At 35.9% G+C, this 144,179-nt stretch overlaps 10 protein-coding genes across 13 annotated transcripts; 7 read left to right on the forward strand and 3 right to left on the reverse strand.

The window, feature by feature from the left end:
• Positions 1-236: 236 nt before the first annotated feature.
• On the forward strand, positions 237-3,051 carry LOC116105725 (RGS1-HXK1-interacting protein 1-like). The gene is made up of 8 exons (XM_031392140.1): positions 237-687; positions 774-840; positions 1,064-1,141; positions 1,623-1,675; positions 1,996-2,132; positions 2,216-2,280; positions 2,675-2,733; positions 2,837-3,051. The coding sequence occupies exons 1-8, from the start codon at positions 529-531 to the stop codon at positions 2,924-2,926; spliced, it is 708 nt and encodes a 235-aa protein (XP_031248000.1). The 5' UTR covers positions 237-528; the 3' UTR covers positions 2,927-3,051.
• A 74-nt stretch (positions 3,052-3,125) lies between these two features.
• On the reverse strand, positions 3,126-16,849 carry LOC116105735 (nuclear pore complex protein NUP214). Its single transcript, XM_031392151.1, has 17 exons — positions 16,604-16,849; positions 16,293-16,510; positions 15,582-15,750; positions 15,154-15,300; positions 14,523-14,647; positions 13,905-14,017; positions 12,516-12,655; positions 11,796-11,961; positions 10,615-11,629; positions 9,851-10,003; positions 8,857-8,914; positions 8,534-8,667; positions 8,330-8,454; positions 7,484-7,826; positions 5,551-5,746; positions 3,479-5,446; positions 3,126-3,382 (listed from the first exon to the last, which is right to left on the reverse strand). The coding sequence occupies exons 1-17, from the start codon at positions 16,803-16,805 to the stop codon at positions 3,276-3,278; spliced, it is 5,379 nt and encodes a 1,792-aa protein (XP_031248011.1). The 5' UTR covers positions 16,806-16,849; the 3' UTR covers positions 3,126-3,275.
• Positions 16,850-33,355: 16,506 nt separating this feature from the next.
• Positions 33,356-34,200, forward strand: LOC116105758. Its single transcript, XM_031392178.1, has one exon. It carries the CDS (start codon positions 33,422-33,424, stop codon positions 34,196-34,198), a length of 777 nt encoding a protein of 258 aa, XP_031248038.1. The 5' UTR covers positions 33,356-33,421; the 3' UTR covers positions 34,199-34,200.
• Positions 34,201-37,026: 2,826 nt separating this feature from the next.
• LOC116106030 (expansin-A10-like) lies at positions 37,027-38,542 on the forward strand. Its single transcript, XM_031392391.1, has 3 exons — positions 37,027-37,325; positions 37,411-37,720; positions 37,833-38,542. The coding sequence occupies exons 1-3, from the start codon at positions 37,199-37,201 to the stop codon at positions 38,134-38,136; spliced, it is 741 nt and encodes a 246-aa protein (XP_031248251.1). The 5' UTR covers positions 37,027-37,198; the 3' UTR covers positions 38,137-38,542.
• Positions 38,543-40,141: 1,599 nt separating this feature from the next.
• On the forward strand, positions 40,142-43,724 carry LOC116106435. The gene is made up of 10 exons (XM_031392803.1): positions 40,142-40,153; positions 40,356-40,480; positions 40,595-40,717; positions 40,840-40,933; positions 41,027-41,086; positions 41,279-41,341; positions 41,435-41,635; positions 41,754-41,865; positions 41,945-42,162; positions 43,274-43,724. Exons 1-10 carry the CDS (start codon positions 40,142-40,144, stop codon positions 43,364-43,366), a joined length of 1,101 nt encoding a protein of 366 aa, XP_031248663.1. The 3' UTR covers positions 43,367-43,724.
• Positions 43,725-52,929: 9,205 nt separating this feature from the next.
• LOC116107585 (kinesin-like protein KIN-14T) lies at positions 52,930-59,565 on the forward strand. Of its 3 annotated transcripts, XM_031393878.1 has the most exons (11): positions 52,930-53,159; positions 53,299-53,382; positions 53,638-53,805; positions 53,946-54,052; positions 54,385-54,563; positions 55,039-55,200; positions 55,397-55,612; positions 56,166-56,203; positions 56,601-56,728; positions 57,354-58,812; positions 59,001-59,565. In XM_031393878.1, the coding sequence occupies exons 1-11, from the start codon at positions 52,940-52,942 to the stop codon at positions 59,114-59,116; spliced, it is 2,877 nt and encodes a 958-aa protein (XP_031249738.1). In that variant the 5' UTR covers positions 52,930-52,939; the 3' UTR covers positions 59,117-59,565. The 3 variants fall into 3 exon arrangements, with proteins under 3 accessions (XP_031249738.1, XP_031249716.1, XP_031249727.1); XM_031393856.1 differs by lacking the exon at positions 52,930-53,159 and having other exon boundaries at positions 53,177-53,382; positions 56,172-56,203; XM_031393867.1 differs by lacking the exons at positions 52,930-53,159; positions 53,299-53,382 and having other exon boundaries at positions 53,712-53,805; positions 54,398-54,563.
• Positions 53,116-61,905, reverse strand: LOC116107589 (pentatricopeptide repeat-containing protein At5g56310). Its single transcript, XM_031393888.1, has 5 exons — positions 59,757-61,905; positions 58,225-58,398; positions 57,479-57,735; positions 53,489-53,863; positions 53,116-53,316 (listed from the first exon to the last, which is right to left on the reverse strand). Exon 1 carries the CDS (start codon positions 61,720-61,722, stop codon positions 60,055-60,057), a length of 1,668 nt encoding a protein of 555 aa, XP_031249748.1. The 5' UTR covers positions 61,723-61,905; the 3' UTR covers positions 53,116-53,316; positions 53,489-53,863; positions 57,479-57,735; positions 58,225-58,398; positions 59,757-60,054.
• A 399-nt stretch (positions 61,906-62,304) lies between these two features.
• LOC116107653 (transcription factor Pur-alpha 1-like) lies at positions 62,305-63,054 on the forward strand. The gene is made up of 2 exons (XM_031393944.1): positions 62,305-62,915; positions 63,001-63,054. The coding sequence occupies exons 1-2, from the start codon at positions 62,595-62,597 to the stop codon at positions 63,052-63,054; spliced, it is 375 nt and encodes a 124-aa protein (XP_031249804.1). The 5' UTR covers positions 62,305-62,594.
• Positions 63,055-74,145: 11,091 nt separating this feature from the next.
• On the forward strand, positions 74,146-77,294 carry LOC116107618. Of its 2 annotated transcripts, none has more exons than XM_031393912.1 (7): positions 74,146-74,894; positions 75,298-75,368; positions 75,497-75,548; positions 75,648-75,709; positions 75,795-75,907; positions 76,696-76,798; positions 76,985-77,294. In XM_031393912.1, exons 1-7 carry the CDS (start codon positions 74,638-74,640, stop codon positions 77,077-77,079), a joined length of 753 nt encoding a protein of 250 aa, XP_031249772.1. In that variant the 5' UTR covers positions 74,146-74,637; the 3' UTR covers positions 77,080-77,294. The 2 variants fall into 2 exon arrangements, with proteins under 2 accessions (XP_031249772.1, XP_031249779.1); XM_031393919.1 differs by having other exon boundaries at positions 75,657-75,709.
• A 7,041-nt stretch (positions 77,295-84,335) lies between these two features.
• LOC116106446 lies at positions 84,336-85,802 on the reverse strand. The gene is made up of 2 exons (XM_031392813.1): positions 84,937-85,802; positions 84,336-84,438 (listed from the first exon to the last, which is right to left on the reverse strand). Exons 1-2 carry the CDS (start codon positions 85,800-85,802, stop codon positions 84,336-84,338), a joined length of 969 nt encoding a protein of 322 aa, XP_031248673.1.
• Positions 85,803-144,179: the final 58,377 nt, after the last annotated feature.

A 144,179-nucleotide genomic window follows, 5' to 3' on the forward strand; every position in this document is an offset into this window, starting at 1 on the left:
ACTTATATTTTATATACTAGCTACGCCCCTGATCTTCGACCAACTTTGTACCAATTTCGGTTCACTTCAATATGAACAATAATTCTAAGTTATTCGATTGATTATAATATAACAAGTATGAAACAAAGACATTGGTAATAAACAAATAAATAATTCTATTTTATACATGAACAATATTCAAATAGAATGGAAGAGGAATGGATGTGATAACACAGACAAAAGTTGAATTTGGGTTACGGTTGCTAATTATAAAGATTATTTACTGAGGAGCCGCGCAACTAAAAGAATTATGGAAATGAGTTCAAATGGAAGAAAATCATTAGCATGATCGATATACAGTGGCTTAATAGGGTCCAAGTCCAACCTCTACTATCCAATAGGCTTACTAGAGACGATTGATATACAGTGGTACTTAAAATAACCTATAAAAATAGATGAAGAAACATTACGAAGTGGTACTGTTTTTGTATTGGGCAAAATAAGAAGAGCGAAGTGAAATCGAAGAAGAAGAAGAAAGGGAGCGAGGACATGGGTTCAGAGGGGGAATCAGCAACGCCACCAAAAGCAAAAGATGCGAAAGAATGGGTGGAGGATCTGCAACGTACTGTCATTCAATCTAAAGACTCTGCTTTTCGTTCTGCTCGTTCTCTTCAACAAAACTCTTCCACCCATCTTCGTTCCTTGCAGGTTTTCGATTTATCGTTCTTCCCTTTTTATTTTCCAATTGAAATTTAACGACTTTTCCTTAATTATTCTTTGCTTTGTTTTTGTAGGATTCTTTTCCCCATGCCATCACCAAGTATACAGCTTACGAACAAGCTTTTCTCAACAAAATTAAAGGTCACTTCTTTACTTAACTTTCGTCTGTTTATTTTGTGATTTTATTTATACTCGGTTGAAATCTATGTGGGTTTAGTTTTTAACTGCTGGTTTTAGCTTGCCAGCTATAGGGTTTATCAAGAACATTGCTAAATTGGGAATGTTTTTCTTGGTTGGTTAATAATATGTTTGATTAAAATTGATGATATTTTGACCAGCTGACTCTTTGGTATTGTTTTTACAGAGGAGTTGAAGGGTGCACGGGAACACCCTGGTCCAGCTGTTGGCATTGCTCTTTCTGCTGGTGGCCTTCTCTTGCGAGGTATCGACGTGCTAATTTTAACTCTGGCTTGTTTTCAAGAAAGCAATTGGCAATTCTTGGTTCATTTACATACTTACTGATTGATTTCGCCAATTTGGTTTTAGTGTTCATGATGAACACCTATTCCGTTCCTTGTATCCATGTAAAAGTATGAGCTCCAGGCATTACTGCCTACTGCAGTTTTATTATACTTGATTTCATTTTCATTTGGTGACTTGACTCCAGTACACATATGTTTATGCTTTATAATGTTGAAGACTACAGATGATTACGTTTACTTTTCCTTTCATTAATGTTAATGGAGGGATGTGTTAGTTCTTAGGCTCCAACCTTTCAATTGCCTCCCTGTTTATGCATGTATGTGGTATCTTTGTATGCTTTTTCTTGCATTTCACACCCCTTGACTGCCTTTGGTATATCTTCGTGTATATTTTACATTCTCAATCTTATTTGAATTGATTCCTTAAGGTTTTCTCTGCAGGTCCGAGAAGATTTTTGTTTCGTCATACATTGGGTCGACTTCAAAGCGAGGAGGTATCTATCTTCTTTATTCTATAGGAGCTCTTTTCTCCCCATTGATATTATGAGTGGAAAGTTGATTATTTATCTGTCTGCACAATCTGTTAATAATTTAGAATGGGTACTAGCTAGTTCAGTTGGTTGGATTTCTTGGGATTGAATTCTGGTCACACCAAGGTGGGTTTGGGGTTTGGTTGAATTAGTAGGTTTGAAAATAGTTAAAATAAAAAAGTAAGAAAAACGTGTTTAGTACATTTAAGCTTAAGCCTCAGGCCCTAGGCTTCGTGTAATTCCAGTACTTCATCCTTTATTCACCTCCACAATTGGTTATGCAGGCAAAGTTTGTCAGGGCTGAGAAGAATGTCAAAGAGTTGAACCTCTCTGTTGATTTAATGAAGAAGGAGAGCAAAAAACTGCTGGAAAGGGCAAGTCTTGCTGAAAAGGATATGAAGCGTGGAGAAACGGAGCTCTTGTAAAGTGATCTTCACTACATTTTCTGTTGCAAAACTTTCTTTACAGATCTGTCCCTCATTGCTCCAAGTTATATTTTTGTAGGAATGCTGGAAGTCAAGTTCAGCGTCTCACTAAACAAGCTTACAAAGTTGAAACCCAAGCTGCAGGTACACATTCTTGATTGCACTTTCTTTTCCTTTATTATGATGTTTTGGTGGGAGGACTGTTGGAGTCTTGATTTGATATTTTTGGACTCCCGTAAAATTGTCTTGATGATAGAATTCTCTTTTCGAAAGGACATGAACTATGGCTATTCACACAAAACTTCTGTTGCCTTTTTTTCTCATCCCCTTGAACATTACCTGAAGTTGAAATCCAAACGTGTAGCGCTAGTTGATTTAATTATTTTTTTTTTCCCTCAATATTGAACTGAGCTTAATAAACCAAATATTTGGATTGGTTTGGCTCATTAGACACCTATTTTTTACCAAAAAGGTGTTGAGATGAATGTTCTAATAACAATGTAAGAATGTTGCCACTTCTATTGTATGTTTGGCGTAGATTTGATGGAAGGCCTGAGAGAAATCCCCGGTAGGGAGGCATTGAAACTTAGAGCTGAGGTAACTTCAACATCCTCTTCATTCTTACATAGATACATCCATAAATTACTGAAAACAAGGCTTTGGCTCTTGATTCTTCTTATCTCTCTTATGTTTTAATTAGGTTGCTTCTATGGCTTCACTCCTGCAGCGGCAGAGGGTTGCGCTCGATAAACGGATAATGAAGATCTCTGAGTTAGGAGTTCCTGTTTGATTCCGTATAGAAATTTTACTAAGTACTTGAATTTTTTTATTATCAATCGCATTAGAAATTGTTTGGTTATTCTGGTTTTGTACAAGCATTTGAAGATTGAAATAAGAGGAAATGCTGATGCTGGATTTTGTTGGGATATTAAATTTACCCAGGATAAAATGCAGCACCTCTTGAATAGTAAAAAGTTGAAGCTAAAACATGAATGAAACTGCTCATATTAATAATACTTTACATTCACATTCTGGAACTGACATCTGTTTCTTCTACGAACCTTATCAATGGAACTTAACTCTATGGTTATGCCAATACATTAAAAAGAGGATCTGCTGCTCAAAAAACACAGCCAAATCTATTTTCTCATCTGTGAGAAGAGTTCGGGAGGCTTTCCAGTTCCTCCAGCACCCCCACCAAAAGCTGATCCTTGTTGGCTTCCGAAAGCTCCAAATCCACCACCACCTGCAAATGTTTAAATATGACCATGATCAGCAAAACCAGTCACCTTCATAAGGACTTAAACCCAAAACAAGGGAAGATCAATATAAAAACTGCTACCTGCTGCAGCAAATCCACCACCACCTGAGGCAGCAGCTGCAAAGCCTCCACCAGCTGGGGCAGCAGCTGCAAAGCCTCCTCCAGAAGCGACACCAGAAAATCCGCCACCACCTGGTGCCACACCAACAAATCCCCCACCACCTGAGGCCAAATTAGCAAATCCACCACTACCAGAAGCAACAGCAGCAAATCCACCTCCACTTGCAGAAGCAAAACCTGCTCCTGGTAGACCAGCACCAATTTGTCTCGACTGTCCAAACGAACCAAGAACTGACCCCAATGCTTGCTGGCCAGACCCAATCTGGGCTGGTTGGCCAAATCCAGTTTGGGCGGAAGCTTGAGGAGTTGCTGTAGTACCAAATCCTCCGGAAAAAGAACTGAAAGCCGTTGGCTGAGATGGTTGGGAAGACTGTGGAGATTCAAAGCTAAAAGATGCAGGCCGGAACAGCTGTCCACTAGGAACTGACACGGTGAAAGGTGAACTTACTGGACTTGTTGCAGCATTGCCAAAAAGACCACCAAACGGATTTGGTTTAGGTGCAGATGGATTGGGAGTTGAGCCAATTCCGAAACCACCAAGGCTTCCCAAGCTAAGCTCAGTTGTCTGGCTGGTCTCAGGAGCTTCCTCCTCCATCTCATCCTCCTGTGAAACTGCAATGTCCAAACTTTCATTCTTGCCACCAGTGGTAGTTGCAGAAGTTGGGATCGGTGATGAAAACAGAGTGTTTGCAGTAGATAACTCTTCTCGTTGAGCATTTGATAACACACTAAATACATTACCTGCCGTATTTGTAAAACTAGGCTTGCTTCCAGGTGCCAATGAAGTTGGAGTATGAACAGCAGAGGCAGATGACACTGAAGTTGGAGTTTCAACTGCAGAGGTAGATGACACTGAAGTTGGAGCTTCAACTGCAGAGGAAGATGACACAGAAGTTTCAAGCTTTGAACCAAATCCAGCCACTGGAGAACCTGGCTGCACTGGCTTTGTTTGTATAGTAGCATTGCCTTCTGTTTTTGAAATAAGTTTATCCGTAGAGAGTTGAGGTTCTGTTTTAGGAGACTCTGACGTCAAGCTCACAGCAGGGGTATTAGATAAGGACACTGGTGTTTTGAGAGCCTGAACAGAGAAGAAACTAGAAGAGGAAAAAGTTGTAAAGGAAGAAGCTGATACTGAGGATGGGGAAGCAATTGGTAAGGTAGAAGGTAAGGACATGGATATTGAAGAAACTATTGGCTTAACATCTATGGAAGCTTTAGAAGTAGTCAAAGACTCACCAAATGACATTGCAGATGATGAGGAAGTTGAAGACAATGTGGATAATGTGGATGGGGAAGCATTTGAAAAATTAAACATTGGAGATAATAAAGCAGGTGGCATTGAGAATGCAGGAGAGGTTGATACTTTTTCACCAGGTTTGCTTTTGGTTGCAACATCAAACTGTGCAACTTTTCCAGGAAGGGCAGAAGCCGTTGGGATAGCTGCTGATATTGATAATTGAGCATCACGATTTTTACCCGATTCAATAGTCACAATTTTTGTAGTTGTCAGCAGAGGTTTCTCACTTTCAATTGTTGAATTTGCTGACAAACTCCCTTTACCATTTGAATTTGGTGTTTCACTGGTTTTCTTTGATAACGATGGAGCAAATGAGGGCAACACTGTATGGGTAGATGGCTTTTGATTTACGCTAGTCTCAGATTGCAAAATTGGCCTGGTCTCACCAATCAAAACCGAATTAGACTTATCAACATGGCTTGATTTATCTGCAGTGATATCATATCTAGCATGATTTTGCCCTCCCATAAGTGGCAATTGCAGAGCTGAATGTGATGATATTGCAGCAGTGTTACTTTGGTACACAGGAAACTTCGGCCCGGTAGATTGAGATGGTCCTACTGGATCATTGGCCCATCTGAACAAGGTTGACTGGTTTTCAGAAGCCTGTTTTAGTGAAGTTTCCTGAATGCCTGCCAAAGATAAATATACACAGAGAAAACACCCAATTACTATTTCTGGTAACATAACAGGTATGCACATACAAATATGGTCAGAAACTGAGAATGACTCTTACCTTCGTTTCCAGATAGGTACAAGGATGATGAAGGCGTTGCTCGATCCTTTGGACGAACAATTGCCGCTCCATTTGACATGTGAGGGCTAACATATTTCTTATCACTCAAGGATAATTTATTTGGACTCGCCTTCTGATGTTCTTGCAAAAGCATTCTTTTCACAGTTGTTTTAGGTGGCTCAAAGCTAGCCCAACTCTGCAACAAGATCATGCAAACAAATGTACATTAAATGAAGATTTGTTAAACAGGCCAAAGATGGGTGGTATGCAATTCCTTGTCTCAGTGAAGACACTCTCCTTCACTCACAGCTAGAGATGGCAATGGGCCCGGTATTTCCAGGTACTTGGCCCGACCCGGCCTGGCCCGGCCAGAAAAGGCCAGGCTTTACCTGTTGTTAGCGGGCTTGGGCTTGAGCCTGGGACTGATTTTAAGGCCCACCTTGGGGTACGATCCGGGCATGAGTATGTCTTCAGTTCTAGCCCGGCCCGACAATTTTACTAAATTACCCTTATAGTATATATCTAATTACAGAATTACCCTACATATATATAAAAAAATTGAAATTTATTAATATTTGGTGAGTATTCAAAATATAAAAAAAATTGAAATTTATTAATATTTAAAATTCACATTATAAAAATGGGCGGGCTTGGGCCGGGACTGAGATTACAAAAAGTCCATCGGGCCAGGCTTGGGCTTTACCTGTCATACCCGGGCCAGGACTAGACCTTTGTCATGGGATTGGGCTTGGGCCCAGGCCAAGGGGTACTCGGCCCGGCCCAGCCCATTGCCATCTCTAGTCACAGCCAAACACATTTAACAGAAGATGTTGGATGGGTGGGGAGGATTACGGTGTTATTGGTATTTGAAGAATAGGAAATTGGATGCAATAAGCGGTATAACCACACTATCTAGTAGGAAAAGCCCTGGCAGGATGAACTTAAAAGATATATTGGCTGCGTTTGTTTCAGTTTTGGGAATACTACTTTTAGTATTCCCAAAAAAGTTAAATAGTAAAATACTCAAAAAACTCAGATTTTTGAGAATACTACTTCCAATATTATTCAACTTTTTTTAAACCTCTTAAATTTGATAATTTAATTAAATACCCCTAATTTTTTTTTTTAAATTACAAAAACACCCCAATAATCCACATTTACCAGATTCCGGCCACCACCACCGGAAAATAGCTGGAATCTGGTAGGATGGCGCACTACCGGCTGAATCTAGCCGGAAAATTGCCGGTCATGCGCTGATATGGCCTTTTCCGGCCAGATCCACGGTGGATCTGGCCGGAAAAGGCCAGATCTAAGGCCAAAGATCTGGCCGTTGACGGCCAGATCTTTGGCCGTAACAGTCGGTCACGACGGCCAACAAACGGTCATCGTTGACCATCAACGACGACCGTTTGTTGGCTGTTGTTGAGAGCAAATACGGCCAGATCTAGCGGTTGACGGCCAGATCTGGCCGTAGATCTGGCCTTTGCCGGCCAGATCCACCGTGGATCTGGCCGGAAAAGGCCATATCAGCGCATGACCGGCAAGATCCAGCCGGTCATGCGCCCATAAGGTGACTTCGGCCACCTCCAGTGGTGGTGGCAGACTGGGGGTGTTTGAGGGTGGGTTAGGGGTATTTTTGTTAACTTTTAATGTTTTATTATAGGGGGTATTTTGTAAAAAAATAAATATATAGGGTATTTTATTAATTTATAAATCCTACATCGTAATACCCGCCCAATTCAAATTTTTTTTAACTTTTTTCAAAAAACTTTTCCCAAAACCCCCAAATTTTGAACCAAACGGAGCCATTACCACTTGTACTTATGAGCTGTACTGGTGGACAGAGCGATAGACAGCTATGAAATTAGATATACCGAAAAGGTTTTCAATGTACAAGGTAAACAAAAAAAAAAATGTAGTCCAAGAAAATTACCCTGTCCAGTGAGTCTCTCCTCCTCCTTGCAGTTTCTGGATCATAACTTTTCATAGCACTTGATTGGCGCCTCCTGGAATGATCTTTGGTAGCAGCAGAACCAGAAGAAAGTAGAAGTTTCTTCATGGAAGAGGGATCAGTAACTTTTGCATCAGGAGAGCTGAAAGAGGCATCATAAGGAATTCCAATTGTTTCAAATAACTCCTTTTTTACATTTTGTTGTTTCATAGGAGACTCTATAGTCAGAACACCCATTTGTTTGGAAAGGCGTTCAGAGAGTAGCTCTGCAGCTGCTAATTGTGAACTCATTGTGGTATGCAAGCTATGCAGAGATTGAATGCATCTGCAGAGATTCACAAAAATAAAAACATCATGATTGGCAGATTTTAAAAAGCTCATATGAATCACCTCTTCCATCTACTTCATACAAGTTCACAAGAATCATAATATTATATCAAACAATGTCAGAAAAACTAAGCACTTTCTTTTTGGGTTGGCTGATGTAAAAAAACTACTAGAATCAAAAGCTTAAGCTATCAAGTAAGAGCCCAAAATTAATATTTAATTCTAATAAGCTGCCTCACATGTGACTTGGACCATATAAATAGACAGATGATGGATCACACCAACCATAAATACAGATTAATAGAAATACAAATGTAAATACATTTACACATGGCGAACTCAAACTCAAACTCAAACTCAAACCTTGTGCTTTGATACTATGTTACCATTTGACTCAAAAGCTTAAACTATTGAGTTAGAGCCTGACATTAATATTTCAGTATAACCAGTTGGAAGCATTTATACCAAAGTGGCACATAGATTTATCAATTATAGTCATACCTTGAAAGCCCAACTTTACTCTGAGGAGCTCTCCGACCTACATGAAGGCCATCATTTTCACCAAATTTATTGAGTTCAAGGGTATTGAAATGCTGCTCCAACTCAATTAATTGATTGGTCAAATCCTGTAAGGGGGAAAAGGTTAACACAATTCAATCCTGTGTTGGACACATCTGCCACTTGTGAAATAACATAATGATATACCTGATTTAATTGTAATATCTGCCGCCGCTTCAGCTCAAGTTCAGGACTCAACTTCTGGCGATTCCAGAGGTCCCAATATCGGCAATCAGAAGCTTGCTTAACAACGCCTTCCATGTATATTTTCCTTGCCAAAACTGAAAGCCAGTTTTACAACCATTTGGTAAAACATTTGATATGTTAACTTCAATTTCTGTTTCTTTTTGACATCTTTCTTAACATAATTTACAGCTCCTTTAGATATTCATAAAATCCATTTAATTACGTATCTATTCCTCTGCAAAAAGTTGCTGCATGTCAATGTTTAAGCACAGATTACAGAGTACCTTGAACAGTTTTATCAAGAAGATTCTGGATCTCTTCAAGCTGTTCATCCATTATGCTCTACAAATTTGACAAGCAATCAAGATAAGAGCTGGGCAAAACACTGTAAAAAATACCTTGATGAAAAGCATGAACTCCAAACCAAATGGCTAGCACTTGAAGATGTTTAGGATACATTTAAATTAGTAACTCATCATAAATACAAGGAATAGTGCACAATGATATAAATGAACTAGGGGCCACTCCCCTTATCTATGTTGGTCTAGTTTGTCTTTGTGTTTCTCATGTTTAGCAATCTCGTAACATGTAATTAAATGGGAATGGCAATGCCCCTTTTCACCTTACATGCATAAAAAGAAAAGAAAAACAACTTTGAGAAAAACAACTTTGCATTTGAGACCCAATAAATGCATGTTAAAGTAACTGGTTTGACAGTAATTAGTTATAAAATTTTAAAAGACAAGAAAATAATTGTGGGTGGAGATATGTCGATTTGCCCAAGGATCTTTTTCGGTGGACATGTGAGATGGTTATATGATTTAATAAGGAATAGATTGGCACTTGTGCTATTGTGTATTAAGGGTGAAGTGAGGAATGAAGAGAGATAAGAAATACTTTGGATTTAATTTATTTTATCTCTCCTTATCTCTGCTTCAAGATAAAACAATTACAGTCTATTTAGAGGCAAACTTAGGATGAACCTAATTAATTACATGAATCATAATTAATAATTCAGCACAAGTAGATTGTTACTTTTCTAGTTTATTTGTATTCAAAACCTCCTAAGTAATCAAGTTGGAGAAGAACTTTTTGGAAAAAGCTACCTCCAAGTTGAACTTATGATTGAGTTCAGTGATGCTTATGTTTTACTAGAACTGAGACAAAAATTTAGCAAGTTATCGTCTTTACTCCCCCAAATTCTGGCATATATGAAGATATATCTAAGTCTGTAAAAATAATATGAAATAAGATATGAGCCATTGGTGAGAAAGTCACCCTCCACATTCGGCATTTTTCAGAAAGAGTCCCGATGCCCTGCTCCAATTCTTGAACTTTACTCATCTGAGAAATAGTGCAGGCATCCCTAAAGCCACCTCTCTCTTCTATTGACTGCAGAAGTGCATCCAACTCCTTGGTCATCTCTTTAAGCTGTTCAATGGAAGGAAAGAAAAAGGATGGAAAAGAGCAAAAATCAGTTGTCAAAATTAAAAGTCCCTCAACCAAATGAACAACAAAGAGAAAGATAATTACACAAACACAAACAAACAAATGCAGAGACAAACACAAATGACACTGAACAAGATGCATCAACAGAATGCATGGGCATGTAATGTAAATGGACAAAGGAAGATGAGAATAGTAGCCTTTGATCCTCAAATAGGCAAGCAAAAATAATCACAAGGAACAAATAGAGTTAAAGCCTGGTTCCCCTTTTTCAAGCTTTAGAAATATAATTAGCAAGTATGTGCTAGTATATGATGCTTGTGAAAATTTAAGCATGGTATAGATTATTTTAAATCTCAGTCACTGTTGCACAGATATCGACCTAAGAAATTTCTGGAGATGTCAACCTATACCAGCTTTGAACTTTCACAAAGTTGTCAAGGTACAAGTAAAAACTTTCCATATTCATATTAATAGAATAGAATATCGTATGATAACTATGTACACAAGGAGAAAGATCAAATATGAAGTTGCTCATCACCCAGATACAGGGAAATGTGCAAAAAGATGAAGAGAGACCATAAAATTTTCATTACATTGCCAGACTGTTTCGATAAGTTTGGTTCTGAATTTGGCATTCCTGAAACAGTAGCTTTGTAGTCATCTCTGGAAGGATAAAGCTTATTGTTGTGAGACTTTCCAGATGCAAAATTTGTTTGTGTTGAAGATTGCAAACTACGTATGGATGGTAACAACTCAATTTTCCCCATCTCGGTTGAAGTTCTCAGACCATCACCCTGGACTGGTCTAGTAGAAAAATTGACTGAAGATGATGTCCCCCTGGCATCCTTCCAAGGGAAAGGTTTTCCAGCAAAGCCACCAGAAACATTTGCAGCACCTACACTAGTGCCAAAATTTTCAGAAATTTTACCTTGAATGTGACTTGAAGGTATAACTGGTGATTTGACATCAGATTCATTTACAAATATGTTTTTCCCACTTGACCATGATTGAGATGTTGCACTCTGTAAGCCAGCTGATCCAGTCTTTCCAAGCAACTCCTTACCAAGCTCAAAGCTTTTTGGTACATCCTTCTGATTTGATATACTAGGGACATCAGTTGGAACTTTTCCTGCAAAAGCAGAAAATTCTGACCCAAACCCTGCAATGTTTTGAGTTTCTGTCTTGTTGGAATTCTGAACTGCATAACGAGGTTCCTCTTGATGAGAAACCTCAGAAGATGATTGCCCCAAATTTGTGCTTTGCTGCACAGAGAGCTGTACTTGTTGACCAACAGTACCTTCCAAATCCCGGTTTCCAGATGTGGTATCTTTATGGGATATTTGATTGGCAGGTGAAGATATATAACTTTCATAATTGCCAAATTGCCCAAGGCTGTTTTTCGCAGAAATTTCTCTGCCACCAGCCATGTTAAGCTCCTTTAAGTAACAGTCCTGCAACTGTGAACTAATAGCCACTGCTTTATTTTGTTCCCCTGATCCAGAAGAAAGTTTAGGCAATTCGCATTCTCCAGTTACCACATCAGATGTACCCTCTTCCTCATCAGAAAGGGTGGAAACAGCACCAGGTGATGCTGTTGTTCCTGAAAGACTACAGCTAAACTCAAGTCAATCTCAAATAAAAAGAAATATAGCATAGGCAAGCTAACAATAAAGCAAGGCTGCTTAGCCCCTTAAAAAACAAATGAGCTGTGTGCTAGGGCAGTAGAAGACATATTATCCTTCAAAATTAAAGATCAGAACAACAGTGTAAATACCTAGCAACATGGAACATATTAAGCTTTCCCTCTAGAGTTAGACACATTAGAACACAATATGGTAAAAGTTCTTTCTCTTCTTCAACTCCAAGTTGGACTTTGACTTTTCCATAGAGAGAAGCTTTATCAATGCAAAGTCCCATGATCAAATTATCATCATCATTATCTGTAGCAAAGGCCATTTAACCAAGAGCGCACCACATTAGAACAAGAACATCCACACTTAAGCATAAACTAACTCAAATCCAGGAAAAAAAAAAATATTAACAAATAAATTTAAACAGGAGGAATCAAAGAGCAAAAAAGTGAGCATAAATGCTTTACATGCTATCCATATTCTGAATTAGGTTAGAAATAAACTTAGCTGGTCAACTAATATATGAATAGATGTCTGCCAAAAGCCATTAAAGTGGTACACATGAGGAAGTAAATATCATGAAGATCAATATTAGTAAATATCATTTATATTAGTACCATGTAATGACTATGTTTCATACTTGGATCATTTTAACCTTTGGGTAAACATACTAAGAAATTTTCAAGCTCATAGAGATATGTTAAAAGATACGCCATCTTAGATTCGTCTTCAACTAGACATATTCACAGAATAAACTTTTGCAGAGTAATTATTCATAGTCCTTTATGCACAAAGAATGTTATAATCTAACAAAACAAATCATTTTGGCATTTGTATCAACTCCACAATACAAATTTAAGCACCTTGAAGCTCAATCCTTGGGAGCCACTTATCTCGGTTAATATCAACAACTGCAACATCAGTCTCTTCATCACCCAGTGACCAACCAAGCAACACAATATGCTGATCTGTATTCTTTTTATTAGCAGTAATTGCAAGCTCACTGGAATTACAAACAGAAACAAAATTTAACTTCGATGATACCAATGAATTCAAATCCAAATTGGCACATTCAGAAACCCTAAACCCAAGACTTATCACTGCCAGTAATTCAAGATGAATCAAATTAATCAAAAATCAAAAATCAAATATAAAACATAAAAGACATAGAATTCTCAGCAAATAATAAATTCTGACCTTTCTGAGTTACTTAAGAAAAACTACCAATTTTAAAACATTACTGTCAAGGTCAAGAAATACAAATAAAGGTAAATTTCATTTACTTTTTTTACAGATATGGCCCAATTACTGACAGCACTAGCCTATTTATATTTTATTCAAGGCTTTCCATGTAGGGGAGGTTATCAACAAAAAATTGACAATATTTGTGAGGCGTTGGGAGAGTTGACAAATTTTAATGCTCAACCATCTGTATACCAGAAAATAAGTAACAAGAGTCCTTCAAATGAAACATTGTCTGAAAAAGTATGATTTATGACTTTCATGGCAAAAAAAAAAAAAAAAACTACAAGTTAAAACACTCTCTACTTTCAACAAGCTCTATCAAAAACCAACCCAAAAACAAGTGAATAAAAGGAACAAAATGTTTAATTAAAATGAAATAAGTGCAGTGCATCCATCTGACTTTTGGTGAGTTAGGCTAAAACCAACTTTTCCTTGTATACTTTAACCTTGGAGGACATGTCCTCTACTAAATTTCATCCAAATAAAATAAATTTTAATGAAAAAGAAAGAGTTTCTTTACAGTAAGAAGTATTCTCATTAAAAAGGTATCTTTCCCAATGTTTGAATGCAACAGACTCAATTTTTTTCACTAAGTTTTGGTAAGAAGTTTCATTTCACTATCTTTTGATAAGATGTTTTATTTCACTATCTGAAACTGCATTCTTGACCCCTATTGAATAATTGTGTTCCCGATGTAAAGTTGGGTTAATCATCAGGTCCAAATTCTCTTAAATTATTTCCCCTCAAGGAAATAACTGAGTTTTCTTCACAAAAACAATACAGGTTAGACTTTACACCTAAATAATATGAATTAGTAAATATAGTCCACAAATTTTTAACTGCTAAAAATGCTGGCATGCTTCAATGATCAAACTAAATATTAAAAAGAAGAACTACAGAAGATATGGAACACAAAAGAATTAAGCAAAATCACAAATGACAGACATTAAAAGAACTTAAAAATAAGCAAAGAAAAATTCAAGGATGTGAAATTAACATCAATGTACCATTGTTGTAAGTAGCTCAAGAATAAATAAGGTCCATTTCCAAAGGGCACGATGTCATCAACGAGACCAGCAAATAAATCGCAGAAGGACAGGACAACCGGCTTGGAAGCAGCCTGCAAGAAATATTTCTTCAAAAATCAACATGTGATACGACAATTTATCGATAAGAAAATTATTATCATAGTTATTGATGTTGCAGATATTGTGGCTGTTTCCATTACTGACAAACACTGCAGCCTATGGAGCGATCAATTCAACTAACAAAGAGATGTAGACTGCCCCTACCCCAATAATTGGTATTTGCACATGCATTGCTCAATAAGTTTTCCCATCTGTTGAATGTAGTACAAGTAATTATAAAAGGTTAATTATGCGGCCAGACTAAATCCTCTTAAGTATTGTGTCCTAACAATTACTCCAACTCAATATTTGTTAAAACTCTTAAGCTGTAAATTAAAAGCATAATAAGTGCAGTTCCACATTCAAAATTTATAAACTTGGCTACCAAAATGGGACCTTTGCCCTCTCATTGCTAGGCTACAACAAGCAATTAGCAGCTCAAATGCAATTCTCAACAACAGGTTTCCAACCATCGGTGTATAGGGATTAGTTACTAACATCAGTAATCTTGCCATCTTTGCTTCTGATAACTTGGACAAGGTAATTTTCTTCCTTCCCATCTTCAGTTAACTGAAAACAGCCTAGGATGATACAATCATGACGAACCCACCTGATAAAATCCACTGATGCAACCATCCAATAAATATTTTAGTTTCAGAAGTTGATAATGCAGAAAAAATTAGATAGAAAAAGAACTAACAGCCTTATTCCAACAAGACAGACATCTATTCAAGCAACAACAAGATGCAGTTGGCCTTTCCTTTTGCATTTGAAAAGACGGAGTAAGCTGACAATTCAATTTCATATGATCTATCAACATATTTCCCCACACATTTCATATTGCTTTGCTACCTAGAAAAACACCAATAAACAGACCTTACATATGATGAAAAATTAAAAATAAGACTCAATTGTGTGCTTTGATGGGTTTAATGAAATAAAAAATCAGAACCAATAAATCAGCAACAAAAAAAAATATGTATCCACAAACACAAGGATAATCAACCCATATAGTTTATATGAAAACATCTTTGTGCCATAGAAGGATTGAAAAGAACGAATATGGGAGTCATTTTTCTGAAAACCAGACACATAATACAAATTAGAACACATCGAAAATTAGTTTTACCTTTCACACTGCACTGAACATCAGCCTCATCAACCCACGACTTGAATGATAGCGATATGCACAATCTTTCCTTGAACTTAGATGAGAGAATGCTAAGAATACTCTCCTTTGCCACAGCAACAAATTTCCCTTTTACACTCCATTCAACTATGGCAAGGAAAAAGCCAAAACAAACAAGAGTTAAACACAAAATTGGTATAAGATGCCAGAGCATCTAATTACATGATAAGGGATTTCCTATGGGCACCCGTTACAAATTCAGTAAGAGTCAATAACAACTAGTACTACCTCCCTAGGAAAAAAGTCACAAATAGTAGATGTCTATAAAACACATAAGGAGATGAGCATCATATCAACCAGAGTTCAACAAACAAACAAATGATAGCTATATTTCCAAATATAGAAGAAGACAAGCATTTAAGACATACCAGCATCAACATTGTCCATCACATGCTGAAGACGACCATCAAAAACTCCACTATATAGCTTCCCAAGATTTGAAAGAACAAGAAAAGAATTTTCTGCTTTCTTAGCCCAATGTATGTCCTTTACATAGTTTGATCCATCAAGAGAACAGAAGAAAGATGGTTTCACTTCCTAAAGAATGAGAGCACAGCCGCAAAATAAATAAATCAAATAGTGAGATGGTTTAAGGATATTTCAAAAAAACATATATAATTCCATGCTTCAAGGCAGTTGGAAAAGATTTTGGCAACATTAGCTTCTTCTCCAAAAACCAGAATTCTGAATATCAAACAAAAGGGAAATTTTTTATGCGGGGATAAGTTACTGAAATAGCAATACTACTCTTATGATTTTCAAAAATTTAAAGTTAAGTAACATTATACATTTCATTTACCATGATATTCAAATCTCCATGCAGTAGTCCAACATCACCTCAAATACAAAACTTGGGACACAAAACTTGTAAGAGTAGTATCATTCTTACGCGACAGCTGAGAATTTTAATTCTTTTGCACCTAGAATCCAGTTATTCATACTCCCAAAGCTTCCCAACACTTACTTTCAATTAGGGTGCAACAACTGGTAATTAATTCAAACTGGGCACAATTCTAGCTATAAATTTTACATAGTTCCAGTACAATATAGTCCCATAAAAGTAGAAAACGATAGCATACCTTATCAAGAAGCGACTGGACAGAAAAGAAATGAATATCCGGGGAATGCGAAAGAGAAACAGAAAGCGTGGACTCATTGGTAGACAAAGCAAGAATGTGAACCTTCTCAAACGAAACATCCACAACACTCAACTCCTGTATACAAACACCTTTCTTCCCACTCTCCTTAATCTCCTTGGCCGCATCAATCACGTCTTTCGTCTTCGCCACACAAAACCCTAACCAAAATTAAAAAAGAAAAATAGACAACACAGTCAATAAACTGATGAATTGATAAAATAAACGTTGGAGGCAAAGGAAGAAGTAGTGACCGGAGGAATGGGCGACGAAGATGAGATGAGAACGCTCGGAGACGGCCAGAGGCAGAGAGGGAGGGTTTTGAAGATCGAATTTGGGATTTACATGCTCTGGGGGTTTGATTGGAATTGAATCTCCGATTTTGTCGAAGAAGAAATCGGTGGTTTCGATGTGGTCTCCTTCAATCTCTTCTTCTATTTCGATTGGAGTTCCCATTTTCACAAATTATCTGGGCGGGGAGAAGGAGAGGGATGAGTCCCAGTTTAAAGGGTTTATGTAATTAGTACATAGAAATGGCTTTAAGCCTTAAACCCTTTTATTTATTTGTTAATTATACAAATGTTTTTATTTAATATTACGATACCTTTTTTTTTTTCTAAATTTATAATTTATTTTATTTTGAAAAAGTTTCTTTGATGTCAAAAATTGAATATTATTTTCATATATAGATAAAGTAAAAAATAAAAAGATAAATCATGAATCATTTTATAAATATTGAACATATTATTTATTCATTGAATTCATTTTTTAATATTTTTACAACCACTAGATTAGAGTTTTGTATGAATTTATCTTGTCTATGACTTTATTTCACAATGCAAAGTTGCTAAATTATTCATCATGTAATAGGAAAAATAATCACTAAGTTGGTCAAATACCTTTAAATAAAAATAAAAAATGAGCTTATATTAAAAATATAATCAAGTAAATGAATTATAAAAAGAGTAATGTTATTAGCCCAGATTTTATCTCTTTAGACCCTAATTATCATTAAACTTTCAAATACATATCCTCTTTTAATTATTCACTTTAATTCTGTTTTCAAATAACCAAAACAGAATTTATATAATTGAAAGAATTTGATCAACATCAAGTAAGTACAATAAAAATGGATTTTATGTATTGCAATTATAAGTTGCTTTATTATTTCTTTTTTATCCTTTTTCTTCTACATTTCTCCAAAACTTAAAAGTTAGTTTGCTGCGTTTAAATTTTTTAAGGCTGAACGACATGCACCCCCCATAGTTTTCCGTAAAGACCACTTGGTACCTAAAAAGTTTGGAAATGACAAACAACCTCTTTCTGTCAGAATTTGTTAGTGAATTTCGTTTGAAGAAGGATAATATGGTAATTTTGCATTCAACCGAAAAAGAAGGCCACATTCCTCTCCTCTTCTTTCTTGTTCTTTTCTTCGAATTTTTCTCACAGTTGTGTCACCTCCTAATACACCAAGGAGTTCACCTCCACCACCACCAGTATTTACTCCACCAACGAATTCCTCTCCTCCACCACCACCGATGGCCAATCCACCAAGAAGTCTTCCTCCACTATCACCACCATCTGATAACTTATTATAAGTTAGTTAGACTACAATATCAGAACCCTCTCTCCACCGTCTGTGAATCACAAAATCAAAACTTTCTTCAAAACTTTGTTCACTTAACTCTTTGTATTTCTTACTACACTTAAATGCCTATACATGTCTACACCATCATTTCAATCATGTATTCAAAACTACAGACTGCATCTTTTTATATCTCTCTTCACTACACGATTTGCTTAATGGTTTCTTGCTCATGTTTGGGAGTGAAGAGCTTTTTGGATTTGTTGTGAATAATGCATACAAAGCTTTTGCAACCTTTTGAATTCTCTAGAAAGAGTTTTAATCTTGAGATGTATTCTGACAATCTGATGTGAAAGAGAGATTAATTTAAAAATTAAGAGTAAATACCTAGGCAACTCAGTTGTAGTTTTTCATATTCAAAGGCGAAAAGAAATGGCTGAATGACTGGCCAGATCCACAAAAGAAGAAAAAGGAGAAGTGGCTGGCCAGATCTTCAAAAGAGAAGAAAAAATTGAAGAGGAAGAGAAGAAGAAAGAAAAAAGAAGAGATAAAAGACGGAGGAAAATTTTGCTGCTTTCTTTGGAGGTGCCATAGCAGTAAAGAGAAAAATGTGAAGAAAAGAAAAAGGAAGAAGAAAAAAGAGGAAAGTGGCCCAAAATTACCACTCTCTCCTTCTTCAAACGGAATTCACTAACAGATTCTAACGGAGAGTGGTTGTTTGTCATTTCCATACTTTTTGGGTATCACATTGTCTTTATAACAAAGTATGGGTGGGTGCATGTCTTTCGGCCCAATTTTTTAATTATTATTCTTACAATAGTAAAAGAAAAAACATGTGTTCAAATTCATTCACATGTGTTTTTACTTCAAAGATTGTAAGAATAATTATTAAGAAATTTGAATGCATCAAACTACTTATCAATTTTAAAGAAGTACAAAAGAAAAAAGAAAAAAAGTAAAGAAAATTTAATTTACAATTGCAAAGTGTATGTTCTATCTCTGTACTTACATGCAATGATTAGGACCCCGACCTGTGTGACAACCTGGCTAAGGGACTGGGTCACAATTTGATCCATCTAACTGACGGTTTAACCGTCCATCCCATAGGTTTAAAATTTAGCAAACACAACCCTGATAAATGCACAACAGTCCTTTTAGGTGTGAAATCTAGCAAAAACACCCATACTAACAGGTGATGATTGGCGGTCAATTGGACTTTGGGATGATAAGGGCTTTGGTGGGGGAGATGATGATGAGGCAAATGGAGAGGTGGGGTGATTTTCAATGCAAGGAACGATTGAAAAAGCTAAAATCGCAAAACCCTAAGGGTGGTCGAATGCGATCGACAAGCAATCAAGGTCCAAGTGTTGGGGTTTTTAGTGGGGAGATGTTGGTGAGGCAAATGGAGGGGTTGTGGGTGACTTTTTACATTGGGAATGATTGGAAAAATTAAAATCGCGAAAACCTAAAGGTGCCCGACAGCAATCGACGAGTAATCAAGGTCTAGGGTGTTGGGGTTTTTGGTGGGGAGATGCCAGTGAGGCAAACTGAGGGGTCAGAGGTGATTTTCGCTGTCGAGAACGACTAAAAAAAATTAAAATCACAAAACCCTAAGGGTGGTCAATGGCGATCAGCAAGCAATCAAGGCCCGAGGTGTTAGGGTTTTTGGAAAGGAGATGTTGGTGAGGCCAATAGAGGGTTTGGGGGTGATTTTAGGCATTGGAATCCGCCGGAATGAGGGAGAAAGTGCCAGAATGTGAGAGGGGGTGAGTGGAAGGAGTAGGGGGTGTTTGTAATTTCGAAGGGCCAGTTTTCTGCCTTTGCTGGTTAAACTGGTGAAGGCCCCAAGTCCCAGTCTAACTAGTTAAATTGGTCGAGGCGGGCCAGGTTCCTAATCAATGCTTACATGATCTTGATTCAACTTTTTCAATTGCATAAATTTTGTCTTCATTGTTTAAATTGGTAGCCTAATGGTGTGAGACGCATCATAGATTTTCAGGCTCTGCTAGATGTCTTGGGTTCGGGTCCCCATTTGTGCACCTGCATCAATGTATTAGGAGGTGTTCAAAACTGGATATCCTATCCAGTTTGCTTATTTTTTGATCCAATCTGAATTTTTGGATCGGGATAAAAAATCAATTCGAANGGGGAGATGATGATGAGGCAAATGGAGAGGTGGGGTGATTTTCAATGCAAGGAACGATTGAAAAAGCTAAAATCGCAAAACCCTAAGGGTGGTCGACTGCGATCGACAAGCAATCAAGGTCCAAGTGTTGGGGATTTTAGTGGGGAGATGTTGGTGAGGCAAATAGAGGGGTTGGGGGTGATTTTTTACATTGGGAATGATTGGAAAAATTAAAATCGCGAAAACCTAAAGGTGCTTGACAGCAATCGACAAGTAATCAAGGTCTAGGGTGTTGGGGTTTTTGGTGGGAAGATGCTAGTGAGGCAAACTGAGGGGTCAAATGTGATTTTCGGTGTCGAGAACGACTGAAAAAATTAAAATCACAAAACCCTAAGGGTGGTCAACAGTGATCGGCGAGCAATCAAGGCCCGAGGTGTTGGGGTTTTTGGTGGGGAGATGTTGGTGAGGCCAATAGAGGGTTCAGGGGTGATTTTAGGCACTAGAATCCACTGGAATGAGGGAGAAAGTGTCGGAATGTGAGAGGAGGTGATCAGTGGAAGGAGTAGGGGGTGTTTGTAATTTCGAGGGGCCAATTTTCTGCCTTTGCTGGTTAAACTGGTGAAGGCCCAAGGTCCCGGTCTAACTAGTTAAATCGGTCGGGTCGGGCTAGGTTCCTAATCAATGCTTACATGATCTTGATTAAACTTTTTCAATTACATAAATTTTGTCTTCATTGTTTAAATGGGTAGCCTAATGGTGTGAGACGCATCATAGATTTTCAAGCTTTGCTAGAAGTCTTGGGTTCGAGCCCCCATTTGCGCACCTGCATCAACGTATTAGGAGGTGTTCAAAACTGGATATCCAATCCAGTTTGCTTATTTTTTGATCCAATCTGAATTTTTGGATCGGGATAAAAAATCAATTCAAATCTGATCTGGTTTTGATCCAATCCAAATTTTCGAATCAGATCAAACGGATATCCAGTTTTGATCTGAATTCATTAACCATTTAACCTAGAAATGAACACACATTGTAAAACCCTAATTCTTCCCAAAAAAAATTCAATCAAAGGCTGTTATTAACAATCAAAAGTAAGATTTCCATATATAATCAAAATAAATTGCAAATTAAACTACAATATTAAAAAATGTGATGGATTTCCATACATTATCACATATCGAAACAAGATTGAGAGGCAGAGATTGTGTGGAAGAGAAACTGTGAAAATTGTCGGAGGCCAAACTCACTGTTGCTGGCTAACTGTAAATGAAGGAGTGAGAGAGCTGAAGAGGTAAGTGAAAATGGTGTCAAGACTTGAGAATGAGATTGTAGTGTTAAACAAATGGGTAAATTAGAGGACTAGATAAGTCATAAGTGAAAACGGTGTAAGGTAAGTAAAATTTTAGTATTTTTTCATATAAAAATGGTGTCAAGACACGTATAAGACATCATGGGTAAAATAAAATTTTCGGATTGAATTTAGATATCCAGTTTTTAGCCTAGCCGATCTGTATGCATTTTAAAAATCCAGATTTTCAAATATTGCAATCCGAATCCCGACCTAGATTTTTGGATATCTGATTTTTTGAATATCTAATTTTCAAATTGGATCGGATATCTGAATTTTTTGCACACCCCTATCTAATATCTGCAAATACATAGCTTCATAACTGAGGTGAGGTTAGCAATAGTTTCAAATATCACAAGATCACTTTCTTTTAACACCAAGACTTGGATTTGTGGAAGGAATGAAATCTCAAGCAATCCCAGTTACATACCTCAAGACTTTTCAAGGAGCCAAGAGCTGTGAGCATCGTAGAAATTTTGGATAGTTCTCAATATATAGAAATTAGGGGCAAAGGAAATCTTCAGCACTAAAAGCTAACCATGTTTCCCAATTAGGCATATTCTTGAACCTCAGAGTTTCGAGGGGTTGAAAAGGTTTATTAATACACCAGTCAGTGCCCCCAAAACCTATATTGAATACAATATTCATCCCTTCAATAGTGAGTTCTCTGAGTGAGGGTAATTGGCAAACCAATGGTAAAGATGTGCAGTTTATGCAATTAATTACTCGGAGGACCACTATATTAAAGCACAAAGTCCTTATCCACCACAAAAAATTTGCATCACTGTAATGATTAATTGAAAGCTTTTAAGGTTCTTATGAGGTTTCAGCACATCAATCATATCTTCTTCCTACCTAAGTTCATAAGAAATTCTATTGCTGCTCCATTCCAAAACCGACTTATTGAGAAAATTTTCTTCCTCCAATTTCGCATTCACCTTAGCTATCTCTTGCTACACGTTTTCAAGTTTTAGAATGGATAAATCCCCTCTTAGATTCGATAGATTCCCTAACTCATTGATTTCGTATCCTTGCTCTTTGCCAGCAAGAAAATATGGTAGTATTTGTAGATGTTTTAATCTACCAATATGCGGTGGAAGCTGTTGTAAACTACCAGCTTCTCTTATATCTAGATGTTGCGAATTGCCAAGGTCTCGCAATTTTGTCGGCAACTCAATAAGAAATTTACAACCATATAAAATCAATATTAACAAGTTATATAAGTGGCAGACTGAGTCAGGCAACCTTGTGATATGAGTATAAGAAATATCTAGATAATGTAGATGTTCAAATTGCCAATTAACTTTGGTAGCTCAGTGATTCCATAGTGACTCAATAATAACACTCGTAAATGACATGTTATCAATAAACTACGAACATCGTTGGTTATTTGACAATTTTAAACTCATCAACAAGCGGCGAGAAAGTTTGCACACGCTTGTTTGGATCAAAGGCCTCAAATTTAAAAAAGGCATCAAATTTTCTTAGAATGTATGACAAATGTTGTACCTTTTCATGAATCTTTATTCGTCACCTTCTAACAACTTGAGACATCTTTCTCAACTTGCAAATTGAACCAAATCATTGATAAGATCTTACATTTTATATTGAGACACACTCTCACAGCTGCAACAATGGAGGAGTGATTGTGAAACTTCGTGAAAATTTGGCTACCAACGTCTTAACCTTGTGACCATTGCATAAAACCTTGCACTATCCATAACCAGACTAAGTTCTTCTCATCAAACTCATATCCCTTGGGGAAAATCGGACAATAGGCAAAATAAACTATCAAATGCGGAGGGAGATGATGATAGCTCAAAATTAGCCCTGGAAGGATGCCACAATTCTGACTAGGAAATTCCCACAGTTCACTATTTAGAATGAGCAACCACTCACCCATATCTAAACTAGAGCACAATTGGCCTCCTAATGCCTTTGTTGCTGAAGGTAAACCTTTACATTTCTAAGTTATTTTCTTACTAATGATGTCTAAGTTTGGATGAGTTGCAAAATTCAAGCTGGAGAAGGCATGATGCACAAACAATGTACAATAATCATCTTCAAATAATTCTCACAAACGAATAACAGGACCAATGCCAACAGTATGTGCAACATGTTCACTACACGTTGTTATAATTATCTTGCTCCCAGGTGCACCAGCTCTGAACGGAAGCAACATCCCATTCACCATAATTTTCATTCCATAAATCATCTAAAACCAGTAAAAAAATTCTTGACTCCAACTTCTATCTCAAAATCTTTTGAAGTGGTTCTAAGTTTATAACATGAAAACATGGTTTACCCAACGACTCCAGGATCGCCTTTGTAACCTTTACCAAATCAACAGTCTCTTGAAACGTAAGCCCACCCTTTGAGGTCAAAATGTTTATCCACTCTTTTGTCATTATACATAATCTGACTCAAGATTGTCTTGCCAACACTGCCTTGACCTACTAAGGAAACAATACTGACTCTCGCTTTAGTATCCCCTGTCAAGAAGTCAATTAACTTGTTATCCTATTTCCTTCCAAAGACAAGATCAACTACCAAATAAGTCGAGGGTAAACTTTGCCACAACCTGGTAGCCTTCTCTATAACATTTTCTCTCAAACCAATCTCTACCATCTCTTTTGCAATTTTATCTAATCTCTCTGTTATCTTCTTTATGTTGTCTGCTAACTACTGGTTAAGCATAACAGCAACAACCAGTTTTAAGTAACTGTATGTACTCGTTAGCATACTTTGGTTTAGTCTCAAGATTTCAGTGCCAAATTTATCCATTACATCATCAACATCATCTACCAAATCTTGTAATTCATCAAACCATAATTTAACGACAATGTCTTTCATCTGTTACAATAGAGCCAACAATGCAGTTCTTTTAAACAATTAACAAAACATTAAACTAATAATTAACAAAAAATAATAATAATAATAAGAAACTAATAAAAAAATTCATCAACAAATTACAAGATATGAAAAAACTTTAACATTATACTATGTTATCCGAAATAGAGGAAAAGTATGAGTAATGACAAAAACAAAACAAACACTAATTATATTGATTTTTCTATTTTACATAAACCACTAATAAATGAAAAGTAAAAGGCATAATAATAATTTTAGAATTCCAAGACTATATCTTCTTTATCTGCTTTTCCTTGGTGTCTTTAATCACAACATCTATTTTTTACAGTAATAATCTCAAGTTCGTCAGTTTAGAATCAATTTCCTATTGATTAGCAACCTATAACAGCTCATGAGAAGCCAACCTATCAAGTAAGATTGAAATAAAAGATGCAACAAAAATTTCACCAAGAGCCATTGTTAAGCTCTACATAGTTACCCTAGTTGAAGAGACGATTTAGAATAAAAACCCTAGAAGCCATTCTATTCTAATATTTACTGCTTTTCACTCTTCTGTCCACTTAGTGTTAGGGAATACAAGGGTTGAAACAATATCACACAACATAACAAAAATTGAGATGCGAACAATTTACCTGGAAAACTCTCAAACTGATTGAGAGAAAAACCATAGGTAAGTGTGGGAGGATTTCACTATTACAAAATATGGATTACAACACCTTCTCTCTAAATACAAGGAGAAAACAAATGACAATCCTCTCTTAAAATAGGAGAATACAAACTCTTTCAATTTTGGGATGCTTAAAACCATAACTAATTGCCCCTATTTATATCCTTCAGGAGTGAACCCACTTGACCACTTGGTTCAAGAGCTTGGACCAACTCATTTCTTGGGCCATGCTTGGGTTTTTGATCATGGGCCTAATCCAACAATTCTCTGACTTGGAGATATGATTGAGGATCAATCAAGTCTCCACACCATCCTTTCTACCTTGCCATTACCATATTGCTTACGTCTCTGCAAAGCCATACAAGGATCTACTCTATGCAAACTTGTCAGTCCTCAAACACTTGATCTTCTTTTTAGATTCAATTTCTATTTGCATTTTGAATACTTTGAAGACTGGAAACACATCTTCCTTCCTCTTGATAAGATACACCCAACATCTTTTGGAGTAATTATCAATAAAAAATACAAAGTATTTTGCTCCTCCTAGGGACATTACCGGTGCTTGCCAAACATAAGAGTGAATCAATCTTAGAATGACTTTACTTCTAGAATTAGATGTGCTCAACTTTATTCTATGTTGCTTACTTGTGACACAATGCTCACCAAAGGGTTAAGATACATTTGTGAGACCAGGAAGCAACTTCCATGCAGAGAGAATCTTTAAGCCTCGCTCTGATATGTGGTTGAGCTTCTGATGCCATATCATCATTGATTCTTCTCCGAAGTTTGTTAACACAATTAATGCTTCTTCTTCCACCAATGTCTCTCCTTTAAGCATATATAGATTGACTGGGATCTTTTCTTCCTTCATAACCACTAGCGCGCCTTTAACAAGTTTCATGATCCCTCTTTCTATATGGGTTTTGCATCCAAGATCATCTAGATGTCCCAGAGACAACAATTTTTTTTCTTAAGCTTACAACATGTTGTACCTCTTAAATAGTGAAAATTGTACCATCATATATCTTTATCTTGATAGCATCAATAACAACGATTTCCAAGGCATGATCATCACCTATGTGTATAGATCCTCCTAAGATAGGTTTGTATTTGTGAAACCACTCTCTTCGAGAGGTCATGTTGCCACATTATATAGAACTTCACCATCATCTGAGGTGTTTGCTACACATCCTTGAGCATTTGATAACTTGGAATTTCCACTATTCTTTTTACTCCAATAATCCTTTTTGATATGCCCTTTCTTGCCCTGGTTGTAACACTTGACATTTTTCGTGCTTCTTCACTTTGATCTATCATTGTTGTGACTCCCGCTATGGCCACGTTCCATTAATCTCCTTGTTGTCATCGATAAAGCTTCTGCTTGCTATTAACTTATCTGTCTGTCTTCCTTATGCTTTCGCCCACTTTCTTCTTCCAAAATGGCAGCTGCAATATTGTTGAAGACTAGATAGTTTGAAAGGATGTTGTTTTTCAAGTTGATGATGAGTTGATTATACAAGTCAAGTAGACTTTGAAGTAGAAGTTCCACTCATTCAATTGTTTCTATTTTATGACCCAACGTTATAAGTTGAGAAAATAGTGTATTTAGGGTGTTAACATGGTCGGTCACCAATGTGGATTCCACCATTTGAAAAGTGTAGAGTCTCCTCTTCAAGACGATCTTGTTGTGCAGTGACTTGGATTTGTATAGTCTTGTCAAAGTATCTCATATCTCCTTCACTGTCTTCTTTTCCTCCATACTACATAACAGTTCATCGGCTAGTGCTAAATGCAGATCGAAAATTATGTTGTCGTCCATCTCATTCCATTTTCCATCATTAGTAATCTCTGTGGGCTTGTCTCCAATTACTGTTAAACAATTGTCTTTCCTCAAAATTGCTTTCATCCTCATTTTCCACAATGTGAAATTACTTCCATTGAACTTTTCATGTCAAACTTTGCTGCCATGTTCTTGATGACGATCTGCTTCTTAATTGAATCGACTTTCACTTTTTCATCATTGTAATAACTGTTTGATACTACTATACTCATCCAAAAATATGTATAATAAAATACGAGTACATTAATAAAATAGTTGGGCCCAAAATTTTCTTTTATTTAATATACATATTCTTTTACAAAAGTCAGTATCTTTTACAAAAGTTCTCAAAAGTATAGTGGACAGTGTAACTACTCCTTCTCGCCCGCCGACAGCCATCTGACCGCGTCCTCATCTAGAACCTGCAAAAACATAGAAAAACAATGGGGTGAGCAAAATAATGCTCAGTAAGTAAATCCTCTACTCGTCTATCCCTGTAACTCTTTGCTCAGTAAGTAAATCCTCTACTCGTCTATCCCCATAACTCTTTCTCTTAATTCTTTCCTTACTCTCTTCTCTTCTCTTCTCATTTCTGTTCTCTTTCTGTTTCTATTTCTCATACTCTTTTCTATATACTCTCTAGTGTATGTCACGGCCTCATCTTACCGGAGGCACGGCTGGGGACTCAACCCACTCTTCGTGACTCTACGCATTTTCTCTTTCTGTTCTTTCTATTCTTCTATTTCCCATTCTACTCATGGGAATGTCACGACCTCATCTTACCGGAGGTACGACCAGGAACTCTCCTACTCTACGTGACTTTTACTCATTTCTGTATCGATCGGATTCAGTTATGCATGGATTCAGAACCCTTGGCCATGTGAGTGTACATGTTTTCTCTCTATCTCTCAAATGTCACGACCCCTTCTTACCGAAGGCACGGCTGGAGCCTCATGTTCCACTCTTTGTAACGGTCACGGCCTCATCTAACCGGAGGCACGGCTGGGGATCACAAAGCACTCACTCTCGTGACTTTACTCATCACTCACGGGTTCCCCATCACACAACCTTCTCTATTCTCTTCTTTAGCTCAAAAGTCTCTACTCTTTCTCAAGCTAATACTCATAGTGTAGAAATTCTCTACTCTTTCTCAAGCTACTTCTCAATGCACAATTAATGCATATGGATGGTTCATGCTCATTAATGCACTTAGGAAATGTCAATATGCAATGTTGCAAGAAATAAGGTTCATAACTCATTCTCAAACTTCTCTTAGGCATTTCATCAAACAACTCATGTGCATACAAAAACTCTTCTCTAACTACAATTCTCTTTCTCTTTGTAACCATCCCAAATGGGAAGAAATTCTCTTCTATGGAAAACAAATGACAATCCTCTCTTAAAATAGGAGAATACAAACTCTTTCAATTTTGGGATGCTTAAAACCATAACTAATTGCCCCTATTTATATCCTTCAGGAGTGAACCCACTTGACCACTTGGTTCAAGAGCTTGGACCAACTCATTTCTTGGGCCATGCTTGGGTTTTTGATCATGGGCCTAATCCAACAATTCTCTGACTTGGAGATATGATTGAGGATCAATCAAGTCTCCACACCATCCTTTCTACCTTGCCATTACCATATTGCTTACGTCTCTGCAAAGCCATACAAGGATCTACTCTATGCAAACTTGTCAGTCCTCAAACACTTGATCTTCTTTTTAGATTCAATTTCTATTTGCATTTTGAATACTTTGAAGACTGGAAACACATCTTCCTTCCTCTTGATAAGATACACCCAACATCTTTTGGAGTAATTATCAATAAAAAATACAAAGTATTTTGCTCCTCCTAGGGACATTACCGGTGCTTGCCAAACATAAGAGTGAATCAATCTTAGAATGACTTTACTTCTAGAATTAGATGTGCTCAACTTTATTCTATGTTGCTTACTTGTGACACAATGCTCACCAAAGGGTTAAGATACATTTGTGAGACCAGGAAGCAACTTCCATGCAGAGAGAATCTTTAAGCCTCGCTCTGATATGTGGTTGAGCTTCTGATGCCATATCATCATTGATTCTTCTCCGAAGTTTGTTAACACAATTAATGCTTCTTCTTCCACCAATGTCTCTCCTTTAAGCATATATAGATTGACTGGGATCTTTTCTTCCTTCATAACCACTAGCGCGCCTTTAACAAGTTTCATGATCCCTCTTTCTATATGGGTTTTGCATCCAAGATCATCTAGATGTCCCAGAGACAACAATTTTTTTTCTTAAGCTTACAACATGTTGTACCTCTTAAATAGTGAAAATTGTACCATCATATATCTTTATCTTGATAGCATCAATAACAACGATTTCCAAGGCATGATCATCACCTATGTGTATAGATCCTCCTAAGATAGGTTTGTATTTGTGAAACCACTCTCTTCGAGAGGTCATGTTGCCACATTATATAGAACTTCACCATCATCTGAGGTGTTTGCTACACATCCTTGAGCATTTGATAACTTGGAATTTCCACTATTCTTTTTACTCCAATAATCCTTTTTGATATGCCCTTTCTTGCCCTGGTTGTAACACTTGACATTTTTCGTGCTTCTTCACTTTGATCTATCATTGTTGTGACTCCCGCTATGGCCACGTTCCATTAATCTCCTTGTTGTCATCGATAAAGCTTCTGCTTGCTATTAACTTATCTGTCTGTCTTCCTTATGCTTTCGCCCACTTTCTTCTTCCAAAATGGCAGCTGCAATATTGTTGAAGACTAGATAGTTTGAAAGGATGTTGTTTTTCAAGTTGATGATGAGTTGATTATACAAGTCAAGTAGACTTTGAAGTAGAAGTTCCACTCATTCAATTGTTTATATTTTATGACCCAACGTTATCAGTTGAGAAAATAGTGTATTTAGGGTGTTAACATGGTCGGTCACCAATGTAGATTCCACCATTTGAAGAGTGTAGAGTCTCCTCTTCAAGAAGATCTTGTTGTGTAGTGACTTGGCCTTATATAGTCTTGTCAAAGTATCTCATATCTCCCTCGCTGTCTTCTTTTCCTCCATACTCCATAACACTTCATCGGCTAGTGCTAAATACATATCGACAATTATGTTGTCGTCCATCTCATTCCATTTGTCATCATTAGTAATCTCTGTGGGCTTCTCTCCAATTGCTGTTAAGCAATTGTCTTTCCTCAAAATTGCTTTCATCCTCATTTTCCACAATGTGAAATTACTTCCATTGAACTTTTCATGTCAAACTTTGCTGCCATGTTGTTGATGACGATCTGCTTCTCAATTGAACCGACTTTCACTTTTTCATCATGAACAATAACCCACAACTAATTGCTCACCCAAAAATTACCAATAGCCCAAGATAGTAGTAAGTGCTAATATGATTCAATATGCACTAGGAAAATTCTCAGCGAACACTAGAGGGGATACAAACGGTCTCATTGATTTTATCTTCAAATGTCAAGCAAAGATCCATTTATTCAAGTTTTTCCAATCCTCTTGCTTGAAATACCAACCACTTGGCAATAATTTCTCCACTTCTTTTTCACCAAAAAGATTGTAAGTTTTCTATTGGATGCACATTCAAGAACCTATTGCAAGTTTATGGATGTTAACTCATCACTGAAAAAATAATCTCAAACTAAACTGAGTTCTTTCAGATAACACTTGGATGAGTCATTGAGCTTAGGGTATCTTTCAATAAAACTTGACCTTAGGTTGGTGGGAAGACCCCCTTTTGGAATACACCCAAGTTTACAATTCCTGATGGTGTAGTCCCTCGGCAACTCTTAGAGATCTACACAATCAAATATTGAGAATGACTTCACATCTAGTGGCAATCCCCCATCCGGGAAGTATTTAAGTTTTGAGCAATGGTGTATCAACAATTTTCAAGATAGATGAAACTATGGAGGGCATTAGGTGCAAATACAAGTTCTAGATAGTCTTTAAGTCCTGAACTTGGAAAAGCATTTGGGAATTTAGTAATTAAACACCCACTAATATGCAAACTTTCTAGACTAGTATTTAAGTGAAATAAACCTACTCATAGCAATTCCAATTTTGGACAGTCTGTGATATTGAGATTCAAAAGATTAAGAGGTAGCTCACCATCTAGAAAGGTCTTGAAAGAAGAGCAATCATCAATCATCAATCATCAATCTGTAGGATTTGAAGAGAAAGGTCCATAATTGTGCATCAAACTAATAGGTACAGACTACAAAGCTTCATATGTCTTGATCTGAAGATGTCTAAGAAGCGATAGGGAATCCATATCTAGAAGGGTAAAAAGACTCCAACAGTGAATGATTCTCAATGTGTAGAGATGTTTGAGGCTAAGCAGTTCGTTGGAAAGCTCCTTTATGTTGTAATAGTAAGATATATATCCAACTCTTGGAGTGAAGTTAATCTATGGAAAACCCCATTTGGGAAATAGTCAAGCTCTAATATTAGGGGTGTTCAAAATTGGATTGGACCAGATATCCAATCCGATTTTCTTGTTTTTTGATCGAATTCGAATTTTCGGATCAAGATAAAAACCGATTTGAATTCGATCCGGTTTGTGACTAATCCAGTTTTGATTTGATCCGAATTTTTGAATCAGATTAAGCAGATATCCGGTTTTTTTTATCTAAATTCATTAACTAATTAACCTAGAATGAACACGCATTATTGTAAAACACTAATTCTTCCAAAAAAAATTCAATCAAAGACTGTTATTAACAATCAAAAGTAAGATTTCCACATATAATAAAAATAAACTGCAAATTAAACTATGATATTAAAAAATGTGATGGATTTCCATACATTAAAGCTAAGTAAAATTTGAGCACACCGAAACAAGATTGAGAGGCGGAGATTGTGTGGAAGAGAAAGTGTGAAAGTCATCGGAGGCTGAACTCGCTGCCGCTGGCTGAGTGTAAATGAAGGAGTAAGAAAGCTGAGAGGGTAGGTGAAAATGGTGTTGAGACTCGAGAGTGAAAACGGTGTTAGGTAAGTAAAATCTTAGTTTTTTTCCTATAAAAATGTTGTCGAGACACCTGCAAGACATTACAGGTAAATTATATTTTTCAGATCCGATTCAAATATCCGACTTTTTAACATTACCGATCTTGTATCCGATTTGAAAATCTGGATTTTTAAATATTGCAATCCGAATCCAATCCGAATTATCAGATATCCGATTTTATGGACTCTCGAATATTCAGTATTTTTTGGATTGGATCAGATCTAGACCGGATATTAGAATTTTTTTGCACACCTCTACCGCGTATTACCTAGGGATTGTGGTGGTAGGTTCCTGTAGTACTCCTCGAGGCTTGAGGATTCGGCAAGGATACCTCAGGAGGGGGCTAATAGCATCACTCTATTATAAAATTAAACAAAATTCAAATCGGATGCCACATAATGTGCAAAACTAATTATCAAGATATTGAAAGTGTGAAAATATATTATTAATATGTTAAAAGTAATTTTATTTTTTTTCCAATCCCAAAGACAAAGTGTTTTAGAAAGAACTCAAAATTCATATATGTAGAAAATATTTGAAGAAAAAGAGAAACCTTTGTTAGTTCCTTTTTAAAAAAAAATTCACACAATCACACTTTTTAGGTTAACCAAAGAAAAAAAAAATCACAAGTTTATCTCAAGAAAGAAACAAAAAATATAATCATGAGATGATTTCCAATTGGCCTAATTTTGATTTATGACAACATCTCATTAGTTGTATAATATTATGGTACAAAGGATAATATTATTCCTTATACTAAGAGTCTGTTTGATTTTGATTTATCTATAGGTCAAAAAAACTAATTTAGAACTATAAATATGTTTGAAAAATTATTTTAGGTTGTATCTCAAAAGTAATTTACATAATTTAAAATAAGTTATTTTATGTCTACATCGTCATTTAATTAAAATCTTTAATTGTAGTTCAACACTAAAAAGTTTCTTTCACGTTTATCTAAACACTTTGATTAGCCTTATTTGAAGAAACGAACCCTAATCATAAGATCACTGGTCTTATAATATGTAATGCTTCAATTAGTGTGTCAGAAATTGAAGGGGCATGTGAAAATATTTCATCTTTCCTTAATTAATTTGATAGTATAGATGCATCAACAAACATTCACATGTTTTCAAGTGAAACCATTGACTCATTGCATTATAGGAATGGAAATTAACCACCTCTACTACCTATTTGAATCTTAATGCCAACCACCTCCTTAAATTTTCTGTTTCATCAATAAACATAGAGTGAATCTAGCACGTGAAACTTAGATAAATAAAAGATATTATCAATTAAGGTACAAACCTTTCAAAAATTTGTTATTGTCCCTCAATTGAAGGACCTATATATAACTTCTCTATGTAACCCAATCGATAAATAAATGTAATCATGTGGGTGGTTTGCATTAATCTTGATACAGCCCTTTCACTATTGCATGTGAGCATGCTCACTCTTGTCCTGTGAATGCTATTAAGGCCATCAATTCATAATCTGATGATATACACATAATTCTACCGAAACAATAAAAGATCAACCACCGCTCCCATTCACTTCACTCACGGTTCATGATAATGTTCGGTTACATTTACATTTACACCTCTATCTTCCATGCATATGCACTCATCAACCCATGAAAGACCTCTCATTCTTCCTCTTCAAGAACTCTCTTGCTGCCAAGATGAAGAAAGGCTTCAGAAACTCTTGCAATGGCGACGCCTCGACCTCTACTCTCAACCAACACCTCCCCGAGTCCTCTTGCGTCCTCACACCGTCTCTTGAGCTGAATGCTACTTCTCCCCTTCCATCTCAACGATCGCCTACCTTGGAGGAGATGATTCTCCAGCTACAGTTGGAAGAGGAACTAGCGAAAGAATCCAAGCTTCGCGGTAGAATGTCATGTGTTAACAATTCTGATATTCTACGATCTGCCAGGAATGCATTGAATCAGTATCCGCGATTTTCTTTAGATGGAAAGGATGCAATGTACAGGTCTTCATTTCGAAACTTTAATGGCCTCGAAAAGGGAAGGAAATCAGTATGCTGTGACCAGGGACTGAGAGAAAGGTTATTTTATGGCTCAAATGGTGTTAAATCAGAGAAAAGTAAACTGTTTTTGCCTGCAACTGTGGCAGGAGAAAGTGTAATTTGGTGCAAACCTGGAGTGGTGGCAAAGCTGATGGGGCTCGACGCGATGCCCGTGCCAACAAATAGCAAAGAGGGTAAAGAAGTAAGCTGTATTATAAGGAGGCAAAATCTGAGAAGGAGGGCTGAAAGACATGAAATGGAGAGAAGAATTGCCATGAATCATCATGGGAGGATGGCTTCATGTTCAAAGGCTGCAGCTGGGTACAGAGTTGTGAAGCCGGAAAATCCTGGAGGCGGTTGGCCACCGAGGCGTTTTCTTTAGATTTTCGCATCATATATATATATATATATATATCTGCCTTAAATTTACAATTACTTGATGCTGCAATTGCATATATGTTAGTTTTACTTAATTTGCATTACTCTTGAAATAGAAGTCACATTACAACACATATTTTGGTGACTCTAACAAAGGTCACGAGCATTTGTATTTTATAACTTATTTAACTATCAAAGATAACAAAGGAATGAATGAGCACAAAAAATTCCCATATGATTGGTTGGACTTTGAAACAAAGTTAATAATATCTTAATACAGAACAATGGTAGATATTTTACTATATTTAATGGTGGTGAAGGAGTGCAAAAGAAGATAGCTGCATTTGTATGCAAATATTTAACTAACTTTGAAAGAGTCATATATGCAGCCAGCTAATGCAATGAACTTTTAGCTTGCTAATTAAGTTGGCTATGTCTAAAGCATTAATTGAACAATGGCAGTTGAATCCTGATAACACTTGATCACTACAATTTAAGAGGATTAATGTAATTCAATTATTTACTCTTGATGACAATAAACAAGGATGCATAAATAATTTTTACATATCCCCATATGAGAAATACTATCATATTCAAATATGTATCTGATATTTGTTATCCCAAAGCGACAATTTTGATTTCAGCGCGATTCAATCCCAACATCGAGAGATTTTTTTCGTAATTAACTTTATTATGGAGAAAGTCTCTTAATTTGCTTGAATCAGTAGCATTCTTTTTAACTTATTCTAAGCCTTTTAAGGCGGCATGAGTTAAAATTAGCTTGAAACCTTTATTCTTCATGTTTGTTCCATAATAGGTTTGTTTATGAGGCTATTATCTTTAAGTCTTTTCATTCATTATATGCAGTCAACAAAGCTATTGTGTAATTTTGGACTTGTCAGGTATATTTATGAATGGCCAGTTGGCTTATGCAGGCTCAACTTCATATTTATTCTCTCTCTGATGCATCACATTGCCCTTCCAATGCCTTGAAAAATCAGAATAAAGAAGTGCATTTCCTCGTTAAATTGTTAAAATATGTTCATATATCATGTGAAAACCATAATGAATGACAAGTTGCATCATAAGCATTATTTCCTCAGTTTTTAAAACTAATCCGAAATGGCCGGAGGGATTTGTGGCAATGGCGAAGTGGGGTTGTCTTCAATCTTTAATTACTTGCTACTTAACATTAAAAAACCTCACCAATTGACTTCGTAAGATCAGTCCACATGAGTATAGCAGGCGAAGCGCGACCGGTTGCTTGCAGATTATGTGATTAGTTTTATTGAACAATGAGGTTTAACTCGACAGTACAAAAGTGTAGTACTGTGATAGATAGCTTAGCCTTCACTCTTGCTGCAGACCAAATTAGCATTAAAATATGGTGAAGAAAAAGCTGAAACTACAGGCTGCAGCCTTACATTGCGTAGAAGATATGGCAGTTGAAGAAAGAAAGAAATATCAAATATTCCAAGTGGGGTTCTTTTTAAAAGATTTTGCAGCCCTGTAATCATATAATCATACTTGTTTGTTAAAGGGTTCATTTCAGAAAAAGTTATGCATGCCCATCAAGTTATTTACCAAGATAACTCATTCTTTAGGATAAGGTTTTATTAATATTATATGCATAATGCCATCTTCTTCCTTCATGCTGATGCATATCTGTAAAGTTATACAATTTTTTACACATTTGTTTGAGAATTTACAGATGGTTACAGCTAAGAGTGTTTAATAAAGAGAAGGAAAAGTTAAATATTTTCTAAGAAGAAGAAGAAGAAAGCAAAAGGGATAAAAAAGGAAAGATGATTATTATAAGGTGGACGGTTTGCCACATGCACACCACTTTGATTTAATCCATAAGATCCTGAATTTGAGGTAGTCAAATTCACTACTAATTAATCTTCTTAACTTTGATAAAACTATATAATATAATATAATATATAAAATGATATGAGATTCTTCTCGGTATTGGTGTCAAAAGTAAGAGGTGGATTCCCAACAGGAATGGCCAAAGCATATTTTTTACAGCTTCCTAGAATATTAAGCTGCACGATGATGAGTCAAAATGAAGTACCCTCCACACCCATGTGCCTTTTTTTTTTTTTTTTTTTTTATATTATCAAATAATTAATATAAGGCAGCTAATTAAAGATAAAACTATTGACTACGGAGATTCTTTTATTAGTATGGCTACAAAAAGCAGAGGACATCAGTTTAGTTTGCTAGCTAATTGCTAAAGTATGATGCAAGAAATGCTCAGAATTTCAATCTTTTCCTCTTGGATGGAATATTATAACTGTAAGAATAAAGATTTGTCCATCTACCAATGCCAATTAGTGGTGTCCACTTCCTCTTGTCTTTGGACTGCTGATATAAAAGTTCATTATGTTCTGTTAATCTTTTCAACGATTAACTACCGCGAGAAGCGAATCTTATAGCATGAGACGACAAGAATAAATTAATGAGGAATATAATGTGATAAGGAAAGCTATGCAAATTTAACTGATTTTGTTTTGCAGTGGCTTAGAATAATGAACAATCTGCATAACTTTCTTGAATTACAGCCAGTACCATTTTCAGTGTCACTAAGAGAACATCACACATTTCCTCATAAAAGTTTCAGCTCCACTTGACCACCATTTATGCGCATTCCCAAGGTATCTTGGTATTGAAAATGGAGGTCAAAAGTCCACTTGACTGCACTACTAGGCAAATGGATATTTTTTTAAGAAGTGGAAGTGGGGAGTTTCTTAACTCTGTGGTTGGTTATTTTTAACGGTTTCAGTTTTAGTTAGTTGCAGATACCGCTTTAAAAGTTTCTGTTTTCTATTATTTTAGCCATACAATATTTTATTTATATAACCTCTCACTTCCCTTGCTTCCTCATCTATATATACACTTGAATCCCCTGACTTCCTTCTCATATTCTCCCTCTTCTCTCTTTACTTGTTTTAGCTGGGCACATTCTCTTCTAATTTCTCAATTTCTCTTTGGTTAAGAAATGGAAGTTGTTGGATATGTCATAGTAGCTTTGCTCACAACACTAAAAGCAGTTGAGGGCTCTGGAAGTGGGTGGATAAATGCTCATGCTACCTTCTATGGAGGCGGCGATGCCTCCGGCACAATGGGTTTGTTTGCTACATTTTTTTTACTTTTTCTTCTTTCATTGTTTAGGCATGTTTGTTGCATGCTCTAAATTGTTTGGTTATGCAGGTGGAGCTTGTGGGTATGGAAATCTTTACAGCCAGGGCTATGGGACAAACACAGCTGCACTAAGTACTGCTTTATTCAACAGTGGGTTGAGGTGCGGATCTTGCTATGAGATTAAATGTGTAAACACTAAATGGTGCTTATCAGGATCCATTATTGTCACTGCAACCAACTTCTGCCCCCCAAACCTTGCTCTCCCTAATAACAACGGAGGCTGGTGCAATCCTCCCCTTCAACACTTTGATCTTTCGCAGCCCGTCTTCCAACACATCGCTCAGTACAAAGCCGGAATAGTCCCAGTTCAGTACAGGAGGTAAGCACATACACCATTTTATCAAACAATTTTTTACTTTACTTGCCTAACGTCTCAATTTATGGAGGAAAATCATTAAATCTGTTTTTCTTTTGGTGATGTTGTGTTGCAGGGTTGCTTGCAAGAAGGCTGGAGGAATCAGATTCACAATCAATGGACACTCCTACTTCAATCTTGTGCTCATAACCAATGTAGGCGGCGCAGGCGACGTGGTTGCTGTGGAGATAAAAGGTTCAAAAACTGGGTGGCAATCCATGTCCAGGAACTGGGGTCAGAACTGGCAAAGCAACTCCTACCTCAATGGTCAAGCCCTCTCTTTCAAGGTCACAACCAGCGATGGACGCACTGTCATCTCCAACAGCGCGGCTCCATCCAACTGGAACTTTGGCCAAACCTACAGTGGAGGCCAGTTCTAACTTTCCCAACACAAAATCTGACCATAATCACACTTCCAAATTGAGTTGGCAACCTCTAACTTCAGCAACATTTTCTTCTTCTCTAATTACATATCTACGTATATAAGAGTGTGTCATGGTGGGGTGTTATAGAAATAGCCCCCCATGTGGGATTTTTGCCTGACTGCAAGCTTTTAGTTAGGCTTCTTTTCTGTAAACTGAGGGAATCTACAAACAGTAGAAGGCTTCAAAGTAAGTAACCAATAGGTTTGTTTTTTCTGATGTATTTGTGGTGTGTGATACACATTTTGGCTGAGGTGAAAAAGGCATTTCACCCGCTTAAGCTCAGTTGGTTTTGTTATCTGATGCTTTGTGTCCTTGTAATATCTATAGGAAATAAATAATACTTGGAGTGTGGTTAATGGAACAAGTTTCAGTTTCAATTTTACTCTTTTCCCCAGAAACAAGCACTTTTCCTCAATTGGGTTGCATTGAAGCTTTTGACTGATGCCAACCCATTTGGCATTATCATATTGGTGTAAAATAAGGTGATTACCAATTGCAGAAAACGGGAGCTATAACTTAGCATAGTGGTGAGGTAATTTTAAGGGTGGAGATATGATACCAAATACCAATGTCACTCTTGGTAAATGTAAGTTTGAACAAAAGAAGCTTCAAGCACTGGAGTCTTGATGACCACGAAAATGGTGATTAATTGCACAAAATCTTCAGCTGACTTGGATGACGCGCCTTGGTCCAATGGTCCAACCTTTGGTTGACTGTCTGGAGAGTATTGTCAAACCTCTCCAGGTAGCTTCTTATAGCTGAGTCAAGCTGTGAGCTTGACGGGATATCTCCCACAGCATTCTGCGGGGCTGAAGGTTTTTTGGAAGAGGTATCCCCCTGAACTTAGGGGGATCCCTGAGTGCCCTGGTTAGTTTACTCATGTTCTGGTTGGCAGGTCATTCGTTGCTGTAGGATCGGTGGGTTGGAGACTCTCCTGATGAAGGATGAACAGTAAATCAGGCTCTCCTTCTAGCGCCAAACTGTTGATGCAAGATTTTGCACCAATGAAATGCACGTGCGAAATGTTGTAAGGACCCCGAAATCACACATGAAAGTAATGGATAAGAAATAGTAAATGCAATGGAGACAACTTTTAAAGTGGTTCGGATGCTAAGGTAACAAGTCCTACGTCTACTGATGTTTATATTGATGATGGTGGTCAAGTCGCTATTAGCGGACTGACTTTATAGTGATATTACAAGGTATCAGTTGCTAAGAAAAGAGAGAGCAATTAATCAAGCGAAAAATGTGCTAATCCCCTTAATGAGAGATGAATTCCTAATTTATAGTGAGATACCTTGAGGCAATGATCACTAAATCTGCAAGTTGGTGGGATTATCTGTGCAAATCCCTCTTTATGTCACATTGCCCATCTTCCAGAGTGATTTGCGCGATTTAGAGCAGGGATTAGACACGTGAGAGCACCACAGCCTCCTGACTCGCCTGGCGCGTGCCCATTAACTTGACAAACCCAGACGGTGGCTATTCCAATGATCTGACTTTTGCGGGCTAAAAGGTCCTGACATCAGCCCTTATATTTTTAAGCATAACACTTTTAAATAATAAGATAAAAACAAAATCAAATTTACTATTTCTCTTCCTTTCTCACTCCTTAAAACTTTTTTTTTTTTCTCTAAAATATGATTTACTCATTTAATTAATATCATAGTTTGCTTCAGCTCTTTAATTAGATCAAATTAAACTCCACTTTCATATTGTCTTTTTAAAAAAATAATATATATATTTAAATAAATGTTTTTAATTGATAGTTTATTTAAAAAAAAAGTTATTATTTTCAGACAAATATACCGAACATATTATTATTTTTCAATCAATTTCAATATTTTTAAAATACATAAAACGAATTCAAAAAATTCACAAATAAACACACCCTTTTATACTTAGAGGATAGATCCAAGTATCCAACCAAATATTTAACATTAAGTACGGATGGACCAAAATGGAGTCACAGGTATTAGGTTAACCCATGGATCTATCCGATATGATAAGCCCATTCTAGCATAAACTTTAGAGACTTGGGCCCAAAATGACTAATAATCGGGCTTCTTTTAACTCGATTTGGGCCACAATTTTCAAACAAGTTACTCTTACACAGCCCGTTTAGCCCGCGGGCTGAGGTTGGTTTAACTGTGTTGGAGCCCCCATTCCAACAGAAAAGACAAATAAAAATTGGACTGAACTGCAACTGCAATTTCGCGTGGCTCCTTGAAGGGATTTTTGGAACAGGGAATAATTCATTCCATCAATCAAGATCTGTTCTTAGCTCTTCTGTTTTCTGGTTAGTTTCTCTCTGCTTTAGATCTTCTTTTCATTCGATAATCGTATTGCCGCTTTCTCAATTTGATTTTTAATTTTAAGAAACATAATAATCAATTAATTGCATGAATTGAAGGATGAAGATGAAGGCGAGTTGCGTTCTGTTAGCGTTTTTGTTGTTATTTGAATCTCTAGACGTATATGCTTTGGCTTCCCCTTCCACTGTGCCCGCCTTTCTTTGGTCTCCTCATCTCAATCAGTAAGCTTCTGTTATTTTTTTTTTTTTTTAATTTTTTTTAAATGTTCATTATTATTATTGTTATGATTTGAATTGTGGTATTTCAAATTAATGGATGGATGAATGAATGGGTTCTTTTACAGGTTGCAATCTGATAATGTTTTAGATTATCAAACAATATCTCCGAAGGATCTGGCAAAGTCTGTTCTTTCTCAAGGGGGCTGGTCTGATTTATTGGTATTCCTTTTGTTATTATCATCTTTTGATAATTTCTTTCTGATATTTTTTTAAAATTTTTAGTACAAAGTTTCACATTTATTACTTTTTCAGTGCTCAAGGAAGCAATCTTCCCAATCTGTTGATGTGGCACTTGTTTTTGTTGGTAGAGAGGTAAGCTTTTGGGTCTCATTATTAACAATTTATGCTTTAAGTTTTGTCACGATAGCCATAAACAATTTATGGTTTTAAAAGTTTGAACTCAGTCTTTTAAGTTTTTGAATCATTGCCATTTAATGCATTGTCACCCTTTTGCTACTTTCATATGTTTAGGTTACTGATGATATTAGTTTTTGTTATCTGTAGTTGGAATCTTCTCATGTTGCTGGGAACAAACATGCTGACTCAGCTTTGGTAGACTTGCTCAAGGTAACTAGAGTTCTGCCCCATTGTCTTAGATGAGTTTCATGGATTTAAATACATCATTTGGGATTTTTAATCCAATCAAAGTTTTGGCAATAGGTCTCTTTTACGAGGTCAAATTTTTCCGTGGCGTTCCCATATGTTGCTGTATCAGGGGAGGAAACAATGGAGAATTTGTTGGTTTCAGAGTTTACAGAAGCTTGTGGGGATGATCTGAGAATCAACAATGTCGCATTTTCAGAGTCCTGTGCTGTAGAGGGTGGCAATTTTCAGAAGCTTGCAGACTTGCACTCAGTTCAGGTAAGTTAGCACAATGTTATGTATCTTGTTATGAAAGTTTTTGCTCAATGGAGAATTTCTAATGCATTTTTAATCCTTGTTATTTGTATTTAACAAAATATTCTTGAATAATGATCAGGATCATCTGCTTTCAAGAATGGAGAAGAAAACAGAGGGGCAAGCTAATTTGGTTGTCTTCTGCTATGATGGCACTAAATCTGAGAATCAACTTGACCAACCACATCCCGAAAGTATGTAAAGTTCATTTAAATAATTTCAGGAGGACGTATCATTTATGTCATCTGATTCAATTTATTAAACCATATGCAGGTGAGGTTATCTCGGGGCTTATTCATTCTGTGGAGCAGTCAGGGGCAAAGTACACAGTTCTTTATGTTTCTGATCCTGTTAGGTCTATTCAGTATCCTACTTATCGGGAGCTAGAAAGGTTTCTTGCTGAAGGTGCTGTAGGAAATGGGTCAGCGAATTCCACTGGCTGTGATGAAGTTTGCAAGTTTAAGTCATCGCTTCTTGAGGGAATTCTAGTTGTAAGTTGTTGCCTCTTTTGTTCTTATGTCTGCAACTTAAATAGCTATGGTTTGGCTTTTCTGCATAGAAACTGAGAGATTATTTCTTTCTCTACTTTGATATTTAGCTAATATAAGAAGATATGCGCCTTAAATAGTCTGTTTGTTTTCTTTATTTTAAAAAAGTTCTCCAGAGCAGCCTATTTAGTCTATTGGTGCCAACTTTTCTTTTTGGTGTCTCTAAATAGGGCTGGAAGGCTTGGACCAAGACACCATTCTCATCTCTTCATCTTATTTTGACCTTTGAAAAGCTCATAAAAGTGACCATGAGCTAATTTGATGTTCCTTCTATGACTAATGATATGCCCATTTGACTAGGGAGATATGTAGCTACTTGTAGGATAGGATGATAAGAGTTTGGGCTCATGAAGATTCAGTTATCTTAGCTAAAAATGGTGACCAAAATTTTGAGTCTTGTAGTGTCAATATTACCTATGCTGTTATATTCTCCTTGGCTGTTGCTCTTAGCTTGAGCCATCCTTTTTTATTTTTTATTTTTTTATTTTTATCCTCTTTCTCCCCTCCCTCTCATTCTTTTCCTTTATGCAAAACCATCTTCCACATTTTCTTTGAGGTTCTTTCTCTTCATAGTAAGAGAAGAGTTAGAAACAACCTTGTTCATATGGTCTGTAGCTCTGCGTTCATCCCTTATACTGATTAAGATTGAACAATAGTGGTTATGATATTAATCATTTAGTTAAACTGTGACTAGTTTGTTTCTGTCTTGGGTGCCTCTAGTGAAACCTTTTAGTATGAACCTTTTGCCTATTTGTAATTATTTGCAATTAGTTGAGGCTGCATTATATTATTGTTAGTATGTCCACTCTTCAAACTTTCTATGAAACTAGTGAGAGTAGGTATATCTTCTCATGTTTCTATATTCTCATAATGTACGGCCGATGTTTGATGTAGGGTTCTTTTATCGTGTGGGGGTTGAATATTTTTGGATTGATGGGTTTGAACATACTGTTTATGATGTATTAGTGTTGCTGTGCACTGATCATCTTGCTACTCGCTATTGTACATTTTTACATTTCTAGGGTCCTGATATTACTCTTTGCTTGTATTTCAGGCGATTGTTCTGCTTCTAATTTTAATATCAGGCCTTTGCTGTATGATGGGCATTGACACGCCGACAAGATTTGAGGCACCCCATGAATCTTAATTAATTGTTTGTGCAAGATAATAGCTTAATGTTATGGGTTGCCAGGGTCTTCTTTTGCAGGGACTGGCAAAAGGTATTGGTCATTTGTTATATATAGTTGCAGTCAGTAGTGATGCAGATGCTATCTTGTAATATTTGTTTACCTATTTCAATTCACATTTGGTTATGTTACTAATGGAGAGACCCTTCATATCAACACGGCATATTTGTTCTCTTTCTCCTTGTGTTTCTGAAATAGGGATTCATATCTTGCACTGGGTAGGGTTTGTAGCAGTGATATTAAATAGCCTCATTGGTATTGTAATTGATTTCACTGTAGGTCATATTTTTTGCTATTTTGTGAAAATAAATTATTCAATGCTGAGCTGGCAGTGATGCAGAAATGCTATATTATTTCCTTCAAAAGCTTTCTGCATTTTTCTAAATTTTCGAATAAGTTCTTTGCGATCTGCAGAGGTTAAAAGTTTTCTTTACTGTGCACTTATGGATGATGTCTCCGTTTTTTACCTTCCCACTTTTGGTTCTAGTGTTTGTTTTGCTAAAGATGTGTAGATTTCGAATTGAGGACTCATCATGTCTGAACTGCAATGAAACAATTCTTAGATTCTGGTGCTTTCTTTGCTGTATAAGTTCATTATTTCATTCGCGTCCCTGCCTAGGTTCATAATGTCTTTAATCATGTTATCAACTTTGTCACTCTTGAAGTTGCGATTATAGACGAGTACTTTGAACTTGCAAGCAAAAGGAGTGCATAATTTTAGGTTTTTCAAGACTATAATGTTGGTTTAAATTGCTAACGTTGGCATTGTCCTTTCGGTTTGTTGAGATGAAGTGAAACAGCTTATGAGAATGTTCAAAATGACAGTTCCAAGAGATCTGTATTATTTATTCATTAATGTTCAAATTCCCTTGACCTAATGCATATTATGCAGTTCTTTTTTAATTTCTTTTTCATGGTAAGTATTTTCCATATTGCATCGAAATAAGAAAGGTTCTTTCTGTCTGCTTGATAGTGGGATGTTGAAGTATATCTAAACACAACTATTCTTCTCCATTCACTTTCTTTTCAATTTTTGATTTATATAACATTTGATTTCACTGACCAGAGAATTGAGGAATTAAAAGTGCAATGAATATGCCTAACCTTATCTTCCTGCACTTGATAAATTAACACTTCAAACCTTTAAGAGCTTAGCTGAATGGTTAGGTATGTAGTTTGCTTTCACAAGATCTGGGGTTTTGAGCTCCGTCTTGAGCATCTGCATGTCAAAGGTCATTGTTTCTAAGATTCTGAGGTTTTCTATTTTCTAAAGATGGTTGGGTTTTGTGGGATTCTAATTTTAAATTTGGGCTTACAAAGTAATAATGGGGATTTTTGGAATATTAAAAAAAATAAAAGCTAAAATTCCCTCCACTGTGCACTCTGCAGTTGTCATCTCTTCTCTCTCTAGTATCTTTGGTATATGACCTGTAATGTGATGTTGCTGTCTTTAGCTTTTCACTTTAGCTGTTTCTACAGCCATCTCTGCTTGATATCACAGAGCCCTTGTGACCCACTTTTGAGATGGAGGAAGCAACTCGTTTATGTCAATCTTACCATAATTCCATCCCGTGTAAAGCCAAAGAAGCCTATATTTCAACTGCCCATTTATATAAAATGCGTGTGCCACAGAGAGAGAGAATACTGGAAACAAAAATGATGGGGAATAAACAAAATCAGAAGAGAAGAGAAACAAAAGGAATCCTATATCCATTTTTGAAGTGAGTGCTTTAAAACATTAGCAAAGAAGCAATACACAAACATAGCAGGCATTGATGTTTGAGTCCTCTCACTTCCCTAGATTTAAACATCCACTATATGTTTCTTAGCTACTCTGCACTGCTCTCAATTCTGATATAATTTTTTTTTTTTTTTAACATTTCGGTGGAAATTATATGAATAAATAGAATAAGAAAGTGACCCTTTTTCTTATTTATATATATGAAAGTGTCAGTGTATATAAGATTCCCTTATTCATCACAATCTTTATTTCTTTATGTTTGATGTCGTTTTGCTATAGCTTTTGTTCATGCGGACATGCCCTTTCGGGTTGCTGTAGAGATACTAGCTATCTATGAGGTACTGCACGTGAATTTTATTTGTACAACAATATCACCATTGAAAGTTGAATCCACTATGTCTTTTCTTTCTTTCTTTCACAGTCTAGGGAATGCTGTAAGCTGTAACGAAACTAACATGTTTGTCACTAATTGAAAATTTTTATCCCAACCCCCATTATTGAAACTTCCCAAATCTTTTTGCCGCATTCTTTTAATTACATTTTGTTCGTGCGAAAAAAATGGCTTGGACAGATGCTGCTGCGTGAGAGGTAGGTTAAAATTTATCCCTCAACGCATATATTTCTTCATCATCTCATGATTTGGCTTCCTGTACATCGTATTTGTTTTCTTTAATTTGCAAGTTTTAATTATCTGAGGAGGAGAGAAAAGGGAAATGGGATGGTGAAGAACTTTACCCTTATCCCCTCTCTTCATTTGTATAATACTCTTTTGGTCCATATCCTTCTTGGAGTTTTCCATATATACTCAACCAATCTCTCTTTTAATTCATCCATTGCATTCTATAAATTTATATATATAACACTCGTGGAGCTCTCCCTCTTTGGGCAAACAATGCTATCACCACCGGAATAATACCCTTCTCTGATGGGCGAAGAAATGGATTTCCCTGTCCCTCCCCATTTTAGCCTATGTATGTTTGTGGAGGACATGGCTTCTACTGGTGCTCTTAGAGTTCTATTCTTTTTATCTAAGGCCTTGCCTGCAGGCATAGAAAGTATTGTGCAGCCAAGGATGACTTGCCGGCCGACTCTTTTCCTGTGGTTATCTCTTTGAATGATTCACAGAGATGAAGTTGGCAAGTTGTTCTTGGCTACATGTTTCTTTCTACCCCGTATGCGAGGCCTCTGATGACTTCTTATATTCGTTAAAGGAGCTTCTGCAACAAATTAAAAAGGTAATGCTTCAGCTTTAAATAATGGTTTTTGGTTTATTATATGCTTAATTAATACACATTTCTTCTGCATCATATATACCAAGTAACACTTGAGGATCAGTTGTAAAAAGCGTTTTCTGGCATTGTTGCAGATTTTTCAACATTGCATGCTACATGGATTTCATTTTTCATGAGCTTTAAGCTGGTCTTTACTAGCCATATATAGTACAACTTGTCAGTCTGATTATGAGTTTATTAATTTGATGCTTTCATTCATGAGTCAATCGTATAAATTATTGCATATGAAAGATAGTCAATCAAGTTTTTGTATTTTAAACAATAAATAGTCATCAAACTGTCAAAAGTCAGCATCAGAAAGTCTTAAATGTCTAGAATAATTAGTGCAACATCAAACCTAATTCACTGCACAGATTCACATTTCTCACTTCTTTTAATTACAATTAGGTTGAGGGTCGTCAAATTAAAACAACAATACTATGCATCCCAAAAGTTATCATCCCAAATAAAGTATAATCCTATATGGTGTTGAGATATAAATGAAATGTTGATTTGGTAAATGACTTGACATGTTATATAAGATAACACATCATTTGAGATGTGAACCTAACCCAAGACTTGTCTTGAGTTAGGAATAATGTGATGTATAATTGTTCTTAGTCTTGTTTAGTTTTTAGTTTTTTTTTTTTTTGAATCCTATCCCAACACATCTTGTGGTAGAATGTCTTTGTCTTTCTGTTACTTTGCTTGCTTCTCTCCTTTGTCTACGATTCTTCGCGTGTTTAAGATAGACAAATAAGAGGAGATTAAATTTTTAGTCTATTAGCTTGTGATTTTGTTTCTATCCCAGGGTCTATCTTAAGGTAGGATGGTTGATTTTTTTATGACATCTTTGTACAATCTTTCTTTCTTTTAATGATACTACTTACTAATCCAAAAAAAAAAAAAAAAAAAAAAAAATTGAGATATAATTTGGATGTGTAGTATTACTCAAATTAAAAAGGGTAAAAAGAAAAACCGTTAATCATATGTTGTTTCAAGAAATAAGAGTTATATAGTTTACCATAATTTCAAGATTCTAGGTTAACATAGTTTCTCTACTTATTGCTAGGTTTTGATGTGAAAATTTTATTTTTCTGTGGTTTTAATAAACATGAGATATTGCTGTTTTATGTTTAGAGATGGATAATTATAGTATTGATATAGTGTTTTTGCAGTGAGATCAGTAGGAATTTAAGAGCTCAAATATGTCTGGGTGCTTAAAACTCTGAACTTTCTCCAATAGCAATACAAGAATAAGCTTAAATATTATCTCGTTTAGTACATAATAAACTGCTTATTATCTCCTTTGAAAACGAGGTTTAGTGTGTTAATTACTAAATCTAATGCTAGGACGGGAGCTGCTCTATATTCAGAGTCTGTTTGGTATGACTTATTCGAGTGAAACTTATAAAAACAGAGCTTATTAGAGTAAAGCTTATGAAAATATATGTTTTATGAAAGCCCTTGTGGTTAGATGACGAACCCTTTAACCATTGGAGTTAACTATATATAAAGATCTTATGTTTCAGTGGTGGAAGAGACAATTAATTGTTGGGTTTACTAAAAAAAATTACAAAATAAAATAATGGATGGTTTTGAAATTTTAACACTGCAAATAAGTTGAAAAGAGTTTATGGGAAAAGCTCAACCCGTAAAATATCAAGCAAACAACCTAAAAAAAAAAAAAAAAAAAAAAATTAAAAATACTTATAACTCTAAATAAACTGTTTAGTAAGAAAATAAGCTCAAAAAAACATGCTTTTAAAAACTAACTTAACCTAAAACAGGAGCTCTAGAAGGTGTGAATATTAGTATATTAGAATGAGAGAAGTGAAGTCTATATATAGAATTTGCATGTCGGTTGGGCTGTGACTTGGAATAATGTAGAAGTTGGTTGGTAGGTTTAGAGAACTTTGATTGGGTGGTGAAGCCTTTCGAGGCTGAGTTTTGCATGGCTCATTCATATTCATCCTATTTTATACCTGTTATCCTGGCTTAAAATCTTTACATCATAGCATGTCGGATATGTATTGAGCTTCTAATTTAGGTGGTTGCCGCTTGAGTTGGCCTTTCTTCTTGAGGTGGTAGTCAAAATGTGTTGACATTTTATATATAAATGTATATTTCACTTAATTTTATGATTTTGGTTGTGAATCATTCATAGTTTATCAATCTAATAGTGTTCATATATATTGAACAAGCAGTAAAAGGAATTACGTACCTATAACTTTTCTCTTAACACAGTTGACTTAACAAATATAATTGGTTTAAAAGTAGTATGAAATATTAAGTCAATCTATTAGGGTTGATATATCAATATATATTTCTCGACACACATTTCACTTAAACGGTGAAATGTAGAATGTGGTGAAACCAATGCTTTCTTTCTTTAACTGTTGAAAGGAAGCATTAAGAATTCTATTAAAGATGGTACAAATTTTTTTTAGGTAGAATAGATGTATCATGTCATTTAATGCATATATTCAATATAAATATATTAATTTATATATTTTTCTAAAAACTATTTAGTTTATAAATATATAAATGATGTAATATATTTGTTCTATAAAAAAGTAGTTTCTCGAAAGAGCTGATATTCAGTTGTGCCCTAGAAGTTGTTTAATTGGAGGAAGAATTACTAATCTTTATCAAGTAGAAAGGGATGTGCAGGGTTTGGAAGCAAATGGAATAAGTGGATAGTTAATGACATATGCATGCATGTGGTAATGGGGACTACATCAGAATCATTCATGCATAATGTTCTTCAGCAGAAAATCAAAGAATTCCCCAGAAATTCTGATGCTTCTCTCGGTTAATTTTACTGCTGTCTGTTGTCATCAGTGAAGGTTTCTTCTCCATCTCCATCTCCATGAGTTAAATATTAAATAGTTAATTTGGTTCATATGAGTTAGATGCGAGTGCTTCTTTCGTTTGACAAGCAAATCTAAGATTATGATTCAAAGAATTAATGTGTTTATGTTCAAGAGTTGATGCTGGTAAATTGATGAACACCATGTTTGCCTCTGAAGTTGCTAGGAGAAAACCCTTTTTCTTAATCTTCTGCGATTTATTTCATTTCCCCCCCTGTGATCGAGACAGTCCCTATATAATATCAACAGTTCAACACCCTCTTACAAAATCATGTAAAAACCTCATATGAAGGTGCTTTTTATACTTTTTAAATGAAGCAACTGACATTATAATTGTTAGTGTTGTTGACCACTTCAGCATTAATGGACTATGCTGAAGCATTCAGGGTCCCCGTTCGACGTAAGCGGTTTTGGGTTTTTTTCATGTATAATTGTTGAAGGATTTCTTTAAATTATTAATTTCTTATTGGGTTTGGGTTTAGGAATAAGAATTATTGTAAAATCAGGTTTAGTCTCTTAAACCTAATATTTAAACATATTTTTCTCTTGTAATGAGTAATATAACACTCATAAGGCAAATTACTTCATTGTAAACGAGAGAGGTGAGACAGTATTGAAATATTATTGACTCTGCTGGACGTAGTCTGTTAATTAAGTGAATCAAAGTAAATCGCGCATATCTTATCTTTTGTTTTATTGTTTTGATTTGTTATTTTGTTTTCGTATTACTCTCTATTTCGTTCAATAATAAGCGATCTCAAAGAGAAAAAAAATATACATAACCTTCTTCAAATATAATATAATAGCCATAGAATTTTCAATGTTTGCATTTCAATTCCTTTGCTTCCTCAAAATAATATATTTACAAATAAAAAAAGTACTTGGCACTGGAAGAAATTTGTTGTTTTGTACGACCACATGCTCCGAATAACACTTAAATTAAATATCATCATCTTCTGATGAAATTTGTGTGGTTGAAAAGGTCTATTACAATGCAAAATTGGACGAGAATACAAAATTATAATTACAGCCAAGATTTGGTCAGAAAATGTTGGATTTATAGGAGCTGAGCTTGTGAATGAATCTTCTTCCCCTATTGCGATCTTTTTCAGATTTTATTAGGTTTGATGTAGTGAAATTAAAGAATAAACAATTGAATGACATATAGTTCAGTAATCATGGAGAATCCACCTAACCCCTTATTATTAATACAAAGACACCTTCAATGATGTCAACTCAATTAATTAACAACTTTTCATTAATTTAATTAGGGTTTTTCTACCCATCAAAGGATGGATCCATGTATGTATTAATTATCTGTTGATTGTCACATTCTTTATTTGTTTCCATCCTCTAAATATACCTTGATGATTGATTAATACACTAATTAATGTTAAGAAATAATATATAGAAATTAGTTACAACTTACAACAAGTTGGCTAGCTACCCTTTTCAAGAAATAGAGTTTTGATGAGTAATATTATTTGGGATTTTTTTTTTTTGAAGAAGTATGGTTTAATTTACAAATTACAACCACTTTATTAGTTACACTTTAGATCATACATTTGATGAATATTTTAGAGGATTCATTTTATTTTTCCGCCGTGAGATTGATTGAAATGATACTCATCCCTTTTGTTAAGAAAGTACCAAAAAAAAAAAAAAAAAAATCTATGATTTTGAGATTTCACAGAAGCAGAAATGGACAGGAGAATTTTCAGGTACTGTAATTAAAATTCGGTTAGGGAGATTTGCAAAATGGGTGATACAGAATGGTGCCCCTAAAAATCGTTTTTCCCTCGTTTAATTGGCTTCAAAATGTGGGGAATTACTGTTGTAAACATAACATAAATCTATAAATGAGAAAGTATAATTAGTATTGAATGAGCTTGTCAAGTGAATTAGCANTATATATATATATATATATATAGTAATCGGGGTGTCCGAGCCAACTCGCGTATATCAACTAAATCCCTGGGGTGCATTGAACACCTTACAAGTCTAAAAAATTAGGTAAGTCACAATATTATTGTGGTAGAGCCTCAAGGTTTGAATCCAATAACTTAAGGAAGTGAGTAAATCTCTTTGACCGTCAAATCAACTCCATGGGGTTAAATGCATGCATTTGCATAAACACACTTCAAAAAAGCTGGTCCTAAATCTAATTCACATTTTTAAATAGAGGATTAAAAGAATAATGTATAATAAATGACCATTTCTTTGGAAATCTAAAACTTACACTATATTATTACGCCATCGAATCAATGGCATAACCGGTAGGGTAATTTGGCCACAAAGAGATGAAATGTCACCCCCCAAATATTCATGGTACAAGATCAAAAGCAATAGTTAATTAATTAATTATAGATTAAGGTTAATTAATTTATATTATTATTCTTGTTGTTTGTGTCATTATCGTAAGTTGAAACATAATTTTCTTTGATAGGTCTATGTTAACATAAAATATAGGCACCCAAATCAAAGATTTAACCAGCTATTTTGAGTATGTGAACAGGGAATGTTTGGTGAGCTAGCTTCAAATTAATCAGTCATTAATTTTGATTAAACTAAACTAATTCCATAATGAGAAATTCATAACAGTGATATATGAACAGCCAGCCTTTTACTCTAACCTTTGTGGAGAAATGAGTGAAAAATAATGCAATGCTTTTTGCCACTGGAGGGGGCCCCTTAACAATGCAAATATGATATTTTCATCATCACGCAAAACTAAGGAAAGAAAGGTTGGTATTTTGTCAAGAAGCTCACTACATTCCAATAATAATTATCTGTATAATACATGATGGTTTCACATGGAGTTTTCAGAGAGTTCTTATTAAAGAAATAGAGTTTTCAGATGGTTGCAGGCTTTGTGTTTTAATGGTTTTAACACTCACTGATTAGAGCACATCAATTCTTTCTTCAGCATAGAACCATTTCTGAAAGTTCAACTACCATATCTTTCTCTCTCTCCCTCTCTCCTTGGACCAGATTATTAATATTGTCTCTCTTTGAATGTTATGATTATATTAATATTATGTCTACACCAAATTCTACTTCCTGGGGGATTCTCACTAAGTTTTTGATTGACTCAAACATATATGGAGCTATCTGACAATGTCTAGCTTCTTCTGTGATTATACTTTCAGTTTTCCAGGAGTTTTTTGAAGCACTAAATCAAGGTAACTTTGTATTTTTGTCTCTGCATCTTTTCACTTTTTATTTCCATGTAGATTTGGCATGTTGGTTTTTTTTTGTCTCCATAGTTTAATTAGTTTTTAGCTGCCTATTTCACTTAAAACATTAATTAAAGAAAATTGGGGAAACAGAAAAGAACCTGGTGTCTTAGATGGATGCTGTGAGCTGGAGACAAAATGGAGTCATCAGGTTTTTGCTGTCTGCAAATCTACTCAAGAGCATAAATTTACAAGTTAGAAACTTATCAATGGAATTTTGTTTCCTCCGAATCTTAAAGAACAATGGACATTCAATTGTTAAGAGCATTACAGCAGTGCATATATAGTTCTGCCTATACTCATTCTCAACAATTTATTCAAAATGCACAGTGCAGGTTGAAGACATGGAATAAGACATAAAAATTAAGAGGGAGGGCGGTCCTTTATACATCATAGAGAGAAGACAAAGACCATGGACTCGAGGCAACCTGTTCAGAACCTTGGCGAAACGATTCATTCCCTGCTAGGACTGAAGGCACATTTAACTTCTAATTGGGTTAAATCTGTTCGTGATATAATAAAAAACCTACCATCTGAAAAATCATCTGCTGATATAAAAGCAAAAACCTTAGAGACAGGGGATTCTTTAGATAACGAAGATGTAGAAGGAAATGCCGTTTCAAAACTAAAAGGTAGATAAGTATCTGTGAACTTGTATGTTGGCATGTTTGTCTGTCTGTATATCTTTGCCACGTTTCCATGAATCATTACCTCCTACTCATTCCATTCGTTTCATTATTGTCTCTCCTTTGTTTGTTTGCCTGTCAACAGATGAACTTGGTGTTTTAACTGCCAAGATAAATCAATTAAACATTCAGAGAAGGCAAGTCCTGAGTGAATTTCTGGACTTGAAAGGTAAGTAATCTTGAACAATCAATCATCAATATAAATCCACAGTATGAATACATATTTGAATAGAACCTTTTTCTTCCAATAAAAATCAAGATCTTGGTGACATCACCTTTTAACTCAACCGAGTTAGGTTGATCAAGAAGATTTTGGGTCCGAAACAGAATGATTATTAATGTCTTTGGACAATTGGTTGCACTCAACTTGAAAAACCATTGTAAACTGATTCTGGTCATTTGCTCTTCACATCTGCCATTGCAGGGAATATCCGTGTATTTTGTCGTGTAAGACCAATCAGAGTGGAGGAGAATTACGGATGCTTAAGACCTGTTGTAGCTTTAGATTCAAACAATGTTCTTCTGAGGCTTCATGATAATAAGAGTAAAAGTTACAGCTTTGACAAGGTTTTCCATCCAGGTTCATCACAAGGTGATTGAAATGCAACAACTTCTATGTGATTTCATTTCTTTCTTCATTATATAGACCCCTGAAAAAGGAAGACAATTATTTTATGATCAAAATAGCTTCTAGTACATAGAATCACAATTTTTATTATTGAAAATTTTCAGATGAAGTATTTTCGGAAATTGAGCCGGTAGTTAAGTCTGTTCTGGATGGCTACAATGCATGCATTTTTGCATATGGGCAGACAGGAACAGGAAAAACTTTCACCATGGTAAGGATCTTCTAAAATCAGTTGCCTTATAGCATAGGTATCTCTACAACTAAAATGCCATGTTTTAGGCCTCATGACACAAAATACTGAACAGTCAGGAGCCTGAACTCTGCATTCTCTGTTCAGGCTGATCAATCCTCAATCAAGAAGTAATATGAATGAGTCATCACATTTATCATGTATGACATATAAATGTACTAATTGGTTTCCAATGGAATGACTTATATCTGACAGTATTAGTAAATATAATTCAAAATTATCTAGATTAATTCTTTCCTATCTAAGTTTGTATAACTTTTCTTAGTGTACTTGTTATTCACCTAAATTTAAAGGAAGGTAATCCAGATTCCCCTGGCGTAGTGCCCCGCACAATTGAAGCACTGTTTAAGCAAGTAGTGGAGAGCAATCATCCATTTCTCATCAGCTTTAGTATGCTTGAAATTTACTTGGGAAATCTCCAAGACTTGCTCACTACTCAACCAACAAAAGCAACAGATCCTATGCCACCACGGTGAGTTTGCATTCCATTTTGGATATAGCTAATTGTTTTTTTCATCAAATGGAGCTCTATACCCTAGATGGCTTTGCTCCTAATTGTGACTCTCATACATTAATTATTGCTTCATTACATTTTCTATCTGAGAATTCGGTCAGAAAGTTAACAAGTTCTCATCAACTTCATTACAAATTTTATTTTCCTCATGGTAGTGTAAAGGTCAATTTAACTCGAGCAAACATTTATCCACCACTTTATGGATTCAGAATTTAATATTTTACCACAAGTTTCCATCAAGCAAGTCCATTAGCTTCATCTAAAAACAAGGAGGAAATAATTTCAAATGCCTAATGTACTAAATAAAGCCTAAATTTTTGGCTAGATGACAAGAAATTAATCTCCAACTAATACTCTTTTAACCTTTGAAATTGTTTGGCTATATGGCAATAGAAATGATTTTTTAAAAGAATTCTGTGACCTCTATTTGCAGCCTTTCTATTAAAACGGATCCAAAGAGTGGGATTGAAATAAACAACCTAGCTGCCATCCAAGTGAATGACTTCAACCAAGCTTTGAGACTGTACAGATTAGGGTGCCGGTTCAGAACAACTGCCTCTACAAATTCAAACACAACTTCTAGCAGATCCCACAGGTAACTACTTTTCCTTTTTAGAATTTGTATGAAACATTGATGTAATCAAGAAGATGAACTTAGACCAACAGGGCCAGAGAGCAAAGCTTGAGAACCTTATTAGGTGTTTTAAGAGTGGGATAACAAATTAAGTAACTGCTTAGTAAATGACAACATATTGTGTGTTCTAAGTTAGTTTTATTGTTCCTTCTAATAGCATGATCCGCATATCAATAACTTGCTTTGATGCTCCTGAGAGGCGACGGGAAACAAACAAAATTTGGTTAGTTGACCTTGGGGGAAGTGAGCGTGTGCTAAAGACAAAGGCATGGGGGAGAAGACTTGATGAAGGAAAAGCCATTAATTTGTCACTTTCTGCTCTTGGAGATGTCATTAATGCCCTTCAAAGGAAAAAGCGCCATGTACCTTACAGGTGAACAAGAAACTTAACTTGCAAATGCCCATCTAACATGAAGTTAACTACATAGATCCTTTATAGTCTGTCAGTTGTATTTAGGGTTAGATTCTACATTCAAGTAATTGAGAAACAAAACTAACCCTTTATTATTGTAATGCTAGTCATCAAAGTTAATTTATTGTATAATACAAAAAAATAAAATAAAAAAATGGACAACTCAGCGTAAGTCACTGCATGAGGTTGCAGCTATGAAATTAGCATGAGACTAGCATAATTTTTTTTTTTTTTTTTAGACAGTATATAATCCATCAACTTGAAATTCTGTGGTATAGTTCCTTGCTATCAGAGGCAGCCTAACTTCTTAAAAGAGTTTGTTCTGATTATTTTAACATTGCATTACTCTGTTTTGAGTACAAAAAAGGTGGTAGACTTTGAGATTTTGTTGACATGATTATAGTATAGCAATTCTAAGAATTGTTTTCATTAGATACAGGAAGGTTGGATTCTTACTAGGTTTCTACAGGCTTTATAGACTGAACCCTAACTAACTAGTTTTTATTTTTGACAGGAATAGCAAGTTGACGCGGGTTCTTAAAGATTCCCTTGGTAATTTTATTCTTTCGCCTTGGATTCTATATTATCTGTTGTATGTCAAATTATTAGTAAATTATAGTCATGAAGAGCAAATGACAGTCATTAACCTTACCATCTATTTAAAAAAAAAAAAAAAAATGAAGAAGAAGAAAGAATAAGAACTAGCTACTTCCAATTTAGTTGGCAAAAAGGCACTGGTCCATTCTTAGCTGTCAAGTGTCCCTCTTAGTGATTCTCTTTAGAAACAATTTACCGAAGCCATTCTTCTTCATGGTTTATATAAATTTTGGAAGTTAATCCAATTGAACATTGTATCAATGAATTTGCAGAGCTTGATGTTTAAATTAATAATTCTTATTTCTGTTAATGATTTGTGGCAACTGTAATACTTGTTTTTTATAATCTTCAGGTGAGGATTCAAAGACTCTGATGCTCGTCCATGTCAGCCCTAAAGAAGAAGATTTGTGTGAGACAATATGTTCTCTAAATTTTGCATCAAGGGCCAAAAGCATTCACCTAGGGCATGATGACTTAATTGTAAGTAGATCCAACATTGTGTTTCTTATATCATCTTTAAATTCTATAGATAACTTGGAAACTTTTATAAGTCTGAGGAAGTACAGATCAACCTGTTAATGATAGATGGTAGAGATATAGGGTAAGGTACATACATGCTTTGTGGAAAATTTGGGCCAGATTATTGTAGATTTGCAGGGTAAAGTTTGCATAGTTTATAAAGAACTTCAAAAACATGACGGCTTGCTATACTTTTGTATCATTCAGAACGTCCTAGTGACAAAAATAAAAATGCTTATTGATGCATTTATTCACATGCCTAATATGGTATTAAAGCAGATCATTTAGAGAAGATATATCCTGATACACAAACCTAGAAAGTAATAGAATGGACAACTGAATTGTAGACAAGCATTTTCACACACACACAAAAAAAAAAAAAACATTCAAACATAAATATTAATAGTAACTTTTCTAATCAATAGAGTTGTTAGTGATATCCTAAGAAAAGCCAATAATTTGAATTAGTTGCTAGAACTACCATCTCGATAGTCACATTAACTGAGGTTAGAAGTTCATCCATTTCATTTCAAATTAATCTTCTGCATTTCACATATGATCAGTGAGTTTAAACCACTAAAACCAGGAAATAAGAGACCAGAAAGAAGCTTCCATGAAGAATTTGCAGCAGAAGATGGAAAGGATTGAAGAAGAGCGCCTAAAAGTTAGAGGAGATATTGAGAAATTAAGTGAGGAATTAGAAAATCTTACAAGGCCAGCCCCTTCTTTCGAAGTGAAACCACAAGTTCCCCATTTATCTTCTGAGGAGCCACTATCTAACCTCAAAGTTAAGAAGGACCGGATTGGAGATGTCACAGCTCCTTTGTCACAATTGCCAGGATTTATGAGGTCAACGTTTTGCAGCAGAAGGAAATCTGGAAGAGATCTTCATACTGTAGAAGAAAAAGGTCAAGTCCTTGGGAGAAGGAGAAGGCGATCATCTCATCGGGCTGAGTCAGTAACTTTCCCTGTAAAAAATATTTCAGAGTACAACTCAGAGCATAGTATTTCCAAATCTAGCTGTTTGGCAGGTTTGAACATGAAAAGTAGTGCAGATTATGAAACGGATTACAGCATAGAAACAGTGCAAGGTGACATTAACATGGTTACATTCGGGAAACAAGAAAAATCACAAAGGACTTCAATTCGTCAAAGGGCTCCCCTCAGTTACCCAGAGCAATGTGGAAATCAAAAGAAAGAAAAAGATAACTCCACTAAATTTCCGACGATTGGTGATTGTCTTTTACATAAGAGTGAACCCTTAACTATTAGTTGTACTCAAAGAAGTAAACCAGTCCAAGCTGTTCCAATCGCAGAGGAGAAATGTGATGGAAGCGGACCAAACAGAACATGGATATCACATAATAGTAAGGTGCCTATATGTGAATTTAAAGTGGAAGCTTTTATCAGCCATAATACAACAAAGAAACAATTTGATGTCGAGGGAGTCGAAGTACCTGTAGCAGAAGTAATAACTGAAAAACCACAGACAATGTTGAAGGATTTATTTGCTGAGGAGTCAAGATCAAATTCCCCTTCTGCATCTCATACAACACAGACAACGATACTAACACAAGATTTTGTAGATGGCTTATTGCTAGAGGATAATGCATCTGGCACTCTTTCTTCACCTGATATGTGCAGTGGTAGACTTGATCAATATGAAGATGATGATGAAACTTACTTAATTCCTACAATGCAGGCGGTGAAATTTGACATGCCATGTCCAGATAGCATAATAAATTATAAAGAGTGCTCATTTTCTCCAACTGGCAAGGAAAATCATATCTTTGATTCAAAAAGAGATACTGGTATTTCTATCTCAATATCAGAACTGGAATCACACTGCCAAGAAGTGTCTACTGAAATAGGCATAAAAGATAAAGAAATGGAAGACTTTGATGACTCCTCTCCACTCTCATCAATAGGGACAACACCAAGATCGTTCAAATGGACATCTCAAAGAACTTTATTTATGGACCAAGGACATCAGAAGTGTCAAAACATGCCATATGCTACATTACAAGGAACTGCACAAAGCAATGGTGAGAATCTTAAGCTCTGAACCAAATAAGTATATACTTTTTTGACCAAGTTTTTTGTTTCTCAAGTAATAATTAACTTAAGTTTAATGGAGAATAAATGAAACTCTAAGAAACAGCTAACATTTTATAATCCCTCCAAGTTAAACTAGTTCATTCTTAACAATTTGCTTTTATTACACTTTTGGCAGGAACATTTCATGTCCTTAAACAGAGAATTCAGATAGTATTTGCCAGTGTTCTTTTAGGATTCGGATTCCTTGATCTAGGACTTGACCATGACTTCTTCCATGGTTTAATGCTTTGAAGCAGCTTTAGTGCAAAGCAGACTGAAGTTTAGAAATTTTGACTTGGTTGTATGTGGTGGCTGAGGTTGGCTTTGGGATGAAATTGAATGCTTACTTAGTCTTGGTTCTCTGCCTTCCCTCCACAATGTTAGGGAATAGGTTTAACACAGTAAAGCTGTTCCATGACTATGAACATTTGTGTAATTATATAGGAACAACAATATGATTTCCTTGCTTCATAAAAACACCTAATAAAGCTCTGTGCCAATCTATAAGTTAGATCTCTCAAATTCAAAAGAGACAAAAAATTGAGAATTATGAGGTTCTTGAGGTGTATCAAGTTGAAAGAACGGTTAGTTTGTCTATGTGTATATATACATGTATATATATTTGTGTATTTTGGCTACTGCTGTATATAGTAGTCTCAGCTATATTTTCCTGTATTGTAATTATCAATCCTCCGCTATATGAATGCATAATCATCAAATAAATTATTTCCAATTAACAGGATGTCTACTTTTGAACATAAAAAATTACATAATTACATGCTTCAAAGAAAATATTTTGAATGGACATGGATGGTCTTTTATTGCTTTCTCTTTAGACCTGCCAATCTATGTATGCTATAGATATTTTGTTATACATTTTGCATGTACATACCTGATGGTTGCTGGGTTGGCACAAGTATTCTTATGCACCAAAGTTCGGTGCACAAACAAAAAAATCTAGTAACTTCAGTACTAGATCTTATGATGGGAAAAACTCAATTCTCCCAAGAGGCTTTTATCAGGTCTTTAAATGCATCTGAATCTTAACGAAAGATACAGCAATATAATATGAATTACTATAGCTTTTACAAACATGGTACTGTGTTGTAGCTTGTCAGATGGTCGCACTGTAGTAATCATCAAAGCACTCAAAGCTGGTTCTCATTTGTATGTCTGTAAGTGTAATTACCCTATCCTTCATCAATTACAAGCAGGCGACAAGATTCATTTTGAAGATGCTGAGTAGTCTTCAACTGCCAATGCAACTTGCATAAAACTTGGTAAATCCTATCAAAATCAGGATGCGATGTGTCTCCTGCTATAAATTCATGAACTCTGCTATTCACTTCAATGTAACTCCATCCAGGCATCTTTTTAACACCTATGTTTCTCATTATGTTCCTTACCATTCTAGATTCACTCCACTTACCAAGAGAAGCATATATATTTGATAAGAGTGTATAATTTCCACTATTATGGGGCTCCAGCTTTATTAGATGCAGCAAAGCGCACTCTCCAAGTTCAGCATCACCATATATATTGGAAGCAGCAAGAAGAGAGCCCCATATAGCTGCGTTTGCGTCAAATGGCATCGTTTCAAGTAGCTCCCGTGCTTCTTGGAGGTAACCAGCACGGCTGAGTAGATCAATCATGCAACCATAGTGCTCAACCTTTGGTTCAATCCCATACCTTAATTTCATGTTTTCGAAAAATGAGCGACCCAATTCAACAAAGCCAACATGGCTACAAGCAGAAAGGATGGCAATGAAAGTAATCTCATTTGGTTTAGTTCCAGACATCTCCATTTGAGAGAACATGTCAAGGGCTTCTCTTCCAAGACCATGTAGAGCCAGTCCAGCAATCATCGTAGTCCATGTTATAACACTTTTATTCTTCATGTTCTTACATACATGTAAAGCCTTCTCCATGTTTCCAGACTTAGCATACATGTCTATGAGTGCGTTGTTAAGAGGAATCGTCTTGTACAATCCAAGTTCATCAATATAGTTATGAATGCACTCTCCCAACCCAATTGCACCCAAATGAGCACAAGCAGAAAGTGCAGCCAACAAAGCAATTTCATCAGGCTCAACATCTTCAAGCACCATCCTCTGAAAAATACTAATTGCTTCATTATTAAGGTCAATCTGAGCATACCCTGCAATCAAAATTGTCCAAGAAATTACATTTCTTTCAGTCATGCGCTCAAATAATCCTCTAGCATTCTTCAAATCACCAACCTTTACATAACCGGCAACCATTGCATTCCAAAGGGCAACGTGTCCGGCTCTCAGGCTCAATCCATCAAACAGTTTTCGAGCATCAGAGATGCATTTACAGGCACCATACGTTTGAACAAGGGCAGTGACAACATGAACATCAAAGTCCAACCCAGGTCCAATGGATTGACAATGAATCTGTCTTCCTATTTCAAGGGCTGATAACTTAACAACAGCCTTTAACACAAAAGGGAATGAGTAAGTGTCAGGTCTCAAGCCAGCTGCTTGAATTTTGTTAAAAAGAAAGATGGCACCGAAGGGAGAGGGAGAGTTAGAAAGAGCCTTGATGATTGTGTTATAAAGATAAACATTTGGTTGGGATTTGTGGGTGAAAACTAAATACGCATAATGGAAGAAACCCAGTGAAGAACATGAATCAATGAAGTGACTAAGGTGAAAATTATCCTGGTCAAAACCTCTAAAGATCATCAACCCATGAGTTTGTTGGATATGTTTGAGGTTTGAGCATTGCTTTAACAAGGTAACCAGGTACACACCACTTATACTGAAGTGACACTTGTGTTTGATTAAAGATAAAACTGATATTGATTTGCTTAAAGAGGATTGATGCCAAATCATCCTAAACTCACTTTAACTAGAGGGGACAATGTACTTATATTTCGAGTATTGAAAACATCAACGAAAGAGATGAATTAAAAAAGTTTGTTTTTTTCTCAATCCTGGGGTAATTAAAAAGCCTAAAATTTAGAGGGTATTGGTAAAATTTGGATACTAGTGGATGGTAGCTAGTATTATTAAAGCCAAGCTTATGAATAAGAAATTTTTTGTATGAAAAAGATTGAAAAAAGTAGACTTTAGCATGGTTTTAGCAATGATTTGTGAGTAAAAGTGGGCACAAAGCCCAAAGATGATACCTTGAAGAGATGGGTTACAGGGTTTGAGATAAAAGCAGGTAATTGCAATGAGTAAGAAGAAGATAAAAAAGTTAAAAAGGGAGAAAATTAGATGAGATTGTGACTTGGAAGAATGGACATTTTTATAGAAATCAAAGTCAATCATACAAGTTGAATAGGATTTTTACTGTAAAGTCTCCTCCTCTTAGCCAAACCACAGCCAAAGCCAAAGCCAAGACCTAGAAATAAAATAAAATAAAAATTATTTTTTGTTAATTAAAATATTGAAAAAATAATAATAATAATAAAAAGAGCATGAATATGGGAAGAGAAATACTAGAGTAGTAATAGTAATACTTGTACTGAGTCAATCCCCATTATCCTACTGCTTCCAGAATCCCTAATTCACACAACCACTTTCTTTCTTGACAACTATGCTGCTACAATAACACTAACCCACTTCAATTCAATTATTTCCCAGATCTACTTCATTCTCATTTCATTGTTTAGTGGGTAATTTTGGTTCTGGAGTGAGGGCAGCGAGTGAGTCAATTGTAAATTTGTTTGTATTTAATTGTTGTTAATAGGGAGAATTGAATGGAAGGGAATTCTGGCGGTGGTGGTGGAGGAGGAGGAAGTGGCGGTGGTGGTAGTGGTAGTGGCGGTGGTGGTGGTGGTGGTGGAGGAAATGACGTGGAGCTTGTGTGCAAAACATTGCAGGTTGAGCATAAGTTATTCTACTTCGATCTAAAGGAGAACCCACGTGGGCGGTACTTGAAAATTTCTGAAAAGACTTCGGCAACTCGTTCCACTATAATCGTTCCTTTCTCTGGCATTTCCTGGTTCCTTGATCTCTTTAATTACTATGTCTCTGATGAGCATGATCTCTTCAGTAAAGAGTTACAGCTTGACACCAAGGTAATATCATACTCTTCTTCCTTCTCCTTCTCTGTAAATTCCTGTATTTTTATTTATTTATTGTTTCGTTGCTTGTTTTCTACAGGTATTTTACTTTGACATTGGCGAAAACAGAAGGGGTCGCTTCTTGAAGGTATAACTTTTAGAAAGGTTTCTTCTATTTTAGCACAAGGAAATTGTTACTTTATGCCATGAATATCAAGTATTAATTACTTGCTAATTTTGCAATTTCTTTTTAACGACGTTATTCATATAATTACTACATGAACGTTAATTCTACAGTGAAACTTTCGTACATTTCTAGTGTTCTCTTCTATTTTGCTTGGATGCTCATGGGTAATTTTGAGTTCTCAGGAACCTTCAAAGGGCTTGATGTTAAACCCCTAACAATGTTCCTATGCCAATGGTAGGCTACACAACCATGTAATCTTAACCTTTGGCTCGTCCAGGAAAGCATGTGTTCTTTATATCCCCCAACCACTCATCATACATTTCACAATTGTCCATTTAGATAAATACCACATATTACACAGTTGCACTATAAAAGGGTGGGGGTTGATTTTCTATTCCTTTCAGGTGTGTTATTTCTCAGGCACCATTGAAAATAGCTTCCAAAGCTGTTAAACTCTTTCAGTCATAGCTTTACGTCTTTCACAAACTACTTTTAGATTTTTCATTTGTCATAATTACGTTTGGGACAATCTGGACTCTTAGAGGTGTCCTTAGTGGTGCTTCCTGCATGCGGATACAGAATTTTCCTTTTTTGTTTGAAGTAGTTTCTATAAGCCATTTTCATATCCCCATTTTTAAGGCCTTTACCTGCTTCTTCCGTGAGGTTTCCTGAAATTTGTCTTTATGGGTCAAATAGATTAAAATATTAGTACTTTTTTGTAATCATCAGAATTTTGATCATCAGACATTTGTTTTATCTAGAATTAATCTACTAGAATTGTTTGTAAATAATTGTAGATTTCTAAGTTTGTTTGACTTCATTGTTTGAAAATCAATCAAGGAAGCCATATATATTTTATTTTGGCTTGTGGGGAATTTATAATTGTCAATATATGAGATGATGCCATAACAGAACTGATTGGTCGTGAGGATATAAGAAGCTCAAATTTGAAGCAACGGATTGTGTTGAGATGCTTGATGAACTTATATGCACTCATGATCGTTGTTCCTATGATATTTGTTTGTCCACTGTTCTGGTTGGTAGACCTGTTCAGCATGGAATTAGAACCTTAGGAAACTAAATTTAATGAACTTTCCTAATAAATTAACTGACCCCCTTGTTAGGACTTTCTCGAGATGTTGAAGCAACCAGTCAAACCCAAACAATTAAGACATGTCTAGGGTCAATGATTTCAGCCAACATTAATTTATTGATATCCTTCCATGGTTCAGACTTTTATCTTATCACTATGGAGTTATGGAATTTGTAGATTTTTTTTTTTTAGAGATTTTGGTACTATCTATACTTGAGAACCAATTATAAGGGACAAATTGTGTCTATATTTATCAAAAGGAAATAACAAAATCCAAGTTTGAATTAAGCAAAAAGGCTTCTTCACTTTGATTGAACAAGCAAATTGCAGTTTTGACTGATTCTTTCCTCCATTGCCAGTCAACTATGTTTGAGAGATAACTGTTATATCCATGAAAGTTTTGGCTGGTTTTTGCTCATTCTCCTCCTTTGAGTGGAAGCCTAAAGCTTTGCAATTTCTTATGTTTTTTCATTAATGGATCTTTCTTTCAGTCTCCATTAACTCTCAAATCAATTAAGATTCTCTTCCTTGTTCCAAAAGTTCTTGTCATCTTTCCTGTGTCCATGTGCTTCTTCTTGAAACATTATCTTATTGAATCAAATTAAAGAATACAAATATTTGATACAAAGTTTTCTCCTCTATATGTTTGTTGAACCGTCATAAAAAGCCTTGCAAATACAAGCTACAACAGATGTGAGGGTTTTGAATTGTAATTTTTCTTTTCACACCATGTGAGTTATTCCCCTTTAACTCAAGCAAAAGCCTTGGCTATGTCACTTAACTGTGATGAGCAATAAAAAAAATCTTATATATATATAGAAAGAACTCTGATCAGCTATGTTAACAACTGATTCTCTGGATTATCTTTCTTCTCTTTCAACTGTGTAGTACATCCAAAAAACCTACTTGATCCGTCTCTCAGTTTCAGAGATTTGGTTGAAAGATTAAAGGCCCCTCTATTTCCCCAAATTCACTGCAAGAAAGTCAGGAGATGAATTTACCCATATCCACTGAAAATTTCTCAGTATAATTCAATGTTTCCTTGCCATCCTCCACTTTTAAGCTCCTTACCCTAAACCTTTCTTTAGTATTATAAATATTAGCAAGAGGTTGTTATAACAGGCTATGCATATTACGCTGCAAAAGCTTGATTGTAGCTGCAATTTTCGTCCTAGAAATTGTTTTCATTGACCCCCTTCATGGATTTGAAGTCATTTATGGCAATGTGTTATTTCCAAATGAATGTAATCACTAAAGCAACCACTTTGTTGAGAATCAGATTTTGGCCTTTGTGATACTTGAATAACTGATAGTTTGAAATCAACTACATATTTTTACTATATTTCTGGCCCATCTGTGACGGTCACTAGAATATTGATGATAATATGTATTAAGTTTGAATGGCCTTTTTGAAGATTTTTTTTTTTTTTTTTTTTTNATCTTAATTAATTAGTTTTAGGAAGAAAACTTATAAAATAAAGAATTGGAAGGAAGCCATGAGTTGGAATGATGATTAAGAAAACCTTGATTGAAACACGAGGTGACCGGGTCTTAATATCAAATTATATTATGCGAAGCCTATATGCTTACATTATTTGATTCTAAGCTGTCACCTTTTGCAGATAATCAAGCTGCCGCAGTTGATTTTTATATTCAATTCCCACAATCAATACATTAAATTATTTAATTAAACAATGTTCATACTGAATTAATTAAATTTTTAATAAAGTAAAGACACAATATTGTAATCGCATTTCCAAAGACTAGGCTTCGGTTTGTGCTTAGTGATTATGGAAGAGTCGACAACGATGATGATGACATCGTACTACCGAGTTTCCTTTCTAATTAATTTTAAGTTTTGTTAATTGTAATATTAATTTTAATTAATCACCTACTTTGAAATGCATAACATTAACTAAATTTATATGTATAATTTTGTCATATCTTAAGCATGACATGAAAATGATTTTGACATTAATGTGCTAAGAAATTAATGAATGCTGTTATCTTAAATGTTTTAAACAGTGTTTATCTCATCATAAAGATTGACTAATTAATGCAGTACTTAATTAAGTAAACTAATTGGGAGCAAGACAAAATTAATGAGCAATTGATGCTACAAGAGAGGGAGACGAATAAATAAAGGCATTCATTTGTTTGTGCCTCATGAGAGCATCATTATATACACGAAAATAAATATTTAATGGGTAATTTTATTCAGTTATATGACCGTCTGAAGACATTAACTGTTCACATGGCGAATTTAATAATCAAAATGAAAAGAAAAGAAAACATTATTAAACCATCTTAATGGGCACTGTCAGTGGAGTCATATTGGCATTATATAACTTGGAATATTTGGAATCCATTAATATCTTTGGATCTATATCAAATAATGAAATAGATGTCATTTTAGTGTATATATATTAATGTTCCATAAGATTTGTATATAGTCAATTCACGTGCAATAAATTCTCTGATTATTTAATGCACATGCACATATTAAGGATTATAATATATATAACTTCAAATTTTGATACAATATTTCAGTCTAATCTTTCCATTTATAAGACATAAAATATAATAAACAATTCTCTCTATTATGTTATCATAATATCACCTAAAACTTTCTCATATTAGAGATTATATATTAAATATTTTCTCGGGTTTGAACTTAAAATCATAATCCAAAATGGAGATTTATATATGAAGCGAGCTAGTATCGACAGAAAAAGAGCGAATTTTGAGAATGATGAAGAACACTTGAGATGGCATTTGCCTTGAGTTGGGCCATACAAAAAATATGATTAACATGCTTCAGCAATCAGACCTTTTGTTACCTTATTTTCTTTGTTTCTTAAAGACACAAAGGTAAAGATACTTTTGAACATTATTTATTTAGTTTCTATACTTTTCAACTTTATTTAGTTTTCTTCCTTATATATATATAATAAATAAAAAAATTGCTAAGTGGTGTTGTTTGTCTCCCACTTATCTCAAAAGAAGTCTTACTTCTTAATATTTTTAAATTACCTTAAAATAAATATGAATTACTAGCTAATTTCTCTCTATAATTACTTTTTACACACCCTCATCCATTGATAAATAAAGAAATATTCCATAATATGAAAACCATATTGATTAATCATTTACATGTCAATATGAATCGTGTGAAATCATTTTGTTGATATTTTTATCAATATTATGTTATGGTGACACATTTTGCTAAGTGGCATTTTCTCTTTGTTGTCTAGCCCATCAAGTTTATTTTGATTCATGATATACTTATGATCTAATTTTACACGTGTCACAGTTTCTTTATGTGGTTCTAAAAGGTTGTAAGACTTTATCTGTGGTCACCCAAGAAAGAGAAAAGATATGTTTGTGGTCTAACAAAAAGTTGAAATTCTTTTTGTCCTCCACGTGTTCAACTTTCAGATTTATGCCTTTTGCTCTTTCATTTCATATGTGTACACAATGGAGGTGTGCTTGCACACTTATGTCAGACATATGCATGCTGCATTTCATTTTACATGTTACTTCATATGTGCGCACACCTTTCTGCTGTGTTAACATCGCATGTCTGACTCATTTTTCTTAAGTTACGTTTTTATCCTTAACAACTAAATATTTTCCTTGCATATTTTGTGTTGTCATTTGAACCACTTACAAGTGTCTCAATATCCTTTAGTGATCCAGGGAAAATCAACATTTTTCCCTTTTGATTGTGGTCCTCAACGAAAGCTGAAAACATTTCTATTTTTGGATCAACACATGTCAGCCTTTGTCTACTGGCCAGAATTAGAGTGTACGAATTTGGGTTTATTTTCTCAATTCTTGCGACTTTGTTTGGCTAACCTTTATGTTTGTTTTTGCCTTGTGCTCTGAAACTTTCAGAGAGTTTTTTCCTTAAAGGTTCCCCATATGTTTTTGTGCTAAACACTTATCATCCTTCATTTTTGTTGAGCTAAATGGAAATTTATCTTCTTTCTTTTTTGTTTTCCTTTTTGAACTTGAATATATATTTTGTTGGTGCGCTGAACTTTTCAAAGAGTTGTTCTTGGTTAGGTTCTTTTACATGGGTTTGTGATAGAAACTTTCTTATTTATCTTCATTGTTGAATAGTAGCTAGAACGTGGTTCCTTTGTTGATGCTGGAGCGTGTCTTCAATGACTGAAGTTTGGCTGGAGCTCAAGCATTTTCCAGGAGTGAACTTAGTGTGAAGAGATCCGTGGTGCAACAGGATATTAGAGATTCAAAGGATGGTGTTTAGTGTAACTAGAACAGAGAGTTTTCTTTATTGTAGCTATAATCAATTTTTAACTATATCTTGTAATGTTTGTTGAATAGTAGATTTGCTTCGATCTAGACAAGGTCCCATAGATGTAGACTAAAAGTGGATTTAATAGAACCATGTATATGTTGATGTGCTTTACATTTATAGTTTGATTATTTTTTATTTGTTGTAAACTTGACTGTGTTAACACAACTTGGTGAATCATTCCGTTGTGTCTTTAAAAATGGGCACCTAAACGTTAAATAGAGTTCACCAACTCTAACACATTTCAAGAAAAATAAATTAGAGATGGGTGTCTATCTTTAAGAAGAATAGTGAGATTACAAGCTTTTTATATGTGATGTTTGTCTTTTTGAAAAATAAAATAAAATTGGTAATGGTTATGTGGAATTCAAAAGCTTCTTTAGGTGATGAGTGAAATTTTTATCGGGGAAAAAATAAAATATAAGCACAGAGAGATTTCTAATTATGTCGTTCACCAACAAAACCAGATGCCCAGTATAGGCCCTTTCAAACTGAAGCCCACTTATTTTACATTTTGCAGGATGGTTCTGAGAGCACCAGGCCTAATTAGGGTGATTAAATTAATTGAATCTTAATTATATAATTTTAAATTAACATTTCTCGATGCTTCATCAATCAGACCTTTTGTAACCTTATTTTCTTTGTTTCTTAAAGACACAAAGGTAAAGATACTTTTGAACTTTATTTATTTAGTTTCTATACTTTTCAACTTTATTTAGTTTTCTTCCTTCCACTATCACAAATCATTATATATATATAAATTGCTAAGTGGTGTTGTTTGTCTCCCACTTATTTCAAAAGAAGTCTTACTTCTTAATATTTTTAAATTACCTTAAAATAAATATGAATTAATAGCTAATTTCTCTCTATAATTACTTTTTACTAGTAGTGTTCAAAAGAACCGATTGGAACCGGAATTGGCGGGTATCCGGGGTTTGGTTCCAGTTTCTACTCGGAACTAGCCGTCAACAGGTAGATTTCGGTTCCAAAAATTTGGAACCGTTACTGTGCGGTTCCGGTTCCGGTTCTTATAGTTAGGAACCGGAGCCAGAACTGGGACTGAGACTAATATAAAATAAAATTAAAGAGTAGGGGTTACTAAAAACTTTTGTAGAAAAAGTAATGTGAATATATTTATATTTATATTTCATAACATTTAAAGTAAGTTGATTTGACTTTTGAGAATCTATCTTTACAAGTAATGGAGTTTGTAATTTTGAATTTATAATTTGTAATTTTATTTTTGTTAACAAGTTCCAAGGGGGAGGGGGGTGTATTTGTAAGTTTTAAGGGTTTTTTTGCCATTTTAAAAACTTTTGGGGGGTCATTGTAATTTTATAGGGTACCTAGAACGGTTGTTACAAGTTTCGGTTCTGGGTACCTAAGAACTGGAACCGTCAGTTCCGATTTTGGTTCCAAATTTCAAGGAACCGTCGGTTCCGATTCCTTCAAAAAATGCAGGGTACCCGGAACCGAACACCCCAACTTTTTACACGCCCACATCTTTTAATAAATAAAGAGATATTCCATAATCTGACAACCATATCAATTAATCATTTACACGTCAATATGAATGGTGTGAAATCATTTTGTTGATATTTTTGTCAAACTTATGTTATGGTGACACATTTTGCCAAGTGACGTTTTCTCTTTGTTGTCTTGCCCATCAAATTTATTTTGATTCATGATATTCTTGTGTGATCTAACTTTACATGTGTCACAATTTCCTTATGTGGTCCTAAAAGGTTTTAAGATTTTGTCTGTAGTCCCCCAAGAAAGTGAAAAGATATGTTTGTGGTCTAACAAAAAGTTGGAATTCTTTTTGTCCTCCACGTGTTCAACTGTCAGGCTTATGCCTTTTGCTCTTTCTTTTCATGTGTGTGCACAATGGATGCGTGCTTGCACACTTATGTCATATGCATGTTGCATTTCATTTCGCATTTTACTTCGTGTGTGCGCACACCTTTCTGCTGTGCTAACATCGCATGTTTGACTCATTTTTCATAAGTTGCATTTTTTTCTTTAACAACTAAGATATTTTCCTTGCATCTTTTGTGTTGTCATTTGGACCACTTAGAGGTGTCCCAATATCCTTTAGTGGTCCAAGGAAAATCAACATTTTTCCCCTTTTGGTTATGGTCCTTAATTGAAGCTGAATACATTTCTATTTTTGGACCAACACATGTCAGCCTTTGTTTGCTGGCCAGAATTGTAGTGCCTGAATTTGGTTTATTTTCTCCATTCTTGCGACTTGTTTGGCTAACCCTTATATATATATATATATATATATACTGTCTCTTTATACACATATATNTTGTGCTCTGAAACTTTCAGAGAGTTTTTTTTTTCCTTAAAGATTCCCCATATGTTTTTGTGCTAAACACTTATCATCCTTTATCTTTGTTGAGCTAAAAGGAAGTTCATCTTCTTCGTTATTTGTTTTCCTTTTTGAACCTGAATATCTATTTTGTTGGTGCTCTGAACTTTTTAGAGAGTTGTTTTTGGTTAGGTTCTTTTATAGAAAAATACTATGCTTACTCACCACTTGTACTAACTGCCATACAACCTTTGTTAAAATTTTACATGGTACCTGTACTATGCGTATAGTACCAGTACTATGCGTTATATTTACAAAGGATAGTAAGATGGTTAGTAAGATGGTGAGTAAGTATAGTATGATTCTCTTTTATATGGGTTTGTGGTAGAAACTTTCTTGTTTATCTTCATTGTTGAATGGCGGCTAGAACTTGGTTCCTTTGTTGATGCTAGAGTGTGTCTTCAGTGACTGAAGTTTCGTTGGAACTCAAGTGTTTTCCAGGAGTGAACTTGGTGTGAAGAGATCTGTGGTGCAATAAGACGTTAGAGATTCAAAGGGTGATGTTTAGTGTAACTAGAACATGGAGTTATCTTAGCTATAGCTAAAATCAATTTTGAACTATATCTTGTCATGTTTGTTGATTAGTGGATTTGCTTCAATCTGGACGAGGTTCTATGGATGTAGACTAAAAGTGGATTTAGTCGAACCATGTATATGCTGATGTGCTTTACATTTATAGTTTGATTATTTTTTATTTATTGTAAACATGATTGTGTTAACACAACTTGGTAAATCATTCCATTGTGTCTTTAAAAATGGGTACCTAAACGTTAAATAGAGTTCACAAACTCTAACACATTTCAAGAAAAATAAATTAGAGACACCATTCATCGGGTGTAGTGGCAGATCTAGGATTTTTGCTTAAGGGGGGCCTTCGCTGCTCCACCATTATTTGCCAAAAAACTAGTGAAAACTTTAAAAAATCATCAAACCTTAAGCAAAGAAAATAATATAATATTAAAAATTTGAGAAAAAGGAATGCAATAATAAAATACTTTCCTACTTGAATAAATCTATGAGAAGCAAAATTTTGAGTAAACCTTGAGCAAAACCTTCTTTTATTTTATTGTTTTTTTAATTTTTGGCTTCCAAATATTATGATATAAATTTTTATGATTTTGATAAGACATAGTCTAAGGTAAAGTCAATTAAAACTTAAATTAAGTTAACGTTGCGTCGACTTTTAATATGAATTAATAAAAAAAAAGGGAATTTTCTTGGTATAAACATAGATAATAACTCAAATTTCTTTAATAATTTTAAACAGCTAAATGGTGATGTTTGAAATGTAGGAAAGTGGTGGTAGAAGAATGAAGAATAAGTCTTTTAAAATATAGTTAAGGTTTTAATTTGAGACAGTAGGTTCATTCTTAGACACACAACACAAAATAAACTCACAAGATCCATGTCTTTTTTCCTCAAATTAGAATAAAAAACCTCTTAAAAAACAAGCATGATTCAACTCTAAAATAAACTGAATTGAAATGAGCAATACACACCTAAAACTGATAAAACATAAAACAGTTAATTGTAGTACCTTGAGTAGTGAAAACTTCAACAATTTTAGTCTTTAAAAGTTTTAAGAGCGAATAGCATAGAAAAAAGAATGAGAGAGTAAAGATTTTTGAGGATAAAATCATAAAAAACAAGTGGACCCGTGGAGAAAAAGAGTAGAGTGAGTTTTAAACTTTTAATATGACGTGGGCTTGAAATATATATATTAATAACAAGTTTTTTGTGGGCTTAGATATATGGATATATGTACAATAATTCTCATTTTTTAAAAATCTAAAGGTGAGCCTGGGTATATATATTAAGAGTAATGCTAGCCTTACTCACTTCTCTTATTCATTTTTGTAAATATATAGCATAGTACGGGTACCATACGCATAGTATGGGTACTATATGTTATTTTAACAAAAGTGAGTAAGAAAAAGTGAGTAAGAGAAGTGAGTAAGGATAGCATTTTTTATATATTAATAGCAATTTTTTGTGGACATTTACTAGTAATTGTTTTTTTAAATATGAGGCCTACCCTCAAAGGGTTGGATCCACCCTTGATCGGGTGTCTATCTTTAAGAAGAATAGTAAGATCATCAGCTTTTTATATGGTATGTTTGTCTTTTTGAAAAATAAAATAAAATTGGTAATGGTTATGTGGAATTTAAAAGCTTCTTTAGATGATGTGTGAAATTTTTATCGGAGAAAAAATAAACACATAGAGATTTCTAATTATGTCGCTCACCAGCAAAACCAGATGCCCAGTATAGGCCCTTTCAAACTGAAGCCCACTTAATTTGCATTTAGCAGGATAGTTCTGAGAGCACCGGGTCTAATTAGGGTGATTAAATTAATTGAATCTTAATTATATAATTTTAAATTAACATTTCTCGATGCTGTGTATTTTACCAGAAATGGTTATCAAAATCAATTGATTTTCATCGTGTAACTATAATTTCATATTAAATTAGCAAGGAAATAGTGCTGGTAATCACTATCATCACCCATCAAACTTCTTTTTTTTTTTTTTTTTTTTCCCTTTTTCTCTAAGCAATTGTTATGTCACTTCACCAGAAATCTCTAAAACTTAGAATATAAACGAGAAAGGTTGTGATTATAAGAGATTGATGTGGTCAATCTCAACAACTTAATAGGTAGATTGCACTTTCTTTCAATTAAGATAACTCAATGTAAATGACAATTACCAAACTTTTGTCAGTTCCATTTCAATATATAAAGTAAGAACAAAGTTAATGAAATGGGCAGAAACCAAACAAATAAATTAACCGGGTTTATTAAAGTGCCATTGTTGAGCTTTGGCACAAAAACGATTTTCCTTCAATTTTAGGAAACTTGGGGTAATAAGCATTAGTTTCCCAAAATTGAAGAGAATAACAATTTTACACCAAACCTGAAGGACGTACGGCAAGTAATTAACTGTAAATTAAAGTGCTATCTATATTATGTGCAGAAATGAAAAAGAAGCATATGGGGAAGATAATCGATGTTGAGAAGTAATGAAAAAAATAAGAGAAGAATCTATTGTATTTGTATTAACTTATATATTAATCGTTATTACAATGATGGATCAGTTGTTATACATAAAATTTATGAAACGCAGAAGCACAATCTAATAATCTTGAGCGTAGAAGTCATTAATCTCTCTGACATTAAGCTGAAACAAAGAAGAACAATCGTTATACATCAACCACAACATGTGCTCAAACAAAATTGCATCTACATCCACTAATATTACTCTAATTTTGAAATTGGAATGATCTTTGTGGTTAGTGATTATCATGAGTAGTTTCTTCATTTTGTCTCTTTTTTTCGTTAATTTTCATCAGCTGTTAAATTGCACATGAGAAATGTAGATGAAGGATATAGTTTTGATTTGGGCTATAAGGGTATTCAATTTTCTTGTGTTTTCTTTCATTTTCTTAGCAAACAAACAAAAGGGTATTATAAAATTGGGTCAATCCGGTAACGGTACTGGAGACTGCGGTTTCTTAATAAAAAATTGTCATATTAGTAGCATTCAAACCTTAAAGTGGTAATAAATTTGAATAGTATACTACATCATCTTAGTGAAATAGAATGTACTTGTCTTATACAATAACATTGTAATGGCGTCTTGAAATTACTAGGCTGGTACAATAGTGCTCCCTGTATGTAAAGCGTCAATGTAAAATTTGTGAAAGATATATGCAAGTTGTAGCACAAAAGTAAGACTTTTAACGAGATGGGTTATAATGTAATATGCTCCGTACTCATGTATTTATTTTACTGGTTAGGTGCAATGATGTAATCATTTCCTTTAAAATTTTGTTTACTGGAATTAATAGTGTTGAGCTTTGTTTGTTGGTGAGTGTGAGCTTAGAATTCAAGATTGATGATGAAGATGAGGGTTGCAGTTTGTCGACACCTTTTGGTTTAGACTCAAAGGATGAGATGGAGTCATCATCACCAATCTCTTTTTCGCGTTCAGTCATGAAGAGCTTGGAAGAAGACACTCTGTATCCTTGTTTACAATGTTGACTAGTTTTCTTATTTTGTTGGAAATTTTGGCATGTTGGTACTGACCGGTAACATTATTGAGGTAGTTAACAATGCAAGAAAGGTAACATTACATGCCAGTTAACAACGCAAGAATGGGAACAAAAGGCAAAATAAGTTGAGATATTGAACTTGATGATGACAAATAGTTCAATATTAGGCTTGGTTGAATTGATATTTTTCCCCTCTCTTTAGTGAGAAAACCATACTGTTAAATTTGGAGGTGCAGCAACTGAAGGAAGTGTATAAGTTACAATTATTTTGAGATCTGCAAAAGATTCTTTACAAGTTGGAAGTATAGGTTAATAACTATGAGAAAATCTCATTGATGCGAAGAATTCTGTTTTCCTTGATTTTCTTTAGGCTTGATGAATCATTGAGTTTAAAGAATCTTGGGCTGTCAGATGTTTGTCTTGCCACTTTAGCATCTGAAGGCGAGTAACAATTGCTTCATGGCTAAAACGTTTCTTAATAATTCTATAAACTAAAATTTCAGTTGGTTCAATTTATAACCAAACTTGTAATGCTTGCTACTAATGCCTACTCTGGCTTTCTGTTTTAGTTGATAATGATAGCACTGATGACCAAGATATGTGTTTCCAAGAACCAATGAAGTAAGTTTTTGAGCTCTTAAAACTTTTTGTGTTGCTCAAGGTTGAGCAAAGCTCTGTTAGCTCTTTTCTTAGCACTTGCTCTAATTCTTTCAATATTAGATGTTACGGGGACAAACTGCATGAGATAAAGGATCCAAGTCACCATACTATGAAGATGGAAGGTAGAAAGAAAATAGTCCGTTAAGAGTTTCATTATATCGCATCAATGAGTGTAATGATTATAGTTATCATTTATTGTGAAAGTAGGGGAACTGAAAGATGAGCCAATGTCCTTTGAAGCTACTGGTCCTGTAATAAAGGTATCGAAGGATGACTATGACAGCATTCCGTCCTACATGAAAACCCTAACTTCATGGGAGGTATGAAATTTTTTATGTTTCTCGTGATAATTTATTAAAAGAACATTATGTTATAAATAATTTGGGGGTTACTAAAGGGAATGACTTTTATTGAATTTGGAGAAATAAGATGGTAAAATGTGAATCTGTCTTGGAACTCAAGGAAATTTAAACCCCACAAAATCTGTATCCTTATCTATTTTCAGCAATTCTTGAATGATGGAAAGCTTGACTGATCACTGGTTAATACTCTTTTGCCAAGGTTTATAAGTATCAGATTCTCTGTCTTCTATAACAATTATATTTGCTCTGTTAAAATCACACAGTAAGCAATTGTCATGTAACAAACTGAAGCTTGTTTCTTTGCCTTGTCGGTTACATCCTTAGGCTAATGGTTTTGTATCTCTACTTGAAATTAAAAAATATAAACCGTCGATGAGGACTTTAATCTGTTTAGGAATTCATTTAGTATGATAGCTGGAATGGAACATTTCGAAGCTGTATGTTGCATCATGCTTCCTGGATAATTTAATGCAATTGAGTTGCCACTGCCATTATGCCCTTTATATACTATAATTGCTTTATAGTTTCTCTCATATCTCAATGAGCAAGCAGCAGAAATGAGACAAGGCTTCAGTTCTAAATAGGGTATGCCAAGGGCCAAAAAATTAGTTCTTCTGTTTATCAATATTCTTACAACATGGAATTGCCTTTTGATTAAAATATGTTGCATGCATATTTGAATGGCTTTATTTAGGATTTTATAGCTAATAGCTTAATAATCTTGCTGGTGCATTATTGAGTAACAGGATCTGCTTGTTGCTGTCGAGAAGATCAACTCAAAAATGAGAAAGGAGAAAACAAAAGGATGTGACTACTTCCAGCAGGACGAAATTGCATCTTTGGACCTGGGTATGTATATCCAGCCAGTTTTTTTTTTTTTTTTTTTTTTTTAAATTGTACGTTTTCATAGTTATCAAATAGCAGTACTGCTGTTTTTGGTACACATACAAATAGCAGTACTGCTGTTTTTGGTACACATACAAATAGCAGTACTTTTTAACATATTTCACATCTTTTGCTCTTGTTTTCATTCAGGACACAAAGCCAGAGCTTATCTACTGCTGCTCACACGTCTAAATCTTTTACGTGTTGAAACAATCGATGGTCGTATAAGCTACCGAGTTCTGTGAACAGACATGATATTACTAAATATAGGTATAGATAATGCGATCATATACCTTATTCAAGTTTTACTCTCTTAGGTTCATTAGGAGCTCCGCTTGTTTTCTTTTTGGTTACAGCATTTTGCTTATACAACCTTTGCTGCATAGCAATTAGATTTGTAAAACTTCATTGATAGGTTTTTTCTTTTTATATTGTTTTATGATATTTGTATTTTTCATTCTTCCATTACGTTAATGATAAAAGAGCTTATATGTTTGTCAAATGAAATATATTTTTCAAAATGTTCAGCTTTTTATAAGGCCGAATTACAATTTTTCCACTAAGATTGGCATAAAGACACTTTGACAAATTTAATTAGAGTAAATGACTTTTTTCCACCCAAATAATGGTCTAATGACACTTTTCCACCTAAAGCACAATTCCGTAAATAAATTTGGTTGTGGAGAAGGATAGGATGGTTAAAAGTCTGTTATAAATAAGGGTAGGACGGTCAATTAACAAAACCCTATCAACCCCCAACCGTTTGCACCACCATTTGTTGCCACTCCCTCACCATGCAACTGTCGTGTTTAAGCTCAATCGGCTTGATTCCAACACTGTAGATACCCCATGACCCAACCATCTTCACGCACTTGACCCCTTTAAAAACCATAACTTTCTCGACTAATTGAACCCATCGTTTGCTAGCCACCAGCAACTTGATTGTGTCGTGCTTTTTTCCCTTTTTTTAGCTAATTTTGTTGTTGGAAACCTTCCTTGAGGCCACTTTTGTAACCATCGGCTATCCCTCACCAAAACTCCATCTTCCCCAACCACGACAGTTTGCCATTTGTTGGCCACCACCCCAATTAGGGTTTTGCGAAATTGTTGAATTTTGGGCTTAAATTGGTGTCGGTGTTGATTGATTTTGGAAGTGTGTTGATTTGTGCTGTGATTTTGAGTTGTAATTGCATTTTTCGGCCACCACCACATCTTTTCCTGGCCAACCTTCCAATTTGTCCACCAACTGTTTGGGGATTTGCCCTAACCAAAACCACTCAGCTTCTAACCATATCATGCGTGCGGCGTCCCTTGCTTGCAATTGGTGGTGTTGAGGGTGAATTATGGCAGTTGTGCAGTGGGTGTGGGTCACGAGAAACAAACATAAAAGTTAGTTCACATATGAGCAATAATGAAGAAGATATAGACCAATTTCGTGCTCCCCAATTCTTGGCAAGTCAGCAAACAAGGGCTACATATGTTGGTCCAAAAATGGAAAAGATTTCATCTATCTTTTGGGACCACAACCAAAAAAAGGAAAAAAAACTTATTACCCTGGACCACAAGAGGATATTAGGACACCTGTAGGTGGTCTTCATGACAGCACAACAAATGCAAAGAAAATATCTCAATGGATAAAGATAAAAATGCAACTTGTGCAAAGTAAGTCAAACGTGCGATGTTAGCACAGCAAAAAAGTGTGTGCACACACGATGTAAAATGCGAAATGAAATGCAACATGCATATGTTTGACATAAGTGTGAAAGCACACATCCACTATGAACACACATGAAATGAAAATGCAAAAGGCATAAGTCTGACATAGCTAAACACGTGGAGGACAAAAACAATTCCAACTTTTTGTTGGACCACAAACATATCTTTTTTCTTTCTTAAAGGACCACAAACAAAGTCTTACATCCTTTTAGGACCTCATAAGAAAATTGTGACACATGTAAAGTTAGGTCACAAAGAATATCATGAATCAAAATAAGCTTGATGGGCATGACAATCAAAGAGAAAATGCCACTTGACAAAATGTGTCATCATAACATAAGTTTGACAAAAATATTAATAGTGGTCATGACATCGAACCTTCTTCCAGGGAAGTAAGCTTTACTCCATCGCTTGAAACCAATATCATGCTCAAGATACTTAGCAATTCTATTATCCTTGATTCGGATTTGCCGGAAGTGCCCCTAAAACTCATCAACTCGATAAGCTTTTGCTGTCATGTAGTATGTCGAAAAGAGGCCAACACACTTAAACTTTTGTTTTATGTTCTCACCAAGGTGGCTTATACAGAATCCGTGATGTGCTTGGGCGTAAATAGTGACAATCCTCTTCTTTATAGAGTTGTACCTATTGGATATTATGCACAACTCGTCACTGTCAGACATTATCGTAAGTAATTGTTGGAAAAACTAGTTCACGACTTGTTGTTCTCAAAGTCAACCATACACCATGCAACGGGGTATGTGTAATTCTTGCTATCTTGTGTAGTGGCCACCAACAATGTACCTTCATACTTTCTCGTCAAAAAGCAACCATCAACAGCCAACATATTTCTCATGTTTACAAAACCCTTTATAGCAACACCATAGGCAACAAAAACTATTTAAACCTCATATTCTAGTCCCACTTCAAAGTCGTGTTGCTAACTTGGTTTGTCAACTCAAGCATATAACGGTACACTTATAATACTGCGTAACCATGCTCCGGCGTACCCCTCACAAAATCTTGTGCATGTTGTCTCTCTTTCCAGCGTTTCCAATAACTAACATATCATCTCAACTCTGTATGCACAAGTCTCTGAATGTCCTTAGGAGGTGGACCTTTCCCTTCAACAAATTGACTTTTGACAAATTATCCAATAACATCAGCAGAGGCTTGTCGATGCTCACATGAATTATGTCCTAACCCACATGTGTGCTTGCGAGTATATGTGCTAACAATAATTTTTTCGGACTCCGCCAGCCTTTTACAATAAACCAGTCACTTGTACTTTCGGTCACGACATGCAACCTCACTAGTGATAAATTAGACTTTTTGGTGATAAACTCAAAATTACCTCTCACGGCAACAAGTTTTAGCTTCCCCACCACTTCCTCCTTGTTGTCAAATAAATAACCTACGCGCAAGTGCGATCCATCAATAAAAACGTGAGCTAATTCACTACTACCCACAATTGTCGCCTCTAAACTTGTATAAACGACCATAGTGTTCTCTTCCTCACAAACTACACCTTCTGCATAATTTGTATTTATAGGAATCTCTATATCTGCGAGAACATGTACTGGGTCCTCCTTGTCCACATTTTCATTCTGCCCCACATGACTAACCTCTTCTACAGTGTCATCCTCACCACTCAAATCACCGCCTAATCTTGATTTTTCAGCAAAGAAATCAATACTCTCGTAGTTAAAATTAAAACCAGCACTCTCCCCACCCAAATTACCGCTCACTCTTGAACCAATTTCCAAAGCTTTATCTACAACCGAAACCATTAAAATCGGCCTCGAACCATTATCGCCCACATCAAGATAAATAATTTCACATCTTCATCAAACATTAATACAATTGGGGGTACCCTAAAATTTGCAGGAGCTCTGCTTAAAACAGACTTTATAACTATATCACTATGTGAGCAACTCAACCCATCTTTTCTAATGATTTCATCAATCAACTCATCAAAACTAACTTTTGTACTCACAACAATTGCTTTAACTTGTTTGCTCTTCCCAATCCACTTCCAACAACTTTTTTCTGCTACCACTCACCAAAATATTCAACACCCAAAACTACTTGTTCCATGTCTAAGAATAGCCAAGTACCTATAATGCAAGAAAACAAAAATTATTAACCGATATATTAAGGGTTAACAGATTTTAAAAAGCATCTCCAGAGTCGCTTAAGGATGTGGTGTATTGCTTAAGTGATTTGGTATATCGCCTACTGGATCATTTAAGCGATCTTATGCCATATGCCAGACTTATAGCAGATCGCTCAAGCGATCTTCTGCCATATACCTGATCGCTTAAGCGATTTGCCATATGCTGTATTAAACCAGACATACCAAATCGCTTAAGCAATCCATCAGATCCAGAACACATTTTTAGTCATCTCCACCAACAATCGGTGCTACCACCCCCAGCTACCCACAATGCAAAAAAATATTCAACAAATTTCATTCATTTGAACTTGCATTACATCAAACACAACCCAACAACCTAAACAACTAAATCAAAATCATAACCCAAACCCAATCCATCATTAAATCTTTGTAAATCAAAATTTAAAATGCAAAGAGTAGATACACATTCCTAGATGAAATGTCAAGAGGAGGAGGAGGCAGATCTTTGGCGGAGAAGATGTTAATTGTGAAGGAAGAAGAAGATNAAGACATATGAATTATAATGAAAAGAAAACTTTGGGCCCAATTTTCTATTGTTATTATGCATTGTACTAGTTTTCAGCAGTTGTTACACGTTCTTCCTCTCCCGTTTAACCTAACCACTCATAAATAAATAACGTGTTTTTCCTCAATTCTACCCCAGGAAAAACGAAAATTACTTTCTTAGACCTTTCCTAAATGATAGACTTCCAAAACTGTCAATTCCTTATCAGATATGGAAAACATAATTCGTAATCCAGCTTGCACCAGGATTCTCACAATGTAAAAGAACTTTTCTGGGCTTGGTCACTTCAGAAAAGTTGTAGTCCTGGATGTATAGATGAATTTGGGCTCTTGAATCACCTGCTTTTGATATCTGAAGCTCTAGTTAGGCCCATTCGAAGACTCAATACTCAGCCAGGAAATCCTTCAGTGAATAGGATTCCAGGTCCGGTTTTGCAACAACTAATGAGGGCCTAAACAAACTCGGATTCTCACCCATAATACCTTCATGGAAAGCTTGATTCATCTACTTTACTTTTTTTGAAGAAAACTTTTGCAATTGAGAAATCTGACTCCATGAAAAACCTAAAAAACGCTGCATTGGTCAGAATAACAAAAAATCTGGAATTTCTTATTCTTTTGACAATTATTTCATAAAATCTATCCAAAAATGCCAAACTTACAAAATAAACTCTGTAACAACCACTTTCTTTTACCAAATTCATAATATAGATTAATAAAAAGACAGCATATTTCTCAAAACAGTTGGGCCCAAAAATTTCTTTACTTAATAATTACATTCTTTACAAAACAAAGCATCATGTGTACAAAGACTCTAAAAAACGAAAACAGTGGACAGTGCAGCCAAATCTCCCCACTTGCCGACGTCCATCTGACCAAGTCCTCACCTATTTCCTGTATAACAAAGAAAACAATGGAGTGAGCACAAAGATGCCCAGTAAGTAAAAAAGTCTCTTACGCTATCATCCCCGTGCATTACTCATTAAATTCTCTTTGTATTCTTATCAATTTTCTAATTCAAATTCTCATTTTTCTTTCTTTTCTTTCTTTTCTATTCTTTTATTTTTCTCAATCTCATTCCGCTTTCTCATGGCGGAGATCGTTCTCTCTCTCATAGCGGTTTACATGCATTCCGCTCTCTCATGGCGGAGACCGTTCTTTCTCATAACGGGTCACATGCATTCTGCTCTCTCATGGCGGAAACCGTTCTTTCTCATAACGGTTTACATGAGGGTAACTCTATACTCACGAGTTCCCCATCGCACAACCTAATTTCTTTTCTTTTCTGTAGCACTTAAGAATCATTTTATCTTCCAGTGCTAGTTCTTTCTTTCTTTTTACTCTAAGAGAATTTGCTCTTTTCTTTATCTCTATTCATAGAGTGTTTCTTTCTCATTTCTCATATTTCTTTCTCATGTGATTACTCAATTAAACATATGCATATGGATGGCTCATGCCTAAAATCTTTCTTATATGCATTCATGACATGCAATTATGCTATGTTGCATAAAGTAAGGTTCTCTACTTCTACTCATGCTTCTTTTAGACATTTCATCAAATAGAATGTGTGCATACATAAACCCTATTCTAACTTTAATTATGCTTCTTTCTTAATCATCCAAAATAGGAGTTCAACTCCTTTAAAACATCATACAACCTGCAAGGAAAATAAACTTCAAATAATCTTCTCAAATCCTTCTAATTCTATTCACACTTCTTGTCAACTTTAACAACACAATCCACCCTTCTCATGGTGGAAATTCTTTCTTATAACAACCTTGAATTCATCAACTCATTTTAAACATAAAAATTCAAGCATCAAGCATATATCTAAAAATCTCTACACATCATTCAATCTAGTAAATCACAACTTAGGTGAATTTACTTACCTTGGACACAAGTAGAATCCACTAAACCTCTCTACTCTTGATGGCTTGACACTTTCTCTTAACCTTCAATACAAAACTTAATAAGGATCCCATTCTTTCAACAAATAAAAATTTGCTTCTAGAGTAAGGATTCTCACCTTTTAGTGCTTAGGATCAACTTGTAACAAATTCTAGTCAAAAGCTCTACAAAGATCCTTGGAATCTTGAATGAAAAATTGAGAGAAATAAGGGATGAAAGAGGCGGTGGTGAAGAAGCAAAATGAAAGGGTTTCTAAAGCTAACCCTTAAAATCACATATTTTTCTCCACTCTTTCCCAAAATACCCTTACTCTCTCTTTGAAATTCCATTTAAGACCTTTCATTCTTTGCAAACACAACCCCAATCAAACTATTCTCCATGGAATTTCCTTACAATTCACTCCCCACTTTTCCTGCTAAAAAGGGGTAGAATGGTCATTGAGTCTCAAAAGAAAGAAATCTAAAAAAACTCAAGGGGAACATTCAGCCGGGTCTTCGCCGCAGCGAAGCTATTTTCTTCGCCCCGGCGAAGTCTCACAGAAGCTACACGGGTTGTAGCACCCCTTATCGCCGCGGCGATGATTATTCTTCGCCCCGGCGAAGACTGTAACCCTAATATATCGCCAAGTCTTACAAATTTTTAGGGAATCACTCGACCAAACCAAGACACATTTTCATCCAAGGATAAACCGAACAATATTAACAACATACAAACTCAAATGAGGATAAATCAATAAACATTTAAGCCATTCATCAAATCTTAACTACGTACCTCAAGTGGGGTGTTACAAACTCTAATCAACTCAACTAGGCATAAAACATAACAAAAAACATAATATGGAAGGAATGAAAAAATATATAAATTACACTCTTATCAGTATTCTCTCCCTGAAATGTGTATGTAAAGCCTAAAACTCCCTAAAAATGGACAAAAGCTATCTTTATATAGTTTTTACACAAAATGGCAAACTTGTAAATACTAGTAGCCGAAATTAGGGTTGGAAATGCAACATTTTTACATTCTACGCGATTTACACTATGGCTCACTTTATTTACGTCGTGGCTTAATTGAATTGTGCCTCGACTTGTTTGAATTGCACCTCGGTGCGTTTATGCCATGGCTCAGTTGAATTGCATGCGGCTCAGTTTTATTGAGCCGTAGCGCAAAGTTTAAATTTCACACTTTTACTTCTCGCCTTAATTTATCTGCACTCGAACGAGTCTTAGATGTCTGAACACCAACACAAGCACGAATAATCCGTTCTTTTGCACCTGAATACCTGAAAAATACACAACACTTGTGATTTCAGAAGATAACAATACATGCAAGAAATTACATCATAAATCATGCGTTAAACCTTAAATTCTTTATAGTTTCACCCCAAATCACAAAATAAATCCGCATTTCCAACACTCAACACTCACTACAGTAATGCCTGATTTTTCAGGTACTACATGAACAAGAGTAACCCACTTACTGTCAGAGATAGGATAAATTACTCCTGTGTCTAAGAGTTTTAAAATTTCCTTTTTCACTAGCTCTTGCATGTTAGGGTTTAGTCTCTTTTGGGCCTCTCTAATAGGTTTGGCATCGTCCTCTAAAATTATCTTATGCATGCACATCGCTGGACTAATGCCCCTAATGTCACTTATGCTCCAACCTATAGCTTTCCTAAGTCTACTAAGCTCTCTTACTAGTCGCTCTTCTTAGGTTTGGGTCAAGTTTGCTGAAATTATCTCCCTTTCCCAAAAATACATATTTAAGGTGCTTAGGTAACTTTTTGAACTCTAGCTTAGGTGGATTAAGCTCGTCCCTATGTGGGGATGTTGGTAACTCTAAGGGTTTACTAGACTTTTCTTGTGGTAAAACAGGAAGTGATCTATCTAGTATCTCGTGGAATCCCTTAGTTTCCTTATCAAGTGTTTCCACTATCCTATCAAGTGTTAGTGCAGCTTCAAGCTTATCTTCTATCTTCTCCTGCAAATAAGTGTCATAAACAAGTGAGTCCACACAATCAATAAAAGAACACTCATCAAAAGTAGAAGTAGTAGGAATAGGTAGAGAACCAAAAACTTTAAATTCAACAGTCTCACCTAAGACTATCATGGATAACTTCCCTTTATGGACATCTACAATTGTCTTGGTTGTCGCCATGACTGGTCTACCTAGCAAAATTGTATGCTCCTTGTCCTTTGAAGATAGTTCTTCCATCTCTAAAACCACAAATTCGATGGGAACAATCAACTTGTCGACTTGCACTAATGAATTCTCAACTATCCCCTTTGGGTATTTGACCGACCTATCTGCAAGTTGAAGGGTCATAGTTGTTGGCTTAAGCTCCCCCAAACCTAGTGCCAAGTATATTGAGTAAGGCATGAGATTAATACTCGCTCCCAAGTCTATCATAGCTTTCGCGATTTTCTTGTCTCCTATGGTGATGTTTATGTTGAAACTTCTAGGATCTTTCAATTTAGGAGGAAAGTTTTGTTGGAGCACCGCACTAGCAACTTTTGAAACCATGTCTTTCTCGTTCTTCTCATATCTCCTCTTTTTGTTATTGAGTTCCTTGAAAAAATTTGCATAGGAAAGCATATTCCTAATAACATCCAAAATAGGCAAGCTAATGTTAACTTTAGAAAGCATTTTGGTGTGCTGTCATAGGCACCTAGAATTAAAACCTAAAAACACATGTAGTAGTGTGAGTTAGGATCATTCCCACAGAGAGTGTCTAGCCGAATTTAATGTACGTGAAACAGTATGGGGGGGGGGGGGGGGGGGGGGGGGTGAGTAAAAATAGAAACAATTTCAGGAAAAAAACAATTCAAATAATCAATCAATCAAATAACAAACCTTGGTCTAAGTCAACATCCACCATCGGAATCTTACAACTGATCATCGATGCGAAAATAAATCAATTCATACTTTGAATATTCACATTGGACTATTTTCCTATCTCTCCTTAGTTGTAATTAATTAAGAAACAAGCGATCTAATTAACCTTACTACTAAACAACCCTAGAAAAGCGCTAAAGATATAATCTAGTGGCAGTCTTAAGACCTAGAGAGATCGATGAAGCTAAAAAACACAAACTCAAGCGATTGTATTTAATTTAGTTGAATGTTCTTCTTAAGACTTAATAATTCCTGACACAGCAAATTCTTAAACCCTAATTACTTCACAAGTTAGAGGGATCAAACAATTACGGATTTGATATCTAACTTAGCAGTAGATTGCAACAATTAATAAAGTAGTGGGCCTCCTAGTAATTAAATGCAACAATCATGAAAATAGGCACAGAAGAACAATCAATACTCAAACATAAATTGAACACTTGAAGAAAAAACCAGATTGATTTCACAATTTATTGATTCTGAGGTCTTGTTTCCTTCGACCAAGTTATAAAAATTAGCCACTCATGGCCATCACGAAAATTCCAAGGAAAAACGAAAATCAACCTGAGAGAGAAGAGAGAGGCATGTGTGTTATTCTATAATCCCTAATATGATCTCCCTTTAAAAATATCTAATTCAAATTCAAATTCTACTCAATCTAAATCTCCTAAAAATATTCTAAAATCCCAAAACAACCTTTATCCTAATCTGAGTAATTGAAAATAAAATAAAGTCTTAATACAAAATAGGAAAATGGTGTTTCCAGCTGTAATTTGCATGCAACAGGTCTTCAAAACTTCTTGTAATAATCTGCCTATTTGAATTGCATGACAAGGCAGAATGTTCCAGAACGTCGATAGTGCAGATGTGTCAACTTCAAGCCCGATTACAACCTTTATGAAGCTAGTATCTCTCTAAACTCAAAACACAAAAGTTGTATATATCTTTCTTAGTGTTCCATAGCATTTTGAATCATCTCAATCGGAGCTTTGATGAGAGAGTTATTCCCAGATTACGAAACAACGTCGAAACGATATTCAAAACATGAAAGTTATATATATCTTTGAATGCAAAATGTCCAAATTCACTTAATTAGTTCTGTTTTGCAATTAACGCCTCCATTTGCATCCAAAATCAAAATAGAATAATAATGAGTACATTTAGGCAACAAATAAGTATAAAATCCTAGACATTAATGGGGGTAAATATGACATTTTGCATTCTCATCACATATAAAAAATTTCAGAAAATTGCTTATCCTGTTTATTGTCCTTTAGTCAATTTGGATAAGGAATTGGATGTCTATAAGGCTTCGTCGCCTTATGAGGTGTTAGTAAGGAGGAATCCTTTGTTCCTTTATCTTTGTTGATTGGCTTATATGATTGAACATCCTTTTCTTGCACTTTCTTAGGATTTTCTCATCTATCACGCTTCTCATCCCAATTTTCTGCATCATGTGGTAAGTCATTAGAATTTTTATTATCAACATCTTGATTTAAAATCTTACCACTTCGAAGGACTATAATAGCCTTTGCTTGCTCGGGTTGACTCGACAACTTTCCTTGTTGATGTCCTTATAGTTGACTCGCAAGTTGCCCGACTTGCACTTTTACCCTCTTCATAGATGCTTCTAGAAAGTCCAGCCTTTGATTATTTCTCTCCTGATTTCCTCTACTAACTTGAATAAAGGCATTCAAGCTTTCTTCCAAGGTTGGATTTGTAGGTTGGTTAGGTGGTATGGCTTGGTTTGGAAATTGACTAGGCCTTGGGTTTTGGGTAAAGGTATGATTATTATTAGTCTTCCAGGAAAAATTAGGATGATTTCTCCACCTAGGATTATAAGTGTTTGAATAAGGATCATTCGTAGGCTTAGGTTGGTAAGACTCCATCAAATTGGCATGTTCTTGTTCATTCCCTGCATAAGAGTCATAAGACAAAGAACAAGTGTTAGCACCATACCCTAAAACACCACATACTCCACATACCTCATTATTCATTGTATTTTTAGTAGTAAGAAGTTTGACTTGCTTAGTCAATTCAGCAAGCTGCAAAGCCATCTCATTGTCAGAGCTTAATTCATGTACTCCATCTCTTCTTCCTCTCATGTTCTTTTGTTAGGAATTAGCACCCAACATCTCGTATAACTCAATCATTTCTGTAGCAATTTTCTCTCTTATTGCTTCACTAGTGTGTTGTCCATAATATACTAACATTGTTGTGTCAATCTATCATAAAACAACTAATTTTAGAATTGAAGCAGGTAATGATGGTGAGGACATTGGATGAGAAGCAACTTAAATTTGTCCCATGCCTCATGAAAAGGCTCTCCTTCCATTTGAGAAAGCATGGCAATCTTGGTCCCCAAGTCAGCAGTCTTTTGATGAAAATAAAATTTGCCCATGAACTTATTGTAAACCGTTTCCCATGTAGTCAATGAACTAGGTTGAAGAGTAATAAACCCAGCTTTAGCTCTATCCTTAAAGGTTTAGGTAAAACATCCCATCCTTAATTGATCCTCATTGAGTCCTTGTAATGGAAAAGTTTGCACAGTGGCATAAAATTCTCTTATGAATGTCAAAGAGTTTTCATTAGGAACTCCGTAGAAGGAAAGGCAACATACTATAATGGATATTTTTCAGCTCATAATTCCTAGCTGCTTCCCCCAATTGTATGCAAGATGTGGCATTCCCAATGATTGGCCTTGCATATTTCTTCATTATCCTTTGGTTCCCTACTGGCTCCATATTTTCCATTTCTTCAAAGCTTTCCTTTTCATCCTCGGAATGTAATGGTCAAAGATATCCTCAGAATATTCTTCAACTAACTTCTGCAAATTCTCCGTAATCCTATGAATATTATCAATTGGTGGTGCGAGGTTTCCTCCTAAGGATTTTCGACCTTGCATATACCTAAAACAAAAACCAAGAAAAATTCAAATAAAGCAAAACAAATAACAAAATTCAAAACAAAACACAGAAAATAAATATAAAATTTAAACACCAATTCCCTGGCAATGGTGCCAAAAACTTGATGTGCAAATTAGATACTCGCAAGCACACGAATCACAAATAGCCAGCAATAAGTATACTCCCAAGGTCGATCTCTCGCAGAATTGTAGTTGTCTAAATTCTTAATTTATTTTCTTTAACAACTAAACTAACAATTAATTAAATCCTAAACACTCTAATCAAAAGATTGATGATATTAATCTAAAATAAAACTATAACTTAATTAAAATTAACAAATGCAATCTGCTGAATGTGAATTAAATCAATGAGAGTGATCGTAGGGATTTAGCTAACTTCTCAATCATGTATTGGAATATTTGGCAAATAAAACAATTAAATCCTAAGTTTAGATTGTTGATTTTTCCACTAAGCCATAGAGAATTCCAATGATCATGTTTATTCTCCGTTTATAATTAACTAATTAACTTCTATGATCAAGTTGGTAACTAATTAATTGTAATCTGCACAAGGAAATCACACAACCATCCAAATCAGAACAATGATCATGTATTCAATATGAACTCTTGTTTAATAGAGCTTAATCAAGGCAAGATGATCACTAGAATTCTAATTCTTAATTTTAATTATAAAAAGTAGTTAGCCAGCCAACAAATTATAATTAAGATTATGAAGAACATATAAACAAGAAAAAATCTAAAACTTCCATAAAACAAATCACCGAATACCCAATACAACAATGATAGCTAAACTGAACTCCCACAATATATTTAGTTGCTCATAATCAAACTCAAACCAATGAACTCAATGAATGAAAAACTAATCATATTGTAAAATAAGATGTAACTAAAAAAAATCACCTAGGAATTGAGGTAGATTGATCCTCTTCCTTCTCTCCCTTGTTGAAAAGTCACAATATTCTCACACTAAAGACACACTCTCAAAAACGTAAAAGAGCATCCAAAATCCACACAAGTCTGCCTCACTTGTGTTAAAAGTATGTATATATAGCCTAGGGTTTCTAAGGGTATGACTGGGAGTAAAACAAAATAATAAATCGGGTAAAAATAACAAAAATTCATGCACTTAAGGGTCCTGGACGCTCAGTGCAGTGACAAAAATGGTTGCTACGGCGATAGTCAATTGGCTTCACGTTTGAATCCCAAAACATGATTGCCACAACAACAAAAATTGTTGCTGCAGTGATGGTTCTCCAAAACACCCGATATATTCTGAATTTGACAAAGTAACCTGCCTAAGAATTGTAGCTCTTTGAATCAGATTTCCAACGCCACAAGAATCATCCAATTTGGAGTTCTACAGCTCAAGTTATGATCAAAATACGGAAGCACGTTCACAATTTAAGAAAATTTCAGGATTCGAATCTCATCTTCAAAGAAGCATAACTTCCTCGTTTCAACTCCGATTCTTGACCCATTGTGCAAATTTCTTCCAAATGCATTCCAAAAGCTCATTTACCTTCAAAATGTTAAAACCCGCCTCAAAGTAACATATTCTTAAGGTAAAACACACAAATAGCAGCTAAAAACATAACAAAATACTAGGACAAATATTGGTTTATCAGTTCTGTAATCCCTACCAGAATCCTTCTCACAGTTCATATTGAACTTCAATATGACTGGTATGGAGAAGTCCCTCTCTAATCTCCTGAATATGCTCAAGATAGCAGAGAAATACATGACGAAGTCAAAGCTAATGATGCCAGTTGATGTTTGTAATTGACCATATCGAGGTATGTAGCTTTACATATCCCTAATACCCTTAGTTGAATTTGTTAAAGTTATCTTGAACGTATGAAGAAAATGCCTTAAAATTTCATTAGGGGTAAAATGGTCTTTTCACTCATAATTAGTTGAAAAAGTGGGGAGTGAAAAGAGATAGAATTCATGGAGAAGTTAATAAAATAAGGGATTATTGTAATTGACTAAGGGACATAGGTGGAATTTCATAGAAAGTGCAAGGGCAAAATGGGAAAGTAGAAGTAATAAATAAGATATTTGAGTTCATTCTTGAAAACCCTATCATTCTATACTCCCTCACACGCCACTTTATCTCCAAATTCTCTCATTTTCTTATCAAATTTCCAGAAATTTAGAGGATTTTGGTTGGATTTTGGTAGTATTCAATCCTAAGCATTCAAGGTAAGAGTTTTTGCAATTGATGGGAGATTAATTTTTAAAGGTGAATTCTTGTAGTTATATGCTTAGGGTTTAAGAAAAAGAGGAGATTTACCCAAAGAGAGGTTTCTAGTGTGGAACCCAAAATCAAGGTAAGTAAATCAACCCTAAGTTTGATTTGAGTAAGTTTGTAGAGATTGTACATGTATGTATTGGCTTATGTTTTTAAAAAGTTTTGATGAGATTGATACTTGATGATAATTAAAATTTAGCCATGAGAATGTAGAATTGCCTATATGGTGATTGATGGAAGTTTGGTTGAATTTAGAAAGAGTTTTAGTAGACTTTATGGAGTGTAGTTTCCTGGCCAGGAGTGTAGCCAAATAGAGTTTGAGTATGCATGCAATTTGTTTGATGAAAATCCTAAGAGAAAAAATGTTACCATGGTTGCCCTGTCACAGCTGGACCTTTCGATGATTTTTGGGCATTACCTATTGAACTGGGTTGAGACCGAAGCATAAAAGTTGTAGCCCTGTCTCTAAGCTTAAACGAGACCAAGTCGTAGCAATCCAATGTGTATAACTCAAGATATGCCTTCTTGAAATTGACCTGTGCAGAATGACTACCTCAAATATTTGTAGTCTAATAATCTATGATTGATTTCAAGTATGGGAATGTTTTTGGTAGAAAATACTAGTTCTCTAATGATATTTTTATATGCCATAATGCATTCTCACATTCTCACATTTGCATTTAGAAAGAATAGCAAAGAATGAGCATAGTTCCATGCACATACACATGGATAAGAATAGTAAAGAATAAAGAAAAAGAAAGAAAAGAATTAATTGTAAAAAGATAAGAGAAGAGAAGGTTGTTGCGATGCGGAACCCGTGAGTGACAGAGAAGAATAGTCCTACATACATGTCACCTTTAGTGAGCGACCTTAAAATCATAAAGAAGTAAGTGTACAGTTCGTTAGAAGCGTATGTGGATAAGAATTGTACCAACAGAATTTACCTACATGCATGCCACCTTTAGTGAGCGACCTTAGAATCAGAAAGAAGAGTTTTACAGTCTGATAGAAGTGCATGTAGATGAGGACTGCACCCACTCACATGGCCAGGGTTTCGAATCCATGCCTCAACCAAGTCCGATCGGCATAGAAAGAAAGAATAGAAAAAAAGAATAGAAAAAAAGAAAGAATAGAAAGAAAGAATAGAACACAGAAAGAAATAACAAAACAGAAAGAAAGAAAGAATAGAACATAGAAAGAAATAACAAAACAGAAAGAAAGAAAGAATAGAACACAGAAAGAAAGAACATAACAGAAAAAAAAGAAGAGAAATAGAAAACAGAAAAGAAATTGCATTCTTTATGCATTTATGCTCATGCATCATATTCAGAATTAGTTTATCCAATATTGCTTACATGTTAGTAAGTGAGAAACAAGAATAGAGAAAGAATAGAGAGAAAGAATAGAAAAGAAGAGAGAAGAAGAGAGAAGTGTGATGTAAGGAAAGAATTCAGAATATGAGCAATGGAGATAAAAGGGTTACATAGCGGGTTTACTTACTAAGCAATTAGTGCTCACCCCATTGTTTTAAATGTTTTTGCAGGTAGTAGATGAGATACGGTTGCTTGGAATGTCAAGATGCGGAAGGCTCAGGCAACACTGTCGAGCTTCTTGAGAAATTTATTTACACTATGTATAATTGGGCCCATTATTTTATACTCATCTACATGTATATTTTCGTAATATTTATATTTAGTGAGTTTTACTATTTATTTTACGAGTATACTAGCTAGAGAGAGAGAGAGTCATTAGAAGAAACACTAGAAGAGTTATTTTAGTGAGTTTTCCTTTGCCCTTGGAAGAGGCAAAGGAAAGAGCAAGGGAAAGGCTAAGTCCAAACCTAAGTCTAAGTACAAACCTTAGGATGCCTTGAAACCTGCTAGTGGCATAAGTAAGGATTGGAAGGTAGTTTGCTTTTACTATGGCAAGCCTGGTCATTAGAAGAAACACTACAAGACCTTTATAGCAAGCAAGAAGAAGACTACTAGATCTTCTTCTAAAGGTATGTTCATGATTGAGATTAACTTATCTCCTAACACATCTTGGGTTATTGACACTAGATATGCATCTCACATTTGTCCTAATGTGTAAGGACTGTAGTAGAGTAGCTCACTTGGCCAAGGGGAGGTAGAACTAAACATTGGGAATAGGGCTAGAGTTACTGCTTTAGCCATAGGTGTTTATCATTTATCGTTGCCTTTGGGCCTTATGGTAGAATTATCATATTGTTATTATGTACCTTCAGTTTCGAAGAATATTATTTTCGTGTCCGCTTTGGATGGTTTTGAATATCATTTTGTTATATCTAATGAATTGTTGTCTTTTAGTTTGAATGATATTCATTACGGAAATGCAAGATTACATAATGGTTTATATGTTCTAGATGTGGATAATAAAGAGATGTTCAATCTTGAAAATAAGAAAGCCAAGCATGGCAATCTGAACCAAACATTTCTCTTGCATTTGTNTTGGTAGAAAATACTAGTTCTCTAATGATATTTTTATATGCCATAATGCATTCTCACATTCTCACATTTGCATTTAGAAAGAATAGCAAAGAATGAGCATAGTTCCATGCACATACACATGGATAAGAATAGTAAAGAATAAAGAAAAAGAAAGAATAGAATTAATTGTAAAAAGATAAGAGAAGAGAAGGTTGTTGCGATGCAGAACCCATGAGTGACAGAGAAGAATAGTCCCACATACACGTCACCTTTAGTGAGCGGCCTTAGAATCATAAAGAAGTAAGTGTACAGTTCGTTAGAAGTGTAAGTGGATGAGAATTGTACCAACAGAATTTACCTACATGCATGCCACCTTTAGTGAGCGACCTTAGAATCAGAAAGAAGAGTTGTACAGTCTGATAGAAGTGCATGTAGATGAGGACTGTACCCACTCACATGGCCAGGGTTCCGAATCCATGCCTCAACCAAGTCTGATCGGCATAGAAAGAAAGAATAGAAAGAAAGAAAGAATAGAAAGAAAGAATAGAAAGAAAAAATAGAAAGAAAGAAAGAATAGAACACAGAAAGAAATAACAAAACAGAAAGAAAGAAAGAATAGAACACAGAAAGAAAGAAAATAATAGAAAAAAAGAAGAGAAATAGAAAACAGAAAAGAAATTGCATTCTTTATGCATTTATGCTCATGCATCATGGCATTCATATTATTCAGAATTAGTTTCTCCAATATTGCTTACATGTTAGTAAGTGAGAAACAAGAATAGAGAAAGAACAGAGAGAAAGAATAGAAAAGAAGAGAGAAGTGTGATGTAAGGAAAGAATTCAGAATATGAGCAACGGAGATAAAAGGGTAACATAGCGGGTTTACTTACTGAGCAATTAGTGCTCACCCCGTTGTTTTAAATGTTTTTGCAGGTAGTAGATGAGATGCGGTTGCTTGGAATGTCAAGATGCGGAAGGCTTAGGCAACACTGTCGAGCTTCTTGAGAAATTTATTTACACTATGTATAATTGGGCCCATTATTTTATACTCATCTACATGTATATTTTCATAATATTTATATTTAGTGAGTTTTACTATTTATTTTACGAGTATACTAGCTAGAGAGAGAGAGTCATTAGAAGAAACACTAGAAGAGTTATTTTAGTGAGTTTTCCTTTTCCCTTGGAAGAGGCAAAGGAAAGAGCAAGGGAAAGGCTAAGTCCAAACCTAAGTCTAAGTACAAACCTTAGGATGCCTTGAAACCTGCTAGTGGCATAAGTAAGGATTGGAAGGTAGTTTGCTTTTACTATGGCAAGCCTGGTCATTAGAAGAAACACTACAAGACCTTTATAGCAAGCAAGAAGAAGACTACTACATCTTCTTCTAAAGGTATGTTCATGATTGAGATTAACTTATCTCCTAACACATCTTGGGTTATTGACACTAGATATGCATCTCACATTTGTCCTAAAGTGTAAGGACTGTAGTAGAGTAGCTCGCTTGGCCAAGGGGAGGTAGAACTATACATTGGGAATAGGGCTAGAGTTACTGCTTTAGCCATAGGTGTTTATCATTTATCGTTGCCTTTGGGCCTTATGGTAGAATTATCATATTGTTATTATGTACCTTCAGTTTCGAAGAATATTATTTTCGTGTCCGCTTTGGATGGTTTTGAATATCATTTTGTTATATCTAATGAATTGTTGTCTTTTAGTTTGAATGATATTCATTACGGAAATGCAAGATTACATAATGGTTTATATGTTCTAGATGTGGATAATAAAGAGATGTTCAATCTTGAAAATAAGAAAGCCAAGCATGGCAATCTGAACAACATTCTCTTTCATTGTAGCAGGTCCTGTTCATCAAACTAGCATACAAACTTCCATAATTAGAATAAAAATCCATAGGGAGGGGATGGCGGAGTCAACTCGCAAAGCAAAACTCCATGAGGATGGAGTCTTGTGTTAGAGTAGGTGCACAGGCATTTTGACTCTTGTAAATGCTTCTTTGTAATAATAAAAGCATTGCTTATTTAACTTTATACTATAACATCTATTTTACTAGTGTAAAGAAATATATGTTCCTTAGAAAGGTTAAACCAGTGACGAGGAATTAAGTGTTATAAATCTTAATGTGAGAACCCTATGAGCACAAATGGCGCCATTTTTAAATCGTCTATAATCATAGTATAAATCTACTAAGGACACAATTATATGAGAGAATATCATCACTGAATGACTCTATCGATGGTATTGATAGTCTCACATGTTAAGGTTACGGGCATCAACCTGGTGTAACACTTGGGTGCTTGCTTGTGCAAGTCCACTGGACTGACCTATAAGAGGATTCCATACAAGATGGTAAACCCAGTGTCTATGGAATACATCCTCTTAAGATGGTAGTGCATTGGTCTTTCACTTGAAATCACTAGTGTCGTGTGTAAATATCGATGTGATTTGACACTAGCCTAACGACGTCTCTTTTAGGGATTACTAGAAATTGGTGATTGGTTACAATGAGAAATACATTATGGCTTGGTGGATAACAAAAGGTTCATCCCTCTTAGTTACAAGAGATCTTATCTCAGCAAAATTTTGCTAAGAACTACGACTCTAAATCATGACCACGTGAATCAAGTTGTGCCAAATCCGATTTTATATAGTCGTAGATTCGGCAACCAAATATAAACATGTCAAGTCAATATTTGAGTAGACACTTTGTATTTCAAACCTTGATAAGATATAAGATGATGAGGGATCGAATTGTATGGTAACCATACAGTAGAAAAGGTGACCAAATCATTGATCTTTATTTATTGGGGAATCTGATACCTGACTAGAGGCTAATCTGATTGGTGTACGAAACACTAATTAGTTGATACTTAATTATCTAACACTATCGGCAAAATAAAAAGTCTCGGGTCCACACCATAGAAGTAGTTAAGTGGGAATCGGAATGGAAGGAAAATTTTGTCCTTGGGCTGAAAAGGTATTTGGTAATTTGGAGTCCAAGGGCATTTTCGTCATTTTGGGCAAAAAGGGCACTTTGGTAATTTTGCTAGGGTTATGCCATTATCCAATATTTAATTGAGAATTTTAGCAAAATTGGATTTAGATTAATTTTAATTAATAGAAGGAATATTTAATTTAATTAAATATATTAAAACTCATATATTAATATGAAAAAAAAATATAAATATATATGGATTAAATCATAGTAACATTTATTTAATTAGAATATATATTTATATAGGAATCAAATAAATAGGAATTTTATTAATTAGGATTCATATTTAAGGAAAATACTTTAAGAGATTCTAATTCCTTTTATTAAGGATGGCAATCCAATCCAAATAGGAATTAAGGATTCACAATCCTAATTGAATTCTTATTTGGGATTGCACTAGGGTCATTGGGTTTTGATTTAAAAAAACATTTGAACCACAATTTTCGTAAGTTGTTTTTTTTGCCAAGTTGAGAGCAAAAATAACTCTCCTAAATAAACCCTAATTGCCAACCCTAGAGAGAGAAATTCTCTCTCTATTTTTGCCACCTCCTTTAAACACTTGGGTTGATCTAGTAATCAATCCAAGTTTGATTCTGGCTCTACTTTCGTGTGGATATCATCGTGCTTGACTCTATTTTGGGTTGATGGCAAAGTCGCGAAGACATCCAGTGAAGGAGCCACCAACGAGAGGTAAAAACTAAACCTTGTATGGTTTATTAATATGTAGGTTAGGATTATCGTATCGTGATCTTTGGTAAAGCATAATGGCATAGCAAGAAAAAAATTTGTTATTCCATGCTTGCTACGACATTATTCCCTATCTTGGACCAATTTGATTTTCAATCTTATAAGGTGTGTGAGTCGTGCCTTTTAGGCAAGATGACCAAATCACTTTTCATTGGCAATAGTGAAAGATATACAAAACTATTAGGCATCATCCATAGCAATGTATGTGGTCCAATGACAGCTCAAACAAGAGGAGGATATTCTTACTTCATTACTTTTACTGATGATTTCAGTTGATATGGATATTTCTATTTAATGAGACATAAATTTAAATCATTTGACAAGTTCAAAGAATTCATGAATGAAGTACAAAACAATTTGGGTAAAAGCATTAAAGCTTTTCGATTAGACTAGGGAGGTGAATACTTAAGCTTGAAGTTTAGAGAGTACCTTAAAGAATGTGGGATAGTATCACAACTCACACCTCTATATACACCTCAGTATAATGGTGTATCGGAAAGGAGGAATCGAACCTTACTTGACATGATTTGATCAATGATGAGTGTTTTTAATCTATTCGCATCATTCTATGGTTATGCCCTGGATACTACGATTCACACACTGAACCATGTACCGTCCAAATTAGTGGATAAGACTTCATATGAACTGTGTGCCATGCAAGAGTAGTGCCCCAAAGCCAATCATATTATTGTATGTTGAATTTATGGATCATGATTATTCAATCTATAAGAGGCATTGTTTATAATATGTAAAGCATATTCCATGTGTATGTATTAATATATGCCCTTAGAGTGGTTGAACCATGACGAAGGAATCAGGCAGTGATAAGTCTTATTATGAGATCCCTATGATCACTTATGGTGGCCATTCTAGAAACGTTCGTAGCCCTAGTATTATCCTAACCTTAGGCATAGATAATATGGTAAGGCTATCATAGAGTTGAACGACCCTACCGGAAGGTAGTGATAGATCTCACATGTCAAGGTTGTTTGGTGACAACTTGATGCAAAGCATGGGTGCTTGTTATTCACGAGTTCACTAGAATGGCCCATCAGAGGATTCCATATAGATGGTAACCCCAATGTCCAGGGAGTACATCCTCTAACAAATGGTGGTGCATATGGTCCTTAGACTTGAGATCACTAGAGCGCCATGTATAACTATTGGTGCAGTTTGACACTAGCCAAACATAATCCTAAATAGGGTTATGAATATGGTGGTGATTGGCTGCATTAAGAAGTTCATCATGGCTATGGTGGATTGACAAAGGATTCACCACTCCTAGGCGCAGGAGAAAATATCTCAATGAGATTTTCAGCAAGAAACAACGACTTTGAATATTTGGCCAAACTGGAATCGAGTTGGTGCTCAGTTGGTCGATTGGTCTTATTTTCGAATCTGAATATGTCAAGGTGGTTTATACTTGAAGCTGACACTATTTCTATTGTTCAAACGTTGATGAGATAATAGATGATGAAAGTATTTGATTGCACGGTAACCATACTATTGACAAATTGCAAATACACTGAATTCAAATCTGTCTGGTGCCCATGATGTTTTGCTAGAGGCTAACCTTGGTTTGTGTATAATGAGATGATTAATAGGGTGTTGATTGCGATATTACTCACTATCGAAATGATGGAGAGCCTACGGGTCACACACTTAAAAAGCAATTTAAAGAAGATAATGCGTGAGGGGCATTTTCATCATTTATTGACAAAGGGGTATTTTACTAAATCTTATGGAGCAATTAAATTTGTTGGAAAAGTTGTTGTCTGGATCCAATACCGTAGTGGATTTAATATGTAAGATTGGTTATATGTATGTATGTATGTATGTATGTATGTAGGTATATATACATACATATATTGTCGTGTATATATTGTAAATAAATAAGACCTCATCATATATATATATTGGTGTATATATGTTTTAAATACTGAAAAATCATTTTTAGGAATAAAATAATAATGGCCAAACACTTGGTTATTGATTTCGTTTAGAAATCGCAGAAACTAATTTTTTTAAGTAGTGAAAGGGTATATTCATAATATACTAAATTAGGGATATTTGGGTGTGCTTATAAAAAGGCACTTTTCCCAAAATTTCCTCATAAGTTCATTTTGGCTGCCCAAGAGAAAACTAAAAGGGATTTTTTTTTTTCTCTTTTCTTTCTCTCATTCACTTCTTTTTTAAACTTCACAAATCAAACTAGCAAAGTGATTGTGTGTTGATTCTTGCCTTTGTGTGGATATCGTGGGTTCACTCCTATCCTTGGAGTGTGAGTGTTTTCAACGATCAAGAGATGGAGCCATCAACGTGGGTGAGAATCTAAAATCTTGAATGAGTTTTTGACATTCTATAACATGTAAACAATGTATTTCTCATATATGTATTTTTGGGGCTTTAGGGTTTTAATCTGTAAATTTTTGTTTTCCGCTGACTATTTCTTTTATTAATCCCAACAGTTGGTTGCCAAAGGTTTCAAACAAAAGCATGACATAGATTATGATGAAACTTTTTCACCAATAGTAATGCTAAAGTCTATTCAGATAATGCATGCAATGGTTGCATACGATGATTATGAGATTTGGCAAATGGATGTCAAAACTACTTTTTTGAATGAAAACCTTGAAGAAGATGTCTATATGACAAAACTCGATGGTTTCATTCTTAAAGGACAAACATAAAAGGTATGCAAGTTGCAAAGGTCCTTTTGGACTTAACCAAGCATCAAGGAGCTGGAACATTCGTTTTGATGAAGCTATTAAGGAATTCGGTTTCATCAAGAACAAAGATGAGACTTGTGCTTATAAAAAGTTTAGCGGGAGTGTAGTGGCATTCTTAGTATTGTATATTGATGATATATTACTAATTGGGAATGGTATACCAAAATTTGCAGAAGGTAAAGACTTGGTTATCCAAGTGCTTCTCCGTGAAGGACTTAGGGGAAGTAGCATATATCCTTGGTATCAAGATCTATCGAGATAGATCACATAGGTTGCTCGACCTAAGTCAGAGTACATACATTAACAAGGTACTGATTGTTAGAAAATTGGGGTTTACACAACAGAATAAAATTAATGATTTTTCCCCAATATTTCTTAAAACTAAGAGCAACGGTGTTTTGTTAGAGTAGGTGTCCTAGAGCCAATCAGTTATTGTAAAATTGACTCTTTGTAATAATGTTTGTTTATCAATAAAAGGCATATTCTTCTATATCGTGTAAATCATAATTGTGTGTGTTGATATATGTCCTTAGGATGGTAGAGCAGTGATGAGAGTATCAAGTGTTTCAAATCTTGATAGTGAGAACCCTATGATCACATATGGTGGCCATTCTAAAAATGTCCATAGTCCCAGTATTATTCTGACCAAGGACACAAATAATATGGTAAGACTATCATAGTGTTGAACGACCCTGTCGAAAGACAGTGACTAATCTCACTTGTCAAGGTTATTTGCCGATAACTTGGTGCAAAGCATGGGTGCTTGCTGTAGGCAACTTCATTGGACAGATCCACTAGAGGATTCCATATGGATGGCAACCCTAGTGTCTATGGAATAAATCCTCTAACGAATGGTGGTGCATGTGATCCTTAGACTTGAGATCACCAGAGCATCTTTTTGCACCAATTGGTGTAGTTTGACACTATCCTAACGTAGTTCTATTCAGAACTATCATAATGGCAATGATTGGCTGCATCGAGGAGTGTATCAAGACTATGGTCGATCGACAAAGGATTCATCACTCTTGGGTACGGGAGAAGTTATCTTAGGGCGCAATTCAGTGAATGGCAATGACACTAAACCTGTGGCCACAGCGGGATTGAGTTATTGCTCAATCCAATTTATTATTCTGGTCATTGGTCCAGTAACGAAATACAAAGATATCCAGGATATCTGAGGTTGACACTATTTATATGCCTCAACCTCGATTAGATAACGTATGATGAAAGGATTTGTTTGCACAGTAACCATATCGTTGATAGGTACCTATTTCGCTGAATTTGAATCTATCGAGTGGCCATGATGCCTTGCTAGGGGCAAATCTTGGTCTGTGTGTATTGAGACGATTGATTGGTGTCAATCGTGATACTACTCATTGCCGATATGATAAAGAACCTATGAGTCACACACTTAGAAGATAATTTAAGGATCAAAATGTGAAAAGGGTATTTTTGTCTTTTAGGATGAAAAAGTATTTTGGTAATCATACAGTGTAATTAAATTTGCTGAGGTTGTTGCCTGTATTTAATTTTAATATTAAAATTAAAATTAAAATTAAAATTAGTGAGATTATATTTAAATATATGTGTGCATATATTTAAATGGATTATTTTTATTTATTAATGTTAATATATATTTTAATATATGAATTGTATTAATAATAATTATTATTATTTAAAATTAAAAATACCATTAAAGGGGTGTTTGGTTGCAAGGATGGATTAACATGAGAATCCATGCCTATTCCTAATAGGATAAGGGTTTTAATTAAGTGACACTATGTAAGTGAAACTTAAATTAAAATATAAGAAAAAAAGAGAATTTATTCATTGAATTGAAAAACCCTAGCAACCCAAAACACCCCACACGTTTTCTTCATAAAGTGGAGAGAAAATTTTCAGTTTTGATTCTTGAAGCCATCAAGTAGATCTAGCAAATCTCTTCTTGGTTCTACGGATCATCTTCATGTGGATCAACGTTCCTATGATTCCATACTCAAATTAGTAGCATAATCAAGACTTCGAAGGAGCCTCCAAATGCATGCATAATCAAATCCTTGTATGGATTTCATTGTTTCAATTTAAGCATGAAATATATATTTATATCAGACCTTGATCTTGGCTTATTAAGAGTGATCGATGAGTGAAAATTTTTGTTTTTCCGCTACCATTGTCCATCGATTACTTATAGTTGTATCAGAGCTAGGGTTTTGATTATATATGTTTTAATCAAATTGTTTTTGATTGATTGACTATTTGATTGCTAAAATTACATGTTTAGGTTTTTCAATTTGATAAATCACTTAAATTGATTAATGTATGTACTAGATTTGTTGAGGAATTTGTATTGGATCATTTTTGTAATAATGCACATATGAACAGTGTTCTGGAATTGTGATTTGCACTGCGGCACAATTTTTATGCGTCGCGGCATCAAGCGTCGTAAACCTAGAATGCGTAAACAGGTCGTGACAAAATAAAACTTCACCGTGGCATGATTGCGGGGTAAGCTAAGGAACCGGAACCGGAACTCACTAATAGGTTGCGACGAAATAAAACTTCATTGCAGTGTGATAACATTGCATGATTGCGAAATTGCCAGATTTGAGCCATGGTGAAATAAAACTTTGCCATAGCGTGAAAGCGTCGTAAAATCATGCAATGCGGATTTGGGCTGTGACGTAATAAAACTACGCCGTGGCATGATAGCAACGAAGTAGCGCATCAAATCGTGAAATTTCTTGATCTTGCCGTGGGCATGAATGCGTCATTAGAGTGCGACTTGCTGGATATGGACCACGATGTAATAAAACTTTGTCGCAAACATATTCATTCATGCACCTCACGGTAGCATAATAAAACTATGTCGTGGCGTAAATGCTGCTGTAGCATTTTAAAAGTAGAACCAATACATTATTCTACAAATTCAAGAGGATAATTTTAAAATTAACCCACCAATTCAAAATTGATTGTTTGAATGTACACAATAATTCTGTTTGAAAAATTACATGGTGCCTAGCATGAGCCTTAGACCTATGGTGAATGTTTTTAATATATTTTTTGGGTATGTATGGTTGTAAATAATTTCAAATAGGCCCTGCGTGCTCTGTCTTTCTCCTCCCTTTCATGTACATTCTTTCATCTATTTACCCCTCGAATGTAACTCGAGGTTTTTAAATTATTGATGTAAAGTTAGTATAGAGTTAATTTCACTGTGAATTTAGTATGATGTAATTTTCAATGTACTTGAAGATGGAGAGGAGAAGCATCACTGTAAATTTACAGGATCCCTAGGTGACTTACTATTCCTCTGGCTCGAGGAAATCAGTTTTAGTTAGGCCATGTACGACACGTTTCCTTAAATAGCTTAGAATGCATGCTAAGGGTGTATGTTATGACTACAACTGATAATAATATAAAAATGGTGAGACGTAAAAAGAAAACCCTCAAATAAAGTATATTAGTCAAATGTACGCCTTCCATCACCATGGGTTTAATCAAACCACTGTTCATCGAAACCTTATTTGCCAAAACAAAGGGTACACTTCTACTAGTGGGAGGTTAAATTTCATTGGAGTTTTCCTTAATGGTGATGGGTGACTAATGATATATTTTTCTCGTTCGCCAAAGCGAAGGTGATAAGCATATCATAGGCATAGTAGAGAAGTACACTTGTTGTGTGTACATGGCAACATGTAGTGTCCACTCTATTGATACTGAGAATCACACTTGAGGAGATGGCTTCAGCCTTTGAATTGTGTGATTGATTTTTTGGCTTGTTTCGCATTCGAGGTTGTAGTTGGAGTTATCAACTGGTGTGAAATTAAGTTTGTTGGCCTACCTAATCACCCATTTTGGCTTGTTCGTCAAGAAGGTTTGAAATGGGTTAGATGGGATCTCAGTCCATTAGGAAAGCTAACGAGCTTTCCTGAGTTAACAGTGAGGGCTATTGGCTTGAGGAAAATAGTGGGAGAATTTTTATTAAAAGACTTTATTAAATAATAATTAACATATAATAACTTTTACTTTTCTGCATTTGTAGATTCACCAAAATAAGCAATACAACTTGCGATCATGATCGAGAGAAAAATAGGCTGGATGGATCTAATTTCGGACTGGTATTGAAATCTTTGATCTACTGAATTAGAAAAGAAATTAATATCCTTGCTAAGCCTTATTTGGGTAAGCTTGATCCTGATACCACTAGGAAATAAAGGATACTTACCAAAAACTCCTTGATGATCCATGTGTTCAGTGCATTATGCTAGCATCGATGACACTAAGCTGCAAAAGTAGCATGAGAATATGAAGCAAGTGCCATAATTCTTACCTCAAGGAGCTTTTCCAAGGAATGATCGACATGAGAGGTTAAGGTTTCGAGCACATTGTTTAGGAGTCGTATGACTGAGGGAGCCCAAGTTGGTCCTCATTTGCTCAAAATGATTGGGTACATAGAGAGGCTTGAGACTTTGGGTTTGGTGTGGATGCATACTTACAAGTGGATTTAATTCTACAATCATTACTTGATTCATTTTCACCGTTCATAATGAACTTCAATATGAAAATGATGGTGAAATCCTATTTAGAGCTTGACATATTGAGGAATGCGAGAAGGACATGAAAAAGTCCAATCCTGTTTTACTAATGGCTACCAGTAAAGGAAAGGGTAGGGCAAAGGAAAGGCCAAGGCCAATCCCAAGCCAAAGGACAAGATGCTATCAAGCCTGAGGGAGGCATTGGAAAGGTGGAAGATAGTATGCTTCCATTGTGGAAGCGTGACCACTAGGGAAGCACTGAAGGCTTTCCTACATAACAAGAAGAAGTCAAACGCTTCAACTTTTGGTATGTACATGATTGAGATTAACTTCTCTCCTTCAACATCTTGGGTCATTGACACAGGATGTGGTACTCACATTTGTACTAATGTTGAGGGACTAAGGTAAGTAGATTGCTCGCCAAGGGAGAAATGGACCTACGAGTTGGAAATGGAGCACATTGCTGCCTCATTAGAGTAGGGACTTATTGTTATCTTGGCTTGGCTTGTTATTGGAACTTCATGATTGTTATTTCATACCTTCAATTTCCAAAAATATTATTTCAGTATCCGCTTTGGATAATATAGGATATCACTTTGAGATTTCTAATGGATTGTTGTCCTTTAGTTTGAATGGTATTCTATTTGGAATTGCAAGGTTATATAATGGATTATATGTTCTTGATTTTAACAATAAAGATTTTCTCAATGTTGAAACTAAGAAAGCTAAACATAGTGATCAAAACCAAACATACCTCTAGCATTGTAGATTGGGAAAGGGATGGAGTATTGGACCCTTTTGACTTCCAATTATTTAAGGTATGCAAGCCATGCCTTTTAGGCAAGATGACCAAGTCCCCTTTCACAAGACAAAGTGAAAGGGCTACTAAATTGTTAGGCATCATCCATAGTGATATATGCGGTCCACTAACAGTTGAAGCTAGAGGTGAATATTCATACTTCATCATATTTATTGATGATTTCAATGGATATGGTTATGTCTACCTTATGAGACATAAATCTAAAGCCTTTGATAAATTCAAAGAATTCAAGAATGAAGTATAGAATATTTTAGGCAAAAGTATTAAAGCTCTTTGGTCAGATCGAGGAGGAGAATACTTGAGCTCAAGGTTTTCTAAATACCTGAAGGAATATGGGATAGTATCACAACTCACCCCTCCGTATACACCCTAACACAATAGAGTGTCTGAGAGGAGGAATAGGACCTTACTTAACATGGTTAGGTCCATGATGAATTTTAGTGATCTACCTGCATCATTCTAGGGTTATGCCCTAGTGGCTACGACTCACGTACTGAATCGTGTGTCGTCAACGTCTGTAGATAAGACTCCATATGAACTTTGGAGTGGCCAGAAGCCCAATTTGTCTTATTGTATAAGATTTGGGGTTGTGAAGCTTATGTCAAGAAATTGACTTCGAACAAGCTAGGCTCGAAATCTTATAAATGTATATTTGTGGGGTATCCTAAGGAGACCAAAGGATATTATTTCTACCACCCAGAAGAGCGCAATTTTTTTTTTTGCTCGTACTAGTGTCTTCTTAGAAAATGAATTTTTTCTAAGAAGTACCAGTGGGAGAAAAGTAGAATTCGATGAAGTTCTATAACCACTAGATACATTAGACAAAGGACGGGAAGATGTGCCACAAAAAGTGATTGAACATGGTGAGGAGGGTTACTCCACAATCTATGGATCAAAGTGAACCACCTCAAGTAGCATAGGAGCTACGTAGGACTGGAACAGTATGTAATGAGCCCGAGAGATTGGTTTTCTCATGACTCAACATGGTGACATATTGGTCTACCAAGACAATGAACACAACATCTACGAAGACGTTTATTAGATCCAAATTCTGTTAAATGGCTTGAAGCCATGAAATTTGAGATGGACTCCATGTACCAGAACCAAGTATGGTCTCTAATGGATCCACCTAAAGGGGTATGTAAATGAGTCATCAAGAAGAAGATTGACATGGATGGTAAGGTGCATACCTATAAGGCACAATTTGTTGCCAAAGGTTTCAAACAAATTCATGATATTGACTATGAAGAAACCTTTTTGTCGATTGCCATGATTAAATCCGTTGAGATTATGCTTACGATTCCTGCATATCATGACTATAAGATTTGGCAAATGGATGTCAAAACGACTTTCCTGAATAGAAACCTTGAAGAGGATGTGTATATGACACAACTTGATGGTTTCATTCTTAATGGGCAAGCTAATAAGATATGCAAGTTACAGAGGTCCATTTATGGACTCAAGCAAGCTTTAAGGAGCTAGAACATTTGTTTTGACGAAGCCATAAAAGAATTTGGTTTTATCAAGAACGAAGATGAGCCTTGTGTTTACAAGAAGGTAAGTGAGAGCATAATGGCATTCTTGGTGTTGTATGTTGATGAGATACTTCTAATCAGGAAAGATATACCGAACTTGCAGTTAATAAAGACTTGATTATCAAAGTGCTTCTCCATGAAGGACTTAGAAAAAGCAGCCTACATCCTTGAAATAAAGATCTATCATGATAAATTGCGTAGGTTGCTTGGCCTAAGTTAGAGTACATACATAGACAAGGTACTGAAGAGATTCAGTATGGAAGAATCCAAGAAAGGATTTCTTTTGATGTCACATGGTGTCTATCTCTCTAAGGATATGTGTCCTAGAACACATGATGAGAGAGATAGAATGAAGAGGATCCCATATGCATCAACAATTGGATCCATCATGTATGTCATGTTGTGTACTCAGATTGATGTCTCATGTGCGTTAAGCACTTGTAGTAGATATCAATTGGATCTAGGTGAGCGTCACTAGATAGCTATCAAGAACATCCTTAAGTACATAAAAAGGACTAAGGATATGTTCTTGATCTATGGAGGGGAAAATGAGTTGACTGTAAGAGGATATAGTGATGCTAGTTTCCAAATGGATAAAGATGATTATTGTTTGCAATCCGGGTTTGTATTTTGTCTCAATAGGGATGCGATAAGCTCGAAGATCTCTAAGCAAAACACTATAGTAGATTCTACAATAGAAGCTGAGAATATTGCATTATCCGATGCAACCAGAGAGGCAGTTTGGATCAAGAAGTTCATCATTGAGCTTGGTATGGTCTCCACTATTGTTGATCTAATAGAAGTCTATTATGACAATAATGGAGCAATAGCTCAAGCAAAGGAGCCACAGTCCCACCAGCATTCCAAACACATACTCAGACATTATCATCTCATCAGAGAAATGGTTGAGAGGAATGATGTGCAGATCAGTAAAGTGTATACTGATGACAATCTCACAGATCCATTGACGAAGCCTTTATCGCAGCAAAAGTACAAGCATTTAAGGTCATTCGGTATTAAATACATGAATGATTGGCTATAGTGCAAGTGGGAGATTGTTAGAATAAGTGACGTAGAGCCAATCAATTATTGTAAAATTGACTATTTGTAATAATGTTTATTTATCAATAAAAGGCATACTCTTCTATATCGTGTAAATCATAATTGTGTGTATTGATATAAGTCCTTAGGATGGTAGAATCGTGACGAGGGTATCAAGTGTTTCAAATCTTGATAGTAAGAACCCTATGATCACATATGGTGGCTATTCTAGAAATGTCCAAAGCCCCATATTATTCTACAAAGGACACAGATAATACAGTAAAGCTATTATAGGTTGGAGGTGTAGTCTACTTTACTAGAAGAGATCAAAGAAAAGCAAGTAGTTGATGGATGGTGTCAGAAAATAATTCAGTTAGTGCATGAGGGCAAGACACCAGAGTTCCATTTGTTATATGGTGTCCTCTGATTTAGGAATCAGTTATGTATTCCTCAAGATGATGAGTTGAAGAAGAGAATTCTTACGGAGGCTCATGACACCCCATATTCTGCTCATCCTAGAGCAACCAAGATGTATCAAGACTTAAAGAAAGGCTACTGGTTACCAGGTATGAAGAAAGATATTGCAGATTTTGTAGCTAAGTGCCTGGTTTGTCAACAAGTGAAAGTAGAACACTAAAGGCCGTCAGGGTTGCTTCAGCCACTTAGTATTCTTGAATGGAAATGTGAGAGTATTTCCATGGATTTTATTACAGGTCTCCCTAGAGTGCAGAAAGGGTATAATGCTGTATGGGTGATTGTAGACAGATTGACTAGATCAGCCCATTTTCTTCCAGTGAAGGAGAGTACCACTGCAGATCAATTGGCCCAGATTTACATTAAAGAGATAGTGAGACTACATGGAATACCCAAGACAATAGTATCAGATAGAGATTCTAGATTTGTCTCAGCTTTCTGGACGAGTTTACAAAGGAACTTGGGTACCAGGTTGGCTTTTAGTACCGCCTATCATCCTTAGAAAGATGGCTAGACAGAGAGAACAAATCAGATACTTGAGGATATGTTGAGAGCATATTGTATGGATTATAGAGTATCCTGGCATGAGATGTTACCCTTGGTGCAGTTTGCTTATAATAATAGCTACCAATCTACAATTAAGATGGCTTCTTATAAGGCTTTGTATGGTAGACGGTGTAGACTCCACTGCATTGGGATGAGATAGGCGAGAAATATGAGGTGAGTACAGCTCTTGGGCCCGAAATGACTTAGAAAATGATAGAAGATGTAAAATTGATCAGAAGTAGAATGAAACAAGCCCAAGACAGACAGAAAAGTTATGTAGACTTGAAGAGGAAGGATGTTGAGTTCGAAGCGGGTGATAAAGTTTTTCTGAAAGTTTCCCCCTACAAACAGGTGATGCGTTTTGGTGGCAAAGGAAAGTCAGCACCGAGATACATTGGTCCATTTGAAGTGTTACAACGAGTAGGGAAGGTAGCCTATAGGTTGGCACTACCACCTAGCATGGACAGAGTTCACAATGTATTTCATGTCTCGATACTTCGAAAGTATGTAAGTGATCCCTCCCATATACTAAACATAGAGGATGTGAACGTAAAAGAAAATCTTGTGTTTGAGAAGCGTCTAGTTCAGATATTAGACAGAAAGAGTAAAGAGCTTCGAAACAAGAGTATTCCTTTAGTGAAAGTCCTCTAGAGAAACCATAACGTTGAAGAGGCTACATGGGAGGCAGAGCAAGAAATGCAGAACCGTTACTCGGAGTTGTTCGTTGGAATTTCGGGGACGAAATTCTTTTAAGGGGGAGAATTGTAACGCCCACTTTGAGGTACGTAGTTTTGTNTCTGCTCATCCTGGAGCAACCAAGATGTATCAAGACTTAAAGAAAGGCTACTGGTTACCAGGTATGAAGAAAGATATTGCAGATTTTGTAGCTAAGTGCTTGGTTTGTCAACAAGTGAAAGTAGAACACTAAAGGCCGTCAGGGTTGCTTCAGCCACTTAGTATTCCTAAATGGAAATGGGAGAGTATTTCCATGGATTTTATTACAGGTCTCCCTAGAGTGTAGAAAGGGTATAACGCTGTATGGGTGATTGTAGACAGATTGACTAGATCAGCCTATTTTCTTCTAGTGAAGGAGAGTACCACTGCAGATCAATTGGCCCAGATTTACATTAAAGAGATAATGAGACTGCATGGAGTACCTAAGACAATAGTATCAGATAGAGATTCTAGATTTGTCTCAGCTTTCTGCACGAGTTTACAGAGGAACTTGGGTACTAGGTTGGCTTTTAGTACTGCCTATCACCCTTAGAAAGATGGCCAGACAGAGAGAACAAATCAAATACTTGAGGATATGTTGAAAGCATGTTGTATGGATTATAGAGTATCCTGGCATGTGATGTTACCCTTGGTGCAGTTTGCTTATAATAATAGCTACCAATCTACAATTAAGATGGCTTCTTACAAGGCTTTGTATGGTAGACGGTGTAGATCTCCACTGCATTGGGATGAGATAGGCGAGAAATATGAGGTGAGTACAGCTTTTGGGCCCGAAATGACTTAGAAAATGATAGAAGATGTAAAATTGATCAGAAGTAGAATGAAACAAGCCCAAGACAGACAGAAAAGTTATGCAGACTTGAAGAGGAAGGATGTTGAGTTCGAAGCGGGTGATAAAGTTTTTCTGAAAGTTTCCCCCTACAAACGGGTGATGCATTTTGGTGGCAAAGGAAAGTCAGCACCGAGATACATTGGTCCATTTGAAGTGTTACAACAAGTAGGGAAGGTAGCCTATAGGTTGGCACTACCACCTAGCATGGACAGAGTTCATAATGTATTTCATGTCTCGATACTTCGAAAGTATGTAAGTGATCCCTCCCATATACTGAACATAGAGGATGTGAACGTAGAAGAAAATCTTGTGTTTGAGAAGCGTCTAGTTCAGATATTAGACAGAAAGAGTAAAGAGCTTCGAAACAAGAGTATTCCTTTAGTGAAAGTCCTCTGGAGAAACCATAACGTTGAAGAGGCTACATGGGAGGCAGAGCAAGAAATGCAGAACAGTTACTCGGCGTTGTTCGTTGGAATTTCGGGGACGAAATGTAATATCCCACTTGAGGTACGTACTTAAGATTTGCTGTATTAGTTAAAAGTTTACTGTTTCAGTTTCAATTGAGTTTGTTTGTAGTCATGGTTAGTTGGTATGTTGAGTTGATTGAATGGTTACCTTGGAATTGGTTGAATTTTGGTGAAGTTTGGAAATCCAATCTTTGCCGGGGCGAAGAAGAAGCTTCGCCGCGGCGAGGAGGAGGAGTTGCACCCACGGGTAGGTTCTGCCCTGTTTCGTCGGGGCGACGGAAAGTGCTTCGCCGCGGCGACGAGCCGAAGACAAAGATTCTTGAGTTTTCTAGAGAATTCTTCTTTTGGGACACAATGACCATTCTACCCCTAATTAGTAGGAAAAGTGGGGAGTAAAATGAAAGGAAATTTAGTAGAGATTGTGTTTGGATGGGGGTGTATTTGTAAAGAATCAAAGGATATAGATGGAATTTCTAAGGAAGAGCAAGGGCAAAATGGGAAAGGATGCTTATAATATGAACTAAAAAAGGGTTAAGTGTAGAGAAACCCTTTATTTCTTCATTCCACCGCCTCTTCCATTTGCCTAAGTACTCAATTTCTCCGTGCCAATCTTTCAAGATTTCCAAGGGATTTAAGAGGAGTTTTGAGTAGAGATTCATCTAAAGACATCCTAAGAGAGGAGACCAAGTCCACAAAGGGAAGGAAAAGTGCTAAAGAAGTCATATCTTTGCACAAGGTAAGTAAATCCAATCAACTTGAGTTTTTAAACAAGTTTTTGTGTAGAGATGTTGCATGATCAGTATGTAGTATGATTAATGAGAAAATTGAATTGAGATGAGTAGCTATTTTTGTAGTTGTTGGATAGATCATGGATGAGAAGTGTTTTAATGTGTATTGAGAATGGAATTTGAGATGAAGTTTGAGAGATGTTGTGTGAAGTTTGTTTGGGAGTGCTTTTCTTGACAGGGATTATGAGTATTGAGGGAGTTTTCCCTATTTGGATGGCTAGAGATATGAGTATAGTAGTAAATTTTAGTAGAGTGTTTATATGCACATGAGTTGTTTGATGAAATGCCTAAGTGAAATCTGCCTGTCACTGCCGTTAACTTTCTAAGTAATTTTGGGTATCTTACGGACTGAACTGGGCTGAGACCAAAAATAGAGTTGTAGCCCCTCTCTAAGCCTTTAAAACGAGACCAGAGCGGTATAATCCGAGGGTCATAACGCAAGTTATGGCCGTTTTAGTATGACCTGTGCAGAATGACGGTTTGAGGAAATCTTGTAGTTGGCATTTCATTAGTGCATTAGGGAGCATGAGCTAGCTCTACATTTGTTTATACACTTGAGAAGTAGCTTGAGTTTGTAGAGAGTTTGAGTATAAGCTACTTTAAGAGTAAGAGAAAAGAGAATAGAGTAGGTTGTGCGATGGGGAACCCGTGAGTAATGGGTAGAGTATTCCCGCATGTACGCCGCATGAGAGAGCGGCATGAGTATCAGATAGAGAAGTGGTGTAGCCGTGAGAGTGCATGCGGATGAGGGCTATACCCGAGTACCCGAGGAGAGAGAGATTATACACTAACTGGCCAAGGGTTCCGAATCCATGCATAACCGAGTCGATCGGCCTAGAATGAGGAAGGGTCACGTAGAGTGGGAATGAGTCCCGGGCCGTGCCCCCGGTAAGATGGGGTCTGATTTATGAAAGAGTTACGAGAAAAGAGTTCTAAGGGAAAGAGAAGGAGAGAAAAATAGAGAAGTGCCCAAAGAGAAATTGAATGAAGAGTGGAAGGAAAGAATTAGAGATAAAGAGTTACGGGGCTAGCATGAGAGTAGAGGATTTACTTACTGAGCATTATTTAGTGCTCACCGTTGTTTCTTAGTTTTGGCAGGACCTAGGTGAGGACACTGTCGGATGGATGTCGGCGTTTGAGAAGGAGCGGTTACATGTTATGGTTTTGAGCTTTTGTATATGTTATACATTTTATGTAAAAATGATATGTTTGTGAGAATATATATTTAAAACAAAAGAAAAATTTTGGGCCAATTTCTTTATGTTATTTATATGTATTTCATTTAAGCTTTTGAGTAGTAGTGGCTATGACACGAAATTCTTTTAAGGGGGGGGAATTGATGCCCACTTTGAGGTAGTAGTTTTGTATGCTTATTTTGTCTCGGTGTTGTTTGTTGGCCCTAAGCTAAATTGCTATTGTGTTAAAGTGCTTAGATGCCCTAAATTTGGTGAAGCCTTAGAGATTATGGAAGTGCAGACTTCGCCGGGTGGGAAGAAGAGAGCTTCGTCGCGGCGAGCGTATGCTCTGTATTTTTGGCGGGGGGTGAAGAGTCGACTGATTTTTCTAGTGAAGTTTCTAGAGACTTTTCCATAGGGGTGTGATAAGTGCTTGAAAATACACTATACTTAGAGGTTTATAGGTATCATTTTTTGAGAAATTAGGATTAATTCGCATGAATTAACTAATTGTTTCATAAACGCACTTTTGGGATCACGGGTATTTTTGCTTGTGTTTCAAGGAATAAGGCTCAAAAATAATATTTGGATGAGAGATGATGTTGGTGAGAGAATTTTGATGAGGAAATAAACGGATCGAGAATCGGAGGTGAATTGAAGAAGTTATGGAAGTTGAAGTTAAGAGAAGATCCTAGATACGTTCCAGCTTGAGCATGCTCAGTATTTTGAGAAATCATGAACTGTACAACGTGGATTAAGACAATCTTGGACTGTTGGAAAGCTGATTCAAAGGGATACATTTATATGTTACCACTTTTCCAAAGTTTATTGTTATCGAGTTCAAAAATCACCATCTCTGAAGAATAGTGGAATGATGTGGGAAGAAGAAGACCAGTAGCTACTGTGCCACGGCACATTTTTTAGTAGTACGTGCCACAGCATAGTGCCACGGCACAGTCACGATAGCTGGGAACTTTTCTTCCGTTTTTTCTAGGAAAGTAGGTTTTAGAGTCCTAAACAACTAGAATTAAGAGGAAAACAAAACCTAACCCTTGTGGGATATAAATTGAAGTCTTTTAGCATTATTTGAGGGGAATTCTTTTAGATAAAAAAAAGAGAGAACAAAGATATTCAAGAAATAAGAAAAAAAGGAGATTAAAGGAGGCTTGGAGGAGATCATCATCAACCTTCAAAATCTAACAAGTTTCACTAAGTTTTTTTTGTTGTTGTGAATAATACAATGATGTTTCCCTATTTATCATAAAGAACTAATTTTTTTGTGATGAGGGTGATTTCAAAACCCTAGACATGTCTTGTGTTTAATAAAATTGACTCTTTTATCTTTTGATCCTCTTGGTTATGTGATTATTTCTCTGAAAATAGGGTTAACTAGATTTTTCTAATTGTTAAGTGGCCAATTAAATCGTTAGGATTAATCTATTAATGCCCCATTTAGGTTTAGTACGGAATCCTTTGTTAACCTAAATAACAGTGTTAAAGTGTATGCCTGCATACATGGGGGGTAATCACTCAAGATAACTAAATCGACCATATCAGTTCAGCCTTGATCAGTAGGTCTCTCGTAACTTAATGCTTTTATTACTTTGGATCTAGAGATGTATCCTAGGGATCTAATAAATAGGGAATTATTATGACCGTGTCAAATCCAACGACTAGTAAAAGAGATAGAACTTATCAACGTTTGGTATTTTCTGAGCTGATGTGATAAGAGGGTAGAAAGTTAAAGAGTGCTTTTATTATATATAATTCATGGCTAGTGGTGGCGAATAAACCTTCAATCCAGTTTCTCTTATTTATCTCTTTCGTGATTGTTTGCTTGTTTTATTTTGTTTGATTTTAGTTTGATAGTTTTGTTGAGTTTTATAATTTGTGACAACCTGTTTGAAGTAGATAATTAATGAGTTCACAAATCCTCTGCGGGAAAGACCCTTACTTGCTCTGCACTACACAGACATTGCATTAGAAGTTAGGAGGTAAAATTGGTGTTGTATTTGCACGCATCAGGGTGAAGTGACCATTCTACCCCTAATTAGCAGGAAAAGTAGGGAGTGAAATGAAGGAAATTTCAAGGAGAATGCATTAGAGTGGGGGTGATGTGTAAAGAATTAAAGGGTAAAGATGGAATTTCCAAGAAAGTGCGAGGGCAAAGTGGGAAAGAGTGCTTATTTATATGAGCTAACAAGGGTTTAGCCTTAGAAACCCTCCCATTCTCTACACCCCATGCACTTCTACTATTCTCCATTTTCTCAATTCTTCATCCATTTTGCTAAAGGAAATTGAGGGGTTTTTGGTTAGATTTTGACAAGGATTGGATCCTAAGCATCAAGAGGTAAGGATTCTTGCTTAGACATGAGATTAATTTATGTTAGTATGGAATTCTCATAGAGTTTATGCTTAGGGTTTGAGAAAGAGAACAAGTGCAGCAAAGATAGTAGCTTTTGTGAAACTACTCAAGAAAAAAGGGAAGTGAATCCAATCCTAACCCTTGTTGAGCAAGTAAAGCATAGAGAATGTTAGTGAAGTTATATGCTTGAGATTTGTGTATGAAATTGTTATTGAGTTTGATGATGATCCATGAATGGGTTTCTAACATGAGAAGGGTTTGGTTGAGTTGATAGAATTTGATAGAAGTTGGGTTGAATTTAGAGAGAGTTTAAGAGCATTTATGAAGTGTATTTTCTTGGCTAGGATTTGTGATGATTCAAGGGAGTTTTACTCTAATTATGGATGGTTTAAGAAAGAAGGAGAAGTATAGTTAAAGTGGAATTTAAGTATGTAATGCCCAATGGAGGTACGTAATTTAATTTATGCTCTATACACTTTAGTTGATTTTTTTTTTTTTGCTAAAGTATTTTGAGAAAATGTGAAGAAAGCTATAAACTTGCATTAAGGGTAAAATGGTCTTTTCACTCAAAATTAGTTGAAAAAGTAGGGAGTGAAAAAGGTAGAATTTCCTGGAGAATATATTAAAAATGAGGGCATTATGGTAATTGACTAAGGGACATAGAGGAATTTAAAGAAAGTGCAGGGCAAAATGGAAAACTAATATATAATTTTATGTATATTAAATTGAAGAGTGAAACCCTAGCCACTCTTACCATTGCACCTCCATATTCTCTCAAATTCTTCAATTTCTTCAAAGGAAATTCAAAGGTTTTGGGTGTTTTGAGTGGATTTTCAATCTTAAGCTTCTATAGGTAAGATCCTTGCACTAAGATGTGAATTTTAGTTTTAAAGTGTTGATTTGGAGGTTTATGCTAATAGGATTTAAGAGGAGAAGAGAGTTTGATCAAAGGAGATTCTTAAAGGGTTGAATTTGATCATATCAAAGGTAAGTAAATACTACCCTAAGTATGATTTAAGTATGTTGTGTAGAGAACTTCTTTATGCATATATATGGTGTTATATTTAGATTGTTGATGGATTTGGTGTTGAATAATGATTAGAACCTATCATGAGAAGTTGTGTTGGTTTAGTTGTTATTGATGAATGTTGGATGAGATTGGAAGAATTGAAGTGAAAATTTTGAAGTGTGTATTTTGGGCAGATTTGGCGTTAATTATGGAGGAGTTTATTCCAAATTTTTGGTGGCCTAAAATAGAGATAGAAGGGTAGCCAAATTAGTGTTGATTTGTGCACATGAATTATTTGATGAAATGCCAAGGAGAAGTGCATGTATGAGTATGATTATGTGTTACCTTGGGATGTGTTTGTAGATGGTAGAGAATGACATGTTTGCATTCTATAATGCATAATTGCATTTAAATATGTGAATTTAGAAAGAATTATAAGCATGAAACCATCTACATGCATACATATTCATAAGAGCATGAAAATGACCTAAAATATGTTAAAGAGAAAATAGAAAGAAATGAGAATATTAAAGATATTCAAATCTGAATTTTTCTTAAAGAAGTGTAAAAAAAGATAAAAAGAAGAGAAGGTTGTTGCGATGGGGAGCCGTGAGTGACATAGTCCCACATGCACGTCGTCTTTAGTGAGCAGCCTCAGAATTCAGAAAGAAGAAATGTACAGTCCATTAGAAGTGTGTGTGGATGAGGACTGTACCCAGAATTAGAGTATTCACTCACACGGCCAAGGCTCCAAATCCGTGCCTCAACCGAGTTTGATCGGCAAGAATAGAAAAGAAAGAAAGAATTTAAAAGAAAGAAAAAATAGAAAAGAAAAAAAAATAGAAGGAAAGAAAGACTAGAAAAGAAAAAAAGAAATAAAGAAAAAGAAACAGAAAACAGAATAAGAAAAATAGAAAAGAAAATGCATAATTTGTGTATTTGTGCATTTGTATAATGAATATGCATAATACCATGCTCATTATCATGGGTAGAGAAAAAATTTAGAAAACAGAGAGCAAAACAGAGAAAGAATAGAGAAAGGACAAAGAAAGAACAGAGAGAAGAATAGGGAAAGAATAGAGAATAATCAGGAAATGTGATGTAAGGAAAGAAAATTCGGAATTTTAAGCAACGGAGAGAGAGAATGGTAGCATAGTGGGTTTACTTACTGAGTCATTAGTGCTCACTCCGTTGTTTTTAATATTTTATAGGTAGTAGGTGAGTTGCGGTCGCTCAGAACATCACGCAGTGGAAGGGTCGGACTACATTGTCAAGTTGCTATTTTTGAGAATATTCGTATATAAAGAAAAATTAAATATGGGCTCATACTTTATTACTCGTATATATATGTGTATTTTCTTATATATTTTTTTAATGTGATTATTTTACGAGTATACTAGCTAGAAAGAAAGCATTACAAAGTATGCATGCTTGTTGTTTAATGAAATGCCTAAGAGAAGCATATGCATGAATAGAGAAACTTAATTTTGTGCAGCATTGCATATTTGCATTGCATAATTGCACCTAAGAAAGAAGCATAAACATGAGCCATCCACATGCATATATTTGCATATGCATAAGAACTTAAAGAAATAATAAAGAACTTTAAGAGTAAAGAGAAAGAAAGAAAAGCACTAAAGAATTAAAGAAAGAAAAGTGCTAAAGAAGAGAAAAGAATAGGTTGTTGCGATGGGGAACCCGTGAGTGCTAAGAAGAAGAAATTCCCCCATACACGCCACCTTAATTGAGTGGCATAATAAGAAGAAAAATCAGTACGGCCCGTAAGAGTGTATGTGGATGAGGTTTGTACCAAAAAGAATTTTCTACATGCACGCCACCTTAATTGAGTGGCCTAAAAAGAAGAAAGAATTTGTACAATCCATAAGAGTGCATGTAGATGAGGACTGTACTCACTCACACGGCCTGGGTTTCAAATCCATGCATCAACCGAGTCTGATTGGCACAGAAAAAGAAAAAGAAAAAGAATAAGAACAAGAGTAAGAATAAGAATAAGAGTAAGAATAAGAGTAAGAATAAGAAAGAATGAGAAAGCTTGAGCAAGCAAGAAAAGAAACAGAATAAGAAAGAGAAAGAAGGAAAGAAAATGCATGTCTATGCATTACTGCATATTGATGCGTGTTTCCTAACTCTAGTGGGTCAGTCCAGTGAACTTGCCTACAGCAAGCACCCATGTGTTGCACCAGGTTGCCACCAAACAACCTTGACAAGTGAGATTAATCACTGCCTTTCAACAAGGTCATTCAATACTATGATAGCCTTACCGTATTATCTGTGCCCTTACTTCAGAATAATACTGGGGCTACGGACGTTTCTAGAATGGCCACCATATGTCCTCATAGGGTTCTCACTATCAAGATTTGAAACACTTGATACCCTCATCACGGTTCTACCATGCTAAGGACATATATCAATACATACAATGATGATTTACATGATATAGAATAAATTGCCATTTATTGATCAATGAATATTATTACAAAAAGTCAATTCTACAATAATTGATTGGCTCTAGGGCATCTACTCTAACAAATTTCTTAACATAAACATCACAACCCCAAATTCTTAGATAAGACAAGTTGGGCTTCGTCCACTCCATAGTTCATATGGAGTCTTATCTATAGACTTTGACGACACACGGTTCAGTAAGCGAGTTGCAGTCTCTAGGGCATAACCCCAGAATGATGTAGGTAGATCAGTAAAACTCATCATGGACATAACCATATCAAGTAAGGTCTTATTCCCCCTCTCAAACACTCCATTGTGTTGGGGTGTGTACAAAGGAGTGAATTGCGATACTATCCCACATTCCTTCAGGTATTTAGAAAACCCTGAGCTCAAGTATTCACCTCCTCGATCTAACCGAGGAGCTTTAATACTTTTGCCAAACATATTTTGTACTTCAATCCTAAATTCCTCGAATTTATCAATGGCTTCAGATTTATATCTCATAAGGTAGAATAACCATATCTACTGAAATCAGTAGTAAATGTGATGAAGTATGAATATCCACCTCTGGCTTCAACTATTAGTGGACCTCATACATCACTATGGATGATGCCTAATAGTTCAATAGCCCTTTCACTTTGTCCTGTGAAAGGAGACTTGGTCATCTTGCCTAAAAGGCATGACTTGCATACATTAACAGACTGGAAGTCAAAAGGGTCCAAAACTCCATCCCTTTGAAGTTTTGCAATACGAGTCTGATTAACATGACCTAATGTACAATGCCAGAGGTATGTTTGGTTTCGATTGCTATGTTTAGCTTTCTTAGTTTCAACATTGAGAATATTTTTATTGTTTAAATCACGAACGTAAATCCGTTAATCTTGCAATTCCAAATAGAATACCATTCAAACTAAATGACAAAAATCCATTAGAAATCTCAAAACGATATCCTATATTATCCAAAGCGGATACTGAAATAATATTATTGGAAATAGAAGGTACAAAATAACATTCATGAAGTTCCAATAACAAGCCCCTAGGCAAAGATAAACAATAACTCCCTATAGCCAATGAAGCCACATGTGCTCCATTTCCAACTCGTAGGTCCACTTCTCCCTTACAAGCAATCTACTCTGCCTTAGCCCTACACATAAGTACAAATTTGAGTACCCATCCTGTGTCAATGACACAAGATGTTGAAGGATAGAGTTAATCTCAATCATATACATACTTGAAGTCGAAGCGTCTAACTTCTTCTTGTTACCGAGAAAAGCCTTGCAATGCTTCCTCTAGTGGCCAGACTTGCCATAATCGAAGCAGACTACCTTCCCACCTTTCCTAATGCCACGCTCAGGCTTGAGAGCATCCTGTCTTTTGGGCTTGGGTTTAGGATTGGCCTTGGCCTTTCCCTTGCCCTTACCCTTTCCTTTACTGGCAGCCACCAACAAAACAAGCTTGGACCTTTTCATGTCCTACTCCGCAATCCTCAGCATGTTCAGAAGCTCTGACAAGGATTTCACCATTGTTTTCATATTGAAGTTCATTATGAATGGTGAAAAAGAATTAGGTAGAGATTATAGAATTAAATCCATTTATAAGTCTGCATCCAAACCAAACCCCCCAAAGTCTCAAGCCTCTCCATGTACTCTATCATTTTAAGCACATGAGGACCAACTTAGGCTCCCTTAGTCATACGACTCCTAAACAATGCACTTAACACCTTATACCTCTCATGTTGAGCATTTCCTTTGGAAAGCTCCTTGAGGTGCAGAATTATGGCAGCAACATCCATATTCTTATGCTACTTTTGCAGCTCAGGTGTCATCGATGCTAGCATAATGCACTGAACATTATCAGCATCATCAAGGAACTTTTGATAAGTGTCCTTTACTTCCCGAGTGGCATCAGGATCAAGCTCAACCACATAAATTTTGTCAAGGATATATAATTTCTTTTCGAACTTCAATACAATCCGAAGGTTTCAATACCAATCCAAGAAATTAGATCCATCCAACCTGTTTTCTTTCTCGATTATCAATTGTAGGTTGGTATTGCTCATATTGGTGAATCTACAAATGCAAAAAACTAAAAGTCATTATAATGTTCAATATTAATTAATAAGGTCTTTTATTAAAAATGCTCCCACTATTTTCCTCAAGTCAATAGCCCTCACTATTAACTTGGGAAAGCTCGTTGGCTTTCTACCGTGCTGTCATGGGCACCCAGAATTAAAACCCTAAAAATACACGTAGTAGTGTGAGTAGGGATCGTTCCCACAGAGAGTGTCTAGTTGAGTTTTATGTTGCGTGAACCAGTATATGGGGGGGGGGGGGGGGTTTGAGTAAAAACAGAAACAATTTCAGGAAAAGAAATTCAACCTAAATTACCAAAATCAATCAAAATAACGAAACTTGGTCTAAGTCAACATCCACCATCGGAATCTTACAACTGATCATTGATGCAAATATAAATCAATTCATACCTTGAGTATTCACCGTTGGAACTATTTTCCTATTTCTCCTTAGTTTTAATTAATTAGGAAACAAGCGATCTAATTAATCTTACTACTAAACAACCCTAGACAAGCGCTAAAGGTTTAATCTAGTGGCAGCCTTAAGGGCTAGAGAAATCGATGAAGCTGAACAACACAAACACAAGCGGTTGTATTTAATTTAGTTGAATGTTCTTCTTAAGATTTAATAATTCTTGATGCAGCAAATTCTTAAACCTTAATTACTCACAAGTTAGTAGCAGCCTTAAGGGCTAGAGAAATCGATGAAGCTGAACAACACAAACACAAGCGGTTGTATTTAATTTAGTTGAATGTTCTTCTTAAGATTTAATGATTCCTGACGCAGCATATTCTTAAACACTAATTGCTTCACAAGTTAAAGGGATCAAACAATTACGGATTTGATATCTAACTTAGCAGTAGATTGCAACAAATAATAAACTAGTAGTCCTCGTAGTAGTTAAACACAACAATCATGACAATAGGCATAGAAGAATATCAAATACTCAAAACATAAATTGAACACTAAAAACAGATAGATCTCACAATTTTATTGATTCCGAGGTCTCTGTTTCCTTCGACCAAGTTATAAAAGTTTAGCCACTCATGGCTATGAAAAACTCAAAAGAAAATGAATTCCAGAAGAGAGAAAGAGAGGCTTGTGTGTTCTCCCCCAATCTGATCTCTCTCTCCTCTTAAAGATATCCAATTCAAATTGAAGTATTTGAATTCTACTAAATCTCCTCAAAATATTCTAATATCCTAAAATAACATTTATCCTAATCTGATTCTAATTAATTGAAAATAAAATAAAGTCCTAAAATAAAATAGGAAAGTGGTGTGTCCAGATGTAATTTGCGTGCAATAGGTCTTCAAATCTTCCAATAATAAACTGCCTATTTGAATTGCATGACATGGTGGAATGTTCCAGAACGTCAACAGTGCAGGTGCATCAAATTGAAGCCCAATTCCAACCTTGATGCAGCGAGTATTATTCCAAACTCAAAACATTAAAGTTGTAGATATATTTCTTAAGGTTCGACATAATTTTGAATCATCTCAATCGGAGCTCGGATGAGAGAGTTATGGCCATATTACGAAGTGATGTTGAAACTGTCCGAATTCACCTAATTAGTTCCATTTTGCGATTAACGCCTCCATTTGCATCCTAAATCAAAATAGAATAATAATGAGTACATTTAGGCAAAAAAAGTATAGAAGACTAGATATTAAGGGGGGTAAATATGACATTTTGCATTCTCATCACTTTCCTAGTGGACTGAGATCCCATCTAGCCCATTTCAAACCTTTACTTTGGTGAACAAGCCAAAATGGGTTGATTAGGTAGGCCAACAAACTTAATCCACACTAGTTGATAGCTCCCACTACCAACCTCAAATGTGAAACAAGCCAACAAGCCAACAAGCCAACAAGCCAATCGCACAATTTAATGGCTGAAGCCATCGTCCTCAAGTGTGATTCTCAGTATCAGTAGAGTGGACACTACATGTCGTCACATACACACAACAAGAGTACTTCTCTACTATGCATATTATATGCTTATCAACCTTCGCTTTGGCGAACAAGCAAAACATATCATTAAAGTCAAACCATCACCATTAAGGAAAACTCCAATGAAATTTAACCTCCCACTGGTAGAAGTGTACCCTTCGCTTTGGCAAATAAGGTTCCAACGAACAGTGGTTTGATTAAATCCATGGTGATGGAAGGCTTACATATGACTTAATATACTATATTTAAGGGATTTATTTTACGTCTCACCAGTTTTATCTTTATTAGCATGTTATAGTTATAACATACACCCTTAGCATGCATTTTAAGCATTTAAGGAAACATGTCGGTACATGGCCTAACTAAAACTGATTTCCTCGAGCCGGGAGGAATTGGTGGGTCACCTAGGGATCCTATAATAAATATCTTGAATCTTTAAGTATGGTCGCTTTGTCCCTGCTCTATCTTCAAGTACATTACAAAATACATCATACTAAATTTACAGTGAAATTAATTCTACACTAATTTTACATCAATAAATTTAGAAACCTCGAGTTACATTTGAGGGGAATAAGATGAGAAGAGAATGTACATCAAGAATTGAGGAGAAAGGCAAGGCATGCAGGCCCAATTTAAAATATTTACAATCATACATACCCAAAAATATATTTTAAAACATTCACCATAGGTCTAAGGCTCATGTACCAGGCACCATGCAATTTTTCAAACAAGAATTATTGCATACATTCAAAACAATCAATTTTGAATTGGGTGGGTTGATTTATAAAATTACCCTCTTGAATTTGCAGAATTACGTATTGGTCTAGCATTGTAAAAATGCTACAACAACATTCACACCGCGACATAGTTTTATTATGCCGCGGTGCGGCACAAGAATGAATATACGCCGCGATGAAGTTTGATTTCGCCATGGCGCAAATCCAACAACTCGCGCTTTGATGATGCATTCGCGCCGTGGTGTAGTTTTATTACGCCACGGCGAGATCACGTAGTTTTACGATTTGACGCGCTACTTCATCATTTTCATGCCATGGCGTAGTTTTATTATGCCACGGCCCAAATGCGCATTGCGCAATTTTACAATGCTTTCATGTTGCGAAGAAGTTTTATTTTGCCATGGCTCAAATCATGCAATCACGTGATCATGCAAAGTAATCACGCCGCAACGAAGTTTTATTTTGCCGCAGCCTATTCGCACGTTTCAGTCACTCAACATATCCCGCAATCAGGTCGGCAAAGCTTTATTTCACCACGGCGTGTTTACGTATTCCAGGTTTACAAAGCTCGACGCTGCAGCGCAAATCGCAATTCTAGAGTATTGTTCATGCGCGCGTAAAACAAAATCAATCCAATGGGAATTCCTTAACAAACCCAGTTTATATATTAATCAATTTAAGCAATTTTAACAGATTGAAAAACCCAAACATGCATTTTCTAACAATCAATTTAGGGAATCAATAAAAAACATAGTTAAAATATATATAATCAAAACCTTAGGCTCTGATACCACTGTTAGTAATCGATGAACAATGGCAGTGGAAAAACAAAAATGTTTGCCCATCGATTACTCTGATTTCGCTTAGACCAAGGTCTGATATATATATATTTTACATGCTTAAATTGAAATAACATAAATCCATACAAGAATTCGATTATACCTGTGATTGAAGGCTCTGTCAATGTCTCTGAATGTGATTTGCTACCGATTCGAGAATGGATTCGAATTCACGTCGTCCACATGAAGACAATACGCCAATGACCAAGAATTAATTTTGCTAGAATAAATTCTTGGCTTTAAGGAGTATGGATTTTGGAAGATTGGGTGTAGAGAAAAGAAGAGAGAGATTTTCTCTTCAGAAACCTCTCACCCATGGCAAAAATGAATTAGGTTAGTAAAACCTAATTTTTCTTGCTTTAAATAATAAAGCAAATATCCATTTCACCCCGAAAGTTTATCAACAACCCAAACTTAGGTAGAAATGCATATTAACCCTTATTTAATTATTTAGTTAAATATTAATATTAACTCTAATAATTAAATTTATAATTTTGCTAAATTACTCCAATAATAAAATTGGATATAGGCTACAACCTCAATAAATTTAATTACACAGCAAAATTACCAATAAGCCCATTCATCCAAAACACGAATATACCCTTCCAAAATTTACCATCCTTAAACTATCTTCTAAGTGTATGACCCGTGGGCTCCTTATCATATTGACAGTGAGTGATGCGTGTTTCCTACAACATGCAATATGTAGCAAGTATACTAATCGCTCAAGTAATAAAGTGATGAGTGAGTATTGTTCCCACAAGGACTGCTAGCTAAGCACTAAGTATCCTACTGTTCTCAAGTTGGAGGAATCGACTTCTTTTGGATAATGGGAGCAATTTTAATTAAAGAAAACAAAATCTGAAATTACTGACTAAAATTTAACTATGAAATGCGAGATAAAAAATACGGATAAAATCAATTCAATTAAAAAGGGTAGGGTTTTGACTTCATTCGGACTTTCTGGGTTAAACCTAAAAATTAAACTACATTCACATTCATATGCATTAGTTGTAAGTCAAACTCACTAAGGTGTTAAACATACCTTCTCAGGCTATGTTTTCCTATTCTTGCTTATTAACTTTCTGCACCCAACAATTTGAAAGTTAACAATTCCAAACTCATTAAGCATAAGAATCCTACAATGATTTTATTAATTCTTGAATCTATCTCTAGCATCCAATACTATAATGGTGATTACCCAAGAAGTCTAACATGATTCATTTCTCAATCTCATCATGTTCATCACATAAAGCATTAAAACTCAGAGCAAACACACAATCAAAGCATAGTCATATGAACATAAAACAATCAATCACTTAACCCATTAAAATCCGAATTACAATCAAACCCCTAACCCAAAATGGGTTAGTTCATAGCTAAATCAACACTACAAATAAGAAAAACAATAATATTCAAGTTCAACATAATGAAAAGTAAGAGAAATGACAAGAAATCTCCCCAAATGATGAATCCCTTGGTTCAAAATCGAATCTTCACCCTTCTAATCGCTAAATCTCTCCAAGCTTAATCAAAGAAAATGTAAAAGCTGCTAAACCTACTTCCTGGATGACCCTCGACAAAAAGGCTAATTGTCTCTTTTATACCTCGCCCAAAATCCTAAAAAAAAACATGCACAAAGCAAAATTGTGCGTTTCACAAAACTGGAATTTACGACCGTCGCCACGGCGAAGAACCAAACAGATCTGATGCGTGACTGGCTCACTTCGCCGCGGCAAAGTACAAATCTTTGCTATGGCGAAGCTTCTTGAAAAGTTTTAAAATTACAGAACTGCCACTCTGCTTGCTTCTTCACTTGATTCTTCGATTCTCAGTGCTATCTCTTTGGAACAAGCCTCATCGTGCTTTATCCTGCTCCAGAACTCTCCTAACTTCTGAGTCAAAAATTTCCAATTTTGTCCTTATTTGCTCAAAATGTCCATTTTAACCTGAAACACGAAATATAAAGAATTAAGCAACAATTCAGGTAAAAATGCACTAGAAAGTACCTGAAATCCGATTAAAAAGTCTAATGAAAACTGTATAATCCACGGATTATCAAATACCCCTAAACTAAAGATATGCTCGTCCTCGAGCATACAGTACAAAACTAATGGAAACAAAGACAACAAACAACAAACAAAAACACAAAACACACACAACAAAACTGGAAAATGAACAAAACCAACAAGACTCAACTCGACAAATGAATTGCCTAGAAATTGCACAAGTCTCAAAAGTTGTTGAAAAATTATTATAAGGAAATGTTCAACACTCCAAGAAGTTATAAGCATTATCGACTGTCTTCCTCAATCGGTCCACCGAGTAGGCGATCCCCACTTCAATCCACATTCCAACTTCCTGGATTATTTTATGCAGAAATGTTAAGTTTATCAAATGGTGATGGACTCCATAAGCCTAAATATCGAACTACTCTCCATTAATGAGACTAGACAAAGATAAGAATCAAAAGGTCTTTAAAAGCTTGTAACGTTAGGCTCGGGTAGTGGGTTCCAAGAAAAAGGATAGGAATAACAAAGTAAGAAAACTCAGTTTTCCTAATGCAAAACTAAAATCACATCGAACTCCACTTCTTCTCAACCATCAATTGATATGTCCACTAATTCACAACCCTCAAACGTGTATCTTTCTTATTTTGGATACCATAAATGCAGGGGAAATTCGTTTAAGGTGTACGTGGCATTGTTAAACAAGAGGTCGCCAAGTACTGCTAGGTAGTTTTTAAGGCGGTTACTGGTTTCCAGCCAGTATACCCTTAAACTAGGCAGAATTTTTTTTTTTTTTTTAACATAAAACAATTCAATTGAATGGAGGTGACTACCTCTTTTGTTATTATTTCTTTTCTTCCAACCCCCAAACTATTCTTTGGCCAATTCGTACAACTCTTCCCGTTCTTTGTTTTGCATGAGGACCGAATTCTCCTAAGGGTACGATAAAGTGTTTAGGGTACAAGGATTGGACAATTTTGATGTTTTCCAAGAAAAATAAGCAATAAAATTCATGCAGCTCAAATGGGTGACTAGGGATAATTTCATTCATGGGTCGGCTAGAAAGGCTCAAACGTTTCGAAAAATGCCTAAATCATCTTCTCAACCATGTCTAATCCTAGAATTTCGCCTCAAGCACTTCTCTACTAGGTTCTAGAGTCCACCAACATTATCAAGACTTCACCTAACCACATAAAATGAATCTAAGCATGCTGAAATAAATGAAAATTGTGGCTGAACCACTCAACAAACCTCAATAAAAAAAATCCAGTCAATACACAAAAACTTAAAGCAATGCTTAACATTTCTCGACAATAAAATTGCAACAACCCTATTCTCATCATTGATTTATACAATTCATCATCGGCAAAAACAATCAAACTAAAGAAGGAATTTTTTTTTTTTCCCGTTTAAGGTGTACATGGCATTGTTATACCAGAGGTTGCCAAGTACTGCTAGGCAGTTTTTAAGGTGGGTTCTGGTTTCTAGCCAGTATACCCTTAAACTCGGTTTTATTTCTATTTCCTACCCCCAAACTAAACATGACATTGTCCCCAATGTTCCATTATGCAAAAATCAAGAATAGAAAATCAAAATAAAAAAGGTACGAGAAAACTCCCTGGTTAATCTGTGAAGTGTCGCTCCACAATGAACACCCGGTCTCGGACTTTTCATCACCCAGGATCTATCAAAACAATTGAAACTGTGGTGTCCCTTGTGTTAGCACACATTCTCAAACTAACTTGAAAATATTACAACCTCATCTCGTCCTTTCAACAACTACAAATTAAAAGAAATAACTAAAACAACTAAACAAATCCAAAACAGAAATGAAACTGAGTTTAATGAACAACCAAATCAAATAAAAACAAATAAACATAAAGACAAACAAAAACAGGTGCTCTGGCTCATTCTTCTTCTTCCTCTTCATCCTCCTCTTCTTCCGACTCGGAGCCCATCCACTCATCTGAGTTCCAGTCTGCCCATTGGTATGCTGAAGTGTCAACGTTGAGCTCTTTAAAGCTATTCTTCTGCATCTCATGCATCATCTCAGTCTGCTCCACCAACCAGTCCTGACGTTTTGTCATATGTTTCATTAACCCCATCATCTGTTGCATCATCTCTTTCTGTGTAGCTGTGGAGCTGGATGATGTGGCAAAGCCTGTTCTCTGCCTTTTTGCCTCTACTGTTGGTTGTGTAGCTTCCAGACGGTCAAGGTGCTTCCTACAATACTTTGAGTCTAGAATTGGCATAGCATGAATACGGTGCTCATCATCCTGAACCTCGACTCCCTCTCTAAGGCACAAGGCTGTGATGAGATGTGGGAAACAGTAACTTGTTCGCCCTGGTTTGGAGGCCAGCTTAATGCTGTTCCAGATCATGTCTCCCACATCGATACTCTTCCCTGTGGCAATAGAGTAAAGCAATACTGCCTTCTCATGAGTAACTGTGCTATAGTCGATTCCGGCATCAATTTCGCACTGACAAAATATTGCCACAGTCGAGCCATCGGTGTCAACTGAGTTCCCTTGAGAGTCTTCTTCTGTTTCTTCGATACTGCCCAATCTGCATCTGGTTTTGCAATGACCGGAAGGATGATACTGTCCTCAAACTGTGATCTCTTAAACTGTACGTACTCATCGTGGAAAATTTCAGGCAAGTTATAGAACTGATTGATCACCCTTTCTGTAAATGGCACATCAGCCCCTCTTACAAAAACTATACCTTCTTGACAATCCGGGAGATTGGCATAGAACTCCCTTACTAGTGGCTCTACAGCCGGTTGTGCAGGAGCACTCATGAACAGTTCCCATCGTCTCCCTCGACTCCAATCCAATGCCTGATTCGCGGTCAATCAGTGCTCAGGAATAATACCCTTATCCTTTCTTTGGATTGCCCTCTCATACCTTTTACAGGCTTCCTCATTAACAAAACGGTTGTCAACTTTCTTTCCTTTACCCTTACCCTTGTATGGATGCTTAATTTTGGCAGGCATTGTTCACAATTACAATTCACTCAAAAATTATACCCCAACTATTCAAACCTAGTTGTTCCACACAACCAATTCAATCCTGCAAAAACAAACAACACTTCTGAAAATTCACGCTTTACCCCAAAACTACAAATTTTTCAAATCCACACAAACACTCCAATATTTCAAAAAAGCACACTCCTCACAATCACCCAATGCACGAACTACTCTTCCTCTAACAAAATCAATGTTCAAAATCACCCAAATTCCACGACTCAACCGCAGCAAAAATTTTCAAATCTACAAACAAACACTCGAAATTGCACGATAAAAAGGTTAGGGAACCTGAGATCTTACCAAAATGAAGGAGTATTCGCCACCAATTGAATCAGAAATGGCCCAGATTGAAAAGCCCCAAATTCTTAATCCAAAATTTTTCGTGAAATTTTCGCGAAAATTGTTGTTGAAATGGGTTGTTTTGGTGTTTAGGAATGTTATGGAGTAAGAAATTGGGTTGGAAAAGGACTAGGGAAGCAAAAGATTGAATTTTGAAAATTTTTCTCTCAAGTGAACATGAAGATTGCGTGAAGAATGAAAAAGAAAAGTGGGTATTTATAGAAAAGTATCGTCGCCACGGCGAAGAAAGAGCTTCGCCGCGGCAACATTCTTCGTTTATGAACCCTAAAAACTAAACCCAGGTTTAGCTGCAGCGAAGAAAAATTCTTCGCCGGGACAAAAACATACAGAGGCCACTCGCCTCGGTGAAGAATTTTCTTCGCTGCGGCGACAGTGCCTTAGGAATTTTTTTTTTTTTAATTTCCATCCTACTTTCTTCGCCGCGGCGAAGACAATTTCTTCGCTGGGGCGAAAACCTCCAGGAGCTCCCACAATTTTCATGCTGCTTCGCCCCAGTGAAGAACAATCTTCGCCGCGACGAAAACTAGGACTTTCACAACATGTTTTTGTACACAATGCTTCGCCGCGGCGAAGAATACTTCTTCGGCCCAGCGAAGTCTGGAGTATTTGAATTCCTTTCTTTTGCTGAAAACGTCACCTGAAACACCAAAAAACACACACTTAAAAATTCATAAAAACTTATAATCAAATTAAACAAAATCAAACAACCAAAATGAAAAGCAAATAGTTAAAAACACTTGGGTTGCCTCCCAAGAAGCGCTTGTTTATAGTCAATAGCTCGACTATCTCAATCCTTCAAATTAGGATGTCAAGCCGGATTGGGATGGATTTGCAACTCATCATCCCATCTATGTAGGGCTTCAATCTTTGTCTATTCACTGTAAAGGTGTCATTTTCTTCATGTGACACTTCCACCACTCCGTATGGGTGAACTCTTGTCACTGTGAACGGTCCAGACAATCTAGACTTAAGTTTTCTGGGAAAAAGCCTAAGTCTAGAGTTGAACAACAACGCCTTCTGCCCTACTTCAAAATCCTTCTTTCGGATATGCTTGTCATGCCACCTTTTTGTCTTCTCCTTATAAATCCGGGCATTTTCATATGCTTCGAGACGAAACTCATCGAGTTCATTCAAAGTCAACATTCTTTCTTCTCCAGCAGCTTTCAAGTCCATGTTTAGCTGCTTGACTGCCCAGTATGCTTTATGCTCGAGTTCGACCCATAAGTGGCATGCTTGCCCATAAACCATCCTAAATGGAGACATACCAATCAGAGTCTTAAAGGCAGTTCGATAAGCCCCTAATGCATCATCTAGCTTCCGTGACCAATCTTTCCTCGATGCAATAACTGTCTTTTCCAAAATCCCCTTGAGTTCTCTATTCGACAGTTCCACTTGCCCGTTCGTTTGTGGATGGTAAGGTGTTGCAACTCTATGTGTCACTCCATACTTACTCAACAGTGCATCTATTTGCCTATTGCAAAAGTGAGATCCTCCATCACTAATGATTGCCCGTGGTACCCCAAACCTTGAGAAAATATTCTTTCTCACAAACTTAATCACTACCCTAGCATCATTAGTCGGCAATGCAACTGCTTCAACCCACTTCGACACGTAGTCCACCGCTACCAAAATAAATGTGTTGCCAAAAGAACTTGGGAAAGGACCCATGAAATCAATCCCCCACACATCAAAAAGCTCAACCACCAAGATGTTGTTCAACGGCATCTCATCTCTTTTTGAAATATTACCTACCCGTTGACATTGATCGCACTTCTAAATCATCCGGAAAGAATCCTTAAAGAGGGTTGGCCAATAAAAACCCGATTGTAAAACCTTGGCTGCTGTTCTAGCTCCTCCAAAATGGCCACCTACTTCCCTTGCATGACAATGTCGTAGAATGCTTTCCATCTCCTCCTCCAGGATGCATCTCCGTATCATTTGATCAGTACAGTGTCTGTGTAAAAATGGCTCTTCCCAAAAGTAGTACTTCAAATCTGAGAAAAATTTTCTCTTTTGTTGGTACGTCATACCACTTGGGAGCACCCTTGATGACAAATAGTTTGCAAAATCCGCATACCATGGTGCTTCTTCCACTCTCATCAACTTCTCATCTGGAAATGTTTCACCAATTGGCAATTCCTCCTCATTTCCCTTGATTGGTCTCTCAAGTCTCGACAAGTGATCTGCCACCACATTTTTCGACCCCTTCTTGTCTCGAATTTCCAACTCGAACTCCTGAAGTAGTAAAATCCATCTTATCAGCCGAGGTTTTGCTTCTTGCTTTGCCAATAGATGCCTGAGTGCTGAATGGTCCATGTAGACGATCACCTTTGCACCTAACAAATATGAACAAAACTTGTCAAAAGCAAAAACTACAGCCAACAATTCTTTTTCAGTGGTGGTGTAATTCAATTGTGCATCAACGAGTGTTTTACTAGCATACTGAATTACATGCAACACTTTGTTTTTCCTCTGTCCTAAAACTACCCCTAAAGCAAAATCACTAGCATCACACATCAATTCGAAGGGTAGTCCCCAATCGGGAACTGCAATAATAGGTGCAGATACTAATAATTTTTTCAGAGGCTAGAAAGGCATGCATGCATTCATCATTAAAGTCAAAAACAACATCTTATTCAACAAAATTGCAAAGGGGTTTAGAAATCTTAGAAAAATCTTTGATGAAGCGTCTGTAAAACCCCACATGCCCCAAGAAACTTGGACTACTTTGACATTTGATGGTGGTGGGGTAGTTCAATCACTTTTGTCTTTGGTCGATCAACTTCTATCCCGTCCTTGGAGATCCTATGCCCGAGCACTATTCCCTCTGGACCATGAAGTGACATTTATCCAATTTAGCACCCAGTTTGTCTCCTTACATCGCTGCAAAACAAAAGAAAGAGTTAGACAGTATCAAATGATGAACCCAAAACTGAGAAGTCATCCATGAAGACTTCATAAACCGTTCATCATGTTCCAAAGATTGACATCATGCATCTTTGAAATGTTGGTGGTGCATTGCATAACACAAAAGGCATCCTTCAGTAAGCAAAGGTGCCGTAGGGGCAAGTGAAAGCCGTCTTCTCTTAATCCAGAGGGATGGCAATCTGGTTATATCCTGAATAATCATCCAAGAAACAGTAATAGGCATGTCCTGCCAACCTCTACACATCTGATCAATGAAAGGTAATGGAAAATGATCCTTCCTTGTCACCTCATTCAATTTACGATAATCAATGCATACTCTCCAGCCCGTCACCGTCCTCGTTGGTATCAACCGTTATCTTTATTCTTTACCATCGTGGTACCTCCCTTCTTCTGAACCATTTGTAGGGCTATCCATGGGCTATCGGAAATAGGATAAATAATCCCCGCATTAATAGTTTCACCACCTCTTTTCTAACACTTCCTCATCGAAGGATTCAATCTATTGTGGTTGCACCCTAGGTTAAAATCATCCTTCAGAGTATCTATGCATGCAAAATGATGGCGAGATACCTCTAATGTCCGAGATGGTCCATCCATTGCAGTATATGTTCCCTCAACACCTAATCAACCGCTTTTCCTCTAATTACTCAAACCTGAACTAATAATCATCGGGAAAGTTCTAAGTCTCCAAGATAAACATATTTGAGGTGGGAAGGTAAAGGTTTCAATTCAAGCTTTGGGGGTTCTTCATTTTTTCTATCCTCTCTTTGTCAAAATCAAACTCCTCAAATTCTACATCTTGACTTCATCAATCGGTTGAAGTGCTTCAACATCCTAGCACAATCATTACTCGCGCGACTCTTCTACCTCTACTATTTTTGATTTGGCATACACGCTTTTAGGGTAATTGTGCGGTGTTTTCTTCCATAGATTCCTCAACCAATTTGTCCACCACATCGACACTAAAACATGAATCCGTTTCAGAAGGAAACTGCATCGCCTCAAAGACATTGAAAGTTACTGTTTCATCTTGAACTCTCAACAGTAACTTTCCTTCTGCACATCAATAAATGCTCTCCCCGTGGCCAAGAATGGTGGCCCAAAATCAGAGGAATTTCCTTATCCTCTTCCATGTCCAACACCACAAAATCTGCTGGAAAAATTATCTTTCCCACCTTCACCAATACATCCTCTACTATCCCCTGGGTGTTTTATGACCTATCCACAGTTACAACGACATGGTCGTTGGCTTCACTTACCATCCCAATCTCCTGAAAACAGAAAAGGGCATCAAATTAATACTAGCTCCTAGATCACACAAAACACGATCAAACGTAATATCTCCTATAATACAAGGAATAGTAAACTCCCTGGATCTTTAAGCTTTGGGGGTAACTTCTTCTAGAGGATGGCACTGCACTCCTCCGGAGCATCAACGTTTCCTTATCTTCTAACTTCCTTTGTTCGATAGGATTTCCTTAAGGAAATCGCATAACTGGCATCTGCTGCCAGCATCTGCAAAGGATGTTTATTGCAATTTTTTAAAAATTTCAATAAACTTCGAAAATTGCTTATCCTGATTCTTTTCTAATCTTTGAGGAAAGGCCGGGTGGGGTGTGATGTGCCAACTGGTGGTATCTCGGGGAATGGCAATTTCTCCTTCTTCTTTTGCCTTTCATCCTTTTCTTTTTCTTTTCCTCCAAACCACTTGGTTCTTCCGCAACTATATCTACCTAAACTTCCTCATTAGATCTTCCTCAACCTCCTTGGTAGCTTGCTCTACTCTTCCAAAACTGTCCCATTCTCAAAATTATGGATTTGCTTGCTCACATGAGTTAGTCACCGTGTTGCTTGGTAAAGAACCTTGGGTCTCTCATTTAGTTCTTGGCAATTGGCCCATCTGTACCTCAAGATCGCCAATGGGACGCCCTTGATTTCTAAAATTCGTCCTCGTCATTCATGAAACCCGTGGTCTCCTGCATGAATTTTTCAAACATGTCTTCCAACTTTGTTACTCTTCCATCTCCGGTTGATTATCACCCCTGGTTGGTTGTTTGGCAATGTTCTTTGATCCCTGACTATTTGTTGGTTTTGATTGCCCCAAGCTAGATTTTGATGATTCTCCAACCCAAATGTATGTGTTAGAGTACGGGTTGTTTGGTTGCCTCTGATTTCTTCCCAAGTAGTTCACTTGCTCAACTTGACACTTGTGCTCACATGGTTTCCTGACAAAAATCACAAGTTAGTTGAGGTGCTTGAAAGAGTTTACGCATAGTCTCCAACTATTTCTGAAGTGCAGTTAATTGGGCTAAGAGGCTATAGGCATAACAATTCGAAGACCCAAAGATTTTCTTGGTGTTGCTCTTCTTATTGGTCTTTGATAATTGTTGCTGCCAAAACCTCAAGCAAGTCATAGGCCTTTCTGGTGTCTTGTTTTGCAAGGCCCCTCCTGAAGTGCATCCATCATGGTTTGCACGTTACCCATCAGTCCATTGTAAAAAGTTTGGACTTGAAGCCAAACTGGCAAGCCATGATGTGGACATTTCCTCAAATAACTTGTATCTCTCCCAGCCTATACAATGACTCAGACTCATCTTGTAGAAATGATGTGATGTCATTCTCAATTTTGCTGATTTAGTTGGAGGAAAGAACTTGGTAAGGAATTTCTGTGCTAGATCATTTAAATTGTTATAGTTCCCGGGTAATGTGCCATTAACCACCCCTTGGCTTTATCCCAATGAGAATGGGATAACCCAACCTATGGCGTCATCCGACACTCCGTTCGACTTGAAGGTGTGTACAAATTTCTAAGAAATTTGCAATTTGCTGATTCGGATCTCTTCAAATCACCATAAATCTAACCGACTGCGGATCATCTAGGATCATTAGATGATTGCCGACTTGATTTGAAGTTGTTTGCTTGCACCGTAGGTCTAGTAATACGACCCACTACCATTCACTTGGGAACTGAAATTCCCCTCAGTGTCCTATTTGGTTTCTACCATTTCAACAACTATTTCTTGCTTCTACAACTATCCTCTCTTTCTCTTCTCTCTCTATAGTGTCGACGGTTCTCTCATCTCAAGATCAACAGGAACACGGTTGACGTCTCGCTCTTCGCATAAACTACAAGAACAAGAAATGAAGGAAAGTGAGATCACAACTCAACTGAAAATTAAAAACAAGTATAAAACAAATAATGATAAAAACAAAAATAAAACTCCAATCTAGCTAACTATGAAAGGCTCAATTTTAACTTAAACTGTCCCCAGCAACGACGCCAAAACTGATGCGTGTTTCCTACAACATGCAATATGTAGCAAGTATACTAATCGCTCAAGTAATAAAGTGATGAGTGAGTTCATTCCACAAGGACTGCTATCTAAGCACAAGTATCCTACTGTTCTCAAGTTGGAGCAATCGACTTCTTTTGGATAATGGGAGCAATTTTAATAAGAAAACAAAATCTGAAATTACTGACTAAAATTTAACTATGAAATGCGAGATAAAAATACGGATAAAATCAATTCAATTAAAAAGGGTAGGGTTTTGACTTCATTCGATTTATGGGTTAAACCTAAAAATTAAACTACATTCACATTCTATGCATTAGTCGAATCGAACTCCAAGGTGTTAAACATACCTTCTCAGGCTATGTTTTCTATTCTTCCTTATTAACTTTCCGCACCCAACAATTTGAAAGTTAACAATTCCAAACTCATTAAGCATAAGATGTTAGGAAAACGACCGGTTGCTCAACGAAAAATAAATTTTATCAAACGAATCGTTCCTTAAAGCCCAAACAAGGCACAAGTTTTACAGTTTATGTATAATATCAAGAATCTGTAGAAAATAAAATAAATCTAAAGTTTAGATTCATACCCACGTTGGAGGCTCCACCAATATGTCTCTGAATGTGTTTGCTACCGATCCAAGTATAGGATCAAACCAAGAAGTCCACACGAAGACAACCACCAAGAGCCAAGGAGGGATTTGCTAGACCTCCTTGGCCTTAAGAAACCAGAAAGAAAAGAAATATTTGATTTTTCAATCAAAATAGTGAAAGTGGCGTGGGAGAGTGTGTATAGGTACTGTGTGTTTTTAAATTGAAAATGAACTAATAAAAAATCCCTTTGTTTATTTCACACACACATTTTCTTTTATAGGCAAACTAAGTTGCCCTATTCCCCATGGAATGGGATTGGGCTCCAACCAAAACACCCATGTTGCCAACACTCAATTAGATATTTTAATTTAATTCATCATTCTCAATAAAATCAATAATATTTAATTAACATTTAACAATAATTTAGATTTAATTAAATATGTGCGACCACACATTTAACTGTAATTTCACTTATTTAATTTTTCTAATAAATTAAATAAAAGGCTACGACCTCAGCAAATTTAATGCACTGTAAAATTACCAAAATACCCTTTCGCCTAAAAAGACGAAAACGCCCTTCTTTCTGGCTCTTAAATTTCTTCTATGTGTGTGACCCATAGGCTCCTTATCATAACGGCATGTATAGTATGCGATTAAAACCAATTAATCCTCTTAAATACACTGACCAAGATTGACCCCTAGCAAGGCACATGGCCACCCGATAGATTCGGATCAGCAAAGTAGCTACTTGTCAACGATATGGTTACCGTACAATCGATCATTTCATTATAAGTTATCTCGACGAGATGAAGGCATAGAAATAGTGTGCAACCTTCGGTTACTCTCAATTAGTATTCAGTTTGGACCAATGACCGTATTATAATCGGATAGAGCAACAACTCAATCCCGCTGTGGCCACAGTTTTAGTGTCATTGCCATATACTGAATTGCGCTGTGAGATAACTTTCATACCGGGAGTGATGAATCCTCTGTAATCACCCATGTCTTGATACACTCTTTGATACAGCCAATCATACCGTACTGACAGCTCTGAATAGAACTGCATTAGGCTATGTCAAACTGTACCAATCGGTGCACAAGGCGCTCCAGTGATCTCAAGTCTAAGGATCACAGCACACCAAGTTAGAGGATTTGTTCCATAGACACTGGGATTACCATCCATATGGAATCCTCTGGTGGGTCAGTCCAGTGAACTTGCTGTGTATATCTGCCTACAACAAGCCACCATGTGTTACACCAGGTTGTCACCACAACCTTGACAAGTGGAGATCAGTCACGCCTTTCGAGGGTCGTTCAACACTATGATAGCCTTACCGTATTATCTGTGCCTTACTTCAGAATAATACTGGGGTACGGACGTTTCTAGAATGGCCACCATATGTGCTATAGGGTTCCATATATTAGATTTGAAACACTTGATACCCTCATCACGGTTCTACCATTCTAAGGACAATATAATACAATTGCAAATAATGATTTACGCCATATAGAATAAAATGCTTTTATCATGGTTAACAAACATTATTACAAGAGTCAATTTACAATAATTGATTGGCTCTAGGGCATCTACTCTAACATAAGAATCCTACAATGATTTCATTAATTCTTAAATCTATCTCTAGCATTTCTTAAATCTATCTCTAGCATCAATACTATAATGGTGATTACCCAAGAAGCCTACCTAACAGATTATTTCTCAATCCATCGTTCATCCATAAAGCATTAAAACTCAGAGCAAACACACAATCAAAGTATAGTCATATGAACATAAAACAATCAATCACTTAACCTATTAAAATCTGAACTACATCAAAACCCTAACCCAAAATGGGTTAGTTCATAGCTAAATCAACACTACAAATAAGAAAAACGATAATATTCAAGTTCAACATAATGAAAAGTAAGAGAAAGGACAAGAAATCTCCCCAAATGATGAATCCCTTGGTTCAAAATCGAATCTTCACCCTTCTAGTCGCTAAATCTCTCCAAGCTTAATCAAAGAAAATGTAAAAGCTGCTAAACCTACTTTCTGGACGACCCTCGACAAAAAGGCTAAGTGTCTCTTTTATACCTCGCCCAAAATCCTAAAAAAAAACATGCACAAAGTAAAACTGTGCGTTTCACAAAACTAGAATTTTTGACCGTCGTCGCGGCGAAGAACCAAACAGATCTGGTGCGTGAGTGGCTCACTTCACTGCGGCGAAGCTTCTTGAAAAGTTCTGAAATTACAGTACTGCCACTCTGCTTGCTTCTTCGCTTGATTCTTCGATTCTCGGTGCTCTCTCTTTGGAACAAGCCTCATGATCGTGCTTTATCCTGCTTCAGAACTCTCCTAACTTCTGAGATCCACTAACTTCTGAGTCAAAGATTTCCAATTTTGTCCTTAGTTGCTCAAAATGTCCATTTTAACCTGAAACACGAAATGTAAAGAATTAAGCAACAATTCAGGTAAAAATGCGCTAGAAAGTACCTGAAATCCAATTAAAAAGTCTAATGAAAACTGTATAATCCATAGATTATCAGTGAGTAGTATCGCGATTGACACCAATCAATTGTCTCACTATAAATAGACCAAGATTGGCCCCTAGCAAGACATCAAGGCTACCCAATAGATTTGGATTCAATGAAATATCTGCCCATCAAGGATATGGTTACCGTGCAATCAAATCCTTTTATCATCTATCACCTCTTCGAGGCTAAGGTACAGAAATACTGTCAACCTCAGTTATCCTTGATATCTTTGTATTCAGGTACTGGAACAATGACCGGAATTATAAATTGGATTGAGCAATAACTCCATCCCATTGTGGCCACAACATTAGTGTCATTGCCATTCACTGAATTGTGTTGTTAGATAACTTTTCTCGTACCTAGGAGTGATGAATCCTTTGTCGATCCATCATAGTCTTGATACATTCCTCAATGTAGCCAATCACTACCATATTGATAGCTTTAAATAGAACTACGTTGGGCTAGTGTCAAACTACACCAATCGGTGATCGGTGTACAAGGCACTTCGGTGATCTCAAGTCTAAGGATCACAAGCACCACCATTCATTAGAGGATTTATTCCATAGACACTAGGGTACCATCTATATGGAATCCTCTGGTGGGTCAGTCCAGTGAACTTGCCTACAGCAAGCACCCATGTGTTGCACCAAGTTGTTGGCAAATAACCTTGACAAGTGAGATCAGTCGTTGCCTTTCGACAGGGTCGTTCAACATTATAATAACCTTACCGTATTATCTATGTCCTTGGTCAGAATAAGGCTAGGGCTACGGACATTTCTAGAAGGGCCACCATATGTGATCATAAGGTTCTCACTATCAAGATTTGAAACACTTGATACCCTCGTCACGGTTCTACCATCCTAAGGACATATATCAATAATACCATTATGATTTACATGATATAGAATAAAATGTCTTTTATTGATTAATGAACATTATTAAAAAGAGTCAATTCTACAATAATTGATTGGCTTTAGGGCACCTATTATTGGTTCGTCATTTGGGAAGCAACTCTTGGAAGGAGAAGATTATTGAAGATTTGGGCTTCAAATTAGAGAAGATTTCTCCATCTTTTGCTTGTTTTTCAATGATAAACCTTGATTCAACTTGTTTTTGTTTTTTTTTTTTTTTTTTTTGTTTTGATAGAATAGAGTTGTTTAGTCTAGGGTTTGATGTAACTTTGATACAATGTTATACATATGTGCTTGAAGAAGTTTTCTTTCCTCGACCTATGCTGATTTAAATAGAGAAGAAAGCAATTCTGCTCAATTGAGGAGCTAGAAGCCTCTAGAGTTCAAATAGAACCTTTTATGCAATAATCAATCATATTCATTCTAATAGATATCTAGAAATATATGGGAGCTTACAACCATACTTCCCTACTAAATAGCAAAACTGTTAAACAACTTAAACAAACCAAAACACATGTTCACCCTAGCTAAAGATCTTAAATACATGTTTTGACTTATTCAACTAAAATAAAACTTATCTATATCCCAATCTAATTTATTTAATTATTAAGATAAACTCAATATTAATTAACAAATAAATCCATAAGAAAACACCTAAAATACAATTTAATTAACATTTACCTTTTATCAAAATGGGTACACAACACAGTTATTCAAATTTATATGAATTCATACTTTGAGTTTTAATTTCATGATTGAGTGTGTATCTCTTTGCTTAATGACTTTTGGATGCTTGATCACCATTCAAATGTGTATTGTTCACAATGAGACTAAGAAGTGATTTGTGATATGTGCCTCTTGGGATAAATATCATAGATTAGCAAACGCTAGAGATAGGTTTAGCGATCTATAAAATGTAGATAGAATTCCACAAAGCTTAAGAGACCTTGAACTATTAAACTTCAATTTTTGGGTTCGGAAGGTTAATAGGAATAGGTGGGGTGGTATAACCTGAGAAGGAGTACCAAACAACTTAGGGAATTCGACTTTCAATCAAAGGAATTAGAACTTGGGTAATAGATAATCGCGATCTATAAAATCTAGATAGAATTCCACAAAGCTTAAGAGACCTTGAACTATTAAACTTCAATTTTTGGGTTCGGAAGGTTAATAGGAATAGGTGGGGTGGTATTACCTGAGAAGGAGTACCAAACAACTTAGGGAATTCTGACTTTCAATAAAATGAATTAAAACTTGGGTAATAGATTCTATGAATTGGGTTTGCGTATCTAGGTGAAATCAACACCCTATCGTTTTTTAGTGCTATTTGATTTGTTTGGATTTTGGGATTTGTATTTAATTTAATTTTTATCATTTATTAGTTGTTAATTTTTATTTGGTTGTTAAATTTCCACAAATCCAATTTCTTGTTGTTCAATTAGGACTAAAAGTAGAGAAATCAGTACTTAGTAACACTATCCTCGTGGGAATGATACTCTACTAATCACTTTATTACTTTTTGCGAGTAGTGCACTTGCTAAATATAAATTTGAAATCACGCATCAGTCCCCTATGGGCTGCTTGCCTGGTCACCTTGTAACACCTGCTCTCTACTACTATTCTTATAATACATACTATGCAAATTATAGATATACATAGCGTATGGAAGATAGTGGGCCCAAACTTTTCTTTACTCATAAAATATAATTCTTTACATATATAAAATACTATGTATTAAAAACTTTCTACTCAATACAAAATATCATAACTAGTGGACAGTAGTGCCAATACTCTCTGCTCCTCGACGTCCATCCGACCGCTGCTCCTATTTCCTACAAATCAGGGAAGAACAATGGGGTGAGCACAACAATGCTTAGTAAGTAAATCCTCTACTACCTTTCCCCGCAACTCACTCTTTGGTTCTTTCCTTACTCTACCGATCTTCTATTTCTAATTCTCACTGTTTTTCTCTTTCTTTCTGATACTTTTATTCTCCTTTAACTCTGTTCTGCTCTTTTTATTCTTTCTTTCTCTCTATTTTTATTCTCTTTTCTCCTTCTCTTATTCTTACTCACCATGAAGGAAAATCATGGTTCTCTCTTATTCTCATCATACTCACCATGAAGAAAAATCATGGTTCTCTCTTATTCTCATCATGCTCACCATGAAGGAAAATCATGGTTCTCTCTTATTCTCATCATACTTACCATGAAGGAAAATCATGGTTCTCTCTTGTTCTCAGCATACTTACCATGAAGGAAAATCATGGTTCTCTCTTATTCTCATCATACTCTCACTAACCATGGAAGAAATCATGGTGCATGCATGTATGAGATGTACATGCAATTAATGCAAAAGAGCTGCATGTTTCGTTCTCCTACTCTCTATTCTTACTAGCTCAAATTCTCTCATTCTATCTCATTCTTTCTCAAGCTTTCTCTTCCTTTAATTCTCTCTATTATCTCTTTCTCATTTCTCATAATTCTTTTCTATGAACTCTCTCTTTAAATGTCATGGCCCCATCTTACCGGAGGCACGGCCGGGACTTCTCCTGCTCTACGTGACTTTTACTAATTTTCTTTCTGTCTCTATTTCTCATAACTCTTTTCTGTTAACTTTCTGTTGTAGGTCACGGCCTTATCTTACAAGAGGCACGGCTGGGTACTCATCCCACTCTTCGTAACCCTACTCATTGTCTCTCTTTATTCTTTCTCATGTTTGCTCATTCTTCCTCACTTGCATGTCATGGCCTCATCTTATCAGAGGCATGGCTGGGGATCACAAAGCACCCACTTTCGTGACCATTCTACTCATTCTTTGCCGATCGGACTTGGTCATGCATGGATTCGGAACCCTTGGCCACGTGCGTGTATTCTCTCTCTCTTTGAATGTCACGGCCCATCTTACCGGAGGCACGGCTGGGTACTCATCCCACTCTTCGTGACTGTCATGGCCCCATCTAACTGGAGGCACGGCTGGGTGGAGATCACAAAGCACCAGCCCACTCTTCGTGACTTCTCTTATCACTCACGGGTTCCCCATCCAACCTACTCTATTCTTTTCTTTAGTACTTTTCTCCCTTTTATTCTCTAGTGCTCAATCTCTTTTTCTCTTTACTATTAGAGTGTTCTCATTCTCTTTACTCTTAGAGTTGCTTATTCTCAACATTCTCTACTCTTTCTCAAGCTATTTCTCAATGCATATGGATGGCTCATGCTCATTAATGCACTCAAGAAATGCCAACATGCAATGTTGAAAGAATTATGGATCTCTACTCATACTCATGCTTCTCTTAGGCATTTCATCAAACAACTCATGTGCATACAAAAACTCTACTTTATTGAGAACTCTATTTCTCTCTTAGGCCATCCCAAAATGGGAGGAAATTCTCTTGCATGAACTCATTCCCTNACGTGAGTGTATTCTCTCTCTCTCTGAATGTCACGGCCCCATCTTACTAGAGGCACGGTTGGAACCACTCTTCGTGACGGTCATGACCCCATCTTATCGGAGGCACGGCTGGGGATCACAAAGCACCCACTCTCGTGACTTTACTCATCACTCACAGGTTTCCCATCGCACAACCTACTCTCTCTATTCTCTTCTTTTGCTCTTAGAGTAGTTTATTCACAAAGATCTCTACTCTTTCTCAAGCTAATACTCATCTCTTTCTCAAGCTAGTACTCATAGTGTAGCTTAATTCTTAGAGTAGTCTACTCTTTCTTAAGCTACTTCTCAATGCACAATTAATACACATGGATGGTTCATGCTTATTAATGCACTTAGGAAATGCCAATATGCAATGTTGCAAGAATTAAGGTTCACAACTCATGCTCATATTTCTCTTAGGCATTTCATCAAGCAACTCATACAAAAACTCTTCTCTAACTACAATTCTATTTCTCTTTGTAACCATCCAAAATGGGAGGAAACTCCTTTCTATGGACATAATTCCTATCATAGGAGAACACTCCCC

This window comes from Pistacia vera, unplaced genomic scaffold (assembly GCF_008641045.1).
Source record: "Pistacia vera cultivar Batoury unplaced genomic scaffold, PisVer_v2 Contig117, whole genome shotgun sequence".
NCBI classification, from domain to species: Eukaryota; Viridiplantae; Streptophyta; class Magnoliopsida; order Sapindales; family Anacardiaceae; genus Pistacia; species Pistacia vera.

What these genes read in the sequence shown, in the direction of transcription:
- LOC116106030 (XM_031392391.1), top strand. Translation starts at nt 37,199, where the DNA reads ATGGAAGTTGTTGGATATGTCATAGTAGCTTTGCTCACAACACTAAAA. An exon ending in CGATGCCTCCGGCACAATGG is followed by an intron (nt 37,326 to 37,410) that starts GTTTGTTTGCTA and finishes TTGGTTATGCAG; the next exon opens with GTGGAGCTTGTGGGTATGGA. An exon ending in GTCCCAGTTCAGTACAGGAG is followed by an intron (nt 37,721 to 37,832) that starts GTAAGCACATAC and finishes GTTGTGTTGCAG; the next exon opens with GGTTGCTTGCAAGAAGGCTG.
- LOC116105758 (XM_031392178.1), top strand. Translation starts at nt 33,422, where the DNA reads ATGAAAGACCTCTCATTCTTCCTCTTCAAGAACTCTCTTGCTGCCAAG.
- LOC116106435 (XM_031392803.1), top strand. An exon ending in GGGGCTGGTCTGATTTATTG is followed by an intron (nt 40,934 to 41,026) that starts GTATTCCTTTTG and finishes TTACTTTTTCAG; the next exon opens with TGCTCAAGGAAGCAATCTTC. An exon ending in TGACCAACCACATCCCGAAA is followed by an intron (nt 41,866 to 41,944) that starts GTATGTAAAGTT and finishes AACCATATGCAG; the next exon opens with GTGAGGTTATCTCGGGGCTT.
- LOC116107653 (XM_031393944.1), top strand. Translation starts at nt 62,595, where the DNA reads ATGGAAGGGAATTCTGGCGGTGGTGGTGGAGGAGGAGGAAGTGGCGGT. An exon ending in AGTTACAGCTTGACACCAAG is followed by an intron (nt 62,916 to 63,000) that starts GTAATATCATAC and finishes TGTTTTCTACAG; the next exon opens with GTATTTTACTTTGACATTGG.
- LOC116107618 (XM_031393912.1), top strand. Translation starts at nt 74,638, where the DNA reads ATGCTCCGTACTCATGTATTTATTTTACTGGTTAGGTGCAATGATGTA. An exon ending in TGCCACTTTAGCATCTGAAG is followed by an intron (nt 75,369 to 75,496) that starts GCGAGTAACAAT and finishes TTTCTGTTTTAG; the next exon opens with TTGATAATGATAGCACTGAT. An exon ending in AAACCCTAACTTCATGGGAG is followed by an intron (nt 75,908 to 76,695) that starts GTATGAAATTTT and finishes ATTGAGTAACAG; the next exon opens with GATCTGCTTGTTGCTGTCGA.
- LOC116107589 (XM_031393888.1), bottom strand. Translation starts at nt 61,722, where the DNA reads ATGATTTGGCATCAATCCTCTTTAAGCAAATCAATATCAGTTTTATCT.
- LOC116105735 (XM_031392151.1), bottom strand. Translation starts at nt 16,805, where the DNA reads ATGGGAACTCCAATCGAAATAGAAGAAGAGATTGAAGGAGACCACATC. An exon ending in GATGGACAATGTTGATGCTG is followed by an intron (nt 15,301 to 15,581) that starts GTATGTCTTAAA and finishes TCCTTGCCATAG; the next exon opens with TTGAATGGAGTGTAAAAGGG. An exon ending in TATCGAAACAGTCTGGCAAT is followed by an intron (nt 10,004 to 10,614) that starts GTAATGAAAATT and finishes TCCATTGAACAG; the next exon opens with CTTAAAGAGATGACCAAGGA.
- LOC116105725 (XM_031392140.1), top strand. Translation starts at nt 529, where the DNA reads ATGGGTTCAGAGGGGGAATCAGCAACGCCACCAAAAGCAAAAGATGCG. An exon ending in CCCATCTTCGTTCCTTGCAG is followed by an intron (nt 688 to 773) that starts GTTTTCGATTTA and finishes TTGTTTTTGTAG; the next exon opens with GATTCTTTTCCCCATGCCAT. An exon ending in CGTGGAGAAACGGAGCTCTT is followed by an intron (nt 2,133 to 2,215) that starts GTAAAGTGATCT and finishes ATATTTTTGTAG; the next exon opens with GAATGCTGGAAGTCAAGTTC.
- LOC116107585 (XM_031393878.1), top strand. Translation starts at nt 52,940, where the DNA reads ATGGACTCGAGGCAACCTGTTCAGAACCTTGGCGAAACGATTCATTCC. An exon ending in TGCCGTTTCAAAACTAAAAG is followed by an intron (nt 53,160 to 53,298) that starts GTAGATAAGTAT and finishes GCCTGTCAACAG; the next exon opens with ATGAACTTGGTGTTTTAACT. An exon ending in ACAGATCCTATGCCACCACG is followed by an intron (nt 54,564 to 55,038) that starts GTGAGTTTGCAT and finishes CTCTATTTGCAG; the next exon opens with CCTTTCTATTAAAACGGATC.
- LOC116106446 (XM_031392813.1), bottom strand. Translation starts at nt 85,802, where the DNA reads ATGCTTTCTAAAGTTAACATTAGCTTGCCTATTTTGGATGTTATTAGG. An exon ending in CCTAAGCTAGAGTTCAAAAA is followed by an intron (nt 84,439 to 84,936) that starts GTTACCTAAGCA and finishes TGTATTTTTCAG; the next exon opens with GTATTCAGGTGCAAAAGAAC.